Source organism: Elaeis guineensis, chromosome 5 (assembly GCF_000442705.2).
Source record: "Elaeis guineensis isolate ETL-2024a chromosome 5, EG11, whole genome shotgun sequence".
Taxonomy (NCBI): domain Eukaryota; kingdom Viridiplantae; phylum Streptophyta; class Magnoliopsida; order Arecales; family Arecaceae; genus Elaeis; species Elaeis guineensis.
In genome coordinates, this window is record NC_025997.2 from 54,556,078 (window position 1) to 54,700,256 (window position 144,179).

Genomic DNA, 144,179 nt, shown 5'->3' on the forward strand with positions numbered 1-144,179 from the left:
AAAAAGTTATAATGAATTTATTTATGGAGTGTTAGTAAATTAATAAAAGATTAATTAGTAATTAGATTACTGATTAGCTCAATTTGATTAAACAAAAAAGATTAGATAAAGTCTGATTAAATTAGATTCAATTAGGTTTGACCCAATTAGGTTATAAGATGACCTAATCGCTAAGAAAGAATTATCCCTGATTTGATCAGAATTTTGGTTCAATCAATTCTTAATTTGATTAGGATTTGATTAAAAAATTATGAATCTAATTAGATTATGTTTCATCTATTTATTTGGACTTAATCAGATGTGATTTGGTTTGAAGTCAAATAAAAAAATCAAGAGTCCATAAAATGTCAGACTCCTCCCTTATGCCACAAACTTTTGGATGCCATAATTCCTCTTGCACAAAAGGTTTTTGCATGAGATTTCTCCATGCTAAAAATGTCTTCTACCCTCCCTTTCTCACATCCAAATATGGATAATATCTGGTATTATATGGAAGGTTCAAATGTGATTTGAATTAGTTACCATATTAGATAAGGTTTGACCTTATCTACAACCCTACCACCCACTTCCTTTATTCTATTTATTTTATGTGACATTTTGAGGAAGTTTTCAATATGGGAAATCAGATAGAGATTTGATTTCTTGTGGAAAATATGTGAATCAGGCATCCCATAATTATTTTGGGCATGGAATTGGGAGAAAGGGCAATGCATCTTGATAGAGTCCAAGATCTCAGGACTTTTAAAAACCCAATCTTATTTCATGCCAAAAAGGGGTTTTATTCTTTCTTATGTGTGTGTAAGAGAATAGAGAAGGAGGTATTCACGTCAAGAGGCCTTGGGCATGGTTCTTGGCATGAAAAAAATAGAGAGTTCTCTCTCTTTGGGTGTACACAAAACCTAGTTTTCTAGAGTTTGATCCTAAGGATTTGGGAAGAGAGAAAAATAAGAGAGAAAATTATTTCTTCTCCATATTTCTTCCTCATCCTCATCTCCTCTAGATGTCTATCTTTAACTTCTAGAAAGATTTAAAAGATTTAAAGAAAGGATCCAGATCAGCCAATAAAATAATCTTCGCATGAGCTAGCACTCCCAAGGAGACCGATCAGATTGGAGCTTCGAGTGGATCTTCCGTAGAGGTCGGACACATGTGTGGCTATGAGCAACTAGTGAAGATTCTCTTTATCATGTCCTCAGTAGTAGCGATCATCAATCCATGCTCAGGTATTGAGTTCTGAACTCAGATTAGAAGTAGATCTGATTTACTGCTCACTTGTATGCATGCAGATTTTATTTTCTGAATTTTTTAGATTTTATATGCCACATATCATGTTATAGATCCTAGAGTAGGTTGATTTGATGATTAGAACATATGTATATTAGGTTAATATGATTAATCTAGTTATATTTCAATATATTTTATTTTAAAAAATTTTAAAATACATACATAAAATTACCTACATTTTTCAACATTGGAGTGGCAAGAGTTGGGGCCCCTTGGTGCATCTTCACATCCCCTCTTGGCTTATTTATATGGGGTGTCCCATATGGGCTAAGACTAGATTTTGGGTAAAAATCAGAGCTAATTGACATGTGATAAGAGAGAAAAATTTTGAAAAAAAAATTAAAAAAAAGATAAGAAAAAAAATTGTGAGGAAAAGTTGTAAGAAGGGTGGTGAGAAAAATAGCAAGTGTTGCTACCTTGTCCTAGGGTTTGATGTTATCATGTATTGAAGTACAAAATCAAATTCTAGGTTGTGAGATTTCTGGAGAGAATTCTTTTGACATGATTCTGATGGTAAAATCGAAAGCAACTGGATGTTGGTGCGATCGTTCTTCGCATTCAAAGCCGGTAGTGTTCTTGTGAAGAAAAGGCCGCGGCAGCGCACCGGTTAGGAAGGACCTTGACCAACTTTCGTGTGGATCACCATTGGAGGACTTCTATTTTGGAGTCTTATGGAGATCACCTACTTACCATACTGCTTGTTGGAGAAAGTATAAAATTTTATCTCTTTGCATGCTTGTTTTTATTTTGTTCGACATCTATAAGGTGATTCTTGGGTTTGCATTTTGGTTCGATAGTTTTAATTATTAAAGCTTTTGATATGTTTGTTTTAAAATTTTAAAATTTACTTTTTGTTGTATGATTAAAACTCAACAGTGGTATCAGAGCCATCCTTATTAGATTCGATCAAACAAGTGCAAAAGTTATAATATAGAATTATTCTAGTTCATAATATTGCCAAAAATATTGCATCGATTTCTTGCATCGCTCTTAAAATCAAAAATTATTTTTGACTTTATTTGAACTATGGATTTAAATTTTAGTTATTAAAATTTTAAATTTATGATAATATAAAATTTATTGATTCATGGTTGTTTGATGCTTAAATCGATTTTTGATTAAGGGTGCAATGCATGCCTAATTTGATTAGGGTTTATTTTTAATTTAGCTAAACTTGTCATATGTTAAGTCATTTTATGCACCCTTGCATCATTATCGTAATCATTTTTGGCATGTCAATATGATTGTTATTATAATTTGTAAAGCATGTTGAATTGCATAATTTGTATAGTATATTTTATGTAGTAGAAGTTAGGATGTGCTGAGATCAGTTCAAAGACCCTCTATAAAATCAATTAAGTTATAATGTCGAAATTCACTTACAAATCAAATATCGAATTCATTTGATTAATTGATGTTTAGGTAAGTGTTTAAGATAATTTTCTAATTAGATCCGTATGTTGACTTGGCCAACTTTGTTGGTGTCTAAGAAAAGCTACAGGGAGCTTCCCACCTACTGATTTAGCTAATTTGGTCTTATTGAGTTTTGGACTTAGATTGATTAGTCATGTAGATACTACAAGGGCCTTCCTTCAAGTTTGGTCAACAGAGTATGTCAAGATCTTAGTGAGCTTGTTGTGCTATCCACAAGGCTTACTATAGAAATTGATATGATGTTGACTAAGTACATATTGATGCTTATGGCATATTTGAATAGTATTGCTTTGTTGTGCTATCCACAAGGACTGCACTATTTAAGTATGACCATATGAGATTAAAGGGTTAACTTAACTAGAACACTATAGTTTATTGTGCTATCCACAAGACTATGAGTGATCTAGAGGTAAGAGAGAAAAATATTGAGAATTGTATGAAGTACAATTGGTAAAGAGTTACTTACTCTTGAACTCATGAATAGTTGTTGTGCTATCCACAAGGTATTTGTAAAGAATAGAGATCTCAACCCCACTTAGAAACATAAGGATGTTTCTTGTTTTTCATACTTGAGGGCTATAAAATTTATTAAAATAGTGAGAGACACAATTAGACAAAAATTCTAATCTAGTTGTGCATGTTATCATGAGTTGTCCGCTTATATTGTATTCTTGTTATTGTAGATTAATTGCATTCATGACATCTTCACTATTACTACAAGGCATACTAGATGCTACCAAATTGATCAGATCAAACTATGTGGATTGATTGAGAATTTGAGAATTATTCTCACTCAGGAGAAAGTCTCCTATATATTGGATTCATCTACACCCAATATGATCGTAGAAGATGTGTCTGAGGAGGAAAGGGCCACATATAAGATATGGAAGGATGATAGTATGACTATCAAATGCATCATGCTTGCCTTGATAAACAATGAGCTTCAGAGGCAGCAAGAGGATATTGATGTTTCTTCTATTCTCCTTAATCTTAAGGAGTTATTTTTGGGATGCGTAGATGATTTCATGCATGTATTTTGAAATTTTTTTTAAAAAATCATAGTAAAAGATAACTAAATTAATTAAATTAATCTAATATGTATATGATCTAATCATCAAATTAACCTACTCAAAGATCTATGACATGTTATGTTGCATATAAAATCTAAAATAATCTAAAGATAAAATCAGCATGCATGCATATGAGCAGTAGATCACATCTACTTCTAATCTGAGTTCAGAACTTCATATCTGATTATGGATCGACAATCTTTGCTACTGAGATACATGATGGAGAGGATCTTTACTTATTGCTCGCAGCCACACATGCGTCCAACCTCTATGGGAAATCTACTCAAAGCCCCGATCTGATCGATCTTCTCAAGAGTGCTAGCTCACGTGAAGACCTTCTTCTTTGCTGATCTAGATCCTTTCTTCAAATCTTTGAAATCCTTTTAGAGGGTGAAGATGATCTTCTAGAGGAGATGAAGAGGTGGAAGAAATATGGAGAAGAAAATAATTTTTTTCTAATTTATTCTCTCTTCCCAAACCCTTAGAACCAAAAATCTGAAATTCAGGTTTTTACGCACACCCCAAGAGAGAGGATCCTCCTCTCAAGTTTTCATGTTATGAACTATACCCAAACTTCTACCACATGAAGAGTTCTCTTCTGGTATCTTACACACATAAAAAAAACCACAAAAGCCCCTTTTATAGGCATGTAAGGAGGTGGGGTGAAGAGTCCTAATGATCTTGGACTCTTACAGGATTCTGCCTCCCTTCAAAATTCTATATCCAAAAATATATCAAAAAATTATGGGATGCCCTTTCTCATATTTTTTTATGATAAATCAATTCTCTAACTAATTTCTCATAAAAAATATCCTCAAAATGTCATACATGTAAAGAGAAAAAAATTTATTGGCATAGAGAGGTTGATCTGGATGAGAACAGATTCTCCTGATAAGAAATATTTTGAAATCCAATTTTAGAACCTTCCTTTTATTAAAACTAAATTAGATTTAGATGTGAGATAGATAAAGAAAAATACTCTTTGGTGAATCTTATATAAAATGATTTTGTGTGTGGAGATATATTGCATGCAATCTGGGTTGGCGCAGGGAGAAGAGTCCTATTCCAATAAGGACTCTAAGTTTCCTTATTTGAATCCAAACCAAATCACATTTGGTTTAGTCCAAATAAAATATATGAAATCTAATCTAATTAGACTCATAAATTTTTAATCAAATTCTAATCAAATTAAGAATTGATTGAACTAAAGCCCTGATTAAATTAGGGATAATTCTCCCTTAGCGATTAGATCATCTGATAACCTAATCGGGTCAAACCTAATTGAATCCAATTCAATTAGATTTTATTTAATCCTCTTTGCTTAATCAAATTGAGCTAATTAGTAATTTAATTATTAATTAATCTTTTATTAATTTATTAATATTTGATGAAGTAATTTATTGTAACTTTTGTATAAGATTAACCATCAATCAAAATGATAATTAAGCCCTTGAACGATTCTCAATCGTTGATCAACCACATGATCAATCAGAAACTTCTTTTGAGTGTGACCCCATAGGTTCGAACCTAAGTCAGTAGCATAGGAATAACTTTTTAAATCAATTGATGTAACCATCTAGCAATGATGACCCGATGCTCGGATAGGTTGAATGATGGCGAAGCAACATTCAAGAACCTATTGGCGTATGGTTATTGTATAATTCATCCCTTTGATTCTAATGCTCGAGGATGACCTAAGATTTAACTATCAATCCTAGATAAGTCATTCATATTATATTTTAATCTTTTTCAAATCTATCACATGGATTATCTAAGCCCAGATTTTGCTAAATTAAAATACACTAATGCATCTCTTCTATTAATTCGGAGGGGTCAATCCCATCTTGACTCATGCACTGACTTGACAAGTACTTGACTACACCCAAAAATCTTTCATCACTGAATTAAAAACTCAGTTAGTCCAATATTAAAGTATAGTGAGTTGCTTGTAAGTCACCCTGGTGATCTCAGGTTAGAGGGACACTTATACCCATACCCTTTGCAAGCTACCCTTGACAGTAGAATGCTCCGCAGTTGGTCACGTTCAGTGACAATGTACTCTTATATCTCACCTGCATACCATACCAATATCTTCATACTATTTGGTTATTAGGACAACCAACGCATATGGCACAAAACGACCTACACTTGATATCGCTATCGTCCTAGCAATAGCATATCGTTTGGTCGCGAACCAATTTAAGAACTACACGATAAATTTTTCTTTATCGATCAAAGTAGTCCTAAGGACTTTATCACAATATAAGAGTTTGTTAGAAGATGTATCCTTGTAATAAAAAATATCAAATAATTTTTATTATTTATCAATTCATATACATTTATAATTAGCACAATCGTCAAACGATTGGCTTTATGACACAATTCCCAATAACTCCCACTAGGACTAAAACCAATCAATATAGTATCACATACCCATCTTTGATTTATTATCTCAGAACTCCTAGATATCGAGGCTTTAGTAAAATGGGTTGGTCACGTTCTCCTTTCTGTCGATCTTCTAAAGATTGATATACCTTAACAAATTTTTCGAATAAGGTGGTAGCAATGCAAAATACCTAGTAAGCTAATAGGACTTTGGCTCCTTGGCATGAGCTATGGCTCCGATGCTGTACAATACAGCAGGACCATCATCAGAGGTTGCCACTCCTAACTTGTCAATGAACCTATACAATCACATAGCTGTAGGAACCAGATTTAAGGTTTCAGGGTTAGATCTTGAAACTTTTTCAAGATCATACAGCGGAAGACTAAAATAAATCAAAATTTATTTTTTAAAATTAGAGAATCCCTAGATCTAAGATTCTATTACAAGATTATTACATAGCATTAAATCAAAAATTAAAATATATAAATATAGCATGAACTACATGTTGATCATATCAACATGTTTTTATACCACATCTAATTTATGTATTAAACAATAGATCAGATCTATTACCTTGCAAGTTAGACACTCTAACCTCACTGATCCGGGCTTAAGGATGATGTTGCAAGCCGCACACGCATCCGGCCTCTAGGAGTCATCCACACGAGCCCACGAATCTCGATCAGAAGTCCTGCTTCAGGAAATCAGCACAGTATGCTAGTACTGCGCTGATCCTTCTTTGATGGTTGATCAGGTGCCTCCTTCTTCTTGATTTGGACTCTTCCAAAGATGGAAAGTAGAAGGAGGAGTTTCAGATCTGAGACGCTCTCAAGAAACTCAAGATGGAGGGAGGAAAGATATGAAAACAAAAAACCTAGAAGAAGACCCTCTTCTTCTTCACGTTTTTCTCTCTAGACACCCTAACTTGCATCTTTTATATCTCCAAGAACCAAAGGCATTTCTCTTTGATTTTTGGGTGGAACAAAGGTCTCTCGAATATCTGTCTTTTCCTAAAATTTTATGAAGAAAATCATTTTATACAAAGAGATATGATAGAGTCCTTGTCTAGGTCAAATACCTAGTCAAGGCTTATCCAAACATGTCAAGTTAAGGGGCGCCCAACTCTTGAGCACCTCCTCCATATTTTTATGCATGGATCACCAGAAAAGGGTGCACAATATATACCCTAAAATCCATAAAAATTTCAAAAAAAATTTGGATAAATTCGATAAAAAATTGAAAGAGTTTTGGATTTCTAAAACTCTATCTCATAGAATTTGAAATCCAAATTTATTCCTTTTAGATTTGATCCAAACCACCTTCCATGTAAGAAAGAAGATAGGAGACCTTTTATGAACATGGGAGAGATCTGGGAGAGGGCTTTTGTCACACAAAATAAGTGGAGATTGGCGTTGAATTAAGAGAGAGGGCATGGAGAAGGCTTATGTGGCGCAAGGTGGAATCCTAGTCTTACTAGGATTCTATCTCATGACTTGTTTTAATTTGGTTTCCCAAATCAAATCAAATCAAAATTAGATCAACCTAATTAAAATAGGTCTTAACCCAATTAAAAACCTAATTTAATCAGATTAAATTAGATTTAAATCTGATTTAATTTTCTAATCAAATTAGAAATTTGATTGACCCAAGTCCTAATTGAACTAGGACTAGTTTTTTCTTGCACTTGGCTTATCCAATAAACCAATTGGACTTGATCTAATCAAGCCCAAACTAAATCTAATTAAATCATATTTAATTAGACTTAATCTCAGCCCATTGGCTTAATCAAATTAAGCCAATTAGCAATCGAATTGCTAATCGATCCTCCTGCAATACTTGCACTGGGTTAAATGTCAATCGTATTGATCATTTAACCCTAGAATGATTCTTAATCATTGATCAACCATCCTATCGGATCATGAACTCTAATGTGTGTGACCTCATAGGTCCGAACCTAAGTCGGTAGCATAGGAATAAATTTCTATACCAATCGAAGTGCCCATCTAGCAATGGTACCCGACGATCGGATAGGTCGAATGTGTAGAACAACATCCTTAGAACCCTTGCGGATATAGTTTTCATATAATTCATCCCTTTGACCAAAATGATCATAGGATACCCCAGAGTTCAACTGTCAACTCTGATCAGGTTGTCCATATTGTATTTCAAAATATCAAATCCATCTGATGGATTACCCTGGCCAAGGTTTTGCTAAATTGAAATACAGCGACTCATTCTTCTCCAACTCTTGGAGTGGTCAATCCCATCTCGATCATACTCTGACTTCACAAGTACTTGACTGTGCCCAGAAGCCTTTCGTCCCTGAATTAAAAATTCAGTTAGTCCAGTACCAAAGCACAGTGAGTTGCTTGCAAGTCACTGAGGCGATCTCAAATCTAAGGGACACTTATACCTATATCCCATCAGAGACATTCTTGACAGCAGAATACTCTGGAGTTGGTCACGTTCAATGATGATGTACCTTTACATCTCACCTGTATGCCATACCAGTGTCTCCACACTCCTTGGTTAAGAGGACAACCAACCCATATGGCCTACAGCGACTTATGCTCGATAGAAGCTGTCGTCCTTATTAACAGCCTATCATTTGATCGTGAACAGTTTTAAGGACTAATCGATAAATCCTCTCTTTATCGAACTTAAATAGTCCTAAGAACTTCATCATAACAACAGAGTTCATTAGAAGATGAAAGCTTATGATGAAGATGCCAAATATATTTTATTTATTAACAAATCAATTACAATACTTGGTTGCTCAATCGTCAACAGCTTGACGATTGGCTTTTTGGGACATATTTTCCAACAACTCCCACTTGTCCTAAAGCCACTCGGCACAGTATCTAATACCCATCTTCGACTTGTGGTTGTCGAACTCCTTTATTGCCAGGGCTTTAGTGAAGGGGTCGGCCAGGTTCTCCTTTCCGTCGATCTTCTGAAGGTCGACGTCACCTTGATCCATGATCTCTCGGACCAGGTGGAAGCGGTGCAAGATGTGCTTCGTCTGCTGATGTGCTTTGGATTTCTTCACCTGAGCTATGGCACTAGTGCTGTCGCAGTAGAGCAGAACTGGACCATCGAGGGAGGGTGCTACTCCGAGCTCGTTGATGAATTTTCTCAGCCACACAGCTTCCTTCGTGGCATCTGATGCTGCGATGTACTCCATTTCACAAACAGAGTCTGCCACAGTATGCTGCTTGGAACTCTTCCAGCAGATGGCTCCACCATTCAGAGTAAAGATATAACCCGACACGCTCCTGCTGTCATCATGGTCAGATTGGAAGCTGGAGTCTGTGAACCCCACAAGTTTTAGATCTGACTCGCCATAAACCAACCATTGGTCCTTAGTATTTCTCAAATACTTAAGGATGGCTTTAACCACTTTCCAGTGATTTTCTCTAGGATCAGATTGGTATCTACTCACTACTCGTAGAGAGTATGCCACATCTAGTCTTGTACATGTCATGGTGTATATGATAGATCCCACGGCTGAAGCATATGGGACTCTACTCATACGTTCTCTCTCTTCAGGAGTTGTCGGACAATTCTTCTTAGAGAGAGAAATTCCTTGACCTATCGGTAGATAGCCCTTCTTCGAATTCTCCATGCTGATCCTCTTCAGCACAGTGTCTATGTACATGGACTAGGATAACCCAAGCATCCTTTTAGATCTATCCCTATAGATCTTCATCCCTAGGATGTAGGATGCTTCACCCAAGTCCTTCATGGAGAACTGTGATGACAACCAAACTTTTATTTCCTGTAGTGCGGGGATGTCATTTCCGATTAAGAGAATATCATCCACGTACAAGACAAAGAATACCACAACTGGACCATTTGCCCATTTATAGATGCAGGGCTCTTCTCCATTCTTAATGAAGCCATACGTTTTGATCACCTTATCAAAATGCATGTTCCAACTCCGAGAAGCTTGCTTCAATCCATAAATGGATCTCTGAAGCTTGCACACCTTGGACTCATCTGTGGATGTAAACCCCTCAAGTTGTATCATATACACCTCTTCGATCAGCTCTCCATTCAGGAAGGCTGTCTTTACATCCATCTGCCAGATCTCATAATCCAGATGGGCAGCTATTGCAAGCATTATCCGAATAGATTTGAGCATTGCCACAGGGGAAAATATCTCGTCATAGTCAATACCATAACGTTGATGATACCCTTTGGCGACCAGACGGGCTTTATAGGTCTCCACCTTTCCGTCTGCACCCCTCTTCCTTTTGAAGACCCATTTACACCCAATGGGTTTAACCCCTTCAGGTGGGTCAACCAATGTCCATACATCATTGACCTTCATGGACTCCATTTCGGATTTCATGGCTTCAAGTCATTTCTCGGAATCAGATCTTTGCATTGCATCCATATAGGTGATCGGATCCTCATTATTCTCATCAAGTTCGATGGGATCACCATCCCGGATCAAGAAACCGTAGTATCTATCCGGCTGATGTGGTACTCTACCGGATCGCCTTAATGGTGCAGGTATATTGGGCTCTGGATCTGATCTAATCATATCCGACTCAGGTTCAGCTATTGGTGTCGGTCCTTCTACCTGTTGAACTTCATCAAGTTCAACCTTAGAGGCAACGGTTCCTTCACCAAGGAACTCCTTTTCTAAAAAGATTGCCTTAAGGCTGATGAACACCTTTTGTTCATCAGCATGGTAAAAAAAATATCCTTTTGTCTCTTTGGGGTACCCTATGAATGAGCATTTGTCAGACCTAGGTCCAAGTTTGTCTATGACTAATCGTTTGACATAGGCCGGGCACCCCCAGACCCTAAGGTGTGAAAGTGCTGGCTTACGTCCCATCCATATCTCATATGGAGTCTTAGTTACAGACTTACTTGAAACCCTATTTAACAGATAACAGGCCGATTCGAGTGCATATCCCCAGAAGAATATCGGCAAGCTAGCAAAACTCATCATGGATCGGACCATGTCTAACAGAGTCTGATTCCTCCTTTCAGACACACCATTATGCTGTGGTGTTCCTGGAGGAGTCTATTGGGAGAGAATCCCATTCTCTCCTAGATATGTGAGAAATTCACTAGAAAGGTATTCTCCTCCTCGATCAGATCGAAGAGTTTTAATACTCTTCCCAGTTTGTTTTTCTACTTCACTTCAGAATCGTTTGAACATTTCAAATGAATCCGACTTATGTTTCATTAGATAGACATATCCATATCGGGATAGGTCATCCGTGAAAATTATGAAGTAGAAATATCCACCTCTAGCACTGGTGCTCATGGGCCCGCATACATCAGTATGTACTAGGCCCAAGAGCTCAGTAGCTCTCTCACCTTTTTTAGTAAAAGGTGACTTGGTCATTTTACCAAGAAGACAGGACTCACAGGTTGGAAGTGATTCACAATCACTGACTTCGAGGATTCCCTCTTGAGTCAACCTGTTTATTCTGTTCTTGTTTATACGACCTAGCCTACAGTGCCATAAGTAGATACTATCTAATCTAGGGTGCTTGCCAGTAGAATAGACTCTTATCAGGCTGGATCTTTTTGGTCTGGCTCTACACTGATGTCCCAGCCTGAACTTGCACCTTCTTCACTTTCTTTTTCTTGTTCTTCTTCCCTTTCTCAAAGGGTCAAGAACCAAAAGACGAACCTCCCACTGAGTTCATCGACTCCTTGAGGAGTTGGTGATCCTTCTCAAAGTTCTGAAGCAACCCCAGTAATCTGTGATAGTTTACTTCAGGCTTTGTCATTCTATAATGAGTGAGGAATGGGAGATAAGACTTAGGCAGCGAGTTCAGTATTACATCTTTCCCAAGCTGCTTATGCAAGGAAAAGTCGAGCTTACTCAATCGTTCCATCAGCTCAATCATGTACAATACATGATCAGTGACAGAGGCACCATCCTGCATTTTGGCGTTGAAGATGGCCCAACTAGTCTTGTGCCTCTCGACGTCATCGGATGTGCCAAAGGCATCCTCCAACACTTGAAGCATGTCCTTTGGCTGAGCCATCTCGAATTTGCATCTGAACTCGTCGCTCATGGTAGCCAGCATGATACAGCACACCGTGGTCCGATCACTGAGCCACTTCTGGTAAGTGTCTCTTACTGTTCCATGTGCATTGACAGCTGGCTCCTCAAGTGCAGGATCCATTAGCACATATAGCATCCGTTCATGCTCCAAGACTATCTTCAACTTTCGGTACCAGCTACCAAAGTTGGGTCCCACCAACTTATCATTGTCCAACAATGATCGGAGCGATAGGGAAGTGGCCATATTTGCACAAAGGAGAACCATAACCTAATTAGTAATTGATTCATTAAACCTAAAGATTTGGACTTTAATCAAAAGGTTTCTCCCACTATTTTATTCGAATTGGTAGCCTCTACCTCCAATTCGAGGAATTACCCTATTTCTTAGCGGGTACTAGAATCCACTTAGACTGCACACAAGCCCAACTTTGGTTGGCCAACCCATGTACATCTAAGGGTAGGTTCATAACCAATTATTTCTCTAAATAATTTCTAGTAATTTTAATTTTGCCCCAGAAACTTAATCAGTAGGCTTTGGCCTCCACTGTAAGAATCCGGTTAGGTCCAACCATTAACATGATCATACTTGGTGTATCTAACCAATGAATGATTAAGCCCAACTTTGGTTGGCTCACCTAACCACCATTAGAGAGATACTTCCAAGTCATCATATGATGAGTGATAATTTCATTAGTCAACAAGCACCAGGCCTTTGGGTCTGCAATGATTATTGAGTTAATGGACTCATTATCAAACACCTTAATGGGAGGCTATGACTCAATTATCTCTATAACTTTATCATTTTAAGGACCTAATAATTTTAGAAGATTTAAATAATTTAGAAGATGAGGTCAGATGAACCAGCTTATCATGATCCTCCCACTGGCTTCACCAAGTCAGCTTAAGGGAGACCATTAAAAGGGCTGGTCTAGGAGCACCTAAATCAGTCACACTAATTTACCTAGCTGACATAGGTCAACTCGAATAGTCAAGTGATCCGATCAAAATATAATTTCACCAAGAGGTCAGGTAAGTTCGATCAGTGGGAGGGTCTGCCAAAGCTTGCCTTAGACACCATCAGAAATGGCCAGGTAAGCGGGCTCCCAATTAAAAACCACCGGTCTGATTTACCTTAGACACCAACTGGTTTAATTAGTTTCGATTAGATCAGCCTAACAGTTCATGCTAGACCACTTAGCCAAGAATCAAGTCCATTTGGTTCTCGTTAAAGATATGGACTTGACCAACTACAACTATTGTAATTGATCTAGAGAGTCCTTGACCTAATCTAAGACAACAATTGATTAGATTTAGTCAATTCTCTAATTAAGTCCATCTTTAATCTAACCATAGGTCTAACCCAATTAATAGACCTAATTCCCACTAACCCATTAACCCAATGTGTTATGATTTGTGTCTTAGGTTCTTCAATTCACAATCCTAGAACCTAATCAAACAACTTCTTAATTCTTAATTAAGTTTTGGGCTGAGGGTTGGGTTCGACTTTTCAAAAAATAATTTTCATATTTGTAAAATAATTTTACAATATGATTCTACCAACCATATTGCATGTTTGATTCATAATCAAGATACAAGTAAAATAAACATGAAACTACTTTAGATCTAATCTAAACAGGTTCATGTAATTTGAAACAATTTCAACTTTAAACAATTTCTTTGCACAAAAATTATTAACAAAGAGATTTTATTTCAGATTTAAACATCTTTTAAATCTAATAAATCATAAATTTAATCTAGATCATATCTAACAAATTTATGATTAAAGATAGATCTACACAAACTAGGACAACCTCTGCACTATAAGGGGTAAACCTTACAGCAAGACAACCTTGCAGTTCGTGATTGATCTAAAATTTTAATTTCAGATTTAATAATCAGATTATAAATTAGATCTAATCTAAGAAATAATCTAAGTATGTATAAATAATCATGTAATAAAGAACCTAGGCTCTGATACCAATTGTAGGAACCAGATCTAGGGTTTCAGGGTTAGATCTTGAAACTTTTTCAAGATCATACAGCGGAAGACTAAAATAAATTAAAATTTATTTTCTAAAACTAGAAAATTCCTAGATCTAAGATCCTATTACATGATTATTACATAGTATTAAATCAGAAATTAAAATATATAAATATAGCATGAACTACATGTTGATCATATCAACATGTTTTATACCACATCTAATTTATGTATTAAACAATAGATCAGATCTATTACCTTGCAAGTTAGATGTTCTAACCTTGCTGATCCGGGCTTAAGAATGATGTTGCAAGCTGCACATGCGTCCGACCTCTAGGAGTCATCCACACGAGCCTACGAATCTCGATCAGAAGTCCTGCTTCAGGAAATCAGCACAGTATGCTAGTACTGCGCTGATCCTTCTTTGATGGTTGATTAGGTGCCTCCTTCTTCTTGATTTGGACTCTTCCAAAGATGAAAAATAGAAGGAGGAGTTTCAAATCTGAGACGCTCTTAGGAAACTCAAGATGGAGGGAGGAAAGATATGAAAACAAAAAACCTAGAAGAAGACCCTCTTCTTCTTCACATTTTTCTCTCTAGACATCCTAACTTGTGTCTTTTATATCTCTACGACCCAAAGGTATTTCTCTCTGATTTTTGGATGGAACAAAGATCTCTCAAATCTATATCTTTTTCTAAAATTTTATAAAGAAACTCATTTTATACAAAGAGATATGATAGAGTCCTTGTCTAGGTCAAATACCTAGTCAAGGCTTATCCAAACATGGCAAGTTAAGGGGCTCCCAACTCTTGAGCACCTCCTCCATATTTTCATGCATGGATCACCAGAAAAGGGTGCACAATGTATACCCTAAAATCCATGAAAATTCCAAAAAAAATTTGGATAAATTCGGTGCAAAATTGAAAGAGTTTTGGATTTCTAAAACTCTATCTCATAGAATTCGAAATCCAAACTCATTCCTTTTAGATTTGATCCAAACTACCTTCCATGTAAGAAAGAAGAGAGGAGACCTTTTGTGAACGTGGGAGAGATCTGGGAGAGGGCTTTTGTCACACAAAATAAGTGGAGATTGGCGTTGAATTAAGAGAGAGGGCGTGGAGAAGGCTTATGTGGCGCAAGGTGGAATCCTAGTCTTACTAGGATTCTATCTCATGACTTGTTTTAATTTGGTTTCTCAAACCAAATCAAACTAAAATTAGATCAACCTAATTAAAATAAGTCTTAACCCAATTAAGAACCTAATTTAATTAGATTAAATTAGATTTAAATCTGATTTAATTTTCTAATCAAATTAGAAATTAGATTGACCCAAGTCCTAGTTGAACTAGGACTAATTTTTTCTTGCACTTGGCTTATCCAATAAACCAATTGGACTTGATCCAATCAAGCCCAAACTAAATCTAATTAAATTATATTTAATTAGACTTAATCTCAGCCCATTGGCTTAATCAAATTAAGCCAATTAGCAATCAAATTGCTAATCGATCCTCCTGCAATACTTGCACTGGGTTAAATGTCAATCGTATTGATCATTTAACCCTAGAACGATTCTTAATCGTTGATCAACCATCCGATCGGATCATGAACTCTAATGTGTGTGACCTCATAAGTTCGAACCTAAGCCGGTAGTATAGGAATAAATTCCTATACCAATTGAAGTGACCATCTAGCAATGGTACCCGACGATCGGATAGGTTGAATGTGTAGAACAACATCCTTAGAACCCATGCGGATATAGTTTTCATATAATTCATCCCCTTGACCAAAATGATCATAGGACACCCCAGAGTTCAACTATCAACTCTGATCAGGTTGTCCACATTGTATTTCAAAATATCAAATCCATCTGATGGATTACCCTGGCCAAGGTTTTGCTAAATTGAAATACAGCGACTCATTCTTCTCCAACTCTTGGAGTGGTCAATCCCATCTCGATCACACTCTGATTTCACAAGTACTTGACTGTGCCTAGAAGCCTTCCATCCCTGAATTAGAAATTCAGTTAGTCAGTACCAAAGCACAGTAAGTTGCTTGCAAGTCACTGAGGCGATCTCAAGTCTAAGGGACACTTATACCTATATCCCATCAGAGACATTCTCGACAGCAGAATGCTCTGGAGTTGGTCACGTTTAATGATGATGTACCCTTACATCTCACCTGTATGCCATACCAGTGTCTCCACACTCTTTGGTTAAGAGGACAACCAACCCATATGGCCTACAGCGACCTATGCTCGATAGAAGCTGTCGTCCTTATTAACAGCCTATCATTTGGTCGTAAACAGTTTTAAGGACTAATCGATAAATCCTCTCTTTATCGAACTTAAATAGTCCTAAGGACTTCATCATAACAACGGAGTTCATTAGAAGATGAAAGCTTATGATGAAGATGCCAAATATATTTTATTTATTAACAAATCAATTACAATACTTGGTTGCTCAACTGTCAACAGCTTGACGATTGACTTTTTGGGATACATTTTCCAACAATAGCTTCCTTGCAAGCATCAAATGCTGCAATGCATTTTACCTCACAATTTGAATTTGGCTATATTTTTTTGCTTGGAACTTTTCCAGCAGATTTGCTCCATTATTTAGGATAAGGATGTATTCTGACATATTCTTGCTATTATTATGTCCAACTAAAAATTAGAGTCATACTCCACAAATTTTAAGTCAGATTCTCCATAATCGAGTCACCGATCCTTAGTATTTCTCAAATACTTAAGAATGATGTTCCAGTGATTCTCATTTAGATCTTGCAGGTATCCACTCACTACCCTAGTAAGTACATCATATCCAGTTCTCATACATGGTGTATATGATAGAATAAATTCTACTCATAAACACCCTATGTATGTTGGATTGAAAAAACCCAAGCAGCCTCGTAGATCTATCTCTATAGATCTTCATCCTTAGGATGAGAGATACTTTTCTCAAGTCTTTTATGGAGAATTATGATAATAGTGAAATCTTTATTCCCTATAATGTAAGGAATATCATTTCTTATTAAGAGAGTTTCATTCATATACAGGACAAAAAATATGCTCATAGAAATATTAACCTATTTGTATTTGCAAGGTTCTTCTTCATTCTCAACAAAGCCATGCATTTTGATCACTTATCAAAATGCATATTTCAACTCTAAAATATTTAGTATTGCCACAAGAGAAAATATCTTGTTATGGTCAATACCATAATGTTGACAATATTCTTAGGCAACCAGACGAGCTTTGTAGATCTTCACCTTCTCATCTGTGCTACTCTGGTCCTATTGGAGATCCACTTACACTCTATGGGCATTACCCCTTTGAGTGGATCAACAAGTGTCTATACACCGTTGACCTTCATGAACTCCATTTCAGATCTATGACTACAAGTCATTATTCAAAGTCGAACCTCTGCATTCACATCCCAGATCTAGATACCGAAGTATCTATCTGACAGATGCGATACTCTACTGGATCTCTTTAATGGTGCCTTTACAATAGATTTTGAGTTTGATCTAATCAAATTCAGTTCTATAGTTTCACTAGATCATGTCGATTTTTCTACCTGTCGAACTTCATAAGTTCCACATTAAAGACATCAATACCTTCACCAAAGTACTCCCTTTCTAAAAGGAATGCTGAATAACTTTTATTCTTTAACAAGATAGATGTTATATCTCCTAGATTCTTTGGGATTACCCTACAAAATAATATATATAGGATCAAGATCCAAGCTAATCGATCTGTAAATACTCGACATAAACCAAATACTTCCAAACCTTAAGGTAAGAGAATATCAACTTACGCTTAATCCATATCTCATATGGAATTATTGCAACTGATTAATTCAGAATCTAATTTAGAAAATAACAAGCAATCTTAAGAGCATAACCTTAAAAGGAGACTGACAGACTTTTAAACCTCATCATGGATCAAACTATGTCCAACAAAGTCAATTCCAACTGGAGAGAATCCTATTCTCTTCTAGATATATCAAAACTTACTTGAAATGCATTCTTCTCTTTAGTCTGATCAAAGAATTTCAATACTCTTTCAAGTTTATTTTTCTACCTTATTATGAATTTATTTAAATATTTTAAATAATCTAAATTTATGATAAACATATTCATAGATCCAATACATCAGTATGTATCAGATTCAGAACATCATTGGCTCGTTCACTTTTTCCAACAAAAAGTGACTTGGTCATCTTACTAAAGAGATAAGATTGACAAGTTGACAATAATTCACAATCATTGACTTTGAGAATTATCTCCTGTTAATCCTATTCTTGTTTAATGATCAAGCTTAAATTGCCAAAGGTAGGCTTTCATGACATTATCTACTTCAAGGAGTTTGTTTAATTGTATACAATACACTAACAGACTATGACTATTCACAAATATTATTTCTTAGTTATCCACAAGATTTTGATATCATTTATAATGAAATCACAAAAATCATTAGATAATAGTGATAATCACTAAAATGATATTGTTAGAATTGAAAATAGGCTCGAGAATTTCTAAAATCAGGATTGGAACATAACTTTCAACTCTAATGTTCAAAAATCTCTTACAGTTTTCAAACTTTCTACTAATCTGAAGTCATTGCAACAATTTGTATGGATTTTTGATATCCAATATCTAGGAAGTAGTGTCACAGATAGAGAAATCACAAGGTGTTATCATATAAATATCTTGTTCAGCAATCCTTTGTTGATTTCTCTTTCTTTGCCTGTTTGGATTAAGAGACTCTGTCAGACCAGGTTAATCTTAGACTCTTTTATCAATTCAAATTCATTAGCCCAAGTGCGACTCTTTTGCACCTTCTTTTTTTTTCTTTCTTAAAAAATTATTACCATACTGAAGACATATCTTCAGAAGTGCTAAAGAACTCCTTCAATATTTGAAGAATTTTCTCCCACTGAGCATTATCGAATTTACAACTAAATTCATATTCTTTACTTTCAAAAACACCACACGGTGATACGATCATGTGGCCACTTCTGATAAGTTTCTTTCATCGCATCATATATTTTAGATGTGGAAACTTTAGGTGCTGGATCTATATTCATATTTAGGATCTATTCGTGCTCTAGAACTATTTACAACTTTTGATACCATCTATCGAAGTTGGATCCTATAAATAAGTCACTGTCAAACAGTGAATGGAGCAACGTACATCTAGCCATAATCGAAAAAAAATACAAGATCTCTATATTTATGAATTGATTAAGCCTAAAGACTTGAACTTTAGTCTAATAGTTCTTCCATTATTTTATACGAATTGGTAGCCTCTACCTCCAATTTAAAAAATTACTTTAATTTCTTAGTGGGTACTAGAATCTACACAGACTGCATACAGGCCCGAAGATGGCTCGATCAACCCATATGCATCTATGGGTAGATTCTCAACCAATTATTTTATTAAATTATTTTTAATAATTAATTCTAACTCAGATTTTATTTCAGTAGGCAATGGGCCTCCACTGAAAATTTTGATTAGGTCAAACCATTAACATGAACCTACTCAGTGTTTCTAACTAATGAATGATCAGACTCGAGGATGGCTCAATCAACCCAACCATCATCAAATAGTATAATAGAGTCATCACATGATGAATGATAATTCCATCATTTGGAGAGAACACCAAATGGATGGCACATGCAATGTCAATCAGAAATAATGGACCCATTATCATTCACCTTAATAGAAGACAATGATCTAGTTATCTCCATAACTAGTTTATTTTATGGACCTAATAATTTAAAAAATTTAATCAATTTAGAGAAGAGATGAGAAGAGATCAACCAGTAGACCACAATCCTCCCACTGACTTCACCAGGTCATTGAATTGGATTAGGGTCATGCTGGTTGAACTGGCACTTAGATCGATCACACTGATCAATCTTAATGACATGAATCAACTCGAATCACTTAGTGATCTAATCAAGATATAATCCATCAAATTGGCTAGGTAAGTGAGATTGATGGGAGGATCTACTAAGCTTTCCTTAGACACCATCGAAATAGCTAGGTAAGCCACTCTTAATTAAAAATCATCGATTGAAATGCCAAATTTATCTTAGACACCAATTGCTTAATTAGTTTCGATTTGACCAACCTAATGATTCAGGTTCAATCACTTCACCATAATCAAGATCCATTTGGTCCAATCAAAGATAGGACTTGACCATCTACAACTATTGTATTGGTTCTAGAGAAACCCTGATTTTAATCTAATTCAATATTTGATTAGATTTAATTAATTTCTTTAGTTAGTCCATTAACTCTTTGATTCTAACCCTAGGTCTAACCCAATTAAGAGGACCTGACCTAAGCTAACCCATGTCCCCATATTTTATGCGAATGTCATTAGATCTTAAATCATAATTCTAGATCTAATCGATTCTATACTTAATTCTCAATTAAGTTTCGCATCAACATGGTTAAGGTTTTGAAAATAATTTTCACATATAAATCATAAAATTTTTTAGATCAAATCTAAACTTTTTATGATTTTAAATCAAAATAATTTTGATTAAACAAGATTAGATGTAGCTAACTTTTTCGCAACTTGCATCACATACAACAACACCTAGGGTTTCAAGATCTAGGATTTTACAAGAAAGTAAGTTTTCTCCTTTCGCTTTCTTCTTCATGGGATCTAATCATATGATATCCCTATATACCATAAGAGTACCTCATCGAATGAAAAGAAAAGGCCTTTAAACCCTTCTTGCTCCTATGACTAGATGGCCTGGTGATCAACCCAATCCAAGTACTTACAAATCGGATCATCTAATCTAATCACATATCATATATGCATGAATTTAGATCTAATCTAAATTACATCAGATCTGATTACAATCTTAGATCATATCTAAATTAGATCATAAACATCATATGTATGATATAAAATCAAATTTTATCAAGAATCAGCACAAACTAAGATAACCTTTTCACTGTAAGGGGTAAACCCTACAGCAGGATAACCTTATATCAGTTTATGTGATCAACCATTAATTAAATTTAGATTAAAATATTATATATCAAATCTAAATAAAATTAAAATTTAGATTTAATATGCACATAAATCATGTCATAATGAACCTAGGCTCGGATATCACTGTTGGAGAGCGCAGGTGATTTCAATATGTATTTCGAAACTTTTTCGAAAAGATTACAATGGAAGACAACTAGATTAATCAAATTAATCTAACATACATATGATCTAATCATCAAATCAACCTACTCTAAGATCTATGACATGTTATATTGCATATAAAATCTAAAATAATCTGAAGATAAAATCAACATGCATGCATATGAGCAGTAGATCATATCTACTTCTAATTTGAGTTCAAAACTCTATACCTGATCATGGGTCAACGATCTTCACTGTTGAAATACATGATGGAGAGGATCCTTTCTTGTTGCTCGTAGCTGCACAAGCGTCCGGCCTCTATGAGAAATCCACTCAATCTGATCGATCTTCTTGAAAGTGCTAGCTCGCGCGAAGACCTTCTTCTTGACTGATTTGGATCCTTTCTTCAAATCTCTGAAATCTTTTCAGAGGTTGAAGATGATCTTCTAGAAGAGATGAAGAGGCAGAAGAAAGATAGAGAAGAAAATAATTTTTTTCTAATTTATTCTTTCTTCTCAAATTCTTAGAATCAAAAGTCTAAAATTTAAGTTTTTGCACATGATAAGTGGTATATTTTTATATTTATTAAAGATATTTTTAATAATTTATGATGCTAACATCTTCTTAAAAATCTAATTTCATGAATAAATTAGATTTTTTATAAAAATAAATAATTTTAAAAAATATAAAATTAGAGCATATTTATGAAAAATAGATATTGATTTAATTAAAAATTTAAGCACTAAAATATTGAGTAATTAATAAAAACTTTAATACATATTCTTTTAATTTTTTAGGTAAAAAACAGAGCAAAAATCGAGTAAAAATATACTAAAAAATAAATTTTATAACCTTCGGTGCATAGTAAACTGACCGCTCGGTCCATAGAGTCAGGGTGCGGTCCATCGGAAATATTTCATGGTCCACAAGCACGATCCATAGTGGGCGGAGATGATTTCACATGATCTGATGGTCCACATTCATTCTGACCCAGATCGGATGGCTGACAGTATTTTCGAGTGTAATAAGGATTCTTGGGCACAATCTGACGGCCCAAATTTCATCTATCGTGCAATCCAATGGCTGAAGACACTCCCGACTTTGAATAGGAGATCAAAGGCATGATTCGATGGCTGGAATCTCATCTGAAGCATGATCGGATGGTCAAAATCGCATCCAACTTTGATAAGGATTAAAACATGGATTTCTGGGCTGATCTGGGCGATCCAAAATGTGATCTGATGGTCAGAATTAATTCCTACGGTTATAATACAAATTTTAAGGATTTTAGGACTCCTTTTGCTATTAAAAAAAGGTGAAAAATTCACCTAAAAATAGGGGATCTGAGAATAAGTGTAGAGAGGAGAAAAAATCAGTGGAAAAATAAGAAAAAATTAGAGAAAAAAATAAGAGAGGTTTAGGGATCTAAGAGAAAATATGAATATGGAGCTAAAGGTCATGATGTGTGGCTAAATCTCTTCGATCTAGGAATATGATGAAGCCTGTAAATAAATTTTTATTTATTTTTTATTTTTAATTTTTGTGTAATAAAATTATACTTTTATTTCTTATCTTTTTATTTTTTTGAGGTATTGATCTAGCCTACATGAACTTCACTGACGTGCCGTGATCCCTGGATATGGTACGTGCCTAGGAGAGATAGATCATAGTATATTAGATTAAATTTTATATCTTATAATTAAATTTAGATAATTTATACTCTGATAGGATGAGCTGTGATCTACTGATACAGTTTGTACCCCTTAGAGATAAGCTATACTAATACCTTAATCACAAGAATTAATATTATAATATAAAAAAAATAAATAAATTTAATTTACATAGTGAATTCAGAATTTCTAGGTTATTTTTCTGATTTATTTTCTTTTATAAATTAATTTATATTTATAATTAAATTTTTACTATTTTATTTTTTTTAATCCTTCTACAATCAATTCTCTTTTATTTCTTCTTTAAAAAAAAGATAATCATCCTAAATCCTCATGAAAATAATCTCGACTCACCTTATCTATATAGTTTGAGTTAGTTTTTATTCTTGACCGCCTATGACAGCAATCAAATTTTGACACTATTATCGGAGATCTAGGCATGATTATTTTTTTTATTAAAAAAAATATTTTAGTCTTATTCTTAGTTATTTTTTATTTGCTTTCTAATTTGCTTAGTCCCCTAGTCAAACTTACTTTCTTCTAAAAAAAAAAAAATCTTTACATTAACATCTCATAATCTACTTAGAAAATTAGATACTTAATCACAAAATCTAAAAAGTGAAACAAATCAATTTACTCTTGACTAACTATCAAATTTGACCACTTTCTTTTAATCTTGCATTGCATAATTTCATAAAACATCTTAAGGGCACAAATCCTAAACAAGATAAGATGGAGATTTTATCACCCTTCTTTGGTCCACAAACCATCATCCTGCATATTGCATTGACCTAAACCTTAACCTAAAATCAATTAGATGTTGGCTCCTAAGGACTCTCGAGCTCAATAAGACAAGGAATCCTAAGAGTTGGATCAGATTAGGATTAGTCAATTTGACTAGTGTTTAGAAAAGTGATTCAGAGACTACGTCCTGAAGGAAGATAGTTATTTAATTGATTCCGTTCGCTTACCTGACCAACTCAGTTAGTGTCTAAAGAAAGCAACGGAGAGACCCCCATCAACCTTACACTTATCTAGTCAGTGAGTGGCTAGTCTTTTACCCTTAGCTAGGAGCTATCTAGATCTAGGGTTACCCTTAGCTAGGATTGACTGCATAACTTGATTACTAATCTACAACCATTAATCCTAATTAAAATACTCTTCTCTATCATCTCTCGATTTAAGACTCCTTAAGCTCTCATCTGTATAATTCTTTTCTCATCTATCTCTCTTTCCTCTTCTCTTTAAAAAAAATTATAAAAATAACTAAAAATTCTTAATTTTTTTCTTGAACAAGGATATCTAGTCGATTCGTGAGAATAGATCCAAACCTTGCATCTAGTCCAGTAGACCTTAAGCCCACCATGGGTGAACCCGAACATGAACCTCGGGTACTGAAAGATCTTTGCTATCCAGTTGGATCAGTCCAACCCTCATGTATCCGACTGCCACAAACTGATGCCAATTCTAAAATTAAATCTCAGATCATAAACATGCTTTCCAAATTCACTGGAATTGAGGAGTGTCCTTATTTGATGAACCCAACCCAAACTGAGTTCATATAAGAGAGTGCATTCAATGAAAGCTGCATAAATGAACCTTATGCACCCAATCTATAACTCAAGATCGGAAAGTCATCCCATTTTTGTATGGTCGCAAGATGCAACATTAAGAGCCCATAATTTTTATCAACCCTATCTAAGGTCCAACCAAATACTGAATGATCAACTAGGTTTAGATCTTGAGGAAGGAGTTAACACATTAAAAAAGAGTCTAGATATTTTAGTGCAATTAACCTCAGATATTGAAAATACTCTTCATAATTTCATGCAAACCACTAATCAGTTATTTAAACAATTGGGCCAATCAACTATAGTGGTTAGTAAACTAAAAGAGGGTAGATTATCAAGCCAACTAGAGGATGACCCTAGAGCTCAGAATAGTCTAGAACTTAAAGACCAGTTCAATCAGTTGAGAACATTCAGATTTGAGGAACTAGAGGAGATACCGAAGTTGATGATAATAATAAGGTATCCACACCTTGTGACCATTACACTCAGCTAAACTCAAATTAATTATTGAACCCTTCATGATACTGGTTGAACCTCTGCTTAAAAAGGAAGAGACAATAATAGGAGATCCAGAAATACTCCCTCAACACATCGAGTATATAGATCTAGGTCTCTTAAAATTCCAACTAGTACTTAAGTTATACCTGGATCTAATTATAGAGGAAGAACTGTTAGTTATCAGGAGAATGAGTCATATAATGGTCCCAAATAGAAAATACCTTGAGGAAGAGCCTGAATCACGTAGAGAATTACGGACCCATATTAAGATTCGGGTAGAAATAGGATAGGCACTCTTTTAGCATCTGGCTGAAGACGTTAAACTTAGTACTTTTTGAGAGACAACCCAAATTTTTTTTACTTTGTTTTAACTGATCTTTATTTTCTTAAGAATAAAGGACTGCTCTATATGGAAGCACCTATCAATAATTTAGTCTAGCTGAAGACAATAAACTTAGCATTTTTTAGAAGGCAACCCAGTTTCAGCTTTTGCTTTTGCTTTCTTTTGCATTTTGTTCAGGTTAATTGAGGCTTGCTTCGTATCTTTTGTAGGAATTTGAAGACAAAATTGGCTAAGTTGGGGAGAGAACTAATTTTGAAAAGACTTATGGATTAGATGATATCTCTCTTTTTTTTCTCTTTTTATGCACCCTTTATTTTTCTTACTCCATTGAGGACAATATCGATTAAGATGGGAGAGAGAATAATAAAAATTTTTGAAGTCCTCAAGTAAGTTAGTATTTAGTGTTTAAGCACCTTATTACACTTAAAAATCAAGTTAAGCCAAGTATTTTTTAAAAAAAAATTGATGTACAAATTAGAGAGTTTGTGAGATATTGAGGGATCAAGTATTAAGAAAACTCAATAAAGAGTTAAGTTTAGAACTTAAACAATTTTCTTTGAGTATTTTTAAATTTTTTTGCCAGCATCAAAGAAGAGTTTACTTCTTATGGATTTGTGTAGGGTAACTATATATTTCTTCATATATAAAAAAAAAAATTCAAGTATTTCATACTGAGTAACCGAGCCTCTTTGCCTAAGAAGCATTAAGTTTCACATTAAAAGATATGAAGGACAAAAAAATTTTATTGTAAAGCTAGTTTTAACTCATAACCTGTTTGATTTAAGCAAATAGGTCCGAGGGGTATTCTATACCTAGTGCCTTAAAGCCATCTAGTTTGGGAGTCATTGGCTGAAAACTCACTATATGGGTCAAACAAAAAGCTTAAGGAGTTAAGACACTCAATAGCAGTACAATGTTAAGAAAGAAAAGAGAAAAAAAATAATAAATAAAGAATAAAAGTAACAATATACTTGTCCATATGAGGTTAATGATTTGAACATAAAGGTAGGGATAATTTAAAAAAAGTTTAAAAAATATTTAGTATTCTTAGCTTAACTCCCATATTGATTAGTATTAATACTCCAATGACATACCTCACTCACGCTCTACTGGACATCAGTGATTCTTTTTAAAAATTATTTTATAAAATTTGAAACTTTAAGTTAAACAATACTTAATTCTAAATTTTTTCTTTACTCGAGGATGAGCAAATTTTAAGTTAGGAGGTGTGATAACTAGTATATTTTTATATTTATTAAAAATATTTTTAGTAATTTATGATGCTAATATCTTCTTAAAAATCTAATTTTATGAATAAATTAAATTTTTTTATAAAAATAAATAATTTTAAAAAATATAAAATTAGAGCATATTTATGAAAAATAGATATTGATTTAATTAAAAATTTAAGCACTAAATATTAAAAAATTAATAAAAAATTTAATGCATATTTTTTCTAATTTTTTAGGTAAAAATTAGAGCAAAAATTGAGTGAAAATATCCTAAAAAATAAATTTTATTACCTTCAGTGCACAGTGGACTGGCCACTTAGTCCACAAAGTCAGGGCACGGTCCATCAAAAATATTTTGTGGTCCACAAGCATGGTCCACGATGGACGGAGATGATTTCGCACGATCTGATGGTCCACATTCATCCTGACCCAGATCAAACGGCTGATAGTATTCTCGAGTGTAATAAAGATTCTTGGGCGCGATCTAACACCCCAAATTCCATCTATCGCATGATCCAACGACTGAGGATGCTTCCAACTTTGAATAAAAGATCAGAGGCACAATCCGATGGCTGAAATCTCATCTGAAGTGCAATCAGATGGTCAGAAGTACATCCGACTTTGATAAGGATTAAAACATGGATTTTTGGGCTGATCTGGGTGGTCCAAAATGTGATCTGATGGCCAGAATTAATTCCTATAGTTATAATATGAATTCTAAGGGTTTAGGACTCCTTTTGCTACTAAAAAAAGGTGAAAATTTTACCTATAAATAGAAGATCCAGGAATAAGTGTAGAGAGGGGAAAAAATTAGTGGAAAAGCAAAGAAAAATTAAAGAAAAAAATAAGAGAGGTTTAGAGATCCAAGAGAAAAGATGAATATGGAGCTAGAGGTCTTGATGTGTGGCTAAATCCCTTCAATCCAGGAATATGATGAAGCTTGTAAATGGGTTTTTAATTTTTTTATATTTAATTTTTATGCAATAAAATTATACTTTTATTTCCTATCTTTTTATTTTTCTGAGGTATTGATCTAGCCTACATGAATTATGTCTTTCACTGACGTGCCATGATCTTCGAATACGGTACGTGCCTAAGAAAGATAGATCATGGTATGTTAGATTAAATCTTATATTTTGTAATTAAATTTAGTTAGTTTATATTCTGATAGGATGAGCTATAATCTACTAATGCAGTCCGTACCCTTTAGAGATAAGCTATACTAATACCTTAATCATAAGAATTAATATTATAATATAAAAATATAAATCTAATTTGCATGGTGGATTCAAAATTCTTGGGTTATTTCTCTGACTTATTTTTTTCATAAATTAATTTATATTTGTAGTTAAATTCTTACTATGTTATTTTTTTTAATCCTTCTACAATCAATTCTCTTTTATTTCTTCTTTAAAAAAAAAAGATAATCATCCTAAATCTTCGTGGAAATAATTCTGACTCACCCTATCTATATAGTTTGAGTTAATTTTTATTCTTGATCACCTACGACAGTGACTAAATTTTGAAGTTCAAATTGGAGGGTGTGATAAGTGATATATTTTTATATTTATTAAAAATATTTTTGATAATTTATGATGCTAACATCTTCTTAAAAATCTAATTTTATGAATAAATTAGATTTTCTTATAAAAATAAATAATTTTAAAAAATATGAAATTAGAGCATATTTATGAAAAATAGATATTGATTAAATTGAAAATTTAGGCATTAAAATATTAAAAAATTAATAAAAAATTTAATACATTTTTTTGGTACTTAAATTTTCAATTAAATCAACATCTATTTTTCATAAATATGCTCTAATTTTATATTTTTTTAAAATTATTTATTTTTATAAAAAAATTTAATTTATTCATAACATTAGATTTTTAAGAAGATGTTAGCACCATAAATTATCAAAAATATCTTTAATAAATATAAAAATATATCACTTATCATACTCTCCAACTTGAACTTTGCTCGTCCTCGAGTAAAGAAAGAATTTAGAATTAAGTATCGTTTAACTTAAAGTTTTAAATTTTATCAAATAATTTTCAAAAAGAATCAATAATGTCCAGTAGAGCATGAGTGAGACATGTCATTGGAGTATTAATACTAATCAATGTAGGAGTTTAGCTAAGAATACTAAATATTTTTTGAACTTTTTCTAAATTATCCCTACCTTTATCTCCAAACATTAACCTCATATGGACAAGTATATTGTTACTTCCATCTTTCATTTATTAATTTTTTTCTCTTCTTTTTTTTTTTTAACATTGTACTGCTACTGAGTATCTTAACCTCTTAAGCTTTCTGTTTGACCTATGTAGTGAGTTTTTAGCCAATGACTCCCAAACCAGATGGCTTTAAGGCACTAGGTATAGAATATCCCTCGGACCTACTTGCTTGAATCAAACAGGCTACGAATTAAAACTAGCTTTACAATAAAACTTCTTTGTCCTTCATACCTTTTGACGCAAAACTCAATGCTTGCTTAGGCAAAGAGGTCCGGTTACTCAATATGAAGTACCTAAAAATTTTTTTTTTTCTTTTACATATGAAGAAATGTATAGTTATCCTACACAAACCCATAAGAAGTAAACTCTTCTTTGATGCTGGTAGAAAAATTTAGAAATACTCAAAGAAAACTATTTAAGTTCTAAACTTAACTTTTTATTGAGTTTTCTTAATACTTGATCCCTCAATATCTCACAAACTCTCTAATTTTTACATCAATTTTTTTTTAAAAATACTTGGCTTAACTCGATTCTTAAGTATAATCAGGTGCTTAAATACTAACTCACGCTCTACTGGACATCAGCGCACACTCCAAGAGAGAGGACCCTCCTCTCTATTTTTTACATCATGAACCATGCCCAAACTTCTACTACATGAAGAGATCTCTTCTAGTATCTTATACACATAAAAGAAACTATAAAATCTCCTTTTATAGGCATGTAAGGAGATGGGGTGAAGAGTCTCAATGATCCTGGACTCTTAGAGGATTCTGCCTCCCTTCACAATTCTATGTCCAAAAATATGCCAAAAAAATATGAGATGTCTCTTTCTATATTTTTTCTAGTAAATCAATTCTCCAACTAATCTCCAACAAAACATCTCCTCAAAATTTTGCACATATAAGGAGAAAAAAATTTATTGGCATGGAGAGGTTGATCTGGATGAGAACAGATTCTTCTAATAAGAAATATTTTGAAATCTAATTTTAGAATATTTCTTTTATCAAAACTAAATCAAATTTGGGAATGAGATAGATAAGGAAAAGAACTCTTCGGTGTGAAAAAATTTCATACAAAATAATTTTGTGTGTGAAGATATATAATGTGCAATCTGAGTTGGCACAGGGAGAAGAGTCCTATTCCAATAAGGACTCTAAGTTTTCTTATTTGAATCCAAACTAAATCATATTTGGTTTAGCCCAAATAAAATTTATAAAACTCAATCTAATTAGGCTCATAAATTTTTAATCAAATTTTAATTAAATTAAAAATTGATTGAATCAAAGTCTTGATCAAATCAGAGATAATTCTTCTTAGTGATTAGATCATCTCATAACCGAATCGGGTCAAACCTAATTGAATCCAATTTAATTAGATTTTATTTAATCCTCTTTGCTCAATCAAATTAATCTAATAAATAATTTAATTGCTAATTAATTCTCTATTAATTCATTAATACTTGATGAATTAATTTATTATAATTTTTGTATAAGATTAACCATCAATCAAATTGATGATTAAGCCCTTGAACGATTCTCAATCGTTGATCAGCCACATGATCAGTTAGAAACTTCTTTTGAGTGTGACCCTATAGGTTTGAACCTAAGTTGGTAGCATAGAAATAACTTTCTAAACCAATCAATGTAACCATCTAGCAATGATGACCCAACGTCCAGATAGGTCGAATAATGGCGAAGCAATATTCAAGAACCTATTGACGTATGGTTACCATATAATTCATTTCTTTGATCCTAATGCTCGAGGATGACCTAAGATTAAACTATCAATCCTAGATAAGTCATCTATATTATATTTCAATCTTTTTCAAATCTATCATATGGATTATCCGAGCTCAGATTTTGCTAAATTGAAATACACTGATGCATATCTCCTACTAATTCAGAAGGGTCAATCCCATCTTGACTCACGCACTGACTTGACGTATATGACTGCACCCAAAAATCTTTCATCACTGAATTAGAAGCTCAGTTAGTCCGGCATCAAAGTATAGTGAGTTGCTTGTAAGTCATCATGGTGATTTCAGATCGGAGGGACATTTATATCCATACCCTTCACGAGCTACCCTTGATAGCAGAGTGCTCTGCAGTTGGTCACATTCAATGATGATGTACTCTTACATCTCACCTACATGCCATACCAGTATCTTCATACCATTTGATTATGAGGACAAACAATGCATATGGCACACAATGACCTACACTTGATATCACTATCATCCTTGTAATAGCATATCGTTTGGTCATGAATCAATTAAGGACTATGCAATAAATTCTCTTTTATCGATCAAAGTAGTCCTAAGGACTTTATCACAATATAAGAGTTCGTTAGAAGATGTATCATTGTGATAAAAAATATCAAATAACTTTTATTATTTATCAATTCATATACATTTATAATTAGCATAATCGTCAAACGATTAGCTTTAGAACATAATTTCTAACAATCGTAGAAGATGCGTCTGAGGAAGAAAAGGTCACATATAAGATGTGGAAGGATGACAGTATAACTATCAAATGCATCATGCTTGTCTTGATAAATAATAAGCTTCAGAGGCAGCATGAGGATATGGATATTTTTTCTATTCTCCTTAATCTTAAAGAGTTATATAGGAAACAAAGTTAAACTGCTAGATATGACATATCTAAGTAGTTGTTCCATGCCTGGGTGACTGAAGGCATCTCTGTGCAAACTCATATCCTCAAGATGATTGATTTGATCACTCATCTGGGATAGTTGGATTTTACTATGGATGGTGAACTTAGTCAGGATTTGATCCTACAGTCTCTCTCTAATTTTTTTCTCAGTTTGTCATCAACTACCATATGAACAAACTGAATACCAGCCTGTCTGAACTATTGAATATGCTAAAAACAGTAGAGAGCTATTTCAAAGGTGAAAATGCTCCAGTTCTTCTTGTTGATAAGATCAATAAGAAGAAAGACAAGAAGGGTTCCAAGAAAAAGTTAAACCTAAGGCTGGCATCTCCAAGAAGAAGGTGAAGAAGGTCTCCGCCAAAGGTACTTGCTATCACTGTGGCAAAGAGGAGAATTGGAAGAGAAATTGCAAGGAATACCTTGCAACTGTGAAATAAGCAAATATTGCTAAAGATTTATATATGATACAAATAAACTTATCATTAAGTACTTTAATTTTAGATTCTTGGGTATTGGATACTGCTTGTGGCTCACACTTTTACAAATCATTGCAGGGTCTGCAGGAAATAAAGAGTATGAATAAAGGTGACTCGAGCTATTCGATGCTGGTGGAGAGTCCATTTAGGCCAAAGTTGTGGGAATCAAGATTTTGAAGTTGTCTTCAGATAAAATTTTAGAACTGAAGATCTGTTATTATATTCTTAAAATTATTAAAAATATTATTTTTGTACCTTTGTTATTAGAACAAAGCTTTGAAATAAAAGCTAAGAACAATGGTTGTTCTATCTATTTTTCTAATGAATTTTATGAAAATATTTTTATTGATAATGATCTTTTATTCCTATCGCTTAATGATAATATACTTTATGTTGATAATATGAAGAAAAGAAAAAGAATAGATGTGAATGTCACATACCTCTGTTACTGCCGACTTGGTCATATAAATGAGTCAAAAATTAACAAGTTATACAAAGATAAATTTTTTGATCCTTATGATTTTGAATCATATAGAACTTGTGAATCTTATCTCATAGGTAAAATGATCAAGACTCTATTTACTGAATATGGAGAAAGAGTGAGTGACATTTTGGACCTTGTACATACTGATGTTTGTGGACCAATGTTGACTCAAACTAGAGGTGGATACTCATACTTCATCATATTTACTGATGATATGTCTAGGTTTGGATATGTGTATTTAATAAAATGCAAATTCAAAGTCTTTGACAAATTTAAAAAGTATCAAAGAATAGTTGAGAAACAAACTGGTAAAAGTGTTAAAGCTCTTCGATCTGATTGAGGAGAAGAATACTTGACTAGTAAGTTCCTTGATCATTTAAAACAAAATGGTATACTCTCTCATTGAACACCTCCTTACACTCCATAATTAAATGATATTGCAGAAAAGAGGAATTGAACCTTATTAGATATGGTGCAGTTCATGATGTGTTTCACGGATCTTTCGATATCTTTTTGGGGATATGCTTGCAAGGCCGTAGCATATATTTTGAACAAAGTGCCATCCAAATCTGTCTCTAACACTCCATATGAGATATGGAAAGGAAAAAGATCCAATCTTAAACATCTTAAGATTTGGGGTTGCCCTACTTATGTGAAAAATGTTGATGGACATAAGCTTAGTGCTAGATCAGAAAAATATAAGTTTGTGAGTTATCTTAAAGAGAGTATAGGACACTACTTCTACCACCCTACTCAACAAAAGGTATTTGTTGGTAGGCATATCATTTTTTTAGAGAAAGAGTTCATCCAAGAAGGGGCAGTGGGAAGTCTGTTGAACTTGAGAAAGTTCAAAACCTACAACCTATCCAGGATTCACAACTTGATTCTTAGCCAGATGTGCCCATTGTCGAGGCACAACCACTACATACACCTTTTCTTTGAAGGTCAAGTAGAGTGCGTAATATACCACTCAGGTATGGATTTGTCATTGAGAATGACAACATATCCCACATCATTGAGAATGATGACCCCACGATCTATTCGAAAGCTATCATGAGTAGTGACTCTGATAAATGGCTCAATGCCATGAAATTCAAAATGGACTCCATGTATACCAACCAAGTTTGGACTTTAATTGATGTGCCTGAGGGTGTGACCCCAATATGCTGCAAATGGATCTTCAAGAAGAAAATTGGAGTAGATGGCAGGTAGAGACCTATAAGGCCAGACTGGTGGCAAAAGGTTTCAGACAAAAATAAGGTGTTGATTATGAAGAAACTTTTTCGCCTATAGCCATGCTTAAGTTTATTCAGATTATGCTTGCTATTGCTGCATTCCATGACTATGAGATATGACAGATAGATGTCAAGACTGCCTTCTATTGAAAAATATGTCCTAAAATCAATCGTTTGATAATTGTGCTAATTATAAATATATATAAATTAATAAATAATAAAAGTTATTTGATCTTTTTCATCACAAAGTTACATCTTCTAATGAACTCCTATGTTGTGATATGATAAATACTTAATTTAAGTGTTTTAAAGCAGAAAATTATATTTAATTTATCTTATTTATTAAGAATTTGATGTTTTTTTTAATGTTTTACAGAAAAGGTGATCGTCGATATAAAGAGTCTGATTCATAAATCAAAAAGACTCAAGTTTGAAGAAAATTAGACTTAAAATAAAATAAAAAAAAATACATCCGGTATTATAGAAAATGAAGATACTATGCAAGGAATCCAAAAAGGATATAGATGTTATTATGAAGAAACAAAAATTTCTTTTTGAAAGTGGAATAAAAAAGGTAGCGTGAAGTTCATTCATGCTGTTCCTAGGCGAGCAGCACAGTGTGCGCGAGCGCGTGAGCATGTGGGTCCGTGCGTGAACGCGTGGACGCGGGGCGGACGCCGATGCGGGGCGGACGTGGGACGGACGGGGCAAGCACGGATCGCGGCAGCGCAGGAGACGCGTGAACACGCAGACGCAGGTGCGGCATTCGGACGCATGGTCTTTAGTATTTTTTTAGTCCCATATCGGAAAATCATGTAAAACTCCTTCTTCCTAACACCTATAAAAAGGCTCTTGTACTTCTATTTGAGGAGATCCCAGAAACTCTTCTAGAGCCTTGCGTAGAGGAAAAAAAGGGACTACTTCATGAGCAGCTAGGCTAGCAGTCTCGGGAGTGGAGAAGAAACTTTATAACGACACAGAGCGGGTTTATTGTTCTAAACTTTCTTGTATTTCTTTATATGCAATGAAGATTATGTTTTTTTTTAAATTATCATGAGTTCTTTATTTGCTCTCTTTCATATGCTTTTATTTATGCTTTCCTGTTAGATTAATATTAGGAACCATTTTTACTTTTCGGAGACACGCCGTGATCTACGGATACGGGGCGTGCCGAGGAAAGAAGAGTTGTTTACCTAGTACTTTCCAGAGACGCACCATGATCTACGGGTACAGGACGTGCTGAGGAAAGATAGATATTTTTTTTAAGATTAATTGCATCAATTTAATTAAAAAAAGAGATACAACTCTGCTAGTGCAAAGTAATTCTAAACTCCCGAGCTCTTTATTTTCTAATTACCTCAATTTTAAGATAATTTATTTTCTAAATCAAAAACAACGCTTCTTTCTTTTATCTTGCAATCTCAACTTAGCCCAAGGTCTCTGAGGATACGATCTTGACTCATCCTACCTACGTAGTGAGTAGAGTTATTTTTGGTGCTATCAATGACTACGCATCAAATTTTGGCACCGTTGCCGGGGATCTTGGCACGATTGAATTAAAAAAATTGAAAAAAATTTTTTTTTTTAAAAAAAATGCTTTTCAGTTTTTATTTCTCACTTTAAATTTTTTTTTCAGTGCTTTCTAGCTAGATAATCTTATTTGTATAATTACATAATTACCTTGCATAACTAATTTACTACTTTTTAATCTTAAGAATTTTTCTACTTAGAATAATTTGCTACTTTTTATAGCCTAGTGATTTATTACTTTTTAGACTTAATCACTTAAACTTATTTTCTTGCAAAAAAATAATAAAAAATAAAAAAATATATAGATAAAAAGATAAAACTATAAATCTTTTTTTTTTTAAAAAAAATTACTGACATTTTATAACACTTAACTAAAATAGCATAACCCCAAATATAAAAATTTTTAACTTGATTGGACACCTTGTTTTTTTTTGCATCTCATCTCCATAATTAATCTTAAGGGCAATAACCCATTAACCAGATAAGGTGGGGATTTGATCACCCTTCCTTGGCCCAAAAATCATATCCTTCATTTTGCATTAAACCAAGCCTTAATTTTAAAATCAACTAGACGTCAGCCCTAAAAATTTCGAGCTCAATAGGACAAAAGCTCTAGAGTTGAACCGAGTGCGGATTGGTTAATTGCTTGGTGTCTAAGGCAAGTGGTTAAAGAAAGTAGTTTTTAATTAGTTCCGTTGACTTACCTGGCCAACTCAGTTGGTGTCTAAGGAAAGCAACGAGCAGGGAACCTCTCACATCTTACGCTTATCTGGCCGAGTCAATTAGTCAGTCTTGAGCTTGGAGTGCTCAAAGGCGGTCTTGAAAGTTAGGAGCTGTCTAGATCTAAGTTAACCTTAGGATAGAGAGTCTATGCTTGTTTAAGTTGATTGCAATTAACATCTAAACATTAACTAATTTCTTCCTTTTCATAGATTTAAGATTCTTAGGTTCTTCTCTTTAGATTTTCTTCATTCTTTTCTCACTTTATTATAAAAAATATATATTATAAAAAAAAAAATTTTGTGTTTGCTCTAAAGTATAATTGTAAGGTGTATGCTTGGCCGTAGATCGTTACGACTAGAAATCCAACCTTTTGATCCAGAAATAGAAAGAACCTTTAGAGCCAACAGACATAAAAATATGGACCGAAATCAGGAGAATGATCCACCCAGGCAATTGAAGGAGTACTTTACTCCTTCCACATATACCTACTCTCCTTGTATTCAAGTGCCCCCTGTGGAGGCCACCCAATATGAAATTAAGTCCAGTATAATCCAAATGTTACCTTCATTTTATGGACTTAGTAATGAGGACCCTTATAAACATCTTGAAGAATTTCTTGAGATATGCTCAATTGTCAAAATTCACAACTTCTCCGATGATGCTCTTAGGTTAAAATTATTCCCTTTCTCACTTAAGGACAAAGCCAAATACTGGCTACATACTTTGGATTCCATGACTATATCAACCTGGGACCAGCTGCAAGGAGAGTTTCTCAAGAAATATTTTTCCATAGGAAAAATTAATCAAATAAGGAAAGCCATAACTAGTTTTTCCCAATTAGATGGAGAAATATTTCATGAAACATGAGAGAGATTAAAGGACCTTATTAGAAAATATCCCCATCATGTTGTACCCAACTGGCAATTAATCCAATGTTTTTATGATGGGCTATCTGAAAGACATCGACAAATGGTCGATGCATCATGCGGTGGGACATTCATACTGAAAAATGAGAATGAGGCATGGCAACTGTTTGAAATTTTAAGTAAAAATTTATTACATCATATGTCTGCCTCTATTAGAGATAAACCCATGTTAAACCCAAAGAGAGGTGGAATATATGAAGTAGGAAATGCCATAGATATCCATCATAAGGTAAATGAATTGTCTCAAAAGTTAGATCGATTATTAAGTATAGGACATTCACCTTCTCCATCCCGTCAGATACAAGATATATGTACATTGTGTTCGAGCCCCACTCATTGTGTGAATGATTGTCCGGTTGCACCACAGTTTCCTGAATATGTACAAGAACAAGTCCATCAAGCCCAAACTACTCATAGATCAGAGAACAACCCCTATTCTAGTACGTACAATCCGGGATGGAGAAACCATCCGAATTTCTCATGGAAATCACAACCAGTGGTTCCTCCAGTGCAACAAAGATCAGGTTATCCGGATGCGACTTATAGGCATCCATTCCAGCTACAATACCAGAACCCTCCTCAACCCACTCCGAGTACTCATAGCTCGGGTTTCGAAGAAAAGGTACTGCAAGCACTTAAAGGACTAGAAATGAATACCCAACTCCTTCACTCTCATACGCAATCAATAGCAAAGCTAGAGACCCAGATAGGTCAGCTAGCAACAGCTTTCAGTAGGAGGGAAGAAGGCAAATTACCCAGTCAGCCTATTAATAACCCAAAAGGACAGTACATGGCTAAGCTCTATTGGTCCTGAAACTTTTTTCGAACATGCCAAATCGATTATGACCCTTAGAAGCGGAAAAATCTTAAATCAACCTGAAGTAATCCAACAACAAGAGCAACCAATTTCAGCTACAACAGAAAAGAAGAAACTTGAAGAGAAGAAAGAACCTATTAACCCAGCACCAGCACCTAAAGCTCCATTTCCCAGTGCTTTAGAATCCTCTCTGCCTCTTGATAAGAAGGGTATAAAAATGAATGAAATGTTGGAACTGTTTAAACAGGTTCAGATAAACTTACCTCTTCTCGATGCTATTAAGCAAGTTCCAACCTATGCTAAATTTCTAAAGGACCTGTGTACACAGAAACGAAAATCAAAGGCACAAATACCAAGAAAAGTCCATCTAACTGAGCAGGCTAGCTCAGTTTTCCAGCAAATTGCCCCACTCAAACTGAAAGATCCAGGTACCCTAATTATTTCTTGTATCATAGGGGACCTCACGATTAAGAAGGCATTATTAGACTTGGGTGCAAGTGTCAACCTTCTCCCGAGCTCTGTATATGACCTATTTGGATTTGGAGAGTTAAAACCCACGACAGTGACCTTACAACTAGCAGACCGATCCATTAATGTACCCCATGGAATGCTAGAAGCTGGAAGACGTATTGGTGAAAATAGATGAATTTTACTTTCCTGCTGACTTTCTTGTGCTGGATATGGAATCTGGCAGCAACCCCAATCAAATACCAATCATCCTAGGTAGACCCTTCTTAGCAACCGCTAATGCTTGTATAAATTGTAGAACCGAAGTTATGGATGTATCTTTCGAAAATAAGAAGCTAAGGTTGAATATTTTCAATGCATCTTTGGGATCACCTGTGTACGACCATAATGAGATCAACTTGCTAGAAGAAGTTTAGAAGATAAAGCTCCTGCCTTGCTCAACTCAGATCCTTTACAGGCATGTCTAACACATGTTGGAATGGATAATTTTGATATTGATGGATACACTGAAGAAATACATGCTTTGCTAGAACCTTCCAATTTTAGCACCAATCCCCCTTGGACTGTAAAGTACGAGCAATTACCAATTCAATCAAGCCCTCTGGTACCATCCTTAGAAGCACCACCTACTCTAGAGCTAAAGCCTCTTCCTGCCATGCTGAAATATTCATTTCTTGGATCCAATGACACCCTTCCAGTGATCATTGCATCTGACCTAACCAATGACCAGGAAGACAAACTTGTCGGGGTACTCAAAAAGCATAAAGAGGCTATAGGGTGGTCAATTGCCGATTTGAAGGGTATAGATCCTTCTATTTGCATGCATCATATTCACTGCGAGGTTGAGGCAAAACCACATAGGGACATGCAACGAAGATTGAATCCGAATATGCGGGAAGTCATGAAAAAGGAAGTAGTGAAATGGCTAAATGCTGGAATTATCTACCCAATTTCGGATAGCCAATGGGTTAGTCCAACCCAGGTAGTACCTAAGAAGTCAGGTATTACCGTAGTAGAGAATGATGAGGGTGAGTTAATTCCTACTCGTGCAACAATTGGTTGGCAAGTATGTGTGGACTACCAAAAGCTGAATGCCGTTACTAGGAAAGATCATTTTCCTTTGCCTTTTATTGACCAAATTTTAGAACGGCTAGCAGGACAAAGTTTCTTCTATTTTCTAGATGGATATTCGGGATATAATCAGATCCCGATATTTTCTGCTGATCAAGAAAAGACTACCTTCACATGCCCTTATGGAACATTTGCATTTAGACGTATGCCATTCGATCTCTGCAATGCACCAGTCACTTTTCAACAGTGCATTTTGTCCATCTTTTCTGATATGGTAAATAAATTTTTAGAAGTCTTCATGGATGATTTTTTAGTATTTGGCTCTACCTTTGATGATTGTCTTCAGAACCTAGCCAAGGTTCTTCAACGATGTATAGAGACAAATTTGGTTTTAAGTTGGGAGAAGAGCCATTTTATGGTTCGTGAAGGAATCGTGCTTGGACATATTGTATCCAAGCAAGGGATTGAAGTAGATAAAGCAAAGGTTGAAGTAATCTTGAAATTGCCTCCCCCAACCTCGGTTAAACAGGTGCGATCCTTTCTAGGCCATGCAGGTTTCTATAGGTGCTTCATTAAGGATTTTAGCAAGATATCAGGACCCTTGTGCAACTTGCTTGCCAAAGAAAATTCTTTTGATTTTAATGAAGAGTGCCTAACTACTTATAATAAACTCAAAACTGCTTTAACCACTGCACCAATCATAAAAACTCCGGATTGGACCCTACCATTTGAAATCATGTGTGATGCTTCTGATTATGCTATAGGGGCAGTCCTTGGGCAAAGATTTAATCGAGAACCGCATGTAATTTATTATGCAAGTAAAACTCTTTCAGATGCTCAATTGAATTACACCACGACTGAAAAGGAGTTACTCACTGTTGTGTTTGCCCTAGATAAATTTAGATCATACCTTTTGGGCTCCAAGGTCCTAGTATACTCCGATCATGCAGCACTGAAACATCTGCTATCCAAAAAAGATACAAAACCTAGGCTGATTAGATGGATCCTTCTATTACAAGAATTTGATTTAGAAATTTTAGACAAAAAGGGCTCCGAAAACTGGGTAGCAGATCATATTTCTAGGATCCTGGTAGAATACAATAAAGAAAGGATTAAAGATAGGTTTCCGGATGAACAACTCTTTTCAATCTCTTCCACTGATCTTCCCTGGTTCGCTCATATAGTCAATTACTTGGCAGTGGGACAAATCCCATCTCACTGGACCCAACAAGAGAAAAATAGATTTTTCTCCCAAGTAAAGTACTATTTCTGGGAAGAACCAGAATTGTTCAAATATTGCCCAGATCAAGTAATCCGACGTTGTGTCCCCGAGTGTGAAGTCCAAGGTATTCTTACTTTCTGCCACTCGTTAGCATGTGGGGGATATTTTAATGGAAGAAAAACTGCAGCAAAGGTGTTGCAGAGTGGATTTTATTGGCCGATACTATTCAAAGATGCACATGAATTTGGCCGTAATTGCTTGCGATGCCAGCAAATAGAAAATATTTCGAGAAAAGATATGATGCCCCTGTCCCCTATTCTTGTTGTAGAAATTTTTGATGTTTGGGGAATTGATTTCATGGGACCCTTTCCCTCCTCATTTGGATTCGAGTATATTTTGGTAGCAGTGGACTACGTATCAAAATGGGTAGAGGCTATGGCAACCCGAACCAATGATCACAAAGTTGTGATCAAGTTCATTCAGCATAACATCTTTAGTCGATTTGGATACCCAAGAGCCATAATTAGCGATGGGGGTACACACTTCACGAATAAGCACTTCGACATGCTAATGAAAAAGTACGAAATAACTCATAAAGTTGCCACACCTTATCACCCCCAGATAAGTGGTCAAGTTGAGGTCTCCAATAGAGAGATCAAGCATATTCTTGAAAAAATGGTAAGACCCGATAGAAAAGACAGGTCAGCACGCTTGGATGATGCATTATGGGCTTACCGTACTGCTTTTAAAACACCCATAGGAATGTCTCCTTATCGACTTGTATTCCGAAAAGCTTGTCATCTGCCAGTGGAATTGGAACATCGTGCATTTTGGGCCATACGACAATTTAACTTTGATATGAAAAATGCAGGTTCCAATAGGAGACTTCAACTAAATGAACTTGAAGAGCTACGCAATGAAACGTATGAGAGTGCCAGAATTTATAAGGCTCGAACTAAAGCATACCACAATAAATTTATTGCACGAAAAATATTCGAGCCCAATCAAAAAGTTTGGCTCTTCAATTCTAGGTTGCATCTGTTTCCTGGAAAACTTTGCTCACGTTGGGACGGACCTTTCATTGTAACTCAGGTATTTCCTCATGGAGCTATAGAACTCAAAAATCCTAAACAGGGAAACACTTTTAAAGTGAACGGTTAGCGATTGAAACCTTACATAGATGGAATTAGTGATGGAGAATTAATTGAATATGTTGATTTAGTGGATCCAAAACTGCCATAATACTCAATTCAGTCTAGCTGAAGACGTAAAACTTAGCGCTTATTGGGAGGCAACCCAATGATTTCATATTTTTTACTTTACCGCAGCTGCAGAAATTTAGAACAAGAGCCTATTAATCAATGAAGCTATCTTCAACTTTCGAAGCAAAATTATCCCAGGTGCACTCTCTCCTTTTATTTTCTTTGCTTTCCTACTCCATTGAGGACAACGTAGATTAAGTTGGGGGGGAGGAAAGTAATCAAATCCTCGAGTATGGTCAGAAATAATTAATTTTGTGTATCTAAATTTTATTTTGATTAAGAGTCAATTAGGCATCCTAAACAATGAATGATTAATGGTCAAGATAATTTTAGAGATACTGAGGAATAAATTATTAAGAAAACTCAATAAATGGTAGGGTTTAGACTAGACCAAATTTTAGGAGTGATTCTACAACCCTCTTCTTACTGATCTCAATAAAGAATCTGCTTCATGAGAAATTGGGTAGAAAGGTCGAGGTATGTAAAAAAAAAATATATATATTGGTTTCCTACTGAGTAACCGGGCCCTTTCGCCTAAGTAAGCGTTGTGGTTCGCGTAAAAAGGTAGGCAATATTAAAAAAAAAAAATATATATATATATATATATATATATATATATATATATATAATAAACCTCTTTCCCATTAAGTTAGAGGATTTAAAGAGTAAAGTGGGGAGTTGGTGAAAGAAAAGCTCTTGAAATTTTTTTAGTTAATACTCAGCCACTAATTGGGTCAAATTGATAATCCAAGGAAGTATCTCTTTAATGGTCTGACCAAGTATCACCTACCTTTTGGGATGTCTAACCTAACTTTTTATTCAAAATCAAGTCGGTACACAATGCTGATATATCTATTTTACTCGAGGACGAGCAAAATTCAAGTTGGGGGATGTGATAAATACTTAATTTAAGTATTTTAAAGTAAAAAATTATATTTAATTTATCTTATTTATTAAGAATTTGATATTTTTTTTTATATTTTATAGGAAAGGTGATCGCCGATATAAAGAGTCCGATTCATAGATCAAAAAGACTCAAGTTTGAAAAAAATTAGATTTAAAATAAAATTAAAATAAAAGAAAGATGCATCCGGTATTATAGAAAATGAAGATACTATGCAAGGAATCCAAAAAGGATATAGATGTCATTATGAAGAAACAAAAATTTCTTTTTGGAAGTGGAATAAAAAAGGTAGCGTGAAGTTCATTCATGCTGTTCCTGGGCGAGCAGCATAGCGCGTGTGAGCGCGTGAGCGCGTGGGTCCGCGCGTGAACGTGTGGACACGGGGCAAACACGGACGCAGGGCGGATGCGGGACGGACGTGGGCAAGCACGGATTGCGGCAGTGCAGGAGACGCGTGAACGCGCGGACGTGGGTGCGGCATTCGGACGTGTGGTCTTTAGTATTTTTTTTAGTCCCATATCGAAAAATCATGTAAAACTCCTTTTTCCTAACACCTATAAAAAGGCTCTTGTACTTCTATTTAAGGAGATCCCAGAAATTCTTCTAGAGCCTTGCGTAGAGGAAAAAAAGGGACTACTTCATGAGTAGCTAGGCTAGCAGTCTCGGGAGTGGAGAAGAAACTTTGTAACAACACAGAGCGGGTTTATTGTTCTAAACTTTCTTGTATTTATTTATATGCAATGAAGATTATGTTTTTTTTTAAATTATCATGAGTTCTTTATTTGCTCTCTTTCATATGCTTTTATTTATGCTTTCCTGTTAGATTAATATTAGGAATAATTTTTACTTTTCGGAGACGCACCGTGATCTATGGATACGGGGCATGCCGAGGAAAGAAGAGTTATTTACCTAGTACTTTTCAGAGATGCACCATGATCTACGGATACGGGGTGTGCCGAGGAAAGATAGGTATTTTTTCTAAGATTAATCATATCAATTTAATTAAAAAAAGAGATACAACTCTGCTAGTGCAAAGTAATTCAAAACTCTCGAGCTCTTTATTTTTTAATTACCTCAATTTTAAGATAATTTATTTTTTAAATCAAAAGCAACGCTTCTTTCTTTTATCTTGCAATCTCAACTTAGCCCAAGGTCCCTGAGGATACGATCTCGACTCATCCTACTTACGTAGTGAGTAGAGTTATTTTTGGTGCTATCAACGACTATGCATCATGATGAAGTCCTTAGGACTACTTTGATCGATAAAAGAGAATTTATTGTATAGTTCTTAAATTAATTTGTGATCAAACAATATGCTATTACTAGGATGATAGTGATATCAAGTGTAGGTCATTGTGTGCCATATGCGTTGGTTGTCCTTGTAACCAAATGGTGTGAAGACATTGGTATGGCATACAGGTGAGATATAGGAGTACATCATCACTGAACGTGACCAACTGTGGAGTACTCTGCTGTCAAGGATAGCTCACGAAGAGTATGGGTAAAAGTATCTCTTCGACCTGAGATCATCGTGGTGACTTGCAAGCAACTTACTGTACTTTGATCCCGGACTAACTGAGTTTCAATTCAGTGACGAAAGATTTTTGGGTGCAGTCAATATTGGGCCTTATGTGGTGCTCCCAAGACTCAGGGGATCAAGACTAAGATCAAGGTCCAAAGTCCATGAGGTGGTCATAGGGCTTCTAGGGCTAGTTTGGGCCCTAGGACGAAAGGCTGTCAGCCTTTCGGATCTTAAGGTCCAAGGATTTTGGATCTTGAGGAACTAACTTATATTTGGACTAAGATTGAGTCTAAGATTATGAGATTGGATCAAGTCATAGATGTACATGGGCTTGGGTGAGCGCAATCTTGTATTAAGTTAGCCAGGAGAGTTTTTGGGTTGGATCACATTGACCTTGTATATAAACATATACTATATTTTGACTCGAGGAATCGAACGAATACAAAATTATTTTCTTCCTAATCTTTCTCTCTCTTTCTTTCTCTCTTTCTCTAGTCTTCTTCATGTCCTAGCAGCAAGAAACCCTAGGATTTCTTGGCCGCCAACCCAAAAAGGAAAGAAAGGAGGTGCTAGAAACCAGCACCCTCCTTGTGCACGCCCCTGTTTGTGTGCCCTCCTCGTGGTCGCCCAAGAGGAGTTCCACACCTCACCTTTTGCTTTTTGGAAGCTTCATCAAGAGTACTTCTAGGTCTCAAAAGGTGGGTTTCAGATCTGGTGGAGAAGGGGTTCAAATCATAGAGAGAAATCCTGCCGATAGGATTTACAAGGCTGCTGAAATCCTAAAGGCTATTTTTGTTTTGCTTGATTGCTGGCCTTCAAGGACCTTCAAGACCAGATCCTTACTATTTTCTAACGTCCACAACCTGAAAAAATTACTTCAATAATTGGTATCAGAGCATGGATTGTGTGGAGAAAGAAAGAGACTCCAGAAGTTGAAGATCTTCAAAGGTTGAAATTTCAGCAAGGATCCTGTCAACGTATTTCTCAAATCCCTTAGAGTTTTGTTGTGTTTTTGGTTTGGATCTAGCCATGGGAAGCAATATGAAGGTTGATTTTGAAAAGTTTGATAGAAAAAAAAAATTTCATGTGGAAAGTTTGGGTAGAAGATCTTTTGGTTCAAGCAGATCTGGATCAGGCATTGGAGGAGAAGCCTGAAGGGATGATGGATCATCAGTGGATGTCTCTGGAGAAGAAGGCTTGTTCTGTGATTAGAGGATGTTTGGTGGATGTGGCACTCTATTCAGTGTTAGAGAAAAAGATGCCAAAAAGTTTGTGGTCAAAGTTGCACACCATGTATATGAAAAAAAATGTGCAACAAGCTGATGTTGAAGAAGAGACTATACAGCCTTCGGATGCAGGAAGGTAGAGATGTCTTGGGTCATATCCAAAAATTTGACCAAGTGTGCAATGAGTTGCTAAACATCGAGATGAAGATAGAGGAGGAAGATAAATCATTGCTACTACTATGCTCGCTGCCCCCTTCCTATGATCCGTTGGTGATGAGGCTGCTCTACGACAAGGAGACCCTGGAGTATGAAGACATGGTCTCGGTGCTGCAGTCCAATAAACAACGGGAGAAGTTGACCAAGGAAGGTGCTCCCCAGGAGGGCTTGGCTATGGGGGAGAGATCAGGAAGAGGAAGGAAAAGAGGCAAGTCAAGGGGATGGTCAAAGTCTCAAAAGAACAGGAGTAGGAAGGAAGCCAAGTGCTACAAGTGCAACGAGATCAGGCACTTCAAACAAAATTGCCCATAGTAGAAGAACAAAAAGAGAGATAACGGACAATCTGATGCACTGAGTATGATGGCTGATAGTGAGATAGAGGATGACATCTTGGTAGTATCAGATGGTCATAGGTAAAACACAGATGTATGGACCTTGGATTCTACCTGTTCGCATCACTACACCCCAAACAAATCTTGGTTCGCCACATACACCAAGATAGATGAAGGGAGCATGACACTTGGAGATGATCACCTGTGTCGAGTTGCTAGTATTGGGAGCATTCGGGTAAGGATATTTGATGGGATGGTGCGGACACTCACTAATGTGAAGCACATCCCTAATTTGAAGAAGAATCTTGTATCACTTGGTTACTTGGAGCGGAATGGCTACAGCTTCAGTAGTCATACCAGGAGTGGGGTATTGAACATCTTAAATGGAGCCATAGTAGGTGTTGGGTATAAAATACCCACAGCCGAAACCCTCGGCGGAATCGGCAGAACAGCCCCGCCCGGACTCCTACGGGGGCCGGGCTACACCGCCGACAGCAGAACAGCCCCGCCCGGACTCCTACGGGAGCCGGGCTCCACTGCCGACAGCAGAACAGCTCCGCCCGAACTCCTACGAGAGCCGGGCTCTGCCTCCGGCAGCAACACAGCTCCACCCAGACTCCTACGGGAGCCGAGCTCCGCCTCCGGCAGCAGCACAGCCCCACCCGGACTCCTACGGGAGTCGGGCTCCACCTCCGGCAGCAGCACAGCTCCGCCCGGACTCCTACAGGAGCCGGGCTCTGCCTCCGACAGCAGCACAGCTCCGCCTCCGGCAGCAGCACAGCTCCGCCCGGACTCCTACGGGAGCCGGGCTCCATCCTCAACATCAGCTGCTGGTAAGCTCCATCCGGACTCCTACAGGAGCCGGACTTCATCTTTAACTTTGATTGCAGGAAGACTCCGCTCGGACTCCTACGGGAGCCGGGCTCCACCGCCGACAGCAGAACAGCTCCGCCCGGACTCCTACGGGAGCCGGGCTCCACCGCCGACAGCAGAACAGCTCCGCCCGGACTCCTACGGGAGCCGGGCTCCACCTCTGGCAGTAGCACAGCTCCGCCCGGACTCCTACGGGAGCCGGGCTCCGTCCTCAACATCAGCTGCTGGTAAGCTCCATCCGGACTCCTACGGGAGCCGGACTTCATCTTTAACTTTGATTGCAGGAAGACTCCGCTCGGACTCCTACGGGAGCCGGGCTCCACCGCCGACAGCAGAACAGCTCCGCCCGGACTCCTACGGGAGCCGGGCTCCACCGCCGACAGCAGAACAGCTCTGCCCGGACTCCTACGGGAGCTGGGCTCTGCCTCCGGCAGCAGAACAGCTCCGCCCGGACTCCTACGGGAGTCGGGCTCCGCCTCCGGCAGCAGCACAGCTCCGCCCGGACTCCTACAGGAGCCGGGCTCCATCCTCAACATCAGCTACTGGTAAGCTCCATCCGGACTCCTACGGGAGCCGGACTTCATCTTTAACTTTGATTGCAGAATGCTTCACCCGGACTCCTACGGGAGCCAGGTCCTGCTTCCAGTATCCGCTGCAGGTAAACTCCATCCGGACTCCTACGGGAGCCGGACTCCACCCACAACCCCAACCGAAAGGAGGACCCTTCCCAGACTTCTACAGAGGTCGGACTCCGACCGCCATCGAGCTTCAATCAACAGACCCGCGCCCCCTGGCAGGCCACCAAAATGGCCACAACCCTACTCCACTTCCTGTGGCGGACTCTGCGCAGTTCCATCATTCCATGACAGGCCGCAGTAACCATCGCCACCCTGCTCCACTCCCTGTGGCAGATTCCGCACAGCTCCACTACCCCCTGGCAGGCCACAGTAACAGCCACGAACCTGCTCCACCTCCTGCGACGGATTCCATGCGATTCTCCCATCCGCTGTCGAGTCACGACAACGGACGCTGCTCCACCCCTCGTAACAGATTCCACGTGGCGAGCCATGGTGATGGCCATGCGTCTGCTCCACTATCCTTTGCAATCAATTCCCCTGACCATGGGCGGCCCACTACCAGACGGTTATAGGTGTCGCCATCAATCCGTTGCCCCCTCCGCCTATAAAAGGGGGGGACTCAAATACGTTATTCTCTAAGCTCATTTCTTTATCTCAAAACTCTGCTAAATTCTCTGTTCGAGCACTCTATTCTTGTTGAGGCAGAGAACTGACTTGAGCGTCGGAGGGTCTTGCTGGAGCAACCCCACCTCCGGTTTAGACTTCCCTTGCAGGTCCCAGCGGCGACCGTGGCTTCCCCGACTCCAGCTTATCCGACGCCAGCAGATTTTTACACCAACAGGATTGGCGCTAGAGGAAGGGCCCCCTGTGTCTTCGCAGCACCCTTGTTCTTAAAGAAGTGTTCAACGGAGCTGCCTCCGACCGTTTCCCCATCATCCGCTCCTAATCCTCTCCCGCGAGATCGACACCTGATGCCTCCGCGCAAGGCGTCCACCCGACGGTCCACGGCCTCCGCGGCCAGATCTCAGGCTCCGACCTCCCCTCCCGTTTCTCAGCCTCCTCCTCCTCCCCCTTCGACGGTGGCGGTCGGTGCGGAGCAGTTTGACTTGCTGGCGCAGCAGGTCAAAGGCCTCGTCGAAGCCGTACAAGCAATGCAGCAGCAGCAACCACAGGCGTCGGTGCATCCGGATGGGGCATCTCCGGAACGCCAGAACCCGGCGGTGGGGCGGGCCACCTGGGCCAGCCGCCCCGTCCTTCCTGGGAAGGCGAATCCGAGGGTGGAGAGCCCTCAATCGGACCACGACTCCACCCCTGGAAGATCCCTGCCCCCGTTCTGCCAAAGGACCCTCGAGACTCGAACTCGAGAGGACTTCCTGGACCGGAGGCTCCAGGAGATGAACCGGCGGATCGAAGAACTCCACCACGCGCCTCCCGCTTATGGTGAGGATATTTGCACTGACCCTCCCTTCTCCCAAATGATTATGCAGGAACCGATCCCGCCGAATTTCAAGCTTCCCCAGTTCGAAAGCTACGACGGGACGTCGGACTCGGTTGATCATCTGGAGGCCTTCCGAACGATGATGCTGCTTCACGGTGCTCCCGATGCCATCTTGTGCCGGGCTTTCCCGTCTACTTTGAAGGGAGCAGCAAGGAACTGGTACTCGGCTCTGAAGCCGGGTACCATATTCTCCTTCGATCAAATGAGCCACCAATTTGTGGCCCATTTTGTCAGCAGCCGGTGTCTCCGAAAGGATTCGGAGTCCCTCATCAACATCAAGCAGAGGGAAGGGGAGTCCATACGGGCCTACGTCAACCGCTTCAACTTCGCGGCGTTGGAGGTCCGGAACTTGGACCAGTCAGTTGCCATGGCCGCCCTAAAAGGTGGCCTTCAGAAGAATGATCTTTTGTACTCCCTGGAGAAGAAGTACCCCAGGGATTTTGCTGATCTACTGGCTCGGGCTGAAGGATACGCCCGAGCGGAAGAGGCCTTCAAAATGAAGGACGAGGAGACTGCGAGGGAGCGTCAGGCGGGAGATTCTAGTAAGCCCGCAGTTGAGAAGAGGCCAAAGGAAGCCCGGCCTCGCTCCCGATCCCTTCCTGGACATAAGCGTGCCAATACTCCACCCCGGGCACGCAGGCAGAGAAGCCCGGACAACAGGTTTCGACGGGGTTCCCCGCCAGGGAAATTTCGCAACTACGCCCCCCTCAACGCCTCGAAGGCCTAGGTGCTGATGGAGGTCAGGGAATAGCTCCCTAGGCCGGAGAGGATGCGCACGCACCCCGGGAAGTGCAACCCCAACAAGTTCTGCCTCTACCACCGCGACCACGACCACGACATCGAAGAATGCATCCAGCTCCAGGACGAGATCGAGGAGCTCATCCGGCGAGGTCGACTCGACAGATTCATCTGCCGCAGGCCCGAGGGTAGAGGAGACCAGCCAAGAGCCCTCCCACCGCCTGAGCTGCAGAAAAGGGAGGAGCAGCCCAGGGACCGACCTCCTATTGGGACCATCGACTCCATCGCTGGAGGGCCTCAAGGAGGAGCGAGAAAACTGTAAATATATCACTTACTATTTCGTTTTGAATCTACTTTTCTTTCTAGCTAACGCGCCCCTCCTACCTAACGTGGATGTATTATGACTGGATATGACCCCTCCAAAAACAACGGCCATGTCAGGAACAGGAGGAGAACCTCGTCCTGACATGAGCAAAGTCAAAGGCCCGGTTCTTTTAGACCGGATGGGGGGAGAGGCCTTACAACGCCCTAATGTGCCCCCACGGCCATGTCAGGAACAGGAGGAGAACCTCATCCTGACATGAGCAAAGTCAAAGGCCCAGTTCTTTTAGACCGGATGGGGAGAGAGGCCTTACAACGCCCTAATGTGCCCCCACAGCCCTGTTAGGGACAGGAGGAGAACCTCGTCCTAACTTGAGCAAAGTCAAAGGCCCGGTTCTTTTAGACCGGATGGGGGGAGAGGCCTTACGATGCCCTAATGTGCCCCCACAGCCATGTCAGGAACAGGAGGAGAACCTCGTCCTGACATGAGCAAGGTTGAAGGCCCGGTTCTTTTAGACCGGAGGGGGGAGAGGCCTTACAGCGCCCTAACGCGCCCCCACAAGCCAGGCTGGTAACGAGAAGAGAACCTCGCGCCGGCTCGAGCAAAGTGGAAGGCCCGGCCTCCTACGGGAGCCGGATTCCGCCGCCAAAGAAGACTTCACCCGGACTCCTACGGGAGCCGGGTTCCGCCGCCAAAGAAGACTTCACCCGGACTCCTACGGGAGCCGGGTTCCGTCGCCAAAGAAGACTTCACCCGGACTCCTACGGGAGCCGGGTTCCGTCGCCAAAGAAGACTTCACCCGGACTCCTACGGGAGTCGGGTTCCGCCGCCAGAGAAGACTTCACCCAGACTCCTACGGGAGCCGGGTTCCGCCGTCAGAGAAGACTTCACCCGGACTCCTACGGGAGCCGGGTTCCGCCGCCAGAGAAGACTTCACCCGGACTCCTACGGGAGCCGGGTTCCGTCGCCAGAGAAGACTTCACCCAGACTCCTACGGGAGCCAGGTTCCGCCGCCAGAGAAGACTTCACCCGGACTCTTACGGGAGCCGGGTTCCGCCGCCAGAGAAGACTTCACCCGGACTCCTACGGGAGCCGGGTTCCGCCGCCAGAGAAGACTTCACCCAGACTCCTACGGGAGCCGGGTTCTGCCGCCAGAGAAGACTTCACCCGGACTCCTACGGGAGCCGGGTTCCGCCGCCAAAGAAGACTTCACCCGGACTTCTACGGGAGCCGGGTTCCGCCGCCAAAGAAGACTTCACCCGGACCCCTACGGGAGCCGGGTTCTGTCGCCAAGGAAGACTTCGCCCGGACTCCTACGGAAGCCGGGCTCCATTTGCCACTTCTGCGGCAAGGGTTAATAATGGTGGCGAAACTCGGCCGCATAACAAGGTCGGATGAAAGGGAAGAGCCCCCCCCCATGACGACATCTACGTCGAACAAGCCAAACGACAAGAAAGGGTCAACAAACGACAATATCGTGCTACGCGTGGACAAGGTAACACAAAGCGCTCTTTTTTCCATTTCCGATATGCATACTACAGGGCCAGGACGGCCAGGGAAAGAAGGACAAAACAACAAAAAGAAAGTAATTACATAAAGACAAAAGAACTCTAAGGAGGTCCTGCTCCCTCCGACCTAGGGTTATCACCTCCATCCCTCAACCAGGACTGCCTCAGGTTCTCCACCACTTCTTCTAGTTCTTCCTTCTTCCGCAGCGTATCCTGGAGCGCCTGACGAAGTTTTCGGCTCTCTGCCTCCGCTTCTCGATGCCACTTCCACAGAACTTCGGACTCCGCCTCTGCGTCCGCGACGGCCTTCCGCTCGAGCGCCAGTTGGATTTTCACTTGTTGAAGCTCGGCTGTCTTCTCCCCAAGGGAGACAGAAATCCCTTCGACAGTGCCTCTCAGGGCTAGGAGCTCTTCGGTATCTTGGGCGTTAGTAAGCTGCGCCCTAGTAACCAACTGCCTCTGGAGACGAACAACCTCGTCCGCCGGAATCTCCCTTTGTACTCTTCCACTTGCCGGCGCCAGCTGGCCCGCTGCACATCGTGGCTCATCTCAGCATCTTGAAGCTGCTTCTGGAGGTCGGAGACCTTCTGCGACCATTTCTGCTCATCATCAACCCGTGCGGAGAGCCGGGATGAGTTCCCTTCCAGCTGGCCGATCGTCCTCCTCGCAGCTGACAGCTCCACCTTAAGGGCGCTGATCCTGGCTTCTTGAGTCCAAGTTCGGTCGCTGGTGCTCTTCTTACATTCTTCGAGCTCCTTTGTGAAGTTCGCCTTCCTCCGGCTGTAATCCATGATTGCCTTCACTTGGAGACTCCTAAAGTGGGCAGCCTCAGCGGCGGCCTCGGAATAGCATTTTCTCGACTTGGGGAGCTCGCCCTCCGACTTCTTCAACTTCTTCGTCAAGTGGAGGACCTCCTTTTTCAGCCGTTGGATAGTTGACTTCAGCGGGACCCCCAGGGGCAAGGGGAGTGCTTCAGCAGGGCACTGCCATCGGAAGGTGCGAACGTCAAAGACCGACTCATTACAAGAAGAAAGGCAGAAAAGGAGGAGGAGGAGGAAGGAGAGGCCATCCACAACAAGAAATTCGACTTTATTGATTAATGTCGAAGACAAACAGAAAGGAAATATGGCGACGAAATAAAGATACAAGATCGGAGGTCTCAGACCTCAGGGGCAGGAGGTGGAGAGCTCGGCGCGGGGGGTGCGACTGCGGTAGCGGCGGACGAAGGGCCGGCCTCGTCTTCAGACTCCTCCAGAAAGCCGAGATCGAGGTCGGGGTATCTGCTGGCCACCTTCTCTCGACAGAGCTCGAACCCCTTTGTGAATGCCTCCAGGCCGAACTGGACGTTCAGTTCCCTCATCTCCGCGGAGGCCTTGAACTCCTCCACCGCAAGGGCCCTGGCCTCCGAGATCAAAACCGGAGTTTGCTCGGCCAAATGGGCGACCTCGACCTCCGCCTTCCTCACCGACTCCTCCAAGCTTCGTCTCTCCTCCTCCCGGGCTTGTCTCTCCTCTTCCCGGGCTTGCCCCTCTCTCTCCAGGGCCTCCTGGAGGGCGGCTACTTCGGCCATCTTCGCTTGAAGGCGAGCAACCTCGGCCTGGCAGTGCTCCTCCACCTGAAGGAGGTCCCTTCTCATGCGGCTCGACGCCTCGACATAGGCGAAGAGCTGGTGCCCAATCTGCAAGGACGGATAGAGAATTACAACAAAGGCCGAGTGACCATGCAAATAAACATCCGCTTACCTCAAGGAAGGACCCCAAAGAATCCCAAGCCCGCTGCTCGGGATCGGCGCGGTCGATCCTCTCCACGACGTCGGACAGAATGCAGCCATCAAGCAGCCGCTTGATCAGGTCCTTGTCGTTGAAGGGGTTCTCTGATCCCCCCTCAGAGTAGACGGACTCGTCTGCAGTAGCTCGGTGGCTGCTCGCCCTGCGAGCCACCGATTTTCTCCTCCTCCTCGCGGCGGGCGCCTCCGTGGGGCGATCCGCCGGAACGGGGGCCCCAGTCGGCGGGCTCCTTGAGGAGGCCCGGGGGGCCGCTGGCTCGGCATCCAAAGGAATGTCGATGGCCGGGGTCGCCTGGACAGGCGCAGCCAAGCTCGTCTCCTCCACCCTGGCCCTCTTCGTCGATCCGGAGGCCGTCGCGCCCTTCCTCTTCTGAGCTCTCATGGCCTTGGCGAGCATCCGCGTGGCTTCGGCGTCCATTGCTAAAAAAAAAAAAAAAAAAAAAAAACAACAACAACAGGAAAAGAAAAGAAGAAGTGACACCGATCAGTCCGGAGTCAAAAAAAAAAAAAAAAAAAAAAGAGAAAAAGAAGAGAGAAAGAAAGAGGAAGAAAAGAGCGGGAAGGAAAAAATAAAGAGAAGAAGAAGGCAAGAAAAGGAAAGATAAATACTTGCTGGATCCTGAGGGCTCAGGCCGATGTTGAAAAGAAGCTGCTCCCTCAGAAGATTAGAAAGGGAAGGAGCGGGATAACTTAGAAGCTTCTGGGCGGTCTGGAGGTCGTCCTCTCCCAGGCTGGGGGCCCGACGAACGGAATCCCTCAGAGACCCCCAAGGGGGCAGGCCCAGTTCCAGGGTCGGGCAATAGACGAAGAGAAATTTCTCCTTCCAGTTGTGAATCGAAGAAGGGGCGCCCTTCAGCAACCCCTTCTTACCAAACTGGGGAGAGAAGTACCACCAGTCCTTCGCTGAAGGATGGCGTTTGAAGGTGTAAAAATGCCTGAACAAGGAGAGGGATGGCTGGACCTCGGCTATGTGGCAGAGAGACAGAAACCCTATCAAGAACCTAAAGGAATTCAGGGCCACGGAGGCGAGAGAAATGTCTAAGAAATGGAAGAAGGCGGCAACGAAGACAGGAAGCGGAAGCCGAAGTCCGGCACGGAATGCCTCCTGATACAAACAGAAGCGACCAGGAGGGGGAGCGCTGGCCCGGTCAGAGGGGCCAGGTAGCTCCAGGTCGTACTCCGGAGGAACCCCATACCGAACCCTTATCAGAAGGAGTTCATCCAGAGTCGACGAACATGGAATGGCACCCGGTGCAAAAATCGGGCGAGACCCTACCCCGGACTCGGGTTCGTCCGCAGAGACAGGGGCCTGGGGGTTCGAAGTAGAAGAACTCTCAGAACTGACGGGAGCAAAAGAGTCGGAAGACATTTTGAGCAGTTTCGGAAGAAGAACCTAAAGGATCCTAAAAAGGCAGACCGAAAAGGGAACGAGACACCGAAGGCTAACTCGGAAGAAGGCACAAAAGTAATGAAGAAAGGAGAACCCCTAGGCGGTGAGAAGAAGGTTGGCACTAACCTATATTGCTCTGGGGACCTGGGGAGCGAGAAACAGGAGGCGCCTACGGCTCGAGAAGACGTTCACTAGAGCAGGCTCTCGAAGAGAAGACAGACACCAGCAAAAAATCAGAAATGGAGTAGGACGCCTAAAGAGGGGAGGACGGGTTTAAATAGACCCTGGGATCCGGTGCCATAATGATCGCGAATCCCCCTGGCCAGTCCACATCCGACACGTGTCCCACTCCCCCTGGCAGACGGCTAAAAGCGGCTGGCGGTTGGCAGGATCATAATTGCACCATACCTAGGCCAGTGTACCTGCGGGATCTTCGAAGCGTCCCCTCGTACCGCTCCAATTCGAAAAGACTCCGGCACGCGCTAATTTAATGCCAAAATATCTGGAGATGGCAGGGCACAGGATTCGAAGGGACGGTTCTGGCTGTACCCATCTTTCTCTCTGTGTACTTCCTCCGCTTGAAATTCAAACTCGAAAGTAGGGGGACTGGTGTTGGGTATAAAATACCCACAGCCGAAACCCTCGGCGGAATCGGCAGAACAGCCCCACCCGGACTCCTACGGGGGCCGGGCTCCACCGCCGACAGCAGAACAGCCCCGCCCGGACTCCTACGGGAGCCGGGCTCCACCGCCGACAGCAGAACAGCTCCGCCCGGACTCCTACGGGAGCCGGGCTCCACCTCCGGCAGCAGCACAGCTCCGCCCGGACTCCTACGGGAGCCGGGCTTCGCCTCCGGCAGCAGCACAGCTCCGCCCGGACTCCTACGAGAGCCGGGCTCCACCTCCGGCAGCAGCACAGCTCCGCCCGGACTCCTATGGGAGCCGGGCTCCGTCCTCAACATCAGCTGTTGGTAAGCTCCATCCGGACTCCTACGGGAGCCGGACTTCATCTTTAACTTTGATTGCAGGAAGACTCCGCTCGGACTCCTATGGGAGCCGGGCTCCACCGCCGACAGCAGAACAGCTCCGCCCGGACTCCTACGGGAGCCGGGCTCCACCGCCGACAGCAGAACAGCTCCGCCCGGACTCCTACGGGAGCCGGGCTCCGCCTCTGGCAGCAGCACAGCTCCGCCCGGACTCCTACGGGAGCCGGGCTCCGTCCTCAACATCAGCTACTGGTAAGCTCCATCCGGACTCCTACGGGAGCCAGACTTCATCTTTAACTTTGATTGCAGGAAGACTCCGCTCGGACTCCTACGGGAGCCGGGCTCCGCCGCCGACAGCAGAACAGCTCCGCCCGGACTCCTACAGGAGCCGGACTCCACCGCCGACAGCAGAACAGCTCCGCCCGGACTCCTACGGGAGCCGGGCTCCACCTCCGGCAGCAGCACAGCTCCGCCCGAACTCCTACGGGAGCCGGGCTCCGTCCTCAACATCAGCTGCTGGTAAGCTCCATCCGGACTCCTACGGGAGCCAGACTTCATCTTTAACTTTGATTGCAGAATGCTTCACCCGGACTCCTACGGGAGCCAGGTCCCGCTTCCAGTATCCGCTGCAGGTAAACTCCGTCCGGACTCCTACGGGAGCTGGACTCCACCCACAACCCCAACCGAAAGGAGGACCCTTCCCGAACTTCTACAGAGGCCAGACTCCGACCGCCACCGAGCTTCAATCAACAGACCCGCGCCCCCTGGCAGGCCACCAAAACGGCCACGACCCTGCTCCACTTCCTGTGACGGACTCTGTGCAGTTCCATCATTCCATGACAGGCCACAGTAACCATCGCCACCCTGCTCCACTCCCTGTGGCAGATTCCGCACAGCTCCACTACCCCCTGGCAGGCCACAGTAACAGCCACGAACCTGCTCCACCTCCTGCGATGGATTCCATGCGATTCTTCCATCCGCTATCGAGTCACGACAACGGACGCTGCTCCACCCCTCGTAACAGATTCCACGTGGCGAGCCACGGTGATGGCCACGCGTCTGCTCCACTATCCTTTGCAATCAATTCCCCTGACCATGGGCGGCCCACTATCAGACGGTTATAGGTGTCGCCATCAATCCGTTGCCCCCTCCTCCTATAAAAGGGGGGGACTCAGATACGTTATTCTCTAGGCTCATTTCCTTATCTCAAAACTCTGCTAAATTCTCTGTTCGAGCACTCCATTCTTGTTGAGGCAGAGAACTGACTTGAGCGTCGGAGGGTCTTGCCGGAGCAACCCCACCTCCGGTTTAGACTTCCCTTGCAGGTCCCGGCGGCGACCGCGGCTTCCCCGACTCCAGCTTATCCGGCGCCAGCAGATTTTTGCACCAACAGTAGTGTTGAGAGGTAGGAGGATGGAGAACAACCTCTACAGGATGGAAGGATCTGTGGTGACTGAAGAATCTGATGCAGCAGCAGCAGTGCAGGACCAGCAGGGAGCTCACTGATTATGGCACTACCGCCTAGGCCACATAGGAGATCATGGGATGAAGGAGCTAGGCAAGCATGATCTAATTCCAAATTTAGATGGAGGTATCTCAGAGGTATGTGAGCCATGTCAGATAGAAAAGTAGAGGAGAGTGCAGTTCAGCCAGCAGTTCAGCCCGCAGTGCAGTCCCACTAGAACTAGTTCACACTGATGTGTGGGGACCGGCCCCGATTTCAGCTAGAAACGGGGTGAGATACTTCTTGATGTTCATAGATGATTTCTCGAGGAAGGTATGGATCTACTTCATGAAGAAAAAATCAGAAGTCTTCACCAAATTCAAGATGTGGAAAGCTGAGATGGAGAAGGAGACAGGTCGTAGCTTGAAGTGTCTGCGGTCCGATAATGGTGGGGAGTACACCAGCAAGAAGTTTCAAATTTTTTGTGAGGAGTGTGGCATCAAAAGGCACTTCTCAATGAGAAGGACTCCTCAGTAAAATGGGGTGGCCAAGAGAATGAACAAAATCCTTATGGAAAAGGCATGGTGCATAAGGCTGCAGGTAGGGCTTCCTAAGGCATTCTGGGTTGATACAGTGGATGCAGCCTGTTATTTGGTGAATTGGTCACCTCACACTAAGTTAGATGGTAGTATTCTAGAGGAAAAATAGTCTGGAAGAAAGATTGGGCTAATCCATCTAAGGATGTTTGGGTGCACGGCATTTGTATACATCGGTGCTGGTGAGCAGAGCAAATTAGACATCAGATCACGGAAGATGGTGTTCTTGGGATATCCGTGAGGAGTTAAAGGATACCGACTATGGGATCTCTTGGATAAGAAGGTTGTCATTAGTAGAGATATTACCTTTGATAAAAATTTAGTTCTCCAAAGGTGAGATAGCATGGAGGAGCAGTAGGAAGTCCAATAGGGCAGTGCTGGACAACTAACATCCTATTCTATTTTGTCACTTGCAGGTGCATTGGGAGGACTTGGTATTTAGGTAAAACACTCTCCAAAGGTGTATCCACAAGTGGAGAGAGCTCAGATAGATGAAAGAAGCCAGGAGGTCTAGCAGGAGCAAACTGGACCTAGGACAGATATCGGGATTGCACTACACAAGCTCAAAAGAAACGTCAAGCAACCGGAATGATATGGCTTCAAAGAGATGGTGTCATATACCCTAGTGATAGTGAATAGAGACCCCTACACCTACAAGGAGGCTATGGAGAGTCAGGACAGAGAGAGGTGGGTCCAAGCAATATCTGAGGAGATGCAGTCTCTCTACAAGAATGAGATGTGGCGATTGGTGCAATTGCCACAAGGGAAGAAACCCATTGATTGCAAGTGGGTTTACCAATGCAAGGAGGAGCCTTCAGAGCAAGGAGGTATCAGGTACAGGGAGAGGCTAGTGGCCAAGGGATACTCCCGAAAAGAAGATATCGACTTCAGTGAGATTTTCTCTCCCATCGTCAGGCATACTTCCATCAGCATGCTGCTGAGCATCGTAGCAGCTCAGGACTTGAAGCTGGAGCAGATGGATATCAAGATGATGTTCCTCCATGAGAATCTAGAGGAAAGCATCTACATAGAGCAGTCACCTAGGTTTCGAGAGTTAGGAGTAGAAGGAAAGGTCTGTTTATTGCAAAAATCATTGTATGAACTGAAGTAGCCGCTGAGGCAATGGTACAAGTGATTTTATTCTTATGTGAGGAGCATCAGATTTTTCAGGTGTGACTATGACTCTTGTGTTTATGTTAAATCTTTGAAGAATGGGTCTAGGATGTTTCTATTCTTGTATGTGGATGACATGCTTATAGTATGCAAGAGTAGAAAAGTTATGCAGAAACTGAAGGCAGCCTTGTCTCGAGAGTTTGAGATGAAGAATTTGGGGCCTGCAAGGAAGATCTTAGGCATAAAAATCTTCAGAGATCAAGCCAAGAGGATACGGCATTTATCTTAGGAAGGTTACATCAAGAAAGTCTTGGAGAGGTTCGGGATGAAGGAAGCGAAACCAGTGGAGCTGCCACTCGTCGGGCACTTTAGACTCTCGAAGACAATGTCGCCACAGATTGAGGTGGAGTCTAAGAAGATGGAGAGAGTGCAATATACCTCTATTGTGGAAAACCTTATGTACGTCATGGTGTATTGTAGGCTGGATATCATTTATGTAGTAAGCCAGGTCAACAGGTTCTTGGCGTAGCCTGGCAGGGAGCACTGGCAAGCATTGAAGGGGATCTTCAAGTACTTGGTGGGTATTGTTGGAGTCGGCATCTACTACGGATAGCGAGAAGGTGTTGAGGGACTCTCCAACACATCTAAGGAGGCTCGAGGGCAGACAGGAGGGTTCGTGGAGGTAGATTTCGATGGATACATGGACATCCGACGGTCGATGATAGGTTTTGTATTTAGCCTATTTGGAGGTCCCATTTCGTGGAGATCGTGTTTGTAGCCCATCACGACCTTATCCACAATTGAGGTGGTGTATATTAGTGTTACGGAGGTAGTAAAGGAGGTCCTATGGCTGAAGGGCTTGGCATTAGAGATGGGCCTCACACAGGAGGCCATCAGGATGCACTATGATAGTCAGAGTGCACTATTACTTGCACAGAACTCTATCTGTTATGTGAGGATGAAGCACATCGATATTAGGTATCATCGGATCAGAGAGCTTGTGGAAGAAGGTGAGGTGGAGATGGTGAAGGTCCACACCAAGGAGAATCCAATGGATGCACTGACGAAGATACTTCCATGGGATGGCTTTCGAAAATGTGTGACACTGATGTGCTTGATGGACAGGATAGAGTTGGTTGAGGCCTTAGGGCACCAAGATGGAGATTGTTGGTGAAGGGAAGGAAACAGTTTCTCTCTAGAATACCTAGGTTGCATCTAAAAATTTTTTCTAATGTTCTACTTGTTTAAGGATCAAATCCTTACCTGAATCGCACTAGAACCAGGGATCAAATTTCAAATTATTTGATATAAACCTTCATGGAGGTCTGGATATGCAGACCCCCTACTTCGCATGCATGTCAGATGCTGCAGGAAAGCAGAATGAACTCCAATCCAATTGGCTTCGTAACTCAATCAATCGAGAAATGAGATATGATGATGTGACACCTCACACTAGTAGTTAGGATGCCCAAGAAGGATCCACACCCATGGAGAAGGGGCGGCAACAATGGGAGAGATGTAGAAGATGAATGACCTCTCTCTTCACATGCTTGTCTGTCTCTCTTTTTCTCTTCTCTCAATTTGATTTGTTTGGTATTCTATTCTTTTCTTTTATCCATAGGTAAAGATCCTCTCTATTTACAGATGATTCTCATGACCCAATGAAAGGAGGACTCTTTATTCAAATCTGATTTAAATTGGTCCAATACTCATGAAAGAAGGACTCCTACATGAGATATAATTGCCATCACTTATGACATCCACTTTGCACCCACTCCCACACCCACTTGGGACATCCCAAATAAGCATTAAACTAATTTTTGGTCATGCTTCATGAGTGGATATTCTCAATGCTTCATGGCTTCAAAGAGATGGTGTCATATGCCCTAGTGATAGTAAATAGAGACCCCTACACCTATGAGGAGGCTATGGAGAGTCAGAACAGAGAGAGATGGATCCAAGCAATATCCGAGGAGATACAGTCTCTCTACAAGAATGAGATGTGGCGATTGGTGCAGTTGCCATAAAGGAAGAAACCCATTGGTTGCAAGTGGGTTTATCAATGCAAAGAGGAGCCTTCAGAGCAAGGAGGTATCAGGTACAAGGTGAGGCTAGTGGCCAAGAGATACTCCCGAAAAGAAGATATCGACTTCAGTGAGATTTTCTCTCCCATCGTCAGGCATACTTCCATCAGCATGCTGCTGAGCATCGTAGCAGCTCAAGACTTGAAGTTGGAGCAGATGGATATCAAGATGATGTTCTTCCATGGGAATCTGGAGGAAAGCATCTACATGGAGCAGTCACCTAGGTTTCAAGAGTCAGGAGTAGAAAGAAAGGTCTGTTTATTGCAAAAATCATTGTACGAACTGAAGTAGCCGTTGAGGCAATGGTACAAGTGATTTTATTCTTATGTGAGGAGCATCGGATTTTTCTGGTGTGAGTATGACTCTTGTGTTTATGTTAAATCTTTGGAGAATGGGTCTAGGGTGTTTCTATTCTTGTATGTGGATGACATGCTTATAGTATGCAAGAGTAGGAAAGTTGTGCAGAAACTGAAGGCAGCCTTGTCTCGAGAGTTTGAGATGAAGAATTTGGGGCCTGTAAGGAAGATCTTAGGCACAAAAATCTTCAGAGATCGAGCCAAGAGGATACTACATTTATCTTAGGAAGGTTACATCAAAAAAGTCTTGGAGAGGTTCGGGATGAAGGAAGCAAAACCAGTGGAGCTGCCACTCGTCGGGCACTTTAGACTCTCGAAGATGATGTCGCCACAGACTGAGGTGGAGTCTCAGAAGATGGAGAGAGTGCAATATACCTCTAGTGTGGAAAGCCTTATGTACGTCATGGTGTATTGTAGGCTGGATATCGTTTATGCAGTAAGCCAAGTCAACAGGTTCTTGGCGTAGCCTGGCAGGGAGCACTGGCAAACATTGAAGGGGATCTTCAAGTACTTGGCGGGTATTGTTGGAGTCGGCATCTACTACGGATAGCGAGAAGGTGTTGAGGGACTCTCCAACACATCTAAGGAGGCTCGAGGGTAGATAGGAGGGTTCGTGGAGGTAGATTTTGATGGATACATGGACATCCGACGGTCGATGATAGGTTTTGTATTTAGCCTACTTGGAGGTCCCGTTTCATGGAGATCGTGTTTGTAGCCCATCACGACCTTATCCACAATTGAGGTGGAGTATATTAGTGCTACGGAGGTAGTAAAGGAGGTCCTATGGCTGAAGGGCTTGGCATTAGAGATGGGCCTCACACAGGAGGCCATCAGGGTGCACTATGATAGTCAGAGTACATTATTACTTGCACAGAACTCTATATATTATGTGAGGATGAAGCACATCGATATTAGGTATCATCGGATTAGAGAGCTTGTGGAAGAAGGCGAGGTGGAGATGGTGAAGGTCCACACCAAGGAGAATCCAATGGATGCACTAACGAATGTACTTCCACAGGATGGCTTTCGAAAATGTGTGACACTGATGTGCTTGATGGACAGGATAGAGTTGGTTGAGGCCTTAGGGCACCAAGATGGAGATTGTCGGTGAAGAAAAGTTTTCCTCCAAAATACCTAGGTTGCATCTAAAAATTTTTTCTAATGTTCTACTTGTTTAAGGATCAAATCCTTACCTGAATCACACTGGAACCAGGGATCAAATTTCAAATTATTTGATATAAACCTTCATGGAGGTCTGGATATGCAGACCCCCTACTTCGCATGCACGTCAGATGCTGCAGGAAAGCAGAATGAACTCCAATCTAATTGGCTTCATAACTCAATCAATCGAGAAATGAGAAATGATGATGTGACACCTCACACCAATAGTTAGGATGCCCAAGAAGGATCCACGCCCAAGGAGAAGGGGCGGCAACAAAGGGAGAGATGTAGAAGATGAAGGACCTCTCTCTTCACATGCTTGTCTCTCTCTCTTTTTCTCTTCTCTCAATTTGATTTGTTTGCTATTCTATTCTCTTCTTTTATTCATAGGTAAAGATCCTCTCTATTTATAGATGATTCTCATGATCCAATGAGAGGAGGACTCTTTATTCAAATCTGATTTGAATTGGTCCAATACTCATGAAAGAAGAACTCCTACATGAGATATAATTGCCATCACTTATGACATCCACTTTGCACCCACTCCCACACCCACTTGGGACATCCCAAATAAGCATTAAACTAATTTTTGATCATGCTTCATGAGTGGATATTCTCAATGCAAGTAGGAATACTCATATCTCATCCAAAACAGATTCGATTCGAGTCTGATTCGAAGCCAGTTCGAAATAATTTCGAAAGGCTATCAATCCTAAACTCTTTAGAACTTTTGTATCAAGTCTAACTTGGATTTTAGACCTATTTAAGTTTAATTAATTCAGATCTAATCTGAAATTAATTAGTACTTAAATTTAATCTTTCATATGTTCCATAGATCATAGATAGAAATTATTCATCTCCAAAATTGAACCTGAACCTCATGTGTAGTGTTAGCTAGACATAGTCAACTCTTCAATCTCATTTGACTCATAACTCAATTCTCAATCAAATTAGCTTATATGTTCAATCAAGTTAAGTACTTTTAGATTGGACATATAAACATAGGTCAGTTTCTTCCTACTTTGTCTGATTTGTGGGTGTGACTCCATAGGTTCAAACACTAAGCCGGTAGCACAGTAACCAATTTTTGCACTAATCAAAATATCATCTAGCAATGGTTCCCTACGTCCAGATAGGTCGAATTATCACAAAAGAATATTTCAGAATCCATACTCATAGTTACTACATAATTCATCCTTTTGATTTTGGATGCTCTAGGATGGTCTCAGATTAACTGTCAACCGAGATTGCTTCATCCACATTGTATTTCAACCTTTCAAATTTATCTCATGGATTACTCTGGTCAAGTCTTTACTAAATTGAAATACAGCGATACATCAACTCCAATAATCCAGAGGGATCAATCCCATCTTGATCCACACACAGACTTCGCAAGTACTTAATTGTACCCAATAGCCTTCCGTCACTGCATTAAAAATCCAGATAGTTCGATACCAAAGTATAGTGAGTTGCTTGCAAGTCACTATGGTGATCTCAGATCTGAAGGATATTTATATCCATGTATTTTGTGAGCAGCTCTTGACAGCAGAATGCTCAGCAGGTAAGTCATTTGTTCAGTGATGATTACCCTTACATCTCACCTGTATACCATACCAGTGTCACCATACTCTTTAGTCAAGAGGACAACCAACCCATAAGGCACACAGCCACCTTGACTCGATAAACGTCATCATCTCGTAATGGCGTATCATTTGGTCGTGAACTTGTTTTGAAACTATATGATAAATCCTCTCTTTATCGTATACTAGTATAGTTCTAGGGACTTCATCACAGTACAAGAGTTCAAGGAAGATATCACTTTGTGATGAAAAATATCAGAATAACTATTATTCAATAATCAATAATTCATATATAAGGATGAACTCAATCATCACACGATTAATTTTAGGATACAATTTTCAACAACTCCCACTTGGACTAAAGTCAATCGGGGCAGTATCTTATACCCATCTTCCATTTGAAGTCATCGAACTCTTTGATCCTAAGAGCTTTAGTGAAGGGGTTGACTAGGTTCTCCTTTTCGTTGATCTTCTGAAGCTTGACATCACCTTGATTCACGATCTCTCGCACTAGGTGATAGCAGCATAGAACATGTTTAGTGCGATGGTGCGACTTAGGTTCTTTTGCCTGAGCTATGAAACTGGAGCTGTCACAATACAGCAGAACAGAACTAGCAATGGAAGGTACAACTCTCAGCTTGATAATGAACTTTCACAACCACCCCGTCTCTTTTGCAGCATCCGATGCAGCAATGTATTTTGCTTCACTTATAAAATCGGCCACAGATGTTGCTTGAAACTTTTTCAGCAAATAGCTCCTCCATTTAAGGTAAATATGTAGCCCGACATGCTTCTACTATCATCACAATCTGATTGAAAACTGAAATCAGTATATCCCACAAGTTTCAGATCAGAGTCTTCATAAATAAGCCATTGGTCTTTAGTATTTCTCAAATGCTTAAGAATTACTTTTGCAATCTTCCAATGCTTCTCACTCGGATCAGACTGGTACCTACTCACTACCCCTAGTGAATAGGCCACATCCGACCTCGTACATGTCATAGCGTACATGATAAATCCCACTATCGAAGCATATGGTATTCTACTCATGCGCTCTCTTTCCTCAGGAGTTGTCGGACAATCCTTCTTGGAAAGAGTAATTCCATGGCCTATCGGAAGATAGCCTTTCTTGAAATTATCCATATTGAATCGCTTCAACAAGGTGTCAATGTATGTAGATTGGGACAATCCAAGTAACCTTCTAGATCTATCCCTATAGATCTTCATCCTTAGGATGTAGGATGCTTCTCTCAAGTCCTTCATAAAGAACTATGATGATAACCATAGCTTCACACTCTGTAAAGTCGGAATGTCATTTTCTAATAACAGTATGTCATCCACATACAGCACAAGAAAAATGACCATAGAATCAGAAGCTCATTTGTAGACACAAGGATTTTCTCCATTCCTAACAAAGCCATATGTTTTGATTACTTTATCAAAATACATGTTCCAACTCCTCGATGCCTACTTAAGTCCATAAATTGACCTTTTTAGCTTGCACATTTTCGACTCGTCTGTGGATGTGAACCTTCAAGTTGTATCATATACACCTCTTCTTCCAGCTCTCCATTAAGAAAAATGATTTTGACATCCATCCACCAGATCTCATAATCTAAGTATGCAGTGACAGCAAGCAAAATCCAGATGGACTTGAGCATTGCCACGGGAGAGAACGTCTCATCGTAGTCAATACCATAACACTGACGGTAACCCTTAGCAACTAGACAGACTTTATAGGTCTCTACCTTCCCATCTACTCTTCTTTTTCTCTTAAAAATCTATTTACACCCTATGGGTTTTATCTCTTCGGATGGATCAACTAGTGTCCAAACACTATTGATCTCTATGGACTCCATCTCGAACTTCATGGCCTCAAGCCATTTTTGGGAGTCGGATCTTTGCATGGCCTCCATATAGATGATCGGATCCTCATCGTTCTCATCAAGTTCAATAGGAACACTGTCTCAGATCAAAAAATTATAGTATCTGTCCGACTGACATGGTACTCTACCGGATCTCCTTAATGGTTCCTCTACTGGCTCCGAATTTGATTCACCAACCAAACCCAATCTATATGTGTCGGTCCTTCCACCTTATGAACTTTATCAAATTTAATTTTACAGGTATTAACTCCTTCACCAAAAAACTTCTTTTTCAAATAGACTGCCCGACTGCTGGCAAACACCTTTTGTTCTGCAGTGAAGTAGAAGTAGTGTCCTTTAGTTTCCTTTGGGTACCCTACGAACAAGCATCTATCGGACTTTGGTTCAAGCTTATCTATCATTAAATGCTTGACATAAGTTGGACACCCCCAGACCCTAAGATGTGAGAGCACCGGCTTACGTCCAGTCCATATCTCATATGGAGCTTTATCGACAAACTTGCTGGGCACCTTATTCCAAATATAGTAGGCAGTCTCTAGAGCATATCCCCAAAATGATATTGACAGACTGAAAAAAGTCCATCATGGATCGGACCATGTCTAACCAGGTTCGATTCCTCCTCTCAGACACACCATTATATTGTGGTGTTCCAAGAGGGGTCCATTGTGAGAGAATCCCATTCTCTTTCAGATATATCAGAAACTCACTGGTGAAGTATTTACCTCCTCGATCTGATCGAAGGATCTTAATACTCTTTCCAGTTTGTTTCTCTACTTCAGCATGGAATCATTTGAACATTTTAAATGATTCTGACTTATGCTTCATAAGATAGACATATCCATACCTCGATAGGTCATTTGTAAACGTAATGAAGTAGTAGTATCCTCCTCTGGCACTTATGTTCATAGGCCCACATACATTAGTACGTATTAGATCTAGGACATCACTGGCTCTTTCACTTTTTTTTTTAAAAGGAGACTTAGTCATCTTACCAAGTAGATAAGATTCACAGGTAGACAATGATTCATAATCATCTATCTCAAAGACACATTCCTTGATCAATATAGGGTTTCAGGGTGGACATGCACAGTGGAAACATAATGGATTTCAAAATTTTAATAAAAAAATTTTAAATATTAAATCCTTAAACTAGCATCTCCTTGATGATTAACAATCATATATAACATAAATTCAAGATTAAATTTAAGTTATAGAAAAATACCTGCAGTGCTTAATCCAAATTTTGGCAGAACCTCCATCAGGTGACCAAGTGTTCGTCCTCCAACGGTGATCCACACAGGGCTATGATCAGGACACCAACTCTTTGAGATGATTTTTCCTCCAAAATTCTCACTCTAAGAATTTTCTTAAACATCAGGACCTCAAGACCCTCTTCCTCTTCTCCTAGCCTCCCTATCCTTACCTTTCTTCTCTCCTTGTCTTCCTTAATTCTCTTCCTAGACTCTTGTCCTAAAATCGGACTTGTCCTTTCTATTTTTAGACTTATCCTAATAAGAGAAGGAAGAGACTAATTGGACAATGGGGAGAGAATGTTAGAAAGAAAGGAGAAATTGGAAATCTGAATCAATCCAATCCCCCGGCGCACCCCCCTTTAAATACTTAGCGATGGGTTGCCTTCGAGAATTTTTTGTGCCCCTTCCACGTGCCAGCTAGCATCCATCAGAAAATTTCATACCTCTTTATGAATTCTCATTCCCATCTAAAAGTTTTTGACACATGACAATCATCGAGAAAAAATCCAAGAGACGCTTCATATAGAAGGACTCTTCGGAATATTTTTCTCAATGATTCTCCAATGCATCGCACAGCTTCCCATGGAATAATTTTTTTCCACCACCCATCAATATAATTTTATCCATCCAATGGCCAAAAATCAAGACACTAACATGAGAATGTCATGGAAAAAAATTCAGATTAAGAAGTGGTGTGACAAATGGGTTAGAGTCCTTCACAAGTTGGACTCTTGGTCAAGTGCATGGATCAGACTGACAGGATTTTCAACTTCAATAAATTTTCATGATTAAACTAGAAAGAATTTTAACTTAAAAAAAATTTTTCATGATCAAAATAAAGTTAGAAATTATCAAAAAATTTATTTCATCATGAAACATAGGATAAGCTTGAGGATGAGGCATCCCATCTCATGGGATGTGAAAGCTGTTTCTGCACACAAAAACTGCATCCATGCATAAGAAAAATTTTTGACTCATGGAGACTTAGTTTCCTGGCTCTAAAATTTTGGTATATATAGCCAAGGGCTGAACCAACTCAAACCCAAAATTTATTTGAATTAATTTGGCTTTAATTAGCCTAATCTGGAATCAATTTTAAACCCAATTTGAAACAAGGAGCTAGTTTTTTGCAACATGTGCTAGCATGTCAATTTTGCAAACATGATCTAATCCAATTAGACCCCTGATCAATACCCTTTGTGTGTGATCCATTGGGTTCCACATCTAACCAATAATAGGTTTGAGTTCAAGTCGATTTGATTTGATTAGAATTTAATCTAACCGATCTAGATCCAATCGAGCTAACCCGATTTCAGCAATTAGAACTCTTTCTAATTGGTGATTGAATTAAACTCTTTAATTCGATCAAACCCATAAGACAAGATTGACGTCTAGCAATGTATCATGTCTACCTAGAGATATAAAATTTTTAATAAAAATATCAAAAATATCCTTCAGTGGAAAGTTACCATGCAATTTGATCATGCGATCTCCCTGCACCCCGAATATGACTCTGAATATGAAATGATGTCAAATCCAATATCATACTCATATTTCTCTCAATCTTATATGATGATTTAATTAATAAAATATTAAAAACTTTTTCTAATTTTTATTCTACTTTGATCAAAGGCTTCCTGAATCATCAATCGATCAGAACAAGTAGGATGCGATTTTCTCTTACCAGGAGTGATCGATTCCATGTTGACCTACTCACATCCTCCATATACTTTCTACCATATCTAAAACACCTCGTACATGACTAAGTCATGAATGAGTATGAATCAAAAAATATGGATTCATGTATACAAGATTCTATGATAGTCTCAGGTCAAAGGATTATATGCACAACTCCCACTATAAGAAAATATCTCTTGACAGGTAAGTAAATTCCATAGGATGTTTCTTAAGTCGGATTAATTTAGTGAACTCATTCTCTAATGAGCACCCACTTCTTTGTATTAGTGTCTCACACAAGTGGCATATGAGATCTGCCACCCTCTCCATCGAGCATACATAGAAAGTGCTAATCTATCCGGAACATTGATCCCCTACTCAATGTTCCTATGATTAGGAATATTCTAAATCAGGATTTTTAGAATTTTAGGTCTCATAGGTATGATCTTATCATAACCCTAAACCCATTTTTCTAATTTATAAAGTTCATCAATGTCTTTTATTAAGTAAGACATTGATGAAAAATATCTTAATTTATAAAGTAAGATGCAGCATATGATAAAAAATATCTTTTATTATTTAAAGAGTCAATACATAAGTCAGAAAGATTACAAGAAAAACCCATCAAAATACAAATTTCGATTGGCTTGTAGGGCATATTCCTTTCAATCTCCCACTTGCACTAAAGCCAATCGTCTTTATATTTTATCCCCATACAATCGAGATGGCGATCGAACTGCTGCTGTGGTAAAGCCTTAGTGAATGGGTCTGCTATGTTATTCTTTGTTTCTACTCATTCAATGACAACATCTTGTCTTTCAATTATGAGATGGAAGCATCTTAGAATGTGCTTGGATTTATGATGAGACTTTGGTTCCTTTGCTTGAGCAACTGCTCCAGTATTATCACAGTAAAGTGGTACTGGATTCTTAATCTCAGGAATGACACCCAACTTAGTGATGAACTTTTTCATCCAGATAGCTTCTTTGGCGGCTTCACTTGCAGCTATATATTCTGCCTCAGTGGTTGAGTCAGCTACAGTCTGCTGCTTGAAACTTTTTCAACTAACAGCTCCACCATTAAGAGTAAAGACATACCCTGAAGTGGACTTGCTATCATCAGGGTCTGATTAGAAACTAGAGTCAAAATAACTTTTTAGTTTTAAATCAGATCCTCCATATACCAAAAAAATATCTTTAGTCTTTCTTAGGTACTTAAGAATATTTTTCACTGCTTTCCAATGATCTTCTCCTGGATCAGCCTGAAATCTACAAACTATGCCTAAGGCATAGGCAACATCAAGTCTAGTACATAGCATAGCATACATGATCGACCCTACTGCCGAAGCATAGGGAATAGAACTCAATCTATTTCTCTCTTTCGGTGATTTAGGAGACATCCTTTTAGAGAGATGTATGCCTTGACTCATGGGTAAATAACCTCTTTTACTTCTATCCATGCTAAACCTCTTTAGCACTAAGTCTATGTACCTGGATTGGGACATGCCTAACATTCTCTTAGATCTATCCCTATACATCTTTAGACCTAGTATATAGGATGCTTCACCCAAATTCTTCATGAAAAACTTACTTGATAGCCATGTCTTGACCGATTGTAACATTGGGATATCATTCCCAATAAGAAGTATGTCATTCACATATAAAACTAAGAAGATAATGGCACTCCCACTAGTCTTCTTATATACACAAGGTTCATCCACATTTTTGATAAAGCCAAACTCTTTGACTGTAACATTAAATCGGATGTTCCAACTCCTCGAGGTCTGTTTTAATCCATAAATAGATTTCTTAAGCTTGCATACCTGATTTTCTCTCCTTTTTGAGACAAACCCTTCTGGCTGAGACGTGTAAACCTCTTCCTCAAGATAACCATTAAGGAAAGCGGTCTTCACATCCATTTGCCAAATCTCATAATCATGGTATGCTGCTATTGCAAGCATAATCCGTATAGATTTGAGCATGGCAACAGGTGAAAATGTTTCATCATAATCAATACCCTGTGTTGGGTATAAAATACCCACAGTCGAAGTTCTCAAGGAGGACTCCGCCTGGACTCCTACGGGAGCCGGGCTCCGTTGCCAACTTCAACTGCCGGTAAGCTCCGTCCGGACTCCTACGGGACCCGAACTTCACACCTAACTTTAATTGCAGGGGACTTCGCCCGGACTCCTACGAGAGCTAGGCTTCGCCCATGACTTCAACTCCGAGAGGACTCCGCCCGGACTCCCATGGGAGCCGGGCTCCGCCCACGACTCTGACCTCAAGGAGAACTCCGCCCGGACTCCTACGGGAGCTGGGCTCCGTCGCCAACTTCAACTGCCGGTAAGCTCCGTCCGGACTCCTACGGGACCCGAACTTCGCACCTGACTTTAATTACAGGGGACTTCGCCCAGACTCCTACGGGAGACGAGCTCCGCCCATGACTTCAACTCTGAGAGGACTCCACCCGGACTCCCACGAGAGCCGGGCTCCGCCCACGACTTCAACTCCGAGAGGACTCCGCCCGGACTCCCACGGGAGCCGGGCTCCACCCACGACTCCGACCTCAAGGAGGACTCCGCCCGGACTCCTACGGGAGCCAGGCTCCGTCATCAGCTCCGACCACTGTCGAACTTCAGCCGACGAATCTGCATTTTCTACCAAGACACGGCAACCACCACGATCATGCTCCACTTCCTGCGACGGATTCCACGCAGCTCCATCAATCCCTAACAGACTGTTATGGCAGCCACGACCCTACTCCACTTACTGCGACAGATCCCGCACGGCTCCACTATTCCCGGGCAGACCGCTATGATGCCCATGATCCTGCTCCACCTTCTGTAATGGATACTGCGCGATTCTTCCATCCACTGGCAAGTTGCGACAACGGACGCCGCTCCACTCCCTGCAGCAGGCTCCACGTGGCGCGCTGCAGTGAGGGCCACGAGTCTACTCCACTATTCCTCGCAACAAATTCCTTCTGACGGTGGGCGGCCCACTACGAGATGGTTATGAACGTCGCTATCAGTCTGTTGAGCCCTCCGCCTATAAAAAGGAGACCCCAGATACGTTATTCGATAAGCTCTCATTTTTTACCTCAAAACTCTGCTAAATTTTCTGTTCGAGCACTCCATTCTTGTTGAGGCAGAGAACTGACTTGAGCGTCGGAGGGTCTTGCTGGAGCAACCCCACCTCCGGTTTAGACTTCCTTTGCAGGTCCCGGCGGCGACCACGACTCCCTCGACTCCAGCTTCTCCGGTGCAAGCGGATTTTTGCACCAACAGGATTGGCGCTAGAGGAAGGGGCTGAACCTTCGCAGTACCCTTGTTCTTAAAGGAGCGCTCAATGGAGCCACCTCCGATCGTCCCCTCCGGCACCCACTCCTTGCTTCCCCCACGGGATCCTCACTTGATGCCTCCCGGCAAGGCATCCACGCGATGGTCCACGGCCTCCGCGGCCAGATCTCAGGCTCTGGCCTCCCCTCCTATTTCTCAACCTCCTCCTCCTCTTCCTCCGGTGGCAGCGGTCGGTGCGGAGCAGTTTGACCTGCTGGCGCAGCAGGTCAAAGGCCTCACAGAAGCTGTGCAGGCTATGCAGCAGCAGCAGCCGCAGGCATCAGTACACCTGGAAAGGGTGTCCTCGAAACACCAGAATCCGGCGGTGGGGCGGGCCACCTGGGCCAGCCACCCTGTCCTTCTTGGGAAAGCGAACCCGAGGGTGGAGAGCCCTCAATCGGACCACGGCTCCACCCCTAGAAGATTCCTACCCTCATTCTGTCAGAGGACCCTCGAGACTCGAAGTCGGGAGGATTTCCTGGATTGGAGGCTCCAGGAGATGAACCGGTGGATCAAAGAACTCCGCCATGCTCCCCCCGCTTATGGTGAGGATATTTGTACTGACCCTCCCTTCTCTCAAATGATCATGCAAGAATCGATCCCACCAAACTTTAAGCTCCCCCAGTTCGAAAGCTACGACGGGACTTCGGACCCGATTGATCATCTGGAGGCCTTCCGGATGATGATGCTGCTTCACGGCGCTCCCGATGCCATTCTATGTCAGGCCTTCCCATCCACCTTGAAGGGAGCGATGAGGAATTGGTACTCGGCTTTGAAACTGGGTACCATCTTTTTCTTCGATCAAATGAGCCATCAATTTGTAGACTATTTTGTCAGCAGCCGGCACCCCCGGAAGGGTTCGGAGTCTCTCATCAATATTAAGCAGAGGGAAGGGGAGTCCATTCGGGCCTACATCAACCATTTCAACATCGCGGCACTGGAGGTCCGGAAATTGGACCAATCAGTTGCAATGGCTGCCCTAAAGGGTGGCCTTCAGAAGAATGACCTTTTGTTCTTCCTGGAGAAGAAGTACCCCAGGGATTTTGTTGATTTACTGGCTCGGGCTGAAGGATACACCTGAGCGGAAGAAGCCTTCAAAATGAAGGATGAAGAGACAGCGAGGGAGTGGCAGGCGGGAGACTCGAGTAAGCCCGTAATCGAAAAAAGGCCAAGAGAAGCCCGACCGCGTTCTCGATCCCCTCCTGGGCACAAGCGTGCCCATACTCCACCCCGGGTGCGCAGGCAGAGAAGTCCGGATCGTGGGGTTCGGTGGGGTTCCCCACCAGGGAGATTCTGCAACTACCCCCCTCTCAACGTCTCGAAAGCCCAGGTACTGATGGAGGTCAGGGAGCAGCTCCCTAGATCGGAGAGGATGCGCACGCACCTCGAGAAGCGCAACCCCAACAAGTTCTGTCTCTACCACCGTGACCACAGCCACGACACGGAGGAATGCATCCAGCTCCGAGATGAGATCGAGGAGCTCATCCGGCGAGGTCGACTCGACAGGTTCATCCGACGCAGGCCTGAGGGTAAAGGAGATCGGCCAAGGGCCCTTCCGCAACTTGAACCACCAAGAAGGGAGGAGCAATCCGGGGGCCGGCCTCCCATCGGGACCATCGACTCCATTACCGGAGGGCCTCAAGGAGGAGCAGACCCCCCGCAACTGTGTAACTCGAGAAATCTGTAAATGTGTCACCTACGATTTCACCTTGAATCTAAATTCCTTTCTACTTGACGTGCTCTTTCCATTTGGCATGGATTTGTCACGACTGGATATAACCCCTTCAAATGCCTAAAACAAAGTCATGTCAGGAACAGGAGGAGGACCTCGTCCTGACATGAGCAAAGTCAAAGGCTCGGTTCTTTTAGACCGGATGGGGGAGAGGCCTTGCAGCGCCCTAATGTGCCCCCACAGCCATGTCAGGAATAGGAGGAGAACCTCGTCCTGACATGAGCAAAGTCAAAGGCCTGGTTCTTTTAGACCGGATGGGGAGAGAGGCCTTGCAGTGCCCTAATGTGCCCCCACAGCCATGTCAGGAACAGGAGGAGAACCTCGTCCTGATATGAGCAAAGTCAAAGGCCCGATTCTTTTAGATCGGATGGGGGGAGAGGCCTTACAGCGCCCTAATGTGCCCCCACAACCATGTCAGGATCAGGAGGAGGACCTCATCCTGACATGAGCAAAGTCAAAGGCCCGGTTCTTTTAGATCAGATGGGGGGAGAGGCCTTGCAGCGCCCTAATGTGCCCCCACAGCCATGTCAGGAACAGGAGGAGAACCTCGTCCTGACATGAGCAAAGTCAAAGGCCCGATTCTTTTAGACCGGATGGGGGGAGAGGCCTTACAGTGCCCTAACGCGCCCCCACGGCCGTGTCAGGAATAGGAGGAGAACCTCGTCCTGACATTAGCAAAGTCAAAGGCCCGGTTCTTTTAGACCGGATGGGGGGAGAGGCCTTACAGCACCCTAACGCGCCCCCACGGCCATGCCGGGAACGGGAGGAGAACCTCACCCTGACTTGAGCAAGGTCGAAGGTCCGAACTCCTACGGGAGCCGGGCTCCGTCCGTGACTTCTACAGCAAGGGAGACTCCACCCGGACTCCTACGGGAGCCGAGCTCCAACCACGACTTCTGCGGTAAGGAAGACTCCGCCCGCCCTGGCAATGGCCCTTACGTGCCCCCGCGAGAACGGGAGGAGAATCTCGTCCTGATGGTGATGAAACCCGACCGCCCGACAAGATCGGATGAAGGGAAAAAGCACCTTAGCGGCACCTCCACGCCCCTATGCAACCCCGCAAAAAGCGAGGGGAGGGCCCTCACTCTGAGAAGAGGAGGAAAATCAAAAAGGAAGGGTGACGAACTACGACGGAAACAGATGAAGGACGAACCGCACCAAAGACCTAAAGAACCTCATCCCAACAAAGACGGGGGGTTCCTACCGAACACCCCCAGCCTCTAAGAAGACTCCCGACATAGGTCAAGAAGACAGTGACATCTTCGAAGTAATGCAGAGTCCGGACCGCCAAGCTCAGGCTTGCGGCCATGTACGACGAGGAAGGCAAGCTAACGCATCGACGACTGGGCGCCTCCCAACGACGTCAGCATCAGACAAGTCGAATGACAAGAAAAGTTCGGCGGACGATAATTTAATACAACACACGGACGAGGTAACACGAAACACCCTTTTCATTCCATTTCTGAAATACACACAACAAAGCCCGAAAGGCCAAGGAAAGAAAAGCAAAATGACAAAAGCGGGACAAAACAACAAAAAGGGAAGTATATACATGAAAAGACGGAAGGACGAAAAGAGCTCTAAGGGGGCTCTGCTCCCTCCGACCTAGAGTTATCTGCTCCACCCCTTATCTAGTACTGCCTTAGATTCTCAATTTCTTCTTCTAGCTCCCCCCTTCTCTGCAGCGCATCCTGGAGCGCCCGACGAAGTTGCTGGCTCTCAGCCTCCGCCTCTCGATGCCTCTTCCTCAAGACCTCGGATTCTGCCTCCGCATCCGCGATGGCCTGCTGCTCGTATGCCAGTTGGATCTTCAGTTGTTGCAGCTCGGCTGTCTTTTCCCCGAGGGCGACAGAAATCCCTTCGATGGTTCCTCTTAGGGACTGGAGCTCATCAGAATCTCGGGCGGAAGTAAGCTGAGCCCTGTTGGCCAGCTGCCTCTGGAGACGAGCGACTTCATCGGTCGCTGCCCTGAGTCTCCCTTTATATTCCTCTACCTGCCTGCGCCAGCTGGCCCGATGCACGTCGTGGCTCACCTCGACGTCCTGAAGCTGCCGCAGAAGGTCGGAGACCTTCTTTGACCACTGTTGGTCGCCGTCGGCCCGAGCCAAGAGTCGGGACGAACTTCCTTCCAACTGGCCGATCTTCCTCATCGCAGCCGACAGTTCCACCTTGAGGGTGCTAATCTTGGCAACCTGAGCCCAAATTCGATCGCTGTCGCTCTTCTTGCATTCCTCGAGCTCCTTTGCGAAATCTGCCTTCCTCCGGCTATATTCCATGATCCCCTTCACGTGGAGATTCTGAAAGTGGGTGGCCTCCGCGGTGGCTTCAGAATGACCTTCTCTCAATCTGCGAAGCTCGCCTTCCATCTTCTTTGACTTCTTTATCAAGTGAAGGACTTCCTTCTTCAACCGCTGGATCGTCGACTTCAGCGGGATCCCCAGGGGCAGGGGAAGTGCTTCTGCAGGACACTGCCATCGGAAGGCAAAAGCGTCAAAGCACGACTCATCACAGGAAGAAAAGCAGAGAGAAGAAAGGGAGGGAGGAGAAGCCATCCGTGATAAGAAATTCAACTTTATTGATTGGATAATTCTTGAAGACAAAAAAAAAAGGAGGAAAAGAAAAATTGCGATGAAACAAAGATACAAGGTCGGAGGTCTCAGACCTCAGGGGCGGGGGTTGGAGAACTCGGTGTCTCCGGCAAGGGGGCTGCGATAGCAGTGGCGGCTGGCGAGGGACCGGCCTCATCTTCGGACTCCTCGCCTAGGAAGCTGAGGTCGAGCTCCGAGAATTTTCTGGCCACCTTTTCTTGGCAGAGCTCGAACCCCTTGATGAACGCCTCCTGGTCGAATTGGACATTCAGGTCCCTCATCTCAGCGGAGGCCTTGAATTCCTCTACCGCAAAGACTCTCGCCTCTGAGACCAGGACCGAAATCTGCTCAGCCAAGTTGGTGACCTCGGCCTCCACCTTTCTCGCCGACTCCTCCAAGGTCTGCCTCTCCTCCTCCCGAGCTTGTTTCTCTCTTTCCAGGGCCTCTTGGAGGGTTACTACTTTGGCTGTCTTTGCTTGGAGGCGAGCAACCTCGGCCCGACAGTGCTCCTCCACCTGGAGGATGTCCCTCCTCGCACGGTTCATCGTCTCGATATTGGCGAGGAGCTGGTGCCCAATCTGCAAGGGCGGCTAGGGGATCAGAACAAAGGCCGAATAGCCAGGTAAATAAAGATTCGCTTACCTCAAGGAAGGACCCCAAAGAGTCCCAAGCCCGCTGCTCAGGATCGACGCGGTCGATCCTCTCGATGACGTCGGGCAGAATGCAGCCGTCGATCAACCGCCTGATCAGGTCCCTATCATTGAAGGGATTCTCCGGCCCCTCTTTGAAGCAAAGGGGCTCGTCGGCAACAGTTCGACAGCTACTCGCCCTGCGGGCCACCGACTTCCTTCTCTTCCCCCTCTCGGCTACGGGCACCTCCGCAGAACGGACTCCCGAAACAGGGGCCCCAGTCGGCGGACTCATCAAGGAGGCCCGGGGAGCCGTTGCCTTGGCATCCGAGGGAATGTCAATCGCTGGAGCCGCCTGGGCGGGTGCGGCCAAGCTCGACTCCTCCGCCCTGGCCCTCTTCGCCGATCTGGAGGTCGCGACTCCCTTCCTTTTGTGGGCCCTGAGGCCCCTAGCAAGCATCCGCGCTGCTTCGACGTCCATTTCTTAAAAAAAAAAAAAAAAAAAAAGGGAAAAAGAAGCAAATCGATCAATCAAGAGTCAGAAATCAAAAAAAAAAGAGAGATAAAGAGAAGAAAAGAAGAAAGGGAGGGAAGAAAGAAGAGGTAAAAAAAAAAAAAAGAGAAAGAAAAAGAAGAAAGGCAGAAAAAAAGAAGATAAAGGAAAGGATGAAATACTCGCAGGATCCTGGGGGCTCAGGCCGATGTTGAACAAAAATTGCTCCCTCAAAAGATTGGGAAGGGAAGGAGCGGAATAGGCAAGAAGCTTTCGGGCAGCCTGGAGGTCATCCTCCCCCAGGCTGGGGGCCCGGCGGACAGAATCCCTTAGAGAGCCCCAAGGGGGCAGGCCCAGCCTCAAGGTCGGGTAGTGGACGAAGAGGTATTTCCCCTTTCAATTGTGGATTGAAGAAGGGACACCTTTCATCAACCCCTTCTTGCCAAACTGGAGGGAGAAGTACCACCAGTCCTTCGTCGAAGGATGGCGCTTGAAAGTATAGAAATGCCTAAACAGGGAGAGGGACGGTTGGACCTCGACTACGTAGCAAAGAGAGAGAAATCCTATCAAAAACCTAAAAGAATTCAGGACCACAGAAGCCAAAGAGATGTCTAAGAAGCGGAAGAGGGCGACAACAAGGGATGGAAGAGGAAGCCGGAGTCCGGCACGGAACGCCTCCTGATACAGGCAAAAATGATCGGGTGGAGGAGTGCTAGCCCGGTCAGAAGGGCTAGGCAACTCCAGGTCGTACTCCGGAGGAACTCCATACTGAACCCTTATTAGAAGGAGTTCCTCCGGAGTCAGGGAATATGGAATGGCGCCCGGTGCAAAAACCGGGCGGAGCCCAGCCCCAGACGCAGGTTCATCTACAGAGCAAGGGACCTGGGGTTTTGAGGCGGAAGAACTCCCGGAACTGTCGGGAGCAGAAGAGCCGAACGACATTTCGAGTAGCCTCGAACGAGGGATCTAAAGACCCCGATGAAGACGGACAGGAGGAGGGGCGAGAGGTCACAGGAAACTAACTCGGAGGAATACAAAAAATAATGGCAAAAAAGAGGTCCCTAAGCGGTGGGAAGAAAGGTGAAGGTGCTGGAACTAACCTAGATCGCTCTGAGGGACCAGAGAGACGAAGACAGGGACGATTCGAAGGGCGCCTACGGCTCGAGAAGATACCAACTGAAACAGGGCTCTCGAAGGGAAGGCAGACACTGTTAGAACTCTGGAATGGAATAAGGCCCCTAAAGGTGGAAGGACGGGTTTAAATAGACTCTGGGATCTGGCGCCATGATGATCGCAAATCTCCCCAGGCCAGCCCGTGCCCGACACATGTCCCACTCCCTCGACGGGCGGCTAAAAGCGGCTGACGGATCGACAGAGTCATAATGGCACCATACCTGGGCCAGTGTACCGGCGAAAATTTCGAAGAGTCCCTTCGTATCGCCCCAAATCGAAAAGACTCCAGCACGTGCACATTTAATGCCAAAATATCTGGGGGCGGTCGTGCGCAGGATTCAAGGGGACAACTTCGGCTATGCCAGTCTCTCTGTACTTCCTTCATTCGAAATTTAAACTCGGAAGTAGGGGGACTGGTGTTGGGTATAAAATACCCACAGCCGATGTTCTCAAGGAGGACTCCGCCCGGACTCCTACGGGAGCTGGGCTCCGTCGCCAACTTCAACTGCCGGTAAGCTCCGTCCGGACTCCTACGGGACCCGGACTTCGCACCTGACTTTAATTGCAGGGGACTTCGCCCGGACTCCTATGGGAGCCGGGCTCTGCCCACGACTTCAACTTCGAGAGGACTCCGCCCGGACTCCCACGGGAGCCAGGCTCCGCCCACGACTCCGACCTCAAGGAGGACTCCGCCCGGACTCCTACGGGAGCCGGGCTCCGTCGCCAACTTCAACTGCCGGTAAGCTCCGTCCGGACTCCTAAGGGACCCAGACTTCGCACCTGACTTTAATTGTAGGGGACTTCGTCCGGACTCCTACGGGAGCCGGGCTCCGCCCACGACTTCAACTCCGAGAGGACTCCGCCCGGACTCCCACGGGAGCCGGGCTCCGCCCACGACTTCAACTCTGAGAGGACTCCACCCGAACTCCCATGGGAGCCGGGCTCCGTCCACGACTCCGACCTCAAGGAGGACTCCGCCCGGACTCCTACGGGAGCCAGGCTCCATCACCAGCTCCGACCACTGCTGAACTTCAGCCGACGAATCTGCATTTTCTACCAAGACACGGCAACCACCACGATCCTGCTCCACTTCCTGCGATGGATTCCACGTAGCTCCATCAATCCCTGACAGACCGTTATGGCAGCCACGACCCTGCTCCACCTACTGCGACGGATCCCGCATGGCTCCACTATTCCCGGGCAGACCGCTATGATGCCCACGATCCTGCTCCACCTTCTGTAATGGATACTGCGTGATTCTTCCATCCGCTGGCAAGTCACGACAACGGACGTCGCTCCACTCCCTGCAGCAGGCTCCACGTGGCGCGCTGCAGTGAGGGCCACGGGTCTACTCCACTATTCCTCGCAATAAATTCCTCCTGACGGTGGGCGGCCCACTACGAGACGGTTATGAACGTCGCTATCAGTCTATTGAGCCCTCCGCCTATAAAAAGGGGACCCCAGATACGTTATTCGATAAGCTCTCATTTTTTACCTCAAAACTCTGCTAAATTCTCCGTTCGAGCACTCCATTCTTGTTGAGGCAGAGAACTGACTTGAGCGTCGGAGGGTCTTGTCGGAGCAACCCCACCTCCAGTTTAGACTTCCTTTGCAGGTCCCGACGGCGACCGCGACTCCCTCGACTCTAGCTTCTCCGGCGCAAGCGGATTTTTGCACCAACACCCTATTTTTACTTGAAACCTTTAGCTACTAATCTAGCTTTATAGGTTTCAACTTGGCCATCCGCTCCAATCTTTTTTTTATAGATCCATTTGCATCCAATAGGGGTCACACCTTCTGGTGCATCAACCAAAGTCCATACTTGATTGGAATATATGGAGTCCATTTTGGATTTCATAGCCTCTAGCCATTTGTCCGAGTCTCTTCTCATGATGGCTTCCGTATAGGTCAAAGGTTCATCATTTTCAATGATGTGGGCTTCATTATTCTCAATAACGAACCCATACCTCATAGGTGCATTCTGCATCATATCCGACCTTCAGAGAGGAGGTGTACTTTATGTTTGTACTTCATTAATAGATATTTTTGGTTGAGGATCATCTTGTGCTTGCATTTGTAGGTCTTGAATTTCTTTAAGTTCAATTTTCTTCCCACTGTCTCTTTCTAGGATAAACTCTTTTTCCATAAAAGTGGCATATTTACTGGCAAACACCTTATGTTCAGTAGGATGGTAAAAGAGGTATCTTATACTCTCTTTAGGATAACCTACAAATAAGTATTTATCTACCCTAGCACTCAGCTTATGTCCAAAATTTTTTTTAACATAAGCTGGACAGCCCCATATCTTAAGATACTTAAGCTTATGCTTCTTTTCTCTCCATATCTCATATGGAGTGCTTGGCATAGATTTTGAAGGTACTCTATTCAAGATATAAATAGCAGTTTCTAGGGCATATCTCCAGAAAAAAATTGGCAAATCTGTAAGGCACATCATGAACCGCACTATATCTAATAAAGTATGATTTCTTCTTTCCGCTACACCATTTAGCTGTGGTGTATAGGAAGGGATCCATTCTGAGAGAATTCTATTTTCCTTAAGATGATCTAAAAATTCATTGGATAAGTATTTTACCCACAAGAAGAAGTGGAGCCTTTTCTTTCTTAATATGGCTCTCAGCTATCTTAAGTATATTTAACAGCTTAGGCAAGGAGGTATTCAGTATGTTCATATGATAGTTCACAATAAACTGAGTGAATGACTCGGAGAGAGATTGCAGGATCAAATCCTAACTTAATTCTCCATCCATCACAAAACCAAGTTGACCCAATCTAGTGATTAGATCAATGACCTTCAGGACATGGTCTTGTACGGATGATCTCTCAGTCATTCTAGCATGAAATAATTGCTTAGATATCTTATATCTAGCAGTTCTACTCTGTTCTCCATACAACTCTTTAAGATTGAGGAGTATGGATTGAGTATCCATGCTCTCATGCTACCTCTGTAACTCATTGCTCATAGAGGCCAGTATGATGCACTTGACAGTCAAACTGTCATTCTTCCACATCTTATATGTGGATACCTCCTCTTCTGTGGCATCATCCCCAACCTCTTGTGGTTCAAGGATGTCAAGAATATAGGAGAGCTTCTCCTGAGTGAGTATAATCTTTAAATTTCTCAACCAGTCCACATAATTGGGACCGATCAACTTGTTAGAATCTAAAATTCCTCGCAATGATAGTGAAGATGCCATTTATAGAATTTAATCTATAATAATTAAAGAATATTACATAAGCAAACAACTCATATTGACTCATATAATTCAATAAGATCTTTAGATTTAATTGTGCCTCCCACTATTTTATCAAACATCATAACCCTCTACTATGATGAACGAAACATATTTAATATTTATCTTAGTGGGATTGAGACCCTAATTCCTCATAATGATCTCGTGTTAACACAATAAATCCTTATGAGTTCATAGGTAGGAAACTCTTTCCAATTGCATCTCATACAATTTTCAATATTATATCTTGGCCTCTAAAATATTATTAGCTTTGTGTTAACACAACAAGCTATAATATTTTAGTTAAGTTAGATTCTTCATTTCAATACAGTCAAATTCTAATATAACTGCCTTTGTGTTAACACAACAAAGCAGTATATTCAAAATTACCGAAAACATCTTCTATACACTAGGATTATGTTATATCAATCCTTATGACAAGCCTCATGTTAACACAACAAACTAGCCATAGTTTATGATGTAACATTAACCTAGCATGAAGGAAGGCCCTTAATAGTATTTTTAACATTAGGATTTTTCAATATCAAGATCGCTTAATCAAAGTGACCAGGTAAGTAAGGTGGGGGTTCCCCCATTGCTTTCCTTAGAAATCAATAAATTGGTCAGGTCAGACAACAGAACCAAGTAAAGAACCACCTATAGCACTTTCCTAGACACCAATTGATCAATTGAACAAGAATTAGTTAACCCCTAGTTGCATATCACTACCACTTAATATAATTTTCTAATGAGGGCTTTTATTTGGTCTTATGCACATTCTAACTACATAATACCTATTTATGTATCAACATTAAAACTTTCTATATGTGCAAGTGTAACATATGGACATTCATCATCCTAGGACAATCTTGCAGCATAATTCCGTTATGCTAGGACAACCTTATGCCAAGATGATGAAGTGGTGAATGATATATGCATTATTTCATATCATCATATGAAAGCATAAATTATTTTATAGTAAAAATCATACTATGGATCATATAAATATTATGTTATATATGATTGAACCAAACAAGACCGGCTCTGATACCACTGCAGGGTTTCAGAGTGGGCATGCACAGTGAAAACATAATAGATTTCAAAATTTTAATAAAGAAATTTTAAATATGAAACCCTTAAACTAGCATCTCCTTGATGATTAACAATCATATATAATATAAATTCAAGATTAAATTCAAGTTATAGAAAAATACCTGCAGTACTTAATCCAAATTTCGACAGAACCTCCACCAGGCGCCCAAGTGTTCGCCCTCCAACGATGATCCACATAGGGTTATGATCAGGACACCAATTCTTTGAGATGATTTCTCCTCCAAAATTTTTACTCTGAGAATTTTCTTAAACACCAGGACCTCAAGACCCTCTTTCTCTTCTCCTAGCCTTCCTATCCCTACCTTTCTGCTCTCCTTGTCTTCCTTAATTCTCTTCCTAGACTCTTGTCCTAAAATTGGACTTGTCCTTTCTATTTTTGGACTTGTCCTAATAAGAGAAGGAAGAGACTAATTAGACAATGGAGAGAGGATGTTAGAAAAAAAAGAGAAATTGGAAATCTAAATCAATCCAATCCCCCGATGCACCCCCCTTTAAATACTTAGCGATGGGTTGCCTTCGAGAATTTTTTGCGCCCCTTCCACACGCCTCGCATCCATTAGAAAATCTCATACCTTCTGATAAATTCTCATGCCCATCTGAAAGTTTTTGACACATGGCAATCATCAGAAAAAAATCCAAGAGACGCTTCATGCAGAAGACTCTTCGGAATATTTTTCTCGATGATTCTCCGATGCATCACACAGCTTCCCATGGCATAATTTTTTTCCACCACCCATCAATGTAATTTTGTCCATCCAATAGCCAAAAATTAAGGCACTAACATGAAAATGTCGTGAAAAAAATTTAGATTAAGAAATGGCATGACAAATGGGTTAGAGTCCTTCACAAGTTGGACTCTTGGTCAGGCGCATGGACCAGGCTGACAGGATTTTCAACTTCAATGAATTTCCATGATGAAACCAAAAGGAATTTTAACTTTAGAAAAATTTTTCATGCTCAAAATAAAGTTAGAAATTATCAAAAAATTTATTTCATCATGGAACATAGGATAATCTTGAGGATGAGGCATCCCATCTCATGGGATGCGAAAGCTGTTTCTGCACATAAAAACTGCACCCATGCACAAGAAAAATTCTTGACTCATGGAGACTTAGTTTCCTGGCTCCAAAGTTTTGGTACATATAGCCAAGGGCTGAAACAACTCAAACCCAAAATTAATTTGAATTAATTTGACTTTAATTAGCCCAATCTGGAATTAATTTTAAACCCAATTTGAAACAAGGAGCTAGTTTTTTGCAACATGTGCTAGCATGTCAATTTTGCAAACATGATCTAATCCAATTAGACCCCTGATCAATACCCTTTGTGTGTAACCCATTAAGTTCCACATCTAGCTAGCAATAGGTCTGAGTTTAAGTCGATTTGATTTGATTAGAATTTAATCTAACCGATCTAGATCCAATCAAGCTAACCCGATTTCAGCAATTAGAACTCTTTTTAATTGGTGATTGAATTAAACTCTTTAATTTGATCAAACCTATAAGACAAGATTGACATCTAGCAACATATCATATCTATCTAAAAGATATAAAATTTTTGATAGAAATATCAAAAATATCCTTCAGTGAAAAGTTACCGTGCAATTTGATCCTACGATCTCCCTGCACCCCGAATATGACTCTAGATATGGAATGATGTCAAATCTAATATCATACTCATATTTCTCTCAATCTTATATGATAATTTAATTAATAAAATATCAAAAACTCTTTCTAATTTTTATTCTGCTTTGATCAAAGGCTTCCTGAATCATCAATCGATCAGAACAAGTAGGATGCGATTTCCTCTTACCAGGAGTGATCGATTCCATGTTGACCTACTCACAACCTCCATACACATTCTACCATATCTAGAACATCCCGTACATGACTAAGTCATGAATGAGTATGAACCAAAAAATATGTGTTGGTGCAAAAATCCACCGACGTCGGAGAAGCTGGAGTCGAGGGAGTCGCGGTCGCCGCCGAGACCTGCAAAGAAAGTCTAAACCAGAGTTGGGGGTGCTCCAGCAAGACCCTCCGATGCTTAAGTCAATTCTCTGCCTCAACAAGAATGGAGTGCTCGAATGAAAATTTTAGTAGAGTTTTGAGATAGAGATTAGAGCTTAGAGAATAACGTATCTGGGGGTCCCCTTTTTATAGGCGGAGGGCGTAACAGATTGACAGCGATGTCTGTAACTGCCTGGTAGTGGGCCGTTCCGGGCCATGAGGAGTTTGTTACAGAGAGTAGTGGAGTGGAGTCCTGGCCATCACGATGGCCTGCCACGTGGAGCCTGTTGTGGAGAGTGGAGTGATGTCCGTTGTCGTGGCTTGCCAAAGCATGATGGAGCCACGTGGGATCCATTACAGGAAGTGGAGCAGAGTCGTGGCCATTACTGTGGCCTGCCAGGGAGTCCAAGCCCGTCGGCCGAAGCTCGATTGGGGTGTCTGGTGGAGAGGGATAGCTCTCCATCTAAGAGGAGCTCGGATGTTGCTGGCGAGCCTTCTACCGTTGGGTGCCTTGGGCGCTAGTACTGCAGGCGAAGGTCATCTGCTGTAGAAGCTCAGTCAGGGGATTTCTATGGACGAAGTTCGGTTTCATGCAGAATCCGACAGAAGGTCGACCGACAGTGGATGTCGGATGGCACTGAAGAGGTTCACCCGCTGGAGGGGTCCAGCTGTTGGAGCCCGTGTGTCATAGGAGTTCATCCAGAATCCGTCCGCTACAGAAGTTCGGTCGGAGTCTGGTTCCCGTAGAAGTCCGGATGGAGATCATTTGTTGAGGAAGCTCGACCGAAGCCTGCCTGCAATAGAAGTTCGGAAGGAATTCATTCATAATAGAAGCTCAGGTGGAGGCTTACAGTAGAAATCTGACGTGGACCGCTCGTAGTAAAAATTCGAAGTAGACCGCTTGTAGTGGTAGCTCAGAGTAGATCGCTTGTAGTAGATGCTCGGAGTAGATCGCTTGTGGTGGGGGCTCGGAGCCCAATCCTTGTAAGAATTCAGATGAGGTCTACCTGCAATAAGAGCTCAGGGATCAAGTCCGACTTCCGTAGGAGCTCGGACGAAGTCTACCTACAGTAGGAGATCGGGGAAGAAGTCCGGCTCCCTTAGGAGCTCGGATGAAATCCAGAAGGCGGTCGACCACCGTAGAAACTTGGATGGAGTCCGTCCGTCATGGAGATCTACGATTGGGAAAGTTTGGCCACTGACTAACTGATGAAGTTCTGGAAGAAATTCAGATTGGAACCGATCGAATCCTGTTGGAAAAGATCTGGAAGAGGTCTGGAGAATGGTTGACCCTTGTACGAGGTCGGCCGATAGTAGAATCCAGAGAGCACTTGGAGCAGCCTGATAGACGATCGAAGAAGCTTATTGCTGGAGAAGCCCGAGAGATGTGGCAGGAGTTCGTCCATCGGGAGAACCCGATCGACACTTGTGGAAGAAGCTGTGGGAGTTTATCCATCGGCAGAACTTGAGAATATTGCGGAAGCTCGACCGTCGGAGAGGTTCGGAAAGATGTCACCCAAGATTGAACGTCGGTAGAGTCTCGGGAGGGTCACTCCTGATACGAACTTCGGCTGGGAGGTATTTTATACCCAACACCAGTCCCCCTACTTTCGAGTTCGAGTTTCGAATGAAGGAAGTATAGAAAAATTTTCATAGCGGAAGTTGCTCCCTTGAATTCTGCGTGTGATCGCCCTCAGATATCCTGGTATTTAATGCACACATGTCGGAGTCTTTTCAAATCGGGGCGATCCGAAGAGACTTTTCGAAATTTTCATTGGAGCGCTATCCCAAGTGCCACACAATAATGGCCCCGTCAGCAGTCAACCGTACGCCATGGTGAGTGGGACACGTGGCGGGCATTGGTCGGCCTAGGGATATCCGCCGTCATGACTGTGCCAGGCCCTGTTGCCTATTTAAACCCACTCCTTCCCTCCAGGGACTTCACTTCGCCTGAGAGTCCAGTTGGCGCCTTTCTTCTATCTGAGAGTTCTGCCACCCATCGGCACCCTTTTCGACCCTAGGCGTTCTTTGCGTCATCCCCGCCATCTCCGTCGGCTCCCCGCCTACGTCGGACCAATCTAGGTTGGTCCCGAAACTTCTCTTGTCATTGTTGTTGTTTCTTCCTCTTCTTGCTTTGTTTGTTTAGCTTCCAAGGGTTTATTCGCAATCTTTCTCGATTTTTTGAGATTTTCTTCTTTCTTTTCTCTTGTTGCAGGCACAGACGTAGAAGTTGCCCGGGCGGCCCTCACCGTCGACGTCCCTTACGACGTCGAGCCTTCAGTCCCCCGAGCCCTTTCGAGGAGTTCTCCTACCAGGGCTTCTGCCCCAGAGGTCCATCTCGAGGGGATGCTACGGATTGAGAGGAGGAGGAGAAGGGAAATGGTGGCCCGCAAGTTCAGCGGCTGCCGAGCTGCCACTGAAGGCTCCCACAGCTTCGAAGGGGACTCGAGGGAGAATTTCTTTAACAACAGGGATTTAATAACGGAACTGGCCGGTGAGTGCGTCTTGCCCAAGAATTTTGAAGTAGTTGAACGGGGTGACACCGGTCAAGGGGGTGGAGTTGCCGTCATAAGCTGCGGCGGGCTTCTTGACGTCGTCGGGGTCGAGGGACCAGAGGTGGTCGGTGCTGACGGCGGAACAGTAGAACTTGTTGCGGGGGCAGTGGAAGTAGCGCATGCTGACCTCACCGAAGTACCTGGGATGGTAATTGTCAGAGAGAATATGGTGGTGGTGCATGCCTCCAACATTACCGCGGCCATCGGGGTACTTCCGGTTCTTCTTGAAGTAGGTCATCGTTGCCGCCGTCGTCACTGCCGCCGCCCCTTGAGTTCTATCCCGCTCTTTTCCCCTTAGGGTTAAGGTTTCGGCAATGGGGTGGAACGAGGCAGAGGGTGAGAGCCGATGGGTTCATCATACATACTGGGAAATACTGTTGAGAAAGATGGAACTGGAAGGAGAAGACGAAAGCTTGAAGCGGTCTCTAATGTATTCTTTTCAGGTCTTGTCATATTGTTCTTCTTTCTTTGGCCTTCAGGGCTTTGTAACGTATACCTTGTTAATCAAAATGAAAAGAAGATTTTTTGTTACCTTGTCCGCATTTTGTGTTAAATTGTCGTCCACCGAACTTCTTTTATTTTTTTTTGTCTCGTTCGATGTCGATGTTGTCTGAAGGTTCCTGGTCGTCGCCATGTTGGTTTGCTTTTCTTGTCATCTTTCTTTTTTGGCCTTCAGGGCTTTGTAATGCATACTTAGCTAATGAAATGAAAAAGAAATTTTTCATTACCTCTTCTACTCATGTGTTGAGTTGTCGTTTGCCAAACTTCTTTCTATTTTTGTCTTGCTCGATATCAATGTCATTCGAAGGTACCAATCGTCATCTCATTAACCTGTCCCTTTTGTTTATGGCCACAGATTTGTCCGGGGCCACTTGAGTTTGACGCTTCCTTTCGAAGTTCGAGCTCGGGGGTTTGAACTTCTCGTCGCCTTGAGGAAGCCATCTTATCCTTGGCCTGTATTGAGAGCCCTCTTGGAGACTAAGAATTTTTGATAAGAATTTTTATCCTCGCTGAGACGAGGTCCCCTATATCTTTGACGTAATTTGTTTTTCATTTGTCGCTGGTGTAGTTCGTCGCTTTCCTTTTTAACTTCCCTCCTTTTTTTCTTTTTCTTTTATCGAGTGAGGGTTTTCCCTCTGCTCTTAGTGGGGTCGTGGGAGTGCGGAGGGGCCGTCGAGAAGGTTTTCTTTTTCTTATCTGGTCTTGAATGACCAGATCTTAGTTGGCATCAGGATGAGGTTCTCCTCCTATTCCTGATGTAGTCGATTTCAGCTCAGGTTAGGTCGAGGTTCTCCTCCTGTTCCTAACAGGACTGTGGGGGCACATATGGGCGTTGTAGGGCCTCTCCCCCCATCCGATCTAAAAGTAACTGGGCCTTCGACTTTGCTCATGTTAGGGTAAGGTTCTCCTCCTGTTCCTAACATGGCCGTGGGGGCACATAAGGGCCGTTATATGGGCCTCTCCTCCCATCCGATCTTAAAATAATCAGACTTCCAACTTTGCTCATGTTAGGACGAGATTCTCCTCCTGTTCCTAACATGACTTTATTTTTGTTGTCTGAAGGGGTTATCCCTTGTCGTTACGAGTCCATGCCGAAAGAGAAAGATATGCAAATCTGAAAGAAATCTTGATTTAAAGCAAAGTCGTTAGTAATACATTTACAGATTTTTCAAATCCCATGATCGTAGAAGGTCTGCACATCGTCGAGGTCCTCCAGAGATGGAGTTGATGATCCCGATTGGAGGCCGATCTCCGGGCTGCTCTTCCCTCCTCAACGGCTCAGGTTGCGGTAGGGCCCTTGGCCGATCCTCTCTACCCTCAGGCCGATGTCGAATGAACCTGTCGAGCCGACCTCGTCTGATGAGCTCCTCGATCTCGTCTTGGAGTTGAATGCATTCCTCTGTGTCATGGCCGTGGTCGCGATGGTAGAGGCAGAATTTGTTAGGATTGCACTTCTCAGGGTGTGTGCGCATCCTTTCTGGCCTTGGGAGCTGCTCCCTGACCTCCATCAGCACCTGGGTTTTTGATGCATTGAGGGGGGCATAGCGCGGAATCTTCCTGAGGGAAAGCCCTGCCGAACTCTGCGGTCTGGGCTTCTCTGCCTGCGAGCTCGGGGTGGAGTCTGGATGCGTTTGTACCTGAGAGGAGTTCGAGAATGTGGCCGAGCTTCACTCGGCCCTCTTTCAACTGCAGGCCTGCTGGAGTCACCCGCCTGCCGCTACTTCGCGGCCTCCTCATCCTTCAGCTTGAAGGCTTCCTCCGCTCGGGCATATCCTTCGGCCCGAGCCAGCAGATTGGCAAAGTCTCTGGGATACTTCTTTTCCAGGGAGAAGAGGAGGTCATTCTTTTGAAGGCCGCTCTTTAAGGCGGCCATTGCAACTGATTGATCCAGGTTCCGGACCTCCAGGGCAGCGGCATTGAAGTGGTTGACGTAAGCTCAGATGGATTCTCCCTCCTTTTGCTTGATGTTAATGAGGGACTCCGAACCTCACCGAGGACGTCGGCTGCTGACGAAATGAGCCATGAACTGGTGACTCATCTGGTCAAAGGAGAAGATTGTACCCAGCTTCAGTGTTGAGTACCAGTTTCTTGCTGCTCCCTTCAAGGTAGACGAAAAAGCTCGACACAAGATGGTGTCTAGCATGCCATGGAGCAGCATCATGGTTCGGGAGGCCTCCAGGTGGTCGACCGGGTCCGAGGTCCCATCGTAGGTCTCGAATTGGGGGAGCTTGAAGTTCGACGGGATTGGTTCCTGCATGATCATTTGAGAGAAAGGAGGGTCAGTACATATGTCCTCACCGTAAGCAGTGGGAGCACGACGGAGCTCTTCGATCTGTCGGTTCATCTCCTAGAATCTCTGATCCAGGAGGTCCTCTCGATTGCGGGCCTCGAGGGTCTTCTGGTGGAGCAGAGGCAGGTACTCTCCGGGGGTTGAATCATGATCCGACGGAGGACTCTCCACCTTCTGTTTTTCTTTTCTGGGAAAGATAAGGCGGCTGGCCCATGTGGCCCGCCCGATCGTCAGATTTTGGAACTCCAACGATGCTCTTTCCAGCCGCACTGATGCCTGCAGCTGCTGTGGCTGCTGCTGCATGGCCTGCACTACTTCGGTAAGGCCTCTGACTTGTTGAACTAGTAGGTCAAACTGCTCCATGCCCACTGCCGTCGCCGAAGGAAGAGGAGCCTGAGAAATCGGAGATGAGGTCGGGGCTTGCGGAGCTCGCTGAGATCTGGCCGCGGAGGCCGTTGACCACCTGGTGGATGCCCTTCGGAGAGGCATCAGGTGGAGATCAGACAGGCAACCGGAGGAGGAGATGTCAGAGAAGATGACCAGAGGTGGTCCCGTTGAGCGCTCCTTTAAGAACAAGGGTACTGCGAAGACACAGTGCCCTCCCTCTAGCGCCAATCCTATTGGTGCAAAAATCCACCGACGTCGGAGAAGGTGGAGTCGAGGGAGTCGCGATCGTCGTCGGGACCTGCAAAGAAAGTCTAAACCGGAGTTGGGGGTGCTCCGGCAAGACCCTCCAATGCTCAAGTCAGTTCTTTGCCTCAACAAGAATGGAGTGCTCGAACAAAAATTTTAGCAGAGTTTTGAGATAGAGATTAGAGCTTAGAGAATAACGTATCTGGGGGTCCCCTTTTTATAGGTAGAGGGCGTAACAAATTGACAGCGACGTCTGTAACCGCCTGGTAGTGGGCCGTTCGGGGCCATGAGGAGTTTGTTATAGAGAGTAGTGGAGTGGAGTCGTGGCCATCACCATGGCCTGCCACATGGAGCCTGTTGTGGAGAGTGGAGTGATGTCCATTTTCGTGGCTTGCCAGAGCATGATGGAGCCACGTGGGATCCGTTATAGGAAGTGGAGCAGAGTCGTGGCCATTATTGTGGCCTGCCAGGGAGTCCAGGCCCGTCAGCCGAAGCTCGGTTGGGGTGTCTGTTGGAGAAGGGTAGCTCTCCATCTAAGAGGAGCTCGGATGTTGCTGGCGAGCCTTCTACCGTTGGGTGCCTTGGGTGCTAGTACTGCAGGCGAAGGTCATCTACTGTAGAAGCTTGGTCAGGGGCTTTCTGTGGATGAAGTTCAGTTTCATGCAGAATTCGATAGAAGGTCGACCGACAGTGGATGTCGGATGGCACTGGAGAGGTTCATCCGTTGGAGGGGTCCGACTGCTGGAGCCCGTGTGTCGTAGGAGTTCGTCTGGAATCTGTCCGCTATAGAAGTTTGGTCGGAGTCTGGTTCCTGTAGAAGTCCGGATGGGGATCATTTGTTGAAGAAGCTCGGCTGAAGCCTTCCTGCAATAAAAGTTCGGAAGGAATTCGTTCACAATAGAAGCTCAGGTGGAGGCTTACAGTAGAAATCCGACGTAGACCGCTCGTAGTAGAAATTCGAAGTAGATCGCTTGTAGTGGTAGCTCGGAGTAGATTGCTTGTAGTAGAAGCTCGGAGTAGATCGCTTGTGGTGGGGGCTCAGAGTCTGACCCTTGTAAGAATTCGGATGAGGTCTACCTGCAATAGGAGCTCAGGGCTGAAGTCTGGCTCCCGTAAGAGCTCAGACGAAGTCTACCTACAGTAGGAGTTCGGGGAAGAAGTCTGGCTCCCGTAGGAGCTCGGATGAAATCCAGAAGGTGGTCGACCGTCGTAGAAACTTGGATGGAGTCCGTCCGTCGTGGAGATCTGCTGTTGGGAAAGTTTGGCCACTGACGAAGTTCTGGAAGAAATTCAGATTGGAGCCGATCGAATCCTGTTGGAAAAGATCTGGAAGAGGTCCGGAGAACGGTTGACCCTTGTAGGAGGTCGGCCGATAGTAGAATCCAAAGAGCACTTGGAGCAGCCTGATGGACGACCGAAGAAGCTTATCGCTGGAGAAGCCCGGGAGATGCGGTAGGAGTTCGTCCGTCGGGAGAACCCGGTCGACACTTGTGGAAGAAGCTGTGGGAGTTTATCCGTCGGTAGAACTTGGGAATATTGCGGAAGCTCGGCCGCCGGAGAGGTTCGAAAAGATGTCGCCCAAGGTTGGACGTCGGTAGTGTCCCGGGAGGGTCACTCCTGATACGAACTTCGACTGGGGGGTATTTTATACCCAACAATATGGATTCATGTATATAAGATTCTATGGTAGTCTCAGGTCAAAGGATTACATGCACAACTCCCACTATAAGAAAATATCTCTTGACAGATAAGTAAATTCTATAAGATGTTTCTTAAGTCGGATCAATTCAGTGAACTCATTCTCTAACGAGCACCCACTTTCTTGTATTAGTATCTCACACAAGTGGCATATGAGATCTGCCACCCTCTCCATTGAGCATACATAGAAAGTGCTAATCTATCCGAAACATTGATCCCCTACTCAATGCTTCTATGACTAGGAATATTCTAAATCAAAATTTTTAGAATTTTAGATCTCATAGGTATGATCTCATCATAATCCTAAACCCATTTTCCTAATTTATGAAGTTCATCATAATCATTACTAAAGTAAGATGCAGTATATGATGAAAGATATCTTTTATTATTTAAAGAGTCAATACATAAGTCTGGAAGATTACAAGAAAAATCTATCAAAAAAATATAAATTTTGATTGGCTTGTAGGGCATATTCCTTTCAATCAACCTATCAATCCTATTCTTATTCATATGACCAAGACTACAATGCAAAAGATAGGATTCGCTGACATTATTTATTTTGGGGCATTTACTAGGTGTGTACATTATACTAACAGACCGTGATATTATGTATATGCCATGTTTTAATTGTCCATGCATAATTGTAGTATCGTTCATCATGATATCACAAAAATCATCATTTATTTCAAATTTGTAACCAAGTTTGGCCAAAAAGCCTATAGAGATGACATTCATCATAAAGGAGAGATAATAATGACAATCATCTAACATGACACTACTGGACTCAAAGACAAGCTGCAAAGTTCCCAAAGCTAAACTGGAATAAGGCTTCCATCTCCAACGTTAAGGAATCGCTCGCCCTTTCGAAATTTTCTACTTAGTTGCAGTCCCTGCAACGATTTGCATATATTAATAGAATTTTCGGTATCCAATATCCAGGTAGTAGTATCACAAACAGAGAAATTACAAGGTGTTATCATATAAGTACCTTGTGAAGTAACCACTTGTCTCTTTCTCTTGTTCTTAGGCCTGTTTGGGTCAAGTGTGGCTACATAAGTAGGACAATTCTTTTTTCAATGACCCAGCTTCTTATAGAAGAAGCACTCTGTCTGGCACTTGTCAACTTTTGACAGTTTGCTCTGCTTAGGATCGATGGCATAGGATTTTTTCGCCTTTTTCTTCTTTCCTCTTCTAAAGGATCGATGCCCTGTAGATAAACCTTCCACTAAATTCACTGGCTCCTTTTGGAGCTGGTGATCCTTCTCAAAAGTCTACAGTAATCCTAGCAAATCATGGTAGTTTACTGCAGGTTTCGTCATTCTATAATGATTGAGAAAGGGTAGGTAGGATTTTGATAGCGAATTGAGGATAGCATCCTTGTCTAACTATTCATGCAACGAAAAGTCAAGTTTTTCTAGGGCGTTCAATCTGCTCAATCATGTATAATACATGATCGATGACTGAAGCTCCCTCTCGCATACGGGCATTGAACACTGCGCAGGAGATTTTATGTCTCTCCACATCCTCAGGGGTGCCGAAATCTCATTCAATATTTGAATCATCTCCTCAGGCTGCGCATCCTCAAACTTACAACTAGGTTCATCGTTCATAGTTTCCCTCATCACGTAACGCACAGTCGTGCGATCATTGAGCCACTTCATGTAAGTATCTCTCACAGTACGAGAAGCATTGACTGCAGGTTCTTTAGGTGCCTGATCTGTAAGGGCATACAAAATCCTCTTGTATTCCAACATGATCTTCAACTTTCGATACTAGCTATCGAAGTTGGGTCCGGTGAGCTTGTTGCTGTCCAACAGCGAATGGAGGGATAGTGTGTTGGCTATAACTGAAAGGAGAAAATATTAGTCTTTTAGTATATGAATTATTTTTTTAATCCTGAAGACATGGACTTTAGTCTAAAGGTCCTTCCACTATTTTTTTGTGAATTGATAGCCTCTACCTCCAACTCGAGAAATTACATTAATTCCTTAGCGGGTACTAGAATCCACACAGACTGTATTTAGGCCCGAGTGTGGCTCGACCAATCCTAGTGCATCCATGGGTAGGTTCATAACTAATTATTTCTCCAAACAACTTCTAGCATTGGGTTTTGTCCCAGACATACCTTCAGCAGGCATGTGGCACCTCCACTGAAAATCTTGGTTAGGTCCAACCATTAACATGACACATCAAGTACATCCAACAAATGGATGTCCTGACCCAAGTGTGGCTCGACCAATCTGAGCATTGATCTGAAGGTACATCATAATGATCATATGATAAATGATAATTTCAATACGTAATAGACACCAGGCGTGTGGCACCTCTAATGCCTAATTAAAATATTGGACTCATTATCACATACCTTAATGGGAGGCAATGACCAAGTTATCTCATAACTTTATCACTTTGTGAACCAAATAATTTAGAAAATTTGATTTTATTGACCTGAGAGTAAGAGAAGAAGTCGACTTACAGCTGCAAATCCTTCCACTAACTTCAGCAAGTCATATAAAGGATTAAACACAAGCTGGTCTAAAGATACTTAAATTAGTCACACTGATTCACCTTAATGGCATGGGTCTGCACAAATCGACTAGTGACCTAATCAAAATATAATCTACCATATTGGCCAAGTAAGTGAGATCAGCGGGAGGCATCTTCCCTTAACTCACCGTAGACGATCTAGGTAAATAGCTCCCAATTAAAACTACTTGATCGAATCTGCCAAACTTACCTTAAATACCAACTGGTTAATTAGTTTTGATTTGGCACACCAGAAGATTCGAGCTCAACCACAGAGCCATGATCATGGTCTATTTATTAGGGTCAAACACATGGACTTGATCAAACTTTAACTATTGAGATTGATTTAGAGAAATACTGACCTAATCTAATTCAATACTTGATTGGATTTAATCAATTTCTCTACTTGGTCCATATGTGTTTCTAACCTTAGGTCTAACCCATTAAAAGGATCAGATTCATACTAACCTTTTGCTCATCATATTATGTGGTGTCTTAATGAGCTTCAATTCTCAATTCTAGATCATTCAAACTTAATTCAAAATTAAGTGTGTGAAATATGTGTTTCAGTTTGTAGAACTATTCTACAAAGATTTCAAGTGAAGCATACCATATGTTTCAATACATAAAAATAAATTTTCATAATATGTTTAACAATTAAACATATATAGGTATGATCTAAACTTCATTCATACATCTCATGTATCATGATAATTTTTAGATCAATACCAATTACATCATATGTAACATGTAATTCAGATCTAAAATAATTTTATATCTAAATTTTATCTTATTATAATAAATTATAAATCACTTTATATCTAATCTAAATATATTTATAATCAAAATAATACACAAAAGTATGTTTATTTTTTTTCTTCATAAAATTGGATCACAATGACACTCCTACACATCATAAGAGAACCCATCGAATAGGCAAAAAAGAGATTAATCTCTTCAATCTTTTATGATCGGATGGTCTGATAATTTCATCAATCTGAGTACTAGACTACTAAGATCTAAAATCTAATTTTATATATAATTACATCAACATGCAATTATTGACAAAACTATTTTATGTCATAAACATATCCTTGATCTCATCAATTATGTTCTTCATCTAATCCAATTAGATTTGATGTATCATATACATCATATCAAATCTAAAACTTATCTTATTTTGATTATAAAATATCAATTTTAGATTTGATATCAAATAAAAAAATAATTAGATGCAAATACGAATGCATAAAGAATTAATTTCTGATAAAATCTGTTTTCGCGTAGTGCTGAATTATGATAGGATTCAGATCTAAATATCCATCAAAATAGATCCAATTTAAATCTGAGATAATCCTCACTTCATAAAAAAAATAATAAAATTAAAATTCTAATAAAATAGATTTAAAATAGATTTTTAATTCATATTATTTTTTTATCAAAAATTTAGCAACAACAGAATTCTATTATAACAGATTTATAACAACCTCAATCAACCATTGATTAGGCACCTCTAATCGAATCAAAATCAGATCAAAAATTTTATATAAATAGATTCAAATGAGATTTAATGTCATCCAAAAAATCTCAATTATATATTATATAAATAATCATAAAAAAATTTATTTTGCATGCATATATTTTAGACCTGCTCTGATACCAGTTGTTGGAAAGGAAATAGTTTCCCTCCAGAATGCCCAGGTTGCATCTAAAATTTTTTTTTAATATTCTACTTGTTTAAAGATCAAATTCTTACCTGAATCATAGTAGAACCAGGGATCAAATTCTAAATTATCTAATATAAACCTTCGTGGAGGTCTGGATATGCAGACCCTCTACTTCGCATGCACGTCAGACGCTACAAGAAAACATGATGAACTCCAATCCAATTGGCTTCGCAACTCAATCAATCAAGGAATAAGATGTGATGATGTGACACCTCACACCAATAGGTAAAATGTCTAAGAAAGATCTACACCCAAGGAGAGGGGGCGGCAACAAAGGGAGAGATGTAGAAGATGAAGGACCTCTCTCTTCACACGCCTGTCTCTCTCTCTTTTTCTCTTCTCTCAATTTGATTTGTTTGCTATTCTATTCTCTTCTTTTATCTATAGGTAGAGACCCTCTCTATTTATAGATGATTCTCATGACCCAATGAAAGGAAGACTCTTTATTTAAATCTGATCTGAACTAATCCAATACTCATGAAAGAAAGACTCCTACATGAGATATAATTGCCATCACTTATAACATCCACTTTGCACCCACTCCCACACCCACTTGGGATGCCCCAAATAAGTACCAAACCAATTTTTAGCCATGCTTCATGAGTAAATATTCTCAGTGCAAGTAGAAATACTCATATCTCATCTGAAACATATCCGATTCGAGTCTAATTCAAAGCCGATTTGAAATAATTTTGAAAGACTGTCAATCTTAAACTCTTTAGGACTTTTGTATCAAGTCTAACTTGGATTTTAGATCTATTTAAGTTTAATTAATTCAGATATAATCTAAAATTAGTTAGTATTTAAATCCAATCTTTCATATATTCCATGGATCATAGATAGAAATTATTCATCCCCGGGACTGAACCTGAACCTCATGTGTAGTGCTAGCTAGACATAGTCAACTCTTCAATCCCATTTGACCCATAACTCAATTCTCAATCAAGTTAGCTTATATGTTCAATCAAGTCAAGTACTTTTAGATTGGACATATAAACATAGGTCAATTCTTTTCTACTTTGTCTGACTTGTGTGCATGACTCCATAGGTTCAAACACTAAGTCAGTAGCAGAGGAACCAATTTTTGCACTAATCAAGATATCATCTAGCAATGATTCTCGATGTTCAAATAGGTTGAATTATCGCAAAGCAATATTCTATAACCCATACTCATAGTTACCGCATAATTCATCCTTTTGACCCTGGATGCTCTAGGATGGTCTCAGGTTAACTGTCAACCGAGATTGCTTCATCCATATTATATTTCAACCTTTCAAATCCATCTCATGGATTATCCTGACCAAGGTCTTACTAAATTAAAATACAGTGATACATCAACTCCAATAATCCAGAGGGGTCAATCCCATCTTGATCTACACATAGACTTCGTAAGTATTTGACTGTACCCAGTAGCCTTCCATCACTGCATTAAAAATTCTAGTTCAGTATCAAAGTACAGTGAGTTGCTTGCAAGTCACTATGGTGATCTCAGGTCTGAAGGACATTTATATCCATGTATTTCACGAGCAGCTCTTGACAGCAGAACGCTCAGCAGGTGAGTCACTTGTTTAGTGATGATGTACCCTTACATCTCATTATATGTCATACTAGTGTTATCATACTCCTTGGTCAAGAGGACAACCAACCCATATGGCACACAACAACCTTCACTCGATAAACATCATCGTCCCGTAATGACGTATCATTTGGTCGTGAACTTATTTAAGAACTATACGATAAATTCTCTCTTTATCATACACTAACATAGTTTTAGACACTTCATCACAGTACAAGAGTTCAAAAAATATGTCACTTTGTGATGAAAAATATCAGAATAACTATTATTCAATAATCAATAATTCATATACAAGGATGAACTCAATCATCACATAATTAGTTTTAGAATACAATTCTCAATAGTTGAGCCTTATGTGGTACTCCCAAGGCTCTAGGGACCAAGGCTAAGGCTAAGGTCCAAAGTCTATAAAGTGGTCATGGGGTTTCTAGGGCTAGTTTGGGCCCTAGGACGAAAGGCTGTCAGCCTTTCGAGTCTTGAGGTCTAGAAATTTTGGGACTTGAGTGGCTAACTTATATTTGGATTAGGATTGAGTCTAAGATTATGAGATTGAGTCAAGTCATAGGTGTACATGGGTTTGGGTGAGCATAATCTTGTATTGAGTTAGCTAGGGGAGTTTTTAGGTCGGGTCACATTGACCCTGTATATAAACATACACTATATTCTGACTCGAGAAATCAAACAAATACAAAATTATTTTCTCTCTAACCTTTCTCTATCTTCCTTCCTCTCTTTCTCTGATCTTCTCCATGTCCTAGCAGCAAGAAACCCTAGGGTTTCTTGGCCACCAACCCAAAAAGGAAAGAAAGGAGGCGCTAGAAACCAACGCCCTCCTTGTGCATGCCCCTGTCTGTGTGCCCTCCTCTTGGCTGCCCAAGAGGAGTTCCATGCCCCACTTTTTACTTTTTAGAGGCTTCATCAAGAGTACTTCTAGGTCTCAAAAGATGAATTTTAGATCTGATGGAGAAGGGGTTCAAATCACAGAGAGAACTCCTACCGACAGGATTTATAAAGCTGCTGAAATTCTGAAGGCTGTTTTTATTTTCCTTGGTTGCTGGTCTTCAAGGACCTCCACAACCAGATCCTTGTTGTTTTCTGATGTTCAAAACTTAGGAAAGTTGCTTCAATAGTCAAGTACTTATCAAGTCGGTGCGTGAGTCAAGATGGGATTGACCCCTCTGAATTAGTAGGAGTTAATGTATCCATGTATTTCAATTTAGCAAAACCTAGGCCTGGATAATCCATGTGATAGATTTAAAAAAAATTAAAATATAATATGGATGTCTTATCTAGGATTGACAGTTAAATCTTAGGTCATCCTTGAGCATTAGGATCAAAGGGATGAATTATACGGTAACCATGCGCCAATAGGTTCTTGAATGTTGCTTCATCTTCATTCGACCTATCCAGACGTCGGGTCACCATTGCTAAATGGTTACATCAATTGATTCAAAAAATTATTTTTGTGCTACTAGCTTAGATTCAAATCTATGGGGTCAAACTCAAAAGAAGTTTCTGACTGATCATGTGGCTAATCAATGATTGAGAATCATTCAAGGGCTTAATCGTCAATTCGATTGATGATTAATTTTATGCAAAAATTATAATAAATTAATTCATCAAGTATTAATAAATTAATAAAAAATTAATTATAATTAGATTATTAATTATCTCAATTTTATTAAGTAAAAAAAATTAAATAAAATTTAATTGAATTAGATTCAATTAGGTTTGACCGATTAGGTTATGAGATGACCTAATCGCTAAGAGAGAATTGTCACTAATTTGATCAGGACTTTGGTTCAATCAATTTTTAATTTGATTGAGATTTGATTAAAAATTTATGAAGCTAATTATATGTGATTTTATATATTTTATTTGGGCTAAACCAGTTATGATTTGGTTTGGATTCAAATAAAAAAATTAAGAGTCCTTATTGGAATAGGACTCTTCTCTCATGCGCCTCCCACTTTGATGCTATATATCCTCATGCACAAATAGTTTTTGTATGATATTTTTTTATGTCAAAGAGTCCTTTCCCTTCTCTATCCTACATCCAAATTTGAGTAGGATCAGGTTTTAAATGGTATGTTCAAATCTGATTTGAAATAGGATACCATATAGATAATATTTGATATTATCTCTAAGACCTTACCGCCAACTTATTTTTTTCTCCTTATATATGCAATATTTTAAGGAGATTTTTTGTAAAAAATCTGATTTATTATGGAAAAATATGAGAAGGGATGTCTCATATTTTTTTGGTATATTTGGTATGAATTTTTGAGTAGGGGCGACAACACATCAAGAGTCCATGATCTCTAGGACTCTTCACCCCACCTCCTTACATGTTGAAATAAAAGGAGTTTTATTTTATTCTTATATGTGGAAGTGATCTGAGAGAGAGGCCTTCATGTTGAGAGGGGTCTTGGGCATGGTTTCATGCCATGAAAGAAGAGGAGAGTCCTCTTCTCTTGGGGTGTGCGCAAAAACCAAGTTTCTAGGGTTTTGTTCCTCAGGGTTTGGAATGAGAGAAAAAATTAAAAAAAAATTATTTTCCTCTTCATCTTTCTTTTACCTCTTCATCTTCTTCAAAAGTCCATCTTCAACCTTTGAAAAGATTTCAGAGATTGAAAAAAGAATCTAGATCAGCCAAGAAGAAGGTCTTCATGCGAGCTAGCACTCCCGAGAAGACTGATCAGATCGAGGCTTCGAGTGAATTTCTCGTAGAGACTGGATGCATGTGCGACTGTGAGCAACTAGAAAGGATCTCCTTCATCATGTCTTTCAGTAGTGGTGATCATCAACCCATGCAAAGATATCAAGTTCTGAACTTAGATTAGAAGTAGATGTGATCTACTATTCATATGCATGCATGCTAATTTTATCTTCAATATTTTTTAGATTTTATATGCAACATATCATGTCATAGATCCTAGAGTAGGTTAATTTGATAACTAGATTATATGTATCTTAGATTAATTTGATTAATCTAATTATCTTCTGCTGTAATTTATTCAAAAAAAATTTTAAAATACATGCATGAAATCGCCTACATTCTCCAATAGTGGTATCAGAGCCTAGGTTCATTATGATATGATTTATATGCATATTAAATCTAAATTTTAATTTTATTTAGATCTGATATATTATATTTTAATCTAAATTTAATTAATGATTGATCACACAAACTGACATAAGGTTGTCCTGTTGTAGGGTTAACCCCTTACAGTGAAAAGGTTGTCCTAGTTTGTGCTGATCTTTGATAAAATCTGATTTTATGTCATGCATGTAATATTTATGATCTGATGTAGATATGATTTAAAATTATAATTAGATTTGATATAATTTAGATTAGATCTAAATTCATGCATATATGATATGTGATTAGATTAGATAATCTGATTAGCAAGTACTTGGATTGGGTTGATCACCAGGCCGTCCAATCATAGGAGCAAGAAAGATTTAAAGGCCCTCTCTTTCCGTCCGATGGGGTACTCTTATGGCGTGTCAGGGTGCCATATGATTAGATCCCATGAAAAAAAATATGAAAGGAAGAATTTATTTTTTTTGCAAAATCTTAGATCTTGAAACCCTTGGTTTGTTGTATGTGTACAAAGTTATATGAAAAATAAAGCATCTAATCTATATGATTAAAATTATTTTAATCATGAAAAAATAAAATTTTAAATCATACAAATTTTAGATATGATATAAAACTATTATGATTGATTTTATTTTAGTGGTACGTAAGAATTTTTAAATCTGAAACTCCATGAATCATGCCAATTACTGAGCTAATCTAGTTTTAAACTGAGTTGACCCCGTCTCCTTGTGTAACAGACTCAATGTTGATTGAGTCGACCTAGTTTCAGAATAAAAAATCTTTACATAATATTTATTATAAATTATTTATAAAATAAAAAAATTAAAATTATTTCAATCTTAAACCTAAACCCATGTTGATGCTGAACTTAATTAAGAATTAAGTGAAGGATCGATTAGATCTAGAATTATGATTTAAGATCTAATGACATTGCATAAAATATGGAGGCATGGGTTAGCTTAAATCAAGTCCTCTTAACTGGGTTAGACCTAATGTTAGAATCAAAAAGTTAATGGACTAACTAGAAAAATTGATTAAATCTAACCAAATATTGAATTAGATTAAATCAAAGTTTCTCTAGAACCAATACAATAGTTGTAGATGGTCAAGTCCATGTCTTTGATCATATCAAATGGATCTTGATTATGGCTCAGTGGTTGTACCCAAATCATTAGGTTAGTCAAATTGAAATTAATTAACCAATTAGTGTCTAAGGTAAGTTCGACATTCTGATCGATGATTTTTAATTAGGAGTAGCTTACCTAGCCATTTTGATGGTGTCTAAAGAAAGCTTAACATACCCTCCCATCGATCTCACTTATCTGATCAATTTGATAAATTATATCTTGATTAGACCGCTAAGTGATTCAAGTTGATCTATGCCATTAAGGTTGATCAGTGTGACTGATCTAGGTGCCAGTTTAACCAGCATGATCTTAATCCAATTCAATGACTTGGTGAAGTCAGTGAGAAAATTATGGTTTACTGGTTGATCTCTTCTCATCTCTTTTCTAAACTAATTCTTAAATCCTCTAAATTATTAGGTCCATAAAATGAGCTAGTTGTGGAGATAACTAGATCATAGCCTCTCATTAAGGTGAATGATAATGGGTCTATTATTTATGATTGACATTGTAAGTGCCATCCATCTGATGTTCTCTCTGAATGATGGAATTATCATTTATCATATGATGACTCTATTGTACTATCTGATGATGGTTGGATTGACCAAGCCATCTTCGAGCCTGATCATTCATTAGTTAAAAATACTGAGTAGATTCATGTTAATAGTTTGACCTAACCAAAACTTTCAGTGGAGGCCCATCGCCTACTGAAATAAAATCTGGGGTGAAAATAATTACTAAAAATTATTTAAAAAAATAATTGATTGAGAACCTACCCATAGGTACATATGGGTTGATCGAGCCATCCTCAGACCTATATGCAGTCTATGTGGATTCTAGTACCCGCTAAGGAATTAAGGTAATTCTTCAGATTGGAGGTAGAGGCTATCAATTCGCATAAAATAGTGGAAGAACCTTTAGACTAAAGTTCAAGTCTTTAGGCTTAATCAATTCATAAATATTGAGGTCTTATTTTTTCCTTTCAGGTATGGCTAGATATTCATTGCTCCATTCACTATTTAACAGTGACTTATTTATAGGACATAACTTCGATAGATAGTATCAGAAGTTGCAAATATTTCTAGAGCATGAATGGATCTTACATATGATTATGGATCCAGCACCTGAAGTTTTCACATCCAACATATATGATGCGATCAAAGGTACTTATCAGAAGTGGTCAAATGATCATATCATCATGTGTCGTGTTTTAAGAGCAGCAAAGAACATGATTTTAGTTATAAATTCATTGATGCTCAGTGAAAGGAAATCCTTCAAATATTAAAGGAGTTTTTTTTGCACCTCTTGAAGATGTGTCGTCAGTGGAGCAATAATTCTTTAAGAAAGAAAAGAAAAAGAAGGTGCAAGAGAGTTGTACTTGGACTGAGAAGTCCAAACTGACAAAAGAGTCTCAGGTTAACCTAGTCTGGCAAAGTTCCTTGATCCAAACAGGCTAAAGAAGAGAAATCAGCAAAGGATTGCTGGATATGATGCTTATGTAATAACACCTAGTGATTTCTCTATCTGTGATATTACTATCTGGATATTAGATATCGAAAGTCCATGCAAATTGTTGCAATGACTTCAGACTAGTAGAAAGATTAAAAATAGCAAGAGATTCCTGAATGTTGGAGATAGAAGTCATATTCAAATTCTGATTTTAGAAATCATTGAGCTTATTTTCAATTCTATCGATGTCATTTTAGTGATTATCACTATTGTCGAATGATTTTTATGATGTCATCATGAATAATGTCAAAATCATGTGGATAACTGAAAAATAATATTTACAAATAATCACAGCCTGTTAGTGTATAGTACACAACAATCAAACTCCTAAAGTAGATTATATCCTAGAAGCCTACCTTTGATAGTTTAGGCTCGATCATTAATAAAGACTAGGATCAACAAGATAATTCTCGAAGTCAATGATTGTGAATCATTATTAACCTATCAATTCTATCTCCTTAGTAAGATGACCAAGTTACTTTTTGCTGGAAAAGGTAAACGAACCAATGATGTTCTGAGTCTGATACATACTGATGTATTGGATCTACGAACATATTTGCCATAATTTTGGATTATTTGAAATATTCAAATGATTCTATAATAAAGTAGAGAAACAAACTAGAAAGAGCATTGAAACTCTTTGGTCAGACCAAGGAGAAGAATGTCCTTTCGTTGAGTTTTTGACATATCTAGAAGAGAATAAGATTTTCTCTTATTAAAATTGACTTTATTAGATATAATTCGATCTATGATAGAGTTTGCAAGTCTGTCGATCTCTTTTTAGGGTTATGCTCTTAAGACTCTTGTTATGTTCTGAGCTGGATTCTAAATTAATCAATCGTAATGACTCCATATGAGATATGAACTAGGCGTAAGTCGATACTTTCTTACCTTAGGGTTTGAGAGTGTTCAATTTATATCGAGCATTTATAGACTGATTAGCTTGGATCTGATCCTATATGTATTATTTTGTAGGGTATTCCAAAGAATCTAGGAGATATAACTTCTACCATACTAAAAAATAAGAGTTGTTCGGTATTTCTTTTAAAAAAGGGGTATCTTGATGAAGGTACTGATGCCTTTAATATAAAACTTATGAAGTTCGATAGGTAAAAGAATTGACACAATCTGGTGAACCCATAGAACCAAATTTAATTAGATCCAACCTGGAATCCATTGTGGAGGCACCATTAAGGAGATCTGAAAGAGTACCATGTTTGTTAGATAGATACTTCAGTATCTAGGTCCGGGATGTGATTCTGTTGAACTCGATGAGAACAACAAGGATCTGATTGCCTACATAGATGCTATGCAGAGGTCTGACTTTGATTAGTGGCTTAGAGCCATAAAGTCCAAAATTGAGTCAATAAAGGTCAACGATGTATGGGCACTCATTGATTCACTCAAAGAGATAAAACTCATAGGGTGTAAGTAGATCTTCAATAGAATCAGAGAGTGCAGACGAGAAAGTGGAGACCTACAAAGCTCATCTGGTTGCCTAAGGATATTGTCGACATTATAATATTGACCATAATGAGATATTTTTTCTTGTGGTAATTCTAAATATTTCAGAGTTGGAACATATATTTTGATAAGTGATCAAAACACATGGTGTTGGTGCAAAAATCTGCTTGCACCGGAGAAGCTGGAGTCGGGGAAGCCGCGGTCGCCGTCGGGACCTGCAAAGGAAGTCTAAACCGGAGGTGGGGTTGCTCCGGCAAGACCCTCCGACGCTCAAGTCAGTTCTCTGCCTCAACAAGAATGGAGTGCTCGAACAGAGAATTTAGCAGAGTTTTGAGATAAGAAAATGAGCTTAGAGAATAACGTATCTGGGTCCCCTTTTTATAGGCAGGGGGGGTAACAGATTGATGGCGATGTCTGTAACCGCCAGGTAGTGGGCCGCCCTTAGTCAGGAGGAATCTACTGCGAAGAGTAGTGGAGCGGAGCCGTGGCCATCACTGGGGCGTGCCACGTGGAATCTGCCGTGGGAGGTGGGATGCAGATACTGCGGCGTCTTGCCAGTGGATGGGAGAATCGTGCGATATCTGCTGCAGGAGGTGGAGCAGGATCGCGGCCGTTTATCGTGGCCTGTCAGGCAGTAATGGAGCCGCGTGGGCGCGGGATCCGCCGCAGAGATTGGAGCAGTGTTGCGACCGTTACTGTGGCCTGTCAGGGAGTGATGGAGCTGCGCGGAGTCCATCGCAGGAAGTGGAGCAGGATCGTGGCCGTGATTGTGGCCTGGGAGTGCAGATCTGCTGGCTGAAGCTCGGCAGTGATTGGAGTTCGGCCCTCGTATGGATCCGGGCAGAGTCCTCCTTGCGATCGGGGTCGTGGGTGGAGCCCGGCTCCCATGGGGGTCCGGATGGAGTCCGGACATAGTCTGTCTATGGTCGTTGAAGTTGAAGATGGAGTCCAGCTCTCGTAGGAGCCCGGACGAAGTCCCCCCGTGATTAGAGTCGAAGGAGAGGTCCGGCTCCCGTAGGAATCCGCTTGCAGTTGACGTTGTTGGCAGAGTCCGGCTCCTGTAGGAGTCCGGACGGAGGCTACTGGCAGCTGTTGAAGCTGAGGACGAAGCTCGACTCCTGTAGGGGTCCGGGCGGAGTCTTCCTGCAATTAAAGCCAAAGGCGAAGTCCGGCTCCCGTAGGAGTCCGGACGAGACTTACCAGCGATCGATGCTGAGGACGGAGCCCGGCTCCTGTAGGAGTCCGGGCGGAGCTGTCCTGTAGTCAACGTCGGCGGTGGAGCCCGGCTCCCGTAGGAGTCCGGGCGGAGCTGTCCTGTAGTCGAAGTCGGCGGTGGAGCCTGGCTCCCGTAGGAGTCCGGGCGGAGCTGTCCTGTAGTCGATGTCGGCGGTGGAGCCCGGCTCTCGTAGGAGTCCGGGCGGAGCTGTCCTGCAGTCGATGTCGGCGGTGGAACCCGGCTCCCGTAGGAGTTCGGGCGGAGCTGTCCTGCAGTCGATGTCGGTGGCAGAGCCCGGCTCCCGTAGGAGTCCGGGCGGAGCTGTCCTGCAGTTGATGTCGGCGGCGGAGCCCGGCTCCCGAAGGAGTTCGAGCGGAGCTGTCCTGTAGTCGATGTCGGCGGTGGAGCCCGGCTCCCGTAGGAGTCCGGGTGGAGCTGTCCTGTAGTCGATGTCGGCGGCGGAGCCCAGCTCCCATAGGAGTCCGGGCGGAGCTGTCCTGTAGTCGATGTCGGCGGCGGAGCCCGGCTCCCGTAGGAGTCCGGGCGGAGCTGTCCTGTAGTCGATGTCGGCGGCGGAGCCTGGCTCCCGTAGGAGTCCGGGTGGAGCTGTCCTGTAGTCGATGTCGACGGCGGAGCCCGACTCCCATAGGAGTCCGGGCGGAGCTGTCCTGTAGTCGATGTCGGCGGTGGAGCCCGGCTCCCGTAGGAGTCCGGGCGGAGCTGTCCTGTTCGTAGTCGATTCCGCTGAGAATTTCGGCTGTGGGTATTTTATACCCAACACCAGTCCCCCTACTTTCGAGTTTGACTTTCAAACGAAGGAAGTACAGAGAGGGAGATGGGCACAGCCGAAACCGTCCCTTCGAATCCTGCGCACTGCCGCCTCCGGATATTTTGGCATTAAATGTGCGCATGCCGGAGTCTTTTCGAATTGGAGCAGTACGAGGGGACTCTTTGAAAATCCCGCAGGTACTCTGGCCTAGGTACAGTGCAATTATGATCCTGCCAACCGTCAGTCGCTTTTAGCCATCTGCCAGAGGGAGTGGGACACGTGTCGGATGCAGACTGGCCTTGGGGAATTCGCGATCATTATGGCGTCGGATCCCAGGGTCTATTTAAACCCGTCCTCCCCCCTTTAGGCACCCTACTTCATTCCTGAGTTTTTGCTGGTGTCTATCTTCTCTTCGAGAGCCCTGCTCTAGTGAGCATCTTCTCGAGCCGTAGGCGCCTCCTGTTTCTCGTCCCCCAGGTCCCTCAGAGTAATATAGGTTAGTGCCAACCTTCTTTTCACCGCCTAGGGGCTTCTCCTCTCACCATTACTTTTGTGCCTCCCTCCGAGTTAGCCTTCGGCCTCTCATTCCCCTTTCGGTCCATCTTTTTAGGGTCCTTTAGATCCTCCCTTCGAAACTACTCAAAATGTCCTCTGGCTCTTCTGCTCCTGGCAGTTCCGAGAGTTCTTCTGCTTCAAACCCCCATGTCCCTGTTTCTGTGGACGAACCCACGTCCGGGGCTGGGCCTCGCCCGGTTTTCGCATCGGGCGCTATTCCATGCTCGTCGACTTCGGAGGAACTCCTTCTGATAAGGGTTCAGTATGGGGTTCCTCTGGAGTACGACCTGGAGCTACCTGACCCCTCTGACCGGGCCAGCACTCCTCCTCCCGGTCGCTTCTGTTTGTATCAGGAAGCGTTCCGTGCCAGACTCCGGCTTCCGATTCCTGCCTTCGTCGCTGCCTTCTTCCGATTCTTGGACATTTCTCTCGCTTCCGTGGCCCCGAATTCCTTTAGATTTTTGATAGGGTTTCTCTCCCTCTGCCACATAGTCGAGGTTCAGCCGTCCCTCTCCTTGTTTAGGCATTTTTATACCTTCAAACACCATCCTTCAGCGAAGGACTGGTGGTACTTCTCCCCCCAGTTTGGTAAGAAGGGGTTGCTGAAGGGCGCCCCTTCTTCGATTCACAATTGGAAAGGAAAATACCTCTTCGTCCACTGCCCGACCTTGGAACTGGGCCTGCCCCCTTAGGGTTCTCTGAGGGATTCCGTCCGTCGGGCTCCCAGCCTGGGGGAGGACGACCTCCAAGCCGCCCAGAAGCTTCTAACTTATCCCGCTCCTTCCCTTCCTAATCTTCTGAGGGAGCAGCTTCTTTTCAACATCGACCTGAGCCCCCAGGATCCAGCGAGTATTTGCCTTATCTTTTCTTTTCTTGCCTTCCTCCTCTTCTTTTTCCTTCCCACTCTCTTCTTTTTCTTTCTTTCTTCTTTCTCCTTTTTTTTTTTTTTTTTTTGACTCTTGACTGATCGGTGTCGCTTCTTTTTCCCTTTTTTCTTCTTTCTTCTCCTTTTTTCTTTTCTCTTTTTTTTTTTTTTTTTTTTTTAACAATGAACGTCGAAGCAACGCGGATGCTCGCCAGGGGTATGAGAGCTCAGAAGAGAAAGGATGCGGCGGCCTCTGGATCGACGAAGAGGGCCAGGGCGGAGGAGATGAGCTTGGCTGCGCCCGTCCAGGCGGCCCCGGCCATCGACATTCCTTCAGATGCCGAGCCAGTGGCCCCCCGGGCTTCCTCGAGGAGCCCGTCGACTGGGGCCCCCGCTCCGGGGGTTCGCCCCACGGAGGCGCCCGCCGTGGGGAGGAGGAAATCGGTGGCTCGTAGGGCGAGTAGCCACCGAGTTGCTATAGACGAGTTCGTCTGCTCCGAGGAGGGATCAGAGAATCCCTTCAACGATAGGGATTTGATCAGGCGGCTGCTCGACGGCTGCATCCTGTCCGACGTCGTGGAGAGGATCGACCGCGCTGATCCTGAGCAGCGGGCTTGGGACTCCTTGGGGTCCTTCCTCGAGGTAAGCGGATATTTATTTACATGGTCACTCGGCCTTTGTCGTAATTTTCTATCCATCCTTGCAGATTGGGCACCAGCTCTTCGCCTATGTCGGGGCGACGAGCCGTATGAGGAGGGACCTCCTTCAGGCGGAGGAATGCTACCAAGCCGAGGTTGCTCGCCTCCAAGCGAAGACGGCCGAAGTAGTCGCCCTCCAGGAGGCCCTGGAAAGAGAGAGGCAAGCCCGGGAAGAGGAGAGACAAGCCCGGGAAGAGGAGAGACGGATCTTGGAGGAGTCGGCGAGGAAGGTGGAGGCCGAGGTCGCTCATTTGGTCGAGCAAACTCTGGTTCTGGTCTCGGAGGCCAGGGCCCTTGCGGTGGAGGAATTCAAGGCCTCCGCGGAGATGAGGAACCTGAATGTCCAGTTCGGCCAGGAGGCGTTCACCAAGGGGTTCGAGCTCTGCCAAGAGAAGGTGGCCAGCAAATTCCCCGAACTCGACCTCGGCTTTCTCGAGGAGTCTGAAGATGAGGCCGGCCCCTCGTCCGTCGCCACCGCGGTCGCACCCCTCGCGTCGAGTTCTCCACCTCCCACCCCTGAGGTCTGAGACCTCTGACCTTATGGTTAACAGCCATATTTCCTTTCTGTTTGTCTTCAAAATTATTCAATCAATAAAGTCGAATTTCTTGTTGTGGATGGCTTCTCCTTCCCCCTCCTCCTTCTTTCTGCTTTTCTCCTTGCAATGAGCCGTTCTTTGATGCTTTCACCTTTCGATGGCAGTGCCCTACTGAAGCACTCCCCTTGCCCCTGGGGGTCCCACTGAAATCGACAATCCAGCGGTTGAAAAAGGAGGTCCTTCACCTGACGAAGAAGTTAAAGAAGACGGAAGGCGAGCTCCACAAATCAAGAGAAGGCCATTCTGAAGCCGCCACTGAGGCCGCCCACTTTCGGAGTCTCCATGTGAAGGCGATCATGGATTACAGCCGGAGGAAGGCGAACTTCACAAAGGAGCTCGAGGAATGCAAGAAGAGCACCAGCGATCAAATTTGGGCTCAAAAAGTCAGGATCAGCGCCCTTAAGGTGGAACTGTCAGCCGCGAAGAGGAAGATCGGCCAACTGGAAGGAAATTCATCCCGGCTCTTGGCCCAGGTTGATGATGGACAGAAGTGGTCGCAGAAGGTCTCCGACCTTCAGAAGCAGCTTCAAGATGCCGAGATGAGCCACGACGTGCAGCGGGCCAGCTGGCGTCGGCAAGTGGAAGAGTATAAAGGGAGATTCCGGACGGCAGCTGACGAAGTCGTTCGTCTCCAGAGGCAGCTGGCTAATAGGGCGCAGCTTACTTCCGCCCAAGATTCCGAAGAGCTCCAAGCCCTGAGAGGCACTGTTGAAGGGATTTCTGTCTCCCTCGGGGAAAAGACAGCCGAGCTGCAACAAGTGAAGATCCAACTGGCACTTGAGCGGCAGGCCGTCGCAGACGCGGAGGCAGAGTCTGAAGTTTTGTGGAAGAGGCATCGAGAAGCGGAGGCTGAGAGCCAGCAACTTCGTCGGGCGCTCCAGGACACGCTGCAGAAGAGGGAAGAACTAGAAGAAGCAATAGAGAACATGAGGCAGTCCTAGTTAAGGGACGGAGCAGATAACTCTAGGCCGGAGGGAGCAGGGCTTCCTTAGAGTTCTTTTGTCTTTCTGTCTTATTATGTAGTTATTTCCTTTTTGTCATTTTGCCCTTCTTTCCTTGGCCGTCCTGGCCTTGTAGTGTGCATATCGGAAATGAAATGAAAAGAGCATTTTGCGTTACCTCGTCCGTGTGCTGCACTAATATTGTTGTCTGCTGAACCTTTCTTGTCGTTTGACTTGTTTGACGTAGACGTCGTCGTAGGGGGGGGGCTTTTTCCTTTCATCCGATCTTGTTACGCGGTCGAGTTTCGCCACCATTAACCCTCGCTGCAGAAGTTGCAGATGGAGCCCGGCTCCCGTAGGAGTCCGAGCGAAGTCTTCCTTGTAGGTGGAACCCGGCTCCCGTAGGAGTCCGGATGAAGTCTTCCTTGGCGGCGGAACCCGGCTCCCGTAGGAGTCCGAATGAAGTCTTCCTTGGCGTAGGAACCTGGCTCCCGTAGGAGTCCGGGTGAAGTCTTTCTTGGCGTAGGAATCCGACTCCCGTAGGAGTCTGGACCTTCCATTTTGCTCGAGCCGGCGTGAGGTTCTCCTCTCGTTACCAGCCTGGCTTGTGGGGGCGCGTTAGGGCGCTGTAAGGCCTCTCCCCCATCCGGTCTAAAAGAATCGGGTCTTCGACTTTGCTCACATCAGGATGAGATTCTCCTCCTGTTCCTGACATGGCTGTGGGGGCACATTAGGGCGTTGTAAGGCCTCTCCCCCCATCCGGTCTAAAAGAACCGGGCCTTTGACTTTGCTCAAGCTAGGGCGAGGTTTTCCTCCTGTCCCTAACAGGGCTGTGGGGGCACGTTAGGGCATTGCAAGGCCTCTCCCCCCATCCGGTCTAAAAGAACCGGGCCTTTGACTTTGCTCAAGTTCGGGCGAGGTTCTCCTCCTGTCCCTAACAGGGCTGTGGGGGCACATTAGGGCGTTGTAAGGCCTCTCCCCCCATCCGGTCTAAAAGAACCGGGCCTTTGACTTTGCTCATGTCAGGACGAGGTTCTCCTCCTGTTCCTGACATGGCTGTGTTTTTGGAGGGATCATATCCAGTCATAATACATCCACGCTAGGTGGGAAGGGCACGTTAGGTAGAAAGAAAAGTAGATTCAAGGTGAAATCGTAAGTGATACATTTACAGTTTTTCCGCTCCTCCTTGAGGCCCTCCGGTGATGGAGTCGATGGTCCCGATGGGAGGTCGGTCCCCGGGCTGCTCCTCCCTTTTCTGCGGTTCAGGCTGTGGGAGGGCTCTTGGCCGGTCTCCTCTACCCTAAGGCCTGCGGTGGATGAATCTGTCGAGTCGACCTCGTCGAATGAGCTCCTCGATCTCATCCTGGAGCTGGATGCATTCCTCCGTGTCGTGGCCGTGGTCGCGGTGGTAGAGGCAGACTTGTTGGGGTTGCGCTTCCCGGGGTGTGTGCGCATCCTCTCCGGCCTAGGGAGCTGCTCCCTGACCTCCATCAGTACCTGGGCCTTTGAGGTGTTGAGGGGGGCGTAGTTGCGAAATTTCCCTGGTGGGGAACCCCGCCGAAACCTGCTGTCCGGGCTTCTCTGCCTGCGTGCCCGGGGTGGAGTATGGGCGTGCTTATGTCCAGGAGGGGATCGAAAATGTGGTCGGGCTTCCTTTGGCCTTTTCTCAACTACGGGCTTACTCGAATCTCCCACCTGATGCTCTTGCTGTCTCTTCGTCCTTCATTTTGAAGGCTTCTTCCGCTCGGGCGTATCCTTCAGCCCGAGCCAGTAAGTCAGCAAAATCCCTGGGGTACTTCTTCTCCAGGGAGTACAAAAGATCATTCTTCTGAAGGCCACCTTTCAGGGCAGCCATGGCAACTGATTGGTCCAGGTTCCGGACCTCCAACGCCGCGATATTAAAGCGGTTGACGTAGGCCCGTATGGACTCCCCTTCCCTCTGCTTGATGTTGATGAGGGACTCCGAACCCTTCCGGGGACACCGACTGCTGACAAAATGGGCCACAAATTGGTGGCTCATTTGATCGAAGGAAAAGATGGTACCCGATTTCAAAGCCGAGTACCAGTTCCTCACTGCTCCCTTCAAAGTAGACGGGAAAGCCCGACATAAGATGGCGTCAGGAGCGTCGTGAAGCAACATCATCGTCCGAAAGGCCTCCAGATGATCAACCGGGTCCGAAGTCTCGTCGTAGCTTTCGAACTGGGGAAGCTTGAAGTTTGGCGGGATCGGTTCCTGCATGATCATTTGGGAGAAGGGAGGGTCAGTGCAAATATCCTCACCATAGGCGGGGGGCGCGTGGCGGAGTTCTTCAATCCGTCGGTTCATCTCCTGGAGCCTCCGGTCTAGAAAATCCTCTCGACTTCGAGTCTCGAGGGTCCTTTGGCAGAACGGGGGCAGGGATCTTCCAGGGGTGGAGTCGTGATCCGATTGAGGGCTCTCTACCCTCGGATTTATTTTTCCGAGAAGGACGGGGCGGCTGGCCCAGGTGGCCCACCCCGCCACCGGGTTCTGGCATTCTGGAGATGCCCCTTCCGGATGTGCCGACGCCTGCGGTTGCTGCTGCTGCATTGCTTGCACAGCTTCGATGAGGCCTCTGACCTACTGTGCCAGCGAGTCGAATTGCTCCGCGTCGATCGCTACCGTCGGAGGGGGAGGAGGAGGCTGAGAAACAGGAGGGGAGGCCGGAGCCTGAGATCTGGCCACGGAGGCCTTGGACCGTCGTGTGGACGCCTTGCGTGGAGGCATCGAGAGCGGATCCCATAGGGAAAAATAAGGAGTGGGTGTCGGAGAGACGATCGGAGGTGGCTCCGTTGAACACTCCTTCAAGAACAAGGGTACTGTGAAGACACAGCCCCTTATTCTAGCGCCAATCCTGTTGGTGCAAAAATCTGCTTGTGCCGGAGAAGCTGGAGTCGGAAAAGCCGCGGTCGCCGTCAGGACCTGCAAAGAAAGTCTAAACCGGAGGTGGGGTTGCTCCGGCAAGACCCTCCGATGCTCAAGTCAGTTCTCTGCCTCAACAAGAATGGAGTGCTCGAATGGAGAATTTAGCAGAGTTTTGAGATAAAAAAATGAGCTTAGAGAATAACGTATCTGGGTCCCCCTTTTATAGGCGGGGGGGGGTAACGGATTGATGGCGACGTCTGTAACCGCCAGGTAGTGGGCCGGCCTTAGTCAGGAGGAATCTACTGCGAAGAGTAGTGGAGCGGAGCCATGGCCATCACTGGGGCGTGCCACGTGGAATCTGCCGTGGGAGGTGGGATGCAGATGCTGCGGCGTCTTGCCAGTGGATGGGAGAATCGTGCGATATCTGCTGCAGGAGGTGGAGCAGGATCGCGGTCGTTTATCGTGGTCTGTCAGGCAGTAATGGAGCCGTGTGGGCGCGGGATCCGCCGCAGAGAGTGGAGCAGTGTTGCGACCGTTACTGCGGCCTGTCAGGGAGTGATGGAGCTGCACGGAGTCCGTCGCAAGAAGTGGAGCAGGATCGTGGCTGTGATTGTGGCCTGGGAGTGCAGATCTGCTGGCTGAAGCTCGACAGCGATTGGAGTTCGGCCCTCGTATGGATCCGGGCGAAGTCCTCCTTGCGATCGGGGTCGTGGGTGGAGCCCGGCTCCCGTGGGGGTCCGGACGGAGTCCGGACATAGTCTGTCTGTGGCCGTTGAAGTTGAAGATGGAGTCCGGCTCTCGTAGGAGCCCGGACGAAGTCCCCCCGTGATTAGAGTCGAAGGAGAGGTCCGGCTCCCGTAGGAATCCGCTTGCAGTTGACGTTGTTGGCAGAGTCCGGCTCCTGTAGGAGTCCGGACGGAGGCTACTGGCAGCTGTTGAAGTTGAGGATGAAGCTCGACTCCCGAAGGGGTTCGGGCGGAGTCTTTCTGCAATTAAAGCCAAAGGCAAAGTCCGGCTCCCGTAGGAGTCCGGACGAGACTTACCAGCGGTCGATGCTGAGGACGGAGCCCGGCTCCCGTAGGAGTCCGGGCGGAGCTGTCCTGCAGTCGATGTCGGCGGTGGAGCCCGGCTCCAGTAGGAGTCCGGGCAGAGCTGTCCTGTAGTCGATGTCGGCGGCGGAGCCTGGCTCCCGTAGGAGTCCGGGCGGAGCTGTCCTGTAGTCGATGTCGGCGGCGGAGCTCGGCTCCCGTAGGAGTCCGGGCGGAGCTGTCCTGCAGTTGATGTCGGCGGTGGAGCCCGGCTCCCGTAGGAGTCCAGGCGGAGCTGTCGTGCAGTCGATGTCGGCGGCAGAGCCCGGCTCCCGTAGGAGTCCGGGCGGAGCTGTCCTGCAGTCGATGTCGGCGGCGGAGCCCGGCTCCCGTAGGAGTCCGGGCGGAGCTGTCCTGTAGTCGATGTCGGCGGCGGAGCCCGGCTCCCGTAGGAGTCCGGGCGGAGCTGTCCTGTAATCGATGTCGACGGCGGAGCCTGGCTCCCGTAGGAGTCCGGGCGGAGCTGTCCTGTTCGTAGTCAATTCCGCTGAGGATTTCGGCTGTGGGTATTTTATACCCAACACATGGCTTCATTGAGAACGAAGAAAAAATCTATAAATACAAATAGGTTAATAATTCTATGAGTGTATTTCTTAGTTTATATATAAATGAAATTCTCTTAATCAGAAATAACATTTCTTACATTACAGGAAATAAAAGTTTTGTTGTTATTATTATTTTTCATAAAGAACTTTGAAAAAAGCATCCCTCATCTTAGGGATGAAGATCTATAGAGATAGATCTAAGAGGCTGCTTAAGTTATCCCAGTCCAACGTACATAGAGTGTTTATGAGTAGAATTTATTCTATCATGTACACCATGTATGAGATCAAATATGGTATACTCACTAGGGTAGTGAGTGGATATCTACAAGATCCAGATGAGAAGCACTGAAAGGTCATCCTTAAGTATTTGAGAAATCTAAGGATTGATGGTTTGGTTATGAAGAATCTGACTTAAAACTTGTAAAGTATGATTTTAATTTTTAGTTGGATATAATAATAGTAAGAATGTATCAGAATAAATCCTTATCCTAAATAATAGAGCAATCTGCTGAAAAGATTTCAAGCAGAGCAATATAGCCAAATTTAAATTGCGAGGCAGAATGCATTGCAGCATTCGATGCTTGCAAAGAAGCTATGTGATTGTACAAGTTCACTAGTAAGCTAAGAGTGGCACCCTCCGATGATGGTCCTACTATATTGTATAGCACCGAAGCTGTTGGGTATAAAAATACCCACAGTCGAAGCCTCAGCGGAATCAACTACAGCACAGCTCCACCCGGACTCCTACGGGAGTCGGGCTCCACCGCCGACATCAACTACAGAACAGCTCCGCCCGGACTCCTACGGGAGCCGGGCTCCACCGCCGACATCGACTACAGCACGGCTTCGCCCGGACTCCTACGAGAGCCGGGCTCCGCCGCTGACATCGACTACAGCACGGCTCCGCCTGGACTCCTACGGGAGCCGGGCTCCGCCGCCGACATCGACTACAAGACAGCTCCGCCCAGACTCCTATGGGAGCCGGGCTCCGCCGCCGATATAGACTACAGGACAGCTCCGCCCTGACTTCTACGGGAGCCGGGCTCCGCCGCCGACATCGACTACAGGACAGCTCCGCCCGGACTCCTACGGGAGCCAGGCTCCACCGTCGGCATCGACTGCAGGACAGCTCCGCCCGGACTCCTAAGGGAGCCGGGCTCCGCCGCCGACATCGACTGCAGGACAGCTCCGCCCGAACTCCTACTGGAGCCGGGCTCCGCCGCCGACATCGACTACAAGACAGCTCCGCCCGGACTCCTATGGGAGTCGGGCTCCGCCGCCGACATCGACTACAAGACAGCTCCACCCGGACTCCTACGGGAGCCGGGCTCCGCCACCGACATCGACTACAGGACAGCTCCGCTCGAACTCCTATGGGAGCCGGGCTCCATCCTCAGCATCGACCGCTGGTAAGTCTCGTCCGGACTCCTATGAAAGCCGGACTTCGCCTTTGGCTTCAATTACAGGAAGACTCCGCCCGGACTCCCACGGGAGTCGAGCTTCATCCTCAGCTCCAACAGCTGCCAGTAGCCTCCGTCCGGACTCCTACAGGAGCTGGACTCTGCCAACAACGTCAACTGCAAGCGGATTCCTACGGGAGCCGGACCTCTCCTTCGACTCTAATCATGGGGAGACTTCGTCCGGGCTCCTACGAGAGCCGGACTCCGTCTTCAACTTCGACAGCCACAAATAGACTATGTCCGGACTCCGTCCGGACCCCCACGGGAGCCGGGCTCCACCCACGACCCCGATCGCAAGGAGGACTCCGCCCGGATCCATACGAGGGCCGAACTCCAATAGCTGCCGAGCTTCAACCAGCAGATCTGCACTCCCAGGCCACAATCACGGCCACGATCCTGCTCCACTTCCTGCGGCGGACTCCGCGTAGCTCCATCACTCCCTGACAGGCCGCAGTAACGGTCGCAACACTGCTCCACTCTCTGCGGTGGATCCTGCGCCCACGTGGCTCCAGTACTGCCTGACAGGCCACGATAAACGGCCGCGATCCTGCTCCACCTCATGCAGCAGATATCGCACGATTCTCCCATCCACTGGCAAGACGCCGTAGCATCTGCATCCCAATTCCCACGGCAGATTCCACGTGGCACGCCCCAGTGATGGCCACGGCTCCGCTCCACTACTCTTCGCAGTAGATTCCTCCTGACTAAGGGCGGCCCACTACCTGGCGGTTACAAACGTCGCCATCAATCCGTTACCTCCCCCGCCTATAAAAGGGGGACCCAGATACGTTATTCTCTAAGCTCATTTTCTTATCTCAAAACTCTGCTAAATTCTCCGTTCGAGCACTCCATTCTTGTTGAGGCAGAGAACTGACTTGAGCGTCGGAGGGTCTTGTCGGAGCAACCCCACCTCCGATTTAGACTTCCTTTGCAGGTCCCGACGGCGACCGCGGCTTCCCTGACTCTAGCTTCTCCGGTGCTAGCAGATTTTTGCACCAACAGGATTGGCGCTAGAGGAAGGGCCTGTGTCTTCGCAGTACCCTTGTTCTTAAAGGAGCGCTCAACGGATCCGCTTCCAGCCATCTTTTTCGGTGCCCAATCCTCCTTCCCTCATCTGATGCCCTCTCACGAGGTCTCTGCACAACTACCTCCGGCTATGGTCTTCGATAAAGGGTGGTCGGATGACCGGTCTCTGCCGGATTCCGTCAACGTCATCTCGGGGGAATCCCGGCGGGTGGCAATCAGCGTACCAGCTGCATCCCCCAAGCGACAAAAATTTGAAGAACCCATAACCTTCACTGAAGTGGACACCCAGGGAGTCCAATTCCCTCATAACGACACGGTCGTAGTTTCCTTGAACATAGCAAATTACGACGTCCGTCGCATTCTCATCGACAACGGAAGTTCGGCCGACATCTTGTTCTACAATGCCTTTTCCAGAATGACCACTCTTGGCGGTCATCTGAGACCGATTTGCTCCCCCTTGATAGGGTTTACCGGTGATGCCGTTCTGATGGAAGGAATGATAGCTCTGACTGTGACCGCGGGTCAATATCCAAAGCAATCCAAAGCTCTGGTAAATTTCCTGGTGGTAAAGGCGCCATCTGCCTACAATGCAATTCTTGGCCGACCCGACCTCAATGCCCTCAGAGCTGTTGTTTCAACCTACCATTTGAAATTGAAGTTCTCCACCAACCAGGGGATTGGAGAGGTTCGGGGAGACCAAGCCCTGGCCAGACATTGCTACAACATCGCCCTGCAAAGAAGCGATCAAGCGGACCTCGGTCCGGTCGATGGATTGGATGCTCGCGATGACCTCACTGAGGAGAGGGGCGGTCCAATCGAAGACCTAATACCAATCCCTTTGAATGATGGGAACACGGAGCATGTGGTGTTAATTGGCTCCAACCTGGGGGAGGAGGTGCGGACGCGTCTTGTGGATTTCCTCCGAAGGAATGCGGACGTTTTCGCATGGGTCCCGGCGGATATGCCGGGGATCGACGCAGAAGTCATGGAACATCATCTGGCAGTCGACCCTAAACATCGGCCGACGAAAGAAAAAATCCGGAGTCATGCCCCGGAGAGGCAGAAGGCGATAGCCGAGGAAGTGGATAAGCTTCTCAAGGCTGGATTTATTAAGGAAGTCAATTATCCTGAGTGGATCTTCAATGTTGTTTTGGTCAAGAAAGCAAACGGCAAGTGGAGGATGTGTATCGACTTCAAAAAGCTGAATAAGGCTTGTCCAAAGGACAGCTATCCCCTTCCCAGAATCGACCAACTGGTGGACGCTACCTCAGGCCATGAGCTCCTCACTTTTATGGATGCATTCTCCGGCTATAACCAGATTAGAATGGCATCGAAAGATGAAGAAAAGACGGCTTTCATCACTAATAGCGGCCTTTACTGCTACAGGGTCATGCCGTTCGGCCTCAAGAATGTGGGCGCAACCTATCAACGACCGGTGAACAAAATCTTCAAAGAGTAGATCGGTCGGAACATGGAGGTTTACGTGGACGATATGCTTGTAAAAAGCAGGTCTTCCAGAAATCATGTCGCCGACCTCGAGGAAACCTTTGGCGCTCTTCGAAGGTATGGAATGAAGCTGAACCCGACCAAATGTGCTTTTGGGGTAACCTCAGGAAAGTTCCTGGGCTTCATGGTGTCGGGGCGCGGGATTGAGGCCAATCCAGAGAAAATTTGCGCCATCCAAGAGATGACTGCCCCAAGGTCGATCAAGGAGGTTCAGTGCCTCACGGGAAGGATAGTGGCTCTTAATCGCTTTGTCGCGAGGTCGGCCGAATGATGTTTGCCCTTCTTTCAAACCCTCAAGCAGCCGAAGAACTTCTGTTGGACCTCTGAATGCCAACAGGCATTCGAAGAATTAAAAGGCTACCTTAGCTCACCCCCGCTGCTGGCGAAGCCCGAACCTGGGGAGGAACTATTTTTGTACCTGGCAGTCTCTCCCACGGCCCTCGCAGCTGTCCTTGTCAAAGAAGAAACGAAAGTCCAGCGACCGATCTACTACATTAGCCGCGCACTGAGGGATGCCGAGACCAGGTATACTAAATTAGAAAAACTGACCTACGCCTTGTTGATTGCAGCTCGGAGACTCCGACCTTACTTTCAAGGGCACACGGTGACACTACTCACCGATCAACCGATCAAGGCGATCTTGCACCGAGTTGATACCTCCGGAAGGATGGCAAAATGGGCGATTGAGCTCACAGAATTCGATATCAACTACAGACCTAGACCGGCAATAAAGGCCCAAATATTGGCAGATTTTATTGTAGAGTGCACCATCCCAGAGGAGGCCGAACCTGAGCAAAGTGGAGTTGACAACCCGAAGTGTCAACCGAACTCCCCCGACGAAGAAGCCAGTCCCTCCGATTGCTTTTGGACCCTCTTTGTGGATGGATCTTCCAGCATGGCAGGTGCGGGTGCAGGCCTGATCTTGGTCAGCCCGGAGGGAGTCATCGTGGAGTATGCTCTGCGTTTCGAGTTCCCCGCAACAAACAATGGAGCAGAATATGAGGCTCTGATTGCAAAATTAAGGATCGCCAAAGAGCTGGGAATAGGTCAACTCTGGGTGCACAGCGATTCTCAACTTGTGGTGGGACAAGTCAGCGGGAGTTATGAAGCGCGGGAAGACAGTATGGCCAGGTACCTTGAGAAAGTGAAGGAGTTTACCCCCGTCTTTAGCAGTTTCGACATCAGGCAGATTCCAAGGTCGGAGAATACCAGAGCCGATCTTCTCTCCAAGCTGGCGACATCGTCTCCGACCGAATTGCCCAAAGGCATCCTCTTCGAAGTTCTAAAACATCCGAGTACAGAAGAACCGCGGCCCGTAATGGAGATCGACCACGAGCCCAGCTGGGTCGACCCACTGATAACCTATCTTAGAGATGGAGTTCTCCCCCAGGACGCGAAAGAGGCCCGGAAGCTCCGAAATCAAGCCTCCCGATACATCCTTTATGAGGGCAAATTGTACAAAAGATCATACTCCTTGCCCCTCTTAAGGTGTCTCCGACCCTCAGAAGCTGACTACGCTTTATGGAAAGTACACGAGGGAGCTTGCGGAAGCCATTTGGGTGCCAGATCTTTATCCCACAAGATAATCCGCCAAGGATATTACTGGCCAACAATGCATCATGATTCGATTGAATATGTCAAAAAGTGTGATCGATGCCAGAGATACGCCAACATCCAGAGACAACCCGCTACCGAGCTCACACCCTTGAGTGCCCCATGGCCTTTTGCACAATGGGGGATGGATATTCTTGGCCCCTTTCCCATGGCGTTTGGGCAAAGGAAGTTCCTCCTTATAGCGATCGACTACTTCACCAAATGGGTCGAGGCCGAACCACTAGCAAAAATCACAGAAGCAAAAGTGCAAGATTTCGTTTGGAAGTCAATTGTGTGCAGGTTCGGTCTACCTAGAACCCTAATCACTGATAACGGACGGTAATTCACGGGAGCAAGGTTCGCCGAATTCTGTGAAGATCTGAACATCTCCCACAACTTCACATCAGTAGCCCACCCTCAGGTGAACGGTGAAGCTGAGGTAACTAACAGAACCCTGTTGCAGGGGATTAAGACAAGGCTCGAAAAAGTAAAAGGGACTTGGGCGGATGAGCTTTATCATGTGCTATGGGCGTATCGAACCACCCAGAGGTTACCTACGGGGGAGACTCCCTTTGCTTTAGCCTTTGGTATGGAAGCCGTCATCCCGATCGAGCTTAAACTCCCATCGGCACGAGTCGTTGCATTCGACGAACACCAAAATTCACAAAGTCTCAGAGCCAACCTTGACCTGCTGGAAGAAAGATGGGAGATCGCTCAGGTTCGAATGGCAGCCTACAGACAAAAAGTTGCTCGATATTACAACGCCCGAGTCAAGAACAAAGCATTTAAAGCAGGAGATCTAGTGCTCCGATGAGCTGCTGTCTCGCAACCACAGGGCCAGGGAAAACTTGCCCCAAACTGGGAGGGACCTTACGAGGTCAAAGAAGTAGTCCGGCCCGGAACTTATTATCTTAAGGAGCTCGGAGGAGCCGACCTCTCGCGACCGTGGAGCTCAAAAAATTTACGGATGTACTATCAGTAATTTCGTTTTAATCAAAAAATGCGTGCCCATATGTCTTGGGACAATTCAAGCAAACTGTATCAAAAACAAAAGGGCAACCTCATAAAGTCGAAGGCCCGGTTCTTTTAGACTGGATGGGGGGAGAGGCCTTACAACGCCCATATGTGCCCCACAGCCCTGTTAGGGACAGGAGGAGAACCTCGCCCTAACTTGAGCAAAGTCGAAGGCCCGGTTCCTTTAGACCGGATGGGGGGAGAGGCCCTACAACGCCCATATGTGCCCCCACAGCCCTGTTAGGGACAGGAGGAGAACCTCGCCCTAACTTGAGCAAAGTCGAAGGCCCGGTTCCTTTAGACCGGATGGGGGGAGAGGCCCTACAATGCCCATATGTGCCCCCACAGCCCTGTTAGGGACAGGAGGAGAACCTCGTCCTAACTTGAGCAAAGTCGAAGGCCCGGTTCCTTTAGACCGGATGGGGGGAGAGGCCCTACAACGCCCATATATGCCCCCACAGCCCTGTTAGGGACAGGAGGAGAACCTCGCCCTAACTTGAGCAAAGTCGAAGGCCCGGTTCCTTTAGATCGGATGGTGGGAGAGGCCCTACAACGCCCATATGTGCCCCCACAGCCCTGTTAGGGACAGGAGGAGAATCTCGCCCTAACTCGAGCAAAGTTGAAGGCCCGGTTCTTTTAGACCGGATGGGGGGAGAGGCCTTACAACGCCCACATGCGCCCCCACAGCCCTACTAGGGACAGGAGGAGAACCTCGCCCTAACTTGAGCAAAGTTGAAGGCCCGGTCCTTTTAGACCGGATGGGGGGAGAGGCCTTGCAGCGCCCTAACGTGCCCCCACAACCAGGCTGGTAACGAGAGGAGAACCTCACACCGACTCGAGCAAACGGGAAGGCCCGGACTCCTACGGGAGCCGGGTTTCGTCCACGACGCCCAAGAAAACTTCGCCCGGGCTCCTACGGGAGCCGGGTTCCGTCCACGACGCCCAGGAAAACTTCACCCGGACTCCTACGGGAGCCGGGCTCCATCGCCGACCTCAGCTACAGGACGACCCCGCCCGGGCTCCTATGGGAGTCGGGCTCCGCTGACAACAGCAACTGCCGATAAGCCTTGTCCGGACTTCTACGAAAGCTAGACTTTGCCTATGACTTTGATTGCAGGAAGACTTCGTCCTGACTCCTACGAGAGCTGGGCTACTCCAACTTCAGGAGGGCTTCTCCGTTCGGACTCCCAAGGGAGCCGAACTTAGCTCCGACTTCAGCAGAGAAAAAATCCAAGCAAAAAGGAAGGCATACAATGCCCGAAGGCAACGGAAGCTCGGATCCCCGAATTCAAGCCCTAGGAGGGACCTCGGGCCCGAAGTGCCCCAAGCGAACCTGCAACCATCAACGGAATGACAATTGGGTATCTTCGAACAGTGTAAGAGCCGAAAAGGAGCTCAGCAAATGACGACCCCGCATGAGCAGAAGAGATCGTCGATGACCTTGGGACACGCAAAAAGGAAAAGAAGAAGAGAAGGAAGAAAGAGGAAAGGAAAATGAAGAAGTTCGACAGACAACTATTTAATGCGAGATGCAGACGAGGTAACAAAATCTCTTTTTCATTTAACAAGAGTATACGTTACAGGACCCGGTGGGTCATGAAAAAAAAGAAAAAGAAGATACACGTCATCGCAAGCCTCGCAAACACGGTTCAGGAAGGATGAACCGGAGGCCGCTCCGAGCTGCAAACTCCTCTTCCCGTCTCTGTCCTTCTCAGTCACGTTCTCTAGTGCGTGTAACAGCTCTCGCCCCATCTTGCCTCATTCTGTCTCCAAAGTCCCAACCCTAGCGGGAAAAGGATGGGATAGATCCCCGGAGGCGGTAAGGGCAACGGCGGCAGTAGCGAAGACCTATTTCAAGAAGAACCAGAGTCACCTTGGAAGCGGTAGCGATGCCAGAGATATGCCTCGCATCCGAATGCTCCATGACAGCTGCCACCCAAAATGCTCCGGCAAGGTCGGCATGCGCTACTCCCACCATCCCCGCAACAAGTTCCACTGCCCCACCATTGACGCCGACCGCCTCTGGTCCCTCGACCCCGACGGCATCAACAATCCAGCCATAGCTTATAACGACAGCTCTGCCCTCTTGACCGGTATCACCCCGCCTTGCTGCTTCGAAATTCGCAGGCAGAATAACTTCACCGACAGCCCCCGTTGTTAAACCCCTGTTGTTGAAGGAATTCTTCCTTGAGCCCCCTTCAAAACGACGGAGATTCTCACTGGCCGCCATTCTCTTCCTCACCTTCCTCCAAGCCCTAGACATCCCCTCAAGAATGGCCTCCGGGGTAGAGGACATGGCGTAGGAACCCTCAGAGAAGAATTGGGGGGCTGAAGAAGACAAGGACTGGTGCGAGGGAAGCAAGACTCTCGGGCGAAGGAAAGACGCCAGAATGAAGCCATGAAAGGACTAGGGGGTTTAAATAGCCGACGGATCCAAGCGCAGTTATGACGGCGGGTATTCCTGGGCCAACTGGTGCGTGCCACGTGTCACGCTTATCCCCTTCATCGCTATCGAGGGTTGACCGTTCACAAATTCTCGTGGCACGGCGCTTGGGATCGCATTCCGATGGGGGTTCCAAAAAGACTCTTCAGGTCACCTTCACCGAAAAGCAGGCTCTGACGTATACACATTTAATGCCAAAATATCCGGAGGCGGCAGCGCGCAGGATTCGAAGGGACGGTTTCGGCTGTGCCCATCTCTCTCTGTACTTCCTTCGTTTGAAATTCAAACTCGGAAGTAGGGGGACTGGTGTTGGATATAAAAATACCCACAGCCGAAGCCCTCAGCGGAATCAACTACAGCACAGCTCCGCCCGGACTCCTACGGGAGCCGGGCTCCGCCGCCGACATCAACTACAGAACAGCTCCGCCCGGACTCCTACGGGAGCCAGGCTCCGCCGCCGACATCGACTACAGCACGGCTCCGCCCGGACTCCTACGGGAGCCGGGCTCCACCGCCGACATCGACTACAGCACGGCTCCCCCCGGACTCCTACGGGAGCCGGGCTCCACCGCCGACATCGACTATAAGACAGCTCCGCCCGGACTCCTACGGGAGCCGGGCTCCACCACCGATATCGACTACAAGACAGCTCCGCCCGGACTCCTACGGGAGTCGGGCTCCGCCGCCGACATCGACTACAGGACAGCTCTGCCCGGACTCCTACGGGAGTCGGACTCCGCCGCCGGCATCGACTGCAGGACAGCTTCGCCCAGACTCCTACGGGAGCCGGACTCCACCGCCGACATCGACTGCAGGACAGCTCCGCCCGGACTCCTACGGGAGCCGAACTCCACCGCCGACATCCACTGCAGGACAGCTCCGCCCGGACTCCTATGGGAGCCGGGCTCCGCCGCCGACATCGACTACAAGACAGCTCCGCCCGGACTCCTACGGGAGCCGGGCTCCACCGCCGACATCGACTACAAGACAGCTCCGTCCGGACTCCTACGGGAGCCGGGCTCCGCCACTGACATCGACTACAGGACAGCTCCGCTCGGACTCCTACGGGAGCCGGACTCCGTCCTCAGCATCGACCACTGGTAAGTCTCGTCCGGACTCCTACGGGAGCCGGACTTCGCCTTTGGCTTCAATTGCAGGAAGACTCCGCCCGGACTCCCACGGGAGTCGAGCTTCATCCTCAGCTCCAACAGCTGCCAGTAGCCTCCGTCCGGACTCCTACAGGAGCCGGACTCTGCCAACAACGTCAACTGCAAGCGGATTCCTACGGGAGCCGGACCTCTCCTTCGACTCTAATCACGGGGGGACTTCGTCCGGGCTCCTACGAGAGCCGGACTCCGTCTTCAACTTCGACGGCCACAGACAGACTATGTCCAGACTCCATCCGGACCCCCACGGGAGCCGGGCTCCACCCACGACCCCGATCGCAAGGAGGACTCCGCCCGGATCCATACGAGGGCCGAACTCCAATCACTGCCGAGCTTCAGCCAGCAGATCTGCACTCCCAGGCCACAATCACGGCCACGATCCTGCTCCACTTCCTGCAGCGGACTCCACGCAGCTCCATCACTCCCTGACAGGCCGCAGTAATGGTCGCAACACTGCTCCACTCTCTGCGGCGGATCCCGCACCCACGCGTCTCCAGTACTGCCTGACAGGCCACGATAAACGGCCGCGATCCTGCTCCACCTCCTGCAGTAGATATCGCACGATTCTCCCATCCACTGGCAAGATGCCGCAGCATCTGCATCCCACTTCCCACGACAGATTCCACGTGGCACACCCCAGTGATGGCCACGGCTCCGCTCCACTACTCTTCGCAGTAGATTCCTCCTGACTAAGGGCGGCCCACTACTTGGCGGTTACAAACATTGCCATCAATCTGTTACCTCCCCCGCCTATAAAAGGGGGACCCAGATACGTTATTCTCTAAGCTCATTTTCTTATCTCAAAACTCTGCTAAATTCTCCGTTCGAGGACTCCATTCTTGTTGAGGCAGAGAACTGACTTGAGCGTCGGAGGGTCTTGCCGGAGCAACCCCACCTCCAGTTTAGACTTCCTTTGCAGGTCCCGACGGCGACCACGGCTTCCCCGACTCCAGCTTCTCCGGCGCAAGCAGATTTTTGCACCAACAGAAGCCATAGCTTATGCCAAAGAATCGAAGTCCCATTAGCTTACCAGGTATTTTGTATCACTATCATCTTATTCGAAAAATCTGTTAAGGTGACGTCAATCTTTAGAAGATCGACGAAAAGGAGAACTTGACCAACCTATTTACTAAAGCCTCGGTATCTAAGAGTTCTGAGATGATAAATCGAAGATGGGTATATGATACTATATTGATTGGCTTTAGTACAGATGGGAGTTGTTGGAAAATGTATCCTAAAACCAATCGTTTAACAATTATGCTAATTATAAATGTATATGAATTGATAAATAATAAAAGTTATTTGATCTTTTATCATAAGGTTACATCTTCTAACGAACTTCTATACTCTGATGAAGTCCTTAAGACTACTTTGATCGATAAAGAAGGATTTATCGCGTAGTTCTTAAATTAATTCGCGATCAAATGATATGCTATTACTAGGACGATAGCGATATCAAGTGTAGGTTATTGTGTACCATATGCATTAGTTGTCTTCATAATCAAATGGTGTGGAGATACTAGTATAACATGCAAGTGAGATGTAGGAATATATCATCACTGAATGTGACCAACTACGGAGCACTCTGCTGTCAAAGGTAGCTCGTGAAGGGTATGGGTATAAGTGTCCCTCCGATCTGAGATCACAACGGTGACTTACAAGCAACTCACTATACTTTGGTGCTGGACTAACTGAGTTTCTAATTTAGTGATGGAAGATTTTTGAATGCAATCAAGTACTTATCAAATTGGTGCGTGAGTCAAGATGAGATTGATCCCTCTGAATCAGGAGTTAATGTATCAATGTATTTCAATTTACCCAAACCTAGGCCTGGGTTATCCATGTGATAGATTTGAAAAAGATTGAAATATAATGTGGATGACTTATCTCAGATTGACAGTTAAATTCTAGGTCATTCTCGAGCATTAGGATCAAAGGGATGAATTATACGATAACCATACGCCAATAGGTTCTTGAATGTTGCTTCACCTTCATTCGACCTATCCAAACGTCAGGTCACCATTGCTAGATAGTTACATCGATTGGTTCAGAAAGTTATTTTTATACTACTAGCTTAGGTTCTAACCTATGGGGTCATACTCAAAAGAAGTTTCTGACTGATCATGTGGCTGATCAACGATTGAAAATCATTCAAGGGTGTTGCCCAGCTATGCAACCCAAGAGGGGGGGGTGAATTGGGTTTCTAAAGATTTTAAGCCCAACTGATTACTTATGAAGAACAAAACAATGACTTTAAATCAATATTAATTACCTAAAGCAGTATTGCAAGAATATAATAAAGAAATAAGATAAAGCGATAAAGCACACCACAAACACAAGGATTTATAGTGGTTCGGTGCTAACCTTGCACCTACATCCACTCCCCAAGATCCCACTTGGGAATTTCAATCCACTATCCTTTGTATTCAACCCGAATACAAAACATCGAAAACTCCGACACTAGCTATCCCAAGCTAGAACACTTATTTTTCGGGTACAAGTAAACCCAAAACACTCCGATTTCAGGTTCGGATCAACCTTTCCTTGTTTTGGAAATCCTCCAAAAACAAGAACAAAAACTCACAAAGAGTTAGAAAATTTAGAGCACAAATTAATACAATAACAGCTCCTTTAAATGAGCGAATATAACAATAAAAGCTTTACTCAAATGAAGAACCCCTTTTTCGGATTTTTTCAAAGTAGATGAACGCTTGAATGCTTGAGAAGAGGTTGATTGTTGATTGAAGATCTCTTGAAAGCTTTGAACGATCTCTAGATCAAGGTTGAAACAATAGGCGTGAAGAATTCTCTCCTTGAAAAGATCTTGCTTTTCTCTTTCACAATCTCTCTGGTATATTATGGATCCTCTCTCTTTTTCTTTTTGGATTTTTCGTTGATCTCAGGCTTTTTCTTGCAAATTTCGGATCCTTTCTTCTATTTTTCTCTCCTTCTCTTCACATTTGATTTCACATTTGATCCGCTATTTAATCTGCAATTTCTTTCACCATTTAAAGCATTTTGTAGCATTAGAAGCAAGAGAAAATAATTTAGGTAGATAAAGAGCCGTTAGAGGATTTTTAGGAAGCATAAATGGTAATTAAAACGGGCAAAAAAATAGCCATTGTTGACATTTCCCGTCGCAGGGGTCGACTCATGAGTCGACTCATGCTTCAGGGGTCGACTCATGAGTCGACCTCTGTTGCAAAAACCAGAGAATGCTTTTCTGGAATTTCTTGGCTCAAATTAACAGGGGTCGACTCATGAGTCGACTCATGCCTTGTGGGTCGACTCATGAGTCGACTCACAGGTCGTGCCAAGCCAGAAAACTAGCGTGCCAAGGAGAATTTTTGCGTGCCAATCAGCTCACAGTGCCATGAGTTGACTCATGAGTCGACTCATGCACTTCAAACCTTCATAACTTCAAGAATATAAGTCCAAACACAATGAAATTTTCACCAATAGATTTCAAATCATTTATTCTACCAAATGGTACTATCAAATCAGGATTTTAGTGAAATTACGATTTTGCCCTTGAAGAGCATAAGGACTTTTTCATTTTAAAATTATTTGTATCCCTTCAATCTATTTTGTAATCATCAAAATTAATCTAGGAGCAACAATCTCCCCCTTTTTGATGATGACAAAATATTTGAACAAAAATACTTATGTTAATGCATTAATTTCAAAAGAATCCATTATAGGTGTATATGCTTGAAAAGAGTATGATTCTTTTGGCATGTAATATAAATGCAAAAATAGTTTGTCCATTTTCTTAAAGATTTGAAAAGGATATTAGATCATTCAGAGCAAGAGAAGATAAATAACTTTTGTAATGTATCAGAGCAAGAAAAATAATTTTTACAATGATATTAGAAAAGATTTTATAATGTATCGGAGCAAGAAAATTTTATAATATATCAGAGAAAATTTCACAGTGTATTAGAGCAAATGTCAGAGAAAATTTCACACTGTATCAGAGCAAATGTCAGAGAAAATTTCACACTGTATCAGAGCAAAAAAAAATATATATCAGAGAAACTTTCTCACTGTATCAGATCAAATGTTATAATTTATCAGAGAAACCTTCACACTGTATCGGATTAAATTTTATCATGTATCAGAGCAAGTTAAAAGAAATTGTAGGGTGTATCAGAGTAAAACAAATTTCTTAAGATGTATCAAGGTGAATAAAATTTCAAAAGATGTATCAGAGCAAGTTTGAATTTTGAAATATATGAGAGCATAAAAAATACTTATTTGCATTGTACTTATGATTTTGCTTTTGATGGATGACTTTTTGTTTAAGTTCTGTCTGATACCAAATTTCGATACCAAATTTCTCAAAGTTTTGTTTAATCTTTCAATCCTTGTTTTTGTTTAATTTCTCCAATATTTGTTTAATCTTCCAATCTTTGTTTTTGTTTAATTTCTCCAATATTTATTTTAATCTTCCAATCTTTGTTTTTGTTTAATTTCTCCAATATTTGTTTTAATCTTTCAATCTTTGTTTTTGTTTAATTTCTCCCCCTTTTTCTCATAATTTAGGGTTTTGCTTTTTGTCTAATTTCAATTTTTGTTTTTTGTTTAATTTCTCTCCCTTTTTGACATCATCAAACATAGTTAACTCTTCCTTTTCTTTTTCTGAAATATTCTTTATTTTCTTCCTCTTTAGAGTTTTTCACAGATGTTTGCTCCCCCTTAATATAGCAATTATCAACAGCAAACAACAACAAGGAGAAGACAATATTTCAACAAGAAGAAAATATATAACCAAAATATGATCATTTCAGAGAGGTAGAAATATAGGTAAAAGATGATTCCATTAATATCATAATTGTTTCAATACATAGTTCTTAAAAATAAAATTCAACCAGCTAATTGTCAATACATGGCCCCGAGGTATAGATCCTAGAACAAGATACTAACTCCTAGGACCTAGTAAAGATCAAGATAAGTCAATGATCGGAGTCATCAGATATAGGGTGAGGAGATGATGGATCAGAAGTGCGTCCTCTACCCCGTCTGCCTCTGCCACGAGTAGGAGAGCGAGATGAACTGGGTGGCTGAGAATGCTGAGATGCTAGGGCTGATACCATGAGTCTGATAGAATCAAGTACGTTCAGTGCTCTGGAAACAGATTGAAGTAGAGCAGTGAACTGGGTGGTAGCATGCTCACTCGATCCTCGGATCTCTTTCCTCAGTAATTCATATCCACCTTCTAGTGCTCCTCTGAGCCTGCCAGCCTCTGCAGTGAGGTCTGTGACCTCAATAGTAGACTCCTGTGGCTGGGGATGGGCCAATGCAAGGACTTGCCCCTGCAAGTCAAGAACTCTGCCAGTCAGTCGCCATACTGTGTCCTCAAGCTGCTGTATCCTGATGGACTGATCTGAAATCATCTGAAATACAGTGGAGATGTGGGGAGTAATGGTCTGATCAGAAGAGGTAGCTCCAGGTGCAAAAGAAGTACTACTCCACTGGCTAGACAGCAAAGAAGCCACACGCTGTGAAATATGCTCGATCTGATCATCAGTCAGTCTGAACTCTGAATGAGGTGCTCTGCTCTCTGGCTGATACACTGATGTGGGCATCCTAGTAAACTCAGAAGGGCCAGCCTCAGTATTAGGAATGAACTGGGTATCTGGTGAAGCTGCCCTGAAGTCATGTACAGGAGAAGATGGACCTTCTTCTTCTACTCTGCCTTCAGTTCTTTTCTCAACTCTCTCCTCAGCTCTTTCTTCAGAGCCCTTGATCCAACCACCAACAGTCTTTATAATTCCCATTCGGTGCAGGCTGTGTTGGTTGAAAGTGTCCACATGTGAGAGCTTGGTAGGTGTCTCCCCCTCACAGCTAACTCCAAACCTCCTGAATACTCTAGTAAGAGCCATACCATAAGGCAAGTGTGCCTTGGATCTGTTCAAAGTTTCTCTCATGGCCTCTATCATAAGTGCAGGGAGGTTTAGGGGGGTCTGAGTGATGACATGAAACATGACACATACATCTCTGCCAGACAGTAAGTCATGTCTACCACTCCTAGGAAAGAAGAGTTTTGTTACAATCTGATGCAGGACCCTCATCTCAATGGACAATAGCTTTGCTTCCAATTTATTTAAACTTCCTGAAAAAGTTTCTCCTAAGATAATTCTGATCCCTTCTTCTTTAATTGGGAGTTCCATATATGAGTATCCTTCACTAGGCAACTGAAGTATTTCTCCCAATATCCTAGGATCCAAGTATATGTCAATCCCCTTTACAGTTGAAGTCACTGACCCGTTTCCATAATTTAGGTTCTGGTAGAACTCTCTGACTAGATCAACATAGGTGACTTCCTTAAGGGAGCAGTAAAGTTCCCATCCTTGATTTTTGATCTTGGTAGCAAAAGTAAAGCCTTCTTTCTCAAAGAACCGAAAGTCTATGTTTTTCCCGGTTTCTACTTTTCTATCAGAAAGAGGATTTACACTGGGGCTTACTGAGGATTGAGAGGGACCTTGAGCAGGTACTGAAACTGGAGTGGAAACACTAGAAAACTGAGCATGCCTTTTCTTTTGGACAATTTCCTCAGGCTCTCGGATTGATTTCCTTCTTTGGGAAAGTTTCATCTTTGGAGCCATATCCAATAAAGTAGCAGACAAGGAGACTTGAATTCAGTGGAGGAGGGATCACAAGAGAATAAAGAGAGATTTTGGAGGAGAAAAGAAGCGGATTTTGAATGAACGGTGAAGTTCTAGGGCATGTTCCACCCGCGCCGAGCAATGCGAGAAAGCACGAGAAATCTCTTTTCCAAGGAGGCGATTTTTGGTGGAGAGTAGGAGGGAGAATTGCCTCAGAATTGATCCTTGGATTTGGAGCAAAAAAGAGTTGGAAAGAACGGCTTCTGGAAGAAGAACGATGGGAAGATGAGTCGTCTCACAAACAGTAACCCTTATAAAAACAATGAACCCGTTGAAAGTTTGTGGGATTTATAAGTTTGCCATTGAGTCGACTCATGGGGGTCGACTCATGAAGTTCAGAAATTCAGAAAAAATGCAAATAAATTCCAAAAAAATTCAAAATTTTGGGAGAAGGAATTTTGCTCAATGATAAGTTTTTAGAGTGATAAATCTGAGCTTTTGGGACCAGGATGGATGTTGAAAATTGAGTTCTAAGAGATTTTGACATCTATTCTTTGGAAATTGAGAAATTTCAGATAAATGGATCTAGAATTCCTAGTTTTCTCTTAATTTCACAGAATCTATCCTCACTAAGGGCCTTTGTAAACATATCGGCTAATTGATTTTCAGTGCAAACATATTCAAGAATTATATTTTTGTTTTGAACATCTTCTCTTATAAAATGATGTCTTATTTCAATATGTTTAGATCTTGAGTGTTGAATTGGATTTTTAGATAGATTTATGGCACTTGTATTATCACATTTTATTGGTGTTTCATTAAGTTTGATTCCAAAATCTTCGAGTTGTTGCTTAATCCACAAGATTTGAGCACAATAACTTCCGGCTGTAATGTATTCGGCCTCAGCCGTAGACAGTGCCACCGAATTTTGTTTCTTGCTAAACCATGAGATTAGGTTTACTCCAAGAAATTGGCAAGTTCCACTTGTGCTTTTTCTATCTAATTTACATCCAGCAAAATCAGCATCTGAATATCCTAATAAATTAATTTGTGAGTCCTTAGAGTACCATAACCCTATAGTTTGTGTACCATTTAAGTATCTAAGGATTCTTTTAACAGCATTCAAATGAGATTCCTTAGGATTAGATTGATATCTAGCACATAAGCAAACACTAAACATGATATCAGGCCTACTTGCAGTTAGATATAATAATGAGCCAATCATACCTCTATAGTATTTTAAGTCTACGCTTTTACCTTCATCATCCTTGTCAAGCTTAGATGAGGGACTCATTGGTGTGCCAATTGGTTTGCAGTTCTCCATTCCAAATTTTTTGAGTAGTTCCTTGGTGTACTTGCTTTGGGTGATGGAGATTCCCTCTTTTGATTGTTTGATTTGGAGTCTGAGAAAGAAAGTGAGTTCTCCCATCATACTCATCTCGAACTCTCCCTGCATAAGCTTAGCAAAGTCTTGACAAAGGGATTCATTAGTAGACCCAAAAATTATGTCATCAACATAAATTTGTATAATTAGCATATCATTTTGGTTTCTTTTAATAAATAGGGTTGTATCTACATTGCCTCTTGAGAAACCATTATTTAGTAGAAATTTGCTTAGCCTTTCAAACCATGCTCTAGGTGCTTGTTTTAGACCATATAAAGCTTTGTTTAATCTAAAGACATGATTGGGAAAAGCATGATTTTCAAATCCAGGGGGTTGTTCTACATATACTTCTTCAGAAATATATCCATTTAAAAATACACTTTTAACATCCATTTGATATAGTTTGAATTTCATAAAGCAAGCATAAGCAAGTAGAAGTCTAATGGCTTCTAATCTAGCAACAGGTGCAAAGGTTTCATCAAAATCAATTCCTTCTTCTTGATTATATCCCTTAGCAACCAGTCTTGCTTTATTTCTAATTATATTTCCATGCTCATCTAATTTGTTTCTAAAGACCCATTTTGTACCAATTATTGAATAATCTTTAGGTCTTTTCACTAAGGTCCAAACATTATTTCTTTCAAATTGATTAAGTTCTTCTTGCATAGCATTAATCCAGTTATGATCATTCTCAGCTTCTTCAAAAGTTTTAGGTTCAAGTTGAGATACAAATGCACAATGATTAAGTACATCTCTAAGTGAAGAACGGGTTTTTACGCCATGCATAGGATCACCAATTATTAACTCCTTAGGGTGGTTGTGAACATACCTCCATTCCTTGGGTAAGTCATTTGTACCTTGAGGTTGTTCTTGAACTTCTTCACCTTTCTCATTTTGTTTGTCTTCTTGATCCTTGTCTTCTGGAGTTGCTGAGTCTTTCAGAGTGATCTCCTTCATACCTTTTATTAGTGAATCTGCATCATCAACACCCTCATTCTTCCTTGAAGGAAGATCGTTAGATTCATCAAAAATAACATGTATGGACTCCTCAACTACTAAAGTTCTTTTGTTGAAAACTCTAAATGCTTTACTAGTGGAGGAGTAACCTAGAAAGATTGCTTCATCTGATTTTGCATCAAATTTACCAAGTTTTTCTTTGCCATTATTTAATACAAAACATCGGCAACCAAAAACATAAAAATATGCAATATTTGGTTTTCTTCCTTTCCAAAGTTCATAGGGGGTTTTCTTTAAAAATTATCTAATTAAAGCATGATTTAAAATGTAACATGCTGTGTTAATAGCTTCCACCCAAAAATATTTTGAAAGGTTGCTTTCACAAAGCATGGTACGGGCCATTTCTTCTAAGGTTCTGTTTTTCCTTTCAACTATCCCATTCTATTGGGGTGTCCTAGGAGCAGAGAAGTTATGGCCAATTCCATTTTCATCACAAAAATTTTCAAAGTCATGATTTTCAAATTCTGTTCCATGATCACTTCTAATATTTTGAATTGAAAATCCTTTTTCATTAGTGACTTTTCGATGAAATTTAGTGAAAATTTGAAAAGTTTCATTTTTGTGAGCTAAAAAGAAAACCCAAGTAAAATGAGAGTAATCATCAATTATTACAAATCCATATTGTTTTCCTCCTAGACTAGTGGTTCTAGTTGGTCCAAATAAATCCATATGTAAGAGCTCTAAAGGTCTAGAAGTTGAAACAGTGTTTTTGGATTTAAATGATACTCTAGTTTGTTTACCTAATTGGCATGCATCACAAATTCTTTCCTTTTCAAAATTCAGTTTTGGCAAACCGAGAACTAAATCCTTTTTAATTAATTTTGAGAGAGAATGCATGCTAATGTGTGCAAGTCTACGATGCCACAGCCAACTAGTCTCATTTATTTTAGCATTTAAGGAAACTAGGCATTGCATGTCTAATTTAGTTAAATCATTCAAGTCTACCATATAAACATTGCCATGCCTATGTCCTATAAATTTAATGCCATCATTAATAGGACTCGTCACGATGCAAACAGATGATTCAAAACTTACTTTATATCCTTTATCACAGAATTGACTAATGCTAAGTAAGTTATGCTTTAAACCTTTAACTAATAAAACATTCTCAATGTATTTGGAGGGAGTGATACCAATGTTACCTATCCCGATGATCTTTCCTTTGCCATTATCTCCAAAGGTGACCATCCCTCCATCCTTAGCATCAAGCGTGATGAATTGTGATTCATCACCAGTCATGTGTCTCGAGCATCCGCTGTCAAGATACCATTTCCTGTTTCCTTCTTGGGATGCTAGACACACCTGCAAGCAAAGGTCACGTTTCTGTCTTAGGTACCCAAGCTTTCTTGGGTCCTTTCAGGTTAGTCAGAATGGTTCCTTTTGGAACCCATATTTTCTTTGTGTTTGCATGATTGTTAATAAGACATGTGTATGATTTATGTCCTATTCTTCCACATTTAAAACAAGTAATATTTGTAGACTTGTTGCTTGAATAATTTACATAAATATCCTTCAGAAATTTTTGTTTCTTCAGGGGTTTATAACCAAGTCCAGCCTTATCATATATAGCTTTCTGATTTTCAAGGATCATATTTAGTTTGTTTGAACTTAAGGTGAACTTATCTACTATAGATTTCAGCTTGTTCATTTCATCCTTTAAGTTTTGATTTTCTTGAATCAAGGTGAATTTTTTAATTGAAAGATTTTCAGCTTGTTTCACTAAGGACTGATTTTCCAATTTCAGCTCTTTGTTTTTCTTCCCTAGTTTCTTTAATTCATCAATTGAATCATAGAATGCTTCATGCAATTCTTCAAAAGTAAATTCACTAGTGGATTCAGAAGTTACCTCATTTTCATGTGCCATCAGGCACAGGTTGGCTTGTTCTGTTGAGGTTTCCTCGTCGGAGCTTGAGTCATCACTCGCACTCCAGGTCGCCATCATTGCCTTCCTTTTGAACTTCTTTGGACCTTTCTTCAATTGTGGACATTCGGATCTGAAATGTCCTGGCTTCTTGCACTCATAGCATATAGGGGTTTGATCTTTCTCCTTTTCTTTGCTTTGATCCCATTTTGTGAATTTCTTTCTCATCCACTGTTTCCTTTTTCTTAGAAACTTCTTAAATTTTCGGATGATGAGAGCCATCTCTTCATCCTGATCTTCATCTTCAGAGTCATCCGTTTCATAATCAGGCGAAGTTGTGGATTTGAAGGCAATGGTTCTTTTCTTTTTGATTTCATCCTCTTGATGTTGCTTCATGCTAAGTTCATGAGTCATCAAGGATCCAAGAAGCTCTTCTAGAGGTAGAGTGTTCAAGTCCTTTGCTTCTTGGATGGCAGTCACCTTGGCTTCCCAAGTTCTTGGCAGTGACCTGAGAATCTTCCTTACAAGTTCACTGTTAGTATAAGATTTGCCAAGACTCTTTAAACCATTGATTATATCAGTAAAACGAGTAAACATAGCAGTTATGGACTCATCATGCTCTATTTTGAACAATTCATATTTATGTACAAGCATGTTTATTTTAGACTCTTTTACTTGATTTGTTCCCTCATGGGTTACTTCTAACCTATTCCATATTTCTTTAACAGATGCACAAGTAGAAATGCGATTAAATTCACTAGCATCTAGTGCACAATAAAGAACATTCATGGTTTTGGCATTTAATTGTGCCAATTTCTTATCAACCTCATCCCATTCTTTCTCGGGTTTGGTTGACTCCTCACCATCTATAATCTTGGTGGGTGTGTGAGGACCATTCACTATGATACTCCACATATCATAGTCGAGTGCTTGTATGAAAATCTTCATCCGAGCTTTCCAATAGGTGTAATTAGACCCATTGAAAAGTGGAGGTCGGTTTGTTGATTGCCCCTCGGCTAGAGAAGTTCCAACATGGGTTGCCAAAGATCTTTGGCTCTTTGATTATTAGATCAAAGAAGGGCTAAAGCACCGGCTCTGATACCACTTGTTGCCCAGCTATGCAACCCAAGAGGGGGGGGGGTGAATTGGGTTTCTAAAGATTTTAAGCCCAACTGATTACTTATGAAGAACAAAATAATGACTTTAAATCAATATTAATTACCTAAAGCAGTATTGCAAGAATATAATAAAGAAATAAGATAAAGCGATAAAGCACACCACAAACACAAGGATTTATAGTGGTTCGGTGCTAACCTTGCACCTACATCCACTCCCCAAGATCCCACTTGGGAATTTCAATCCACTATCTTTTGTATTCAACCCAAATACAAAACGTCGGAAACTCCGACACTAGCTATCCCAAGTTAGAACACTTATTTCTCGGGTACAAGTAAACCCAAAACACTCCGATTTCAGGTTCGGATCAACCTTTCCTTGTTTTGGAAATCCTCCAAAAACAAGAACAAAAACTCACAAAGAGTTAGAAAATTTAGAGCACAAATTAATACAATAACAGCTCCTTTAAATGAGCGAATATAACAATAAAAGCTTTACTCAAATGAAGAACCCCTTTTTTGGATTTTCTCAAAGTGGATGAATGCTTGAATGCTTGAGAAGAGGTTGATTGTTGATTGAAGATCTCTTGAAAGCTTTGAACGATCTCTAGATCAAGGTTGAAATAATAGGCGTGAAGAATTCTCTCCTTGAAAAGATCTTGCTTTTCTCTTTCACAATCTCTCTGGTATATTGTGGATCCTCTCTCTTTTTCTTTTTGGATTTTTCGTTGATCTCAGGCTTTTTCTTGCAAATTTCGGATCCTTTCTTCTATTTTTCTCTCCTTCTCTTCACATTTGATTTCACGTTTGATCTGCTATTTAATCTGTAATTTCTTTCACCATTTAAAGCATTTTGTAGCATTAGAAGCAAGAGAAAACAATTTAGGTAGATAAAGAGCCGTTAGAGGATTTTTAGGAAGCATAAATGGCAATTAAAATGGGCAAAAAAATAGCCGTTGCTGATATTTCCCATCGCAGGGGTCGACTCATGAGTCGACTCATGCTTCAGGGGTCGACTCATGAGTCGACCTCTGTTGCAAAAACCAGAGAATGCTTTTCTGGAATTTCTTGACTCAAATTAGCAGGGGTCGACTCATGAGTCGACTCATGCCTTATGGGTCGACTCATGAGTTGACTCACAGGTCATGCCAAGCCAGAAAACTAGCGTGCCAAGGAGAATTTTTGCGTGCCAATCAGCTCACAGTGCCATGAGTTGACTCATGAGTCGACTCATGCACTTCAAACCTTCATAACTTCAAGAATATAAGTCCAAACACAATGAAATTTTCACCAATAGATTTCAAATCAATTGTTCTACCAAATGATACTATCAAATCAGGATTTTAGTGAAATTACGATTTTGCCCTTGAAGAGCATAAGGACTTTTTCATTTTAAAATTATTTGTATCCCTTCAATCTGCTTTGTAATCATCAAAATCAATCTAGGAGCAACAAGAAGGTCTTCGTGCAAGCTAGCACTCCCGAGAAGACCGATCAGATCGGGGCTCGAGTGGATTTTTTATAGAGACCAGATGCATGTGCAGCTGTGAGCAACCAGCAAGGATCTCCTTCACCATATCTCTCAGTGGTGGCAATCATCGACCCATACAAAGGTATCGAGTTCTAAACTCATATTAGAAGTAGATGTGATCTACTGCTCACATACATGCATGCTAATTTTATCTTCAGTATTTTTCAGATTTTATATACAACATATCATATCATAGATCCTAGAGTAGATTGATTAAATAATTAGATCATATGCATGTAAGATTAATTTAATTAATCTAATTACCTTCCACTATAATTTATTCAAAAAATTTTAAAATATATTCATAAAATCGCCTACGTTCTCCAACACCTTCCTCAATGAAAATCTTAAGGAAGAAGTCTATATGACTCAGCTAGAGAGATTTATTTCTAGTGGAGAGCAAATCAAGTATGCACGCTGAATAGATCTATTTATGGATTAAAGCAAGCATTGAGGAGCTTGAACATCTATTTTGATGAGACAATCAAATCATTTGATTTTATCAAAAATATAGATGAACCTTGTGTGTACAAGAAGACTAGTAGGAGTGCTATTATCTTCTTGATCTTGTATATGGATGACATACTGCTCATTGAGAATGATATCCCTATGTTACAATCGATCAAGATATGGCTATCACAAAAATTTTTCATAAAAGACTTGGGTGAAGCGTCCTATATACTTGGTATAAAGATCTATAGGGATAGATCAAAGAAGATGCTTTGCTTGTCCCAGTCTAGGTATATAGACCTTGTGTTGAAGAGGTTCAACATGGAGAAAAGTAAAAGGGGTTACTTGCCCATGGGTCATGGCATACAACTCTCTAAGAAGATATCTCTTAAGACACCTGAAAAGAGAAATAGAATGAGTTCTATTTCTTATACTTCGACTGTAGGATCAATAATATATGCTATGTTGTGTATCAGACCTGATATGGCTTATGCTTTAGGCATTATATGCAGATTTTAGACTGATCCTGGAGAGGATCATTGGAAAGCTGTAAAAAACATACTCAAATACTTGAGAAAAACTAGAGATATTTTTTTCATATATAGTGGATCTGATTTAAAACTAGAAGGTTATACTGATTCTAATTTTTAATCTGATTCGGATGATAGCAAATCTATATCTGGATATGTGTTCACCCTATATGGTGGAGCAGTAAGTTGAAAAAGTTTTAAACAACAAACTATTGCTGACTCAGTCACTGAGGCTGAGTACATTGCTGCTAGTGAGGCTGCTAAGGAGGCCGTTTGGATGAAGAAGTTTATCTCAGAATTGGATGTGGTTTCAAGGATTGAACAACCAGTACTTCTTTATTGTGATAATACTGGAGCAGTTGCTCAAGCCAAGGAACCGAGGTCTCATCATAAATCCAAGCACATCTTTGTTCGGGAGATAGTCGAAAGACATGATGTGATTGTGGAGCGAGTTGATATCAAGAACAATATAGTAGACTCATTCACAAAAGTCTTGTCATTGCAGCAGTTTGATCGCCACCTTGATTGCATGGGCATCAAGTATAAAGGTGATTGGCTTTAGTGCAAGTGAGAGATTGAAAGAATAATACCCTACAAGCCAATCGCATGTAGGATGCAATCAGATTTTTTTATAATTTATTTGCCAAACTCATATAATTGATAATGTTATTTAATAAAATAGACATCTCGATTCATTATATGTTGCATCTTATTATTATTTTTAAGATTATAATGAACCCCATAGGTTTGGGCAATGATTTTAGGGTCGTGATGAGATCATGCCAGTGAGACCTAAATCTTTGATAGCCATGATCTAAAATATTTTCAGTCATTAGTTCATTGAGTCGAAAATCAATGATATCGATAAAACTGGCATATCCTATGTATGCTCAGTGATGAGGGTGGTTGATTTCATAACCACTTGTGTGGTGATACTAATACAAGGATATGGATGCTCATTAGAGAATGACTTCACTAAATAAATCTATAAGAGAACATCTGATGGAGTCTTATTTATATGTCAGCTAATTGTTCTCTAGTGGGAGTTGTGTAAGTGATCTTTTGATCTGAGATTGCCATAGTACCTTGTATACATGAATCTATATTTTGGTTCACATCCTAACTTGGTTCTCTGATCCTTGTGTGGGGTATTCTGGATGTGGTAAAGTATGCATGGAGATTGTGAGTGATCAATAAAGAATTAGTCACTCCTAATAAGGAGAGTGAACATCTTATGTGATCTCATAGGTCGATGATTCTGAAAGTCTTTGATCAAAGCAGGATGATAATTAGAAAAAGATTTTTAATATATCATCAACTGAATCATCATCTTTTGATTGAGATACATATGGATAAGTAATTGAATTTGACATGATTCCATATCCACAGCTCATCTGGGATGTTGTTTGACTGAAGGATTGAATTACACAATAACTTGCCACTGAAGGATATTTTGATAATTTTTTATCAAAATTTTAAATCTTTTGAATAGTCATGATATATTGCTAGACGTCAATCTTGACTTGTAAATTTATCAAAACTAAAAAAATTTAATTCAAAAATTAATTAGAAAGAGTCCTAGTTGATTGGGACTCTTGGGCTGACCTAATCTGATGGATTAGGGTTAGGTCAAGAGTTTATGTCTACTGCTGGCTAAATTTAGAACCCAATGGGTCACACACTTTGAAATTTGATCTTGATCTGATTTAATTAAGATTTAATATAAATCTTAGGGGTTAATTTGATATGCTAGCACATTGTGTTAACCCAAGTTTCTAATTAGGTTCAGTTCAAAGTGTTTGAGCTAAACTAGACCTGTTACCATTGACCTAATGGGATTGGGTCTATTTTAATTGAACTCTTATCCAACTTAGAATTGTTTCAAGTGTGGAAGGAGTTCTCTATGCCCATCAGGTTCCATGCCCAAAAATAAATTCTGGCCACCCTTAATTATGTTGAGAAGTGGAAGAGTCCTTCTTCATGAAGACTCTTATCCATCTCCTCGTTTTCCTCCAGATTCTTATTTGTTACACACTAAACTTTTATGATGGATTTTTGAGGCATAGAAGAGAAGGAGTCCTTCTATGTAAAGGCTATTTTTTTCCAAATAAAGTCATGAAAAATAAATTTTCCGCATGAAGACTTGGAGCACAAAGAGTTGGCACCCCTTGGTGCGTCTTCACATTCCCTATTGGCCTATTTATATGGGGCATCCCATATGGGATAAGGGCTGGATTTTGGATGAAAATTAGAGCTAATTGGTCTATGATAAGGGAGAAAAATTCTAAAAAAATATGAGAAAAAGACAAGAAAAAAATTGAGAGGAAAGGTTGTAAGAAGGGTGGTGAGAAAAATAGCAAGTGTCGCTACCTTATCCTAGGGTTTGATTTTTCTATATGTTGGAGTACAAAATCAAATCTTAGATTGTGATACTTCTAGAGAGAATTCTTTTGGCATGATCCTAGTGATAAAATTGAAGGTAACTGGGCATTGGTGCGATTAATCTTCGAGTTCGAAGGCGGCAGTGTTCTTATGAAGAAAAAGCTGCAGCAACACACCGATTAGGAAAGATCTTGGCTAACTTCTGTGTGGATCACCATTAGAGGACTTCTTTTTTAGAGACTTGTAGAGATCACCTACGTACTATACTACTTGTTGGAGAAAGTATAAAATTCTATCTCTTTGCATGCTTGTTTTTATTTTATTCGATATTTACAAGGTGATTCTAGGGTTTGGATTTCGACTCGATAGTTTTAATTGTTAAAGCTTTTGATATGTTTGTTTTAAAATTTTAAAATTCACTTTTTGCTTCATGATCAAAACCCAATAAAATTTTTAATTAAATCTTAATCAAATTAAAAATTGATTAAACCAAAGTTCTGATCAAATCAGAAACAATTCTCCCTTAGTGATTAGATCATCTTATAACCTAATCGGATCAAACCTAATTGAATCAAATTCAATTAAATTTTATCTAATCCTCTTTACTCAATCAAATTAAGCTAATCAATAATCTAATTACTAATTATTTTTTTATTAATTCACTAACACTCAGTGAATAAATTTATTACAACTTTTGCATAAGGTTAACCATCAATCGAATTGATGATTAAATCCTTAAACGATTCTCAATCATTGATCAGTCACATGATCAGTCAGAAATTTCTTTTGAGTGTGACCCTATAGGTTCAAACCTAAGTTGGCAGTATAAGAATAGATTTTTGAATCAATCAATATAACCATCTAGCAATGGGATCCGACATCCGGATAGGTCGAATGATGGCAAAGTAACATTCAATAACCTACTGGCATATGGTTACCATATAATTCATCCCTTTGACCCTAATGCTCAAGGAGACCTAGGGTTTGACTGTCAACCCTGTAATAGTTATCTATATTGTATTTCAATCTTTCAAATCTATCACATGGATTATCTGGGCCTAAATTTTACTTTGAAATACAT

At 42.7% G+C, this 144,179-nt stretch overlaps 1 protein-coding gene and 1 non-coding gene across 2 annotated transcripts; one reads left to right on the forward strand and one right to left on the reverse strand.

The window, feature by feature from the left end:
• Positions 1-36,831: 36,831 nt before the first annotated feature.
• LOC140858347 (small nucleolar RNA R71) lies at positions 36,832-36,937 on the reverse strand. Its single transcript, XR_012141911.1, has one exon. It is a non-coding gene; the product is annotated as a small nucleolar RNA R71 (small nucleolar RNA).
• An 858-nt stretch (positions 36,938-37,795) lies between these two features.
• LOC140858000 (uncharacterized) lies at positions 37,796-38,705 on the forward strand. Its single transcript, XM_073257405.1, is given in 3 exon segments — positions 37,796-38,380; positions 38,382-38,578; positions 38,696-38,705. Coding segments are annotated over 3 exon segments (792 nt in total).
• Positions 38,706-144,179: the final 105,474 nt, after the last annotated feature.